At 37.4% G+C, this 116,006-nt stretch overlaps 1 protein-coding gene and 1 non-coding gene across 3 annotated transcripts; both read right to left on the bottom strand.

The window, feature by feature from the left end:
• Nucleotides 1-3,924: 3,924 nt before the first annotated feature.
• On the bottom strand, nucleotides 3,925-85,301 carry LOC135964372 (putative ankyrin repeat domain-containing protein 20A2). Of its 2 annotated transcripts, XM_065522606.2 has the most exons (15): nucleotides 84,805-85,301; nucleotides 80,299-80,413; nucleotides 79,963-80,136; nucleotides 75,966-76,072; nucleotides 74,775-74,912; nucleotides 72,061-72,116; nucleotides 52,321-52,351; nucleotides 49,601-49,670; nucleotides 20,206-20,290; nucleotides 17,679-17,707; nucleotides 17,515-17,587; nucleotides 11,720-11,790; nucleotides 7,668-7,825; nucleotides 6,110-6,290; nucleotides 3,925-4,931 (listed from the first exon to the last, which is right to left on the bottom strand). In XM_065522606.2, exons 1-15 carry the CDS (start codon nucleotides 85,005-85,007, stop codon nucleotides 4,038-4,040), a joined length of 2,385 nt encoding a protein of 794 aa, XP_065378678.1. In that variant the 5' UTR covers nucleotides 85,008-85,301; the 3' UTR covers nucleotides 3,925-4,037. The 2 variants fall into 2 exon arrangements, with proteins under 2 accessions (XP_065378678.1, XP_073859315.1); XM_074003214.1 differs by lacking the exons at nucleotides 49,601-49,670; nucleotides 52,321-52,351; nucleotides 72,061-72,116; ... (3 more) ...; nucleotides 80,299-80,413; nucleotides 84,805-85,301 and adding exons at nucleotides 23,405-23,474; nucleotides 24,445-24,475; nucleotides 30,781-30,853; nucleotides 30,945-31,081.
• Nucleotides 73,237-73,343, bottom strand: LOC135965808 (U6 spliceosomal RNA). Its single transcript, XR_010578921.1, has one exon. It is a non-coding gene; the product is annotated as a U6 spliceosomal RNA (small nuclear RNA).
• Nucleotides 85,302-116,006: the final 30,705 nt, after the last annotated feature.

Raw genomic sequence — 116,006 nt, 5'->3', positions numbered from 1 at the left:
GGGACTACAGGCATGCACCACCATGCCTCAGTAAGTGTTTAAAATTTTTTTTTTTGAGACAGGGTCTCACTATATTGCTCTGGCTGGTCTCAAACTCCTGGGCTCAAGCGATCCTCCTGCCTCAGCCTTCTAAAATGCTAGGATTACTGGCATGAGTCACCTCCCCCAACCAGGTGTTTAACTGGGGACTAACATGAAGCCCTTAGAAGAGCACGTGGAACATAGTGAGCTACATAAAATATTTGCTATTAGTATAATAATTCTATCTGTATATCTTAACAAAATTGTGTATGTTAGGCAGGTGGCATGCCAATGGAACTAGTCTCCTATAGCTGCACTCAATCATTCTTCTCACCACTGAGAGCTGCAGCAAATGGGGGGCATAAAATTTATAACTGACTTTTCTATCTGTGTGACTCAGTAGGCAATGACTATGTATGTACTACAATGTAAATAGCGCCTCCTGGATTGAATAGTATGTAACTGACATGACCAGCAGAGACAGGCTAAAGACACTGAGCTGGAAAACTCTAGGCTCTATTGCCAAATCGAGGTTCCTGAATCAGTTCCCTCTGAGCAACTGTTGCTGTGGTGCTGCCTTCACTAGCCGTCTGCTGAGCACTCAGATTGAGGGGCTGTGCTATCGTTCCTCAGACAAGCTGCAGCCAGAACTGTTCAGCTGACAAACTGGTAGCAGTCCAGAAATACAGTTCTGGCTGCGGAGTGAAAAAAGGCCAATTTAGATTCCTTTTCATAGTGAGAAAAACATAAACATGGATTTGAACGATTCTCTTCTATTAGACTCATTGGTTTAGATTTGATATTTAATTGCTAAAAATACATTTAGAATATAAACCTTACTGTGTCAAAGTCTCAAAGAAGAAATAATTGGTGTGGTATAAAGTACTTCATTGTATGCTAAAATCTTCTAAGCTAAAATGTTTTCAATTTATGCAAGGATAGGTGGCATACATATTATATATTATTCCCCCATTAAGCACATTTATAATGAGACAAAATTATCTTCCTTAAAAAAGCCATGTAAAATTAAGGACTAAGTTTTTCTGCACAGACTAGACAACAATTGCTAACACATAAGGTCGATGAGAGTCAGAACAGTCATAGAAAAATTCATGAAACAAAAAATCGTCTGCCAGGTCTGATGAATGAGGCTAGATGAACAGAAACTGAAAAGGCAGAAAGGATAGCATGAGCAAGACAAGTGCTGAAATCTGCCCAATTAACTCTGAGGATAAAGTTCAATGGCAGGAAAATAAAAGCACATGTCCACATAATAACCTGTAAGTGAATGTTTGCAGCAGCATTTTTCATAATCACTAAAAAGTGGAAACTAACCTAAAGATCCATCAACTGATGAATGAATGGAAAACCAGTATAGTCATGCAATAGAATATCATTTAACTATAAGAAGAAATAAACTACCAGTGTGTGCCAAAATGTGCATGAATTCTGAAAATATGCTAAGTGAAAAAGCCAGTCACAAAGGACTACAGATTGTATAACTCTATGTATATGAAATACACAGAACAGGCCAACCTGTGGAGACAAAAGTAGATGGTGGTTGCCTATAACAGGGGTAGGTGAAGAGACACGGAGGAAGGTTGCAGTCATTCTTAGGAGATGTGGGGTTGCTTTTCAGGGTGATGAAAATGCTGTGAATATACTAATAATACTGAGTTGCACATTTTAAATTGTTGAACCATCTGATGTGTGAATTATATCAGTGAAACCGTTTTTAAAATCCAATGGCAGGACCAAGATAATTTTATCAACTCTCAATTTTTGATGTACATACTATATCAAATCTAAATATTTCTACAGTTTTATAGTATATTTTAAATAAAAGATAAAGAAAATGCCTAACTTTTCAAATGGTTTGTAAAAAACCTAAAATACGTACATTTCAAAGACTAGTATAGTGGCCTTTCTGTACAAGTTAACCTAGAATCTGTGAAATAAATAGACACAGATTCTGTGTTCATTCACAAAAGTGAAGAAATAAGATAATTTTCTGGAACATTCCATTAAACATTCTCCTCTGATTTAATCTGGCGTGCCTCATCAGAGCAACACAAAAATTACTTAAAAATACTGTTTAACAGGAGAAAAGTCAATTTTCTGTGAGGAATGATGTATAATTCTCAACCTTTCCAAGGGCATGTGTTGCAAGAGAAAAGGTATACAATGGTTTTTCAAAATGGTAGAATGAAAGTCACAATATAAAAGAAGAGTACATTATAAACATAGTAAAATGGAAATAATTAATTATAATTAAAACACAAAAGCTTCTGCCAAAATTAGTATCCTAAAACATGTTATATAATTCAATCAGCTGCAGAATAACTGTCGACATGTTAAATTTCATACATACTTGACTTTTCACTTGAAATAATTTCTTCTTTGAGGCCTGTGTCTCATCCAAATTAATGTGACAACGTGATGTACCTTCCAGTGGAGACTCTAACATAGTTAATTTTTTAAGGGAATCAGCTACTTCTCGTTGAAGTTGTCTCACAACCACCCGATAAAATAATTTTGTTACTGATTTTATTAATTGCCTTATTATTAAATTATGTTAATACTATTGAACTCTAATGTACCTACTTTGAAAATTATCACCACACACATTAATTCACCTTCTTTTCATCACATGTATACACTTTTATTTATTACTGAATTCAGTGAGGAATGCAGAATGTGTTATCTTCCTGCCTAATTCGTATTCTTACTTACGCAACAGACTCATCCCACCATTCAATCATCTTGGAAGCTCAACTCAACCTCAAAGTTCCTAACATATTTAATCACCTGTTCAAATCCTTCTAACAGATTCCTATCTCAGAATAAAAGTAAAATTCCAATGACCTTTGAGGCCCTAGGTAAACAGGCCTCTACCTCCCTCTCTGACTTCAAGCTCCTACAACTCCCTCTGTAATTACTCCATTCCCACTGTATGTGAAGCCTGCCACCCCTCTTTCGTTTGCAAATGGGGATCTAATGCCTAACTCATAAATCACAGGCAGCTATAGTATCTTTGTACTGGACAAAGTTATATTCAAATGATAGTCATTGAGCTTTGAAATAAAAATTATGAGTTAATTATTAATAAAAATATTCAAAGTAAACTATAAATTCCAGTGGGAAGACTAAACCAAATACGGTTTTGCTAAAATTTACCACGTTTATCCTAAATTATGATTTTATAACAAGTAGGTGCCCTTAAAACATTATGTGGTCATAAAAATATGTAATTTGACATATTTTCAGATTTGTTAATATGAATAATAACAAAGCTATAGCAACTAAAATATATTAAAAGCTACTTAAAGCAAGGTATGACAAGACACAGCAATGCACTTCAGTTCATCTGGGAAATCTAGAATTAAGTGTCAAAGAAAATCACTTAATTAAATTGTAATTTGAAAAGACTCATTTCAGGTGTAAACATTTCCATTTATACCTTCAACATGGTCTTAACATGTGGCAACATAAAGACATTAAAATTATTATTTAACCAGTACAGGACTATCTACCTGAAAATATGACTCTGTGCCTAATACAATTTTGCAGGTGACACAATGTCTTTTCTCAAAGTAAATCATCTCTCACCTCTACCTTTTATTTCCTAGAAACAAGGTGTGTTTCTAAGCTGATGGAGTAAACACATTTTGCCTTTTATGTTTTCTTATTAAAACAGCTTTGTTGAAATATCATTTACATACTACATCTGTTTTAACTTAAGTTAAACGAGTTTTAGTACATTTACTAAGTTGTGCAGCCATCTCTACAATCCAACTTTAGAGCATTTCCATCACTGCAAGATCCCTCACGCCCTTTAGCGGTCATTACCAGCTTCCAGCCCCAGCCCCTCGCAAACAGTAATCTACTTTATGTCCCTATACGTTTCTCTTTTTTGGATGCTTCACGTAAATGGAATTATACAATATGGTAAACACACTTTTCATCTATTGATTTTTATATTCAACTAGGTTCAACATGTATCCAGAACCAAATGTTTACATTTTCTTTCTAGAAGTTTGAAAATATTTCTCTTCCTTGATACTTACTACTCTTTCTGCTTTCTCTCTCTCATATCGAAAGAGACTTTCTTTTAAATGATCATAGTCATTCATTAGCTTCTTATTTTTCTCTTCGAGGAGGAGGTCTTTCTTTCCACTCTCAATAGAACCTCTTTGGATATTAATTACTCTCTCTTTATGATCCTCTTTCTGATGATCATCATCTAGTTGCTGTTCAAGACACAGATTTTCACGCTGGAGTTGACATATCCTTTCTTCCACACAGTTCCACTCTCCAGTGGAATTACTCACTTTACCTTCTGCATTTTGATACATCTCTTTCATTTCCTTTATTTGCTGCTGGGTTTGGCTTAGGTCGTTTTGTAGAGTTTCTAAATCCAATGGCTTTGTTCTGAGAGTATCTCTTGTCTTAGGGAACTTATCTTTTAAGGTATTGAATTTAATTTGCGTTTTAGAAAGTTGTTCAGTGAGAAACTCATTCTTATCTTCAACTTCGGAGATATCAGAACTCATTTTTTCTTGCACAGAAATGTCTTGTGTGTTCTGTAAAGTAAGTTTTAGGTTTCTTTCTGTGTTGCTTTCTTTTTTCTTCAGCAGTTCGGAATTGAGCCTTTTATTCTCAGCTTTGAGATCTTTCAGCTCTTGTTGATCCTGGAATGCTGTTTTTGTTATTTCCTCATTGAGTTTTATACTCTTTTCAAGGGCAGCATTTCTTTCTTTAACAATTTTAATGTCCTTAAGATATTCATTTTCTTTTTCCAAGTTGTCATTTTTCATTGTGAGTATTTCCTGCCTGAGTATAGCAATATCTGTCTTCAAAATGCAATTTTCATCCATCAGATCTTCCGTTTCTTCATGAGTATGAAAATCCTAAATAAAATAAAAGAAAGTTTTAGCTAGTACTCCATAAAATAACATATCGTGATTACCTCTGAAGCTGAAGAATAACCTGCACATCCGTACACTAAAAAGTTTACTGTCAGTGGATATCCAACAGGAGAAAGAGTTGAAGCAAAACTTTGAACCTTGTAGAGCATAAATTCCAAAAAGTTCAGAAATTTATTTAAAGTCAACGAGTTCATAAAAGTAAACACACACACACGCACACATGCACACCAGAGAATTTGTAAGAATATCAGAATTGGAAAAGCCTTTGCCTGAATTACAACAAACCCAAAAGCATAAATTAAAGCATTAACAAATTTGACTAAATTAAAATATATCAAATAATGCATTTACACTTTGATATCTAACCCTTACACCACCCTATAATAAGAACCTTAGTTCACACGTATTTGGACAGATAAAATTTCCCAAAGTTATTACAGTTCTGTTTCCCAGATAATATTCTATTGCAATTTGACTCTTTTAACACTTCTATAGTCAGTTATAAGAATTACATTTACTAAATCATAAATCTAGACATTATACTAGTCACTCCTATATAAATTCATTGATGAACTCCTCTAGTTACTATAATTTTGAAAAAGAAAGGTTAAAAATATAAGCAAGCTACAGGATTTTCCCCAGGACTTGTGAGTCTATTTCTAGTTCTCCAACAGATCACAGTTACTTCTGTGGTGTAATTATATCAATACAAAATAAAACTTTTATTTTAAAACACCAACGGTAAAATAAGATAAAATTTATAGAGCTCTTCTTAGGATATCATGAGATTATTTGTGATTGCAATAATTTCTGTTTCTTCTTTATTTTATTTTAGGTACAGTAATCAATATGAAATAGGGAAGTACAAGGAACAATTTTCCTGGGAACAACATTTTTATCAATAGGTTATCACTAAGTATACATTATGGCATGTTATTGTTTGCAAAAGCACTTGGTAATAAAATAATATCCTATGTGGATGCCAAGACTTATAATAAATATTAATAATTATACCTGTAAGTGTCATCATTCATTTTTAAAAGTGAGATAACATTTCTGATTTTAGACCTATTATAGTATATATTAAATCAAGTGGATATTATAAGTAAAATTGATAAATAATGCTTAAAATATAGAATTTTTACCAAAGATTGATTTACCTGATTTGGAGTACTTCTTGCAGTTTTTGGTTTCATCTCTAGTGACTGAACAGTCGGTTCAGGTTGTTTTGCTTCAGCTTCTTTCTTATGTTGTTTCTCTTTCCTGTCTAATTCTTCTCTATTTTTTTTGTACAGCATATTAACATTTATTTTTTCTTCATTTTCCTGTTTGAAGGTGCATCTGCAGATAAAGACATTTCTCTTAAAATGCATTTTGTTAAAAAATAAAGAGCTCATCTCTGCAGATGTTGTTTATCATCCTAATAAAACTTCCATGTTCTGGATTATTTTTCCTTTGCAGCTCTCAGATATTTAATTTCTCACTTCAACATCTTCCAAAGAATGCATATACTTGAAAAGTAGTAAGGAAAGGATATTCCGCTATAGTTTCTGTTACTAGTCACTCTAGTATATATTATAAAAAAGGATACTGGAGATTATTCAGTAAAGTTACATGTTCAAAATTACCTTTTTAAATCACACAATCATAATTACTCCATTATTAGAAAAGATTGTTTATGATCAACTACATTTTTAAAGTTACTATTTATTGACAAGTGTCTAAGTTCACTAGAAATAAAGTTTCATCTTTATGAAATATTGCAGGTACCTCTCCAAATGATTGACAGAGTAAGATGGAACCTTCAGCTGTCCCTCACACAAACTATATCTGTAGATGACTGTCAGCCAAAACTAGGCTAAAGAGTCTAACATCTGTTACCCCATATTTTTTATATTACTTTCTAAGTACTTTCAATTCACCTTGTTATTACATAGATTTTACATATTTATTAACCTATTGTTCATTATGTGTAATATATGATTAATATCCTTAATAAGTGTGTGTATGTTTACACAAGTTATGTTTTCCCGTGAAATCTAGTCCCAGAAATGGAGTTGTTGAGTTAAAGGGATGTCGGGTTATTTGAATTTTTGATACAAAGCACTAAGTTGCTCTTCGGAAATAATTTACCAATTTCATATACCAACGGTGTACGAGAATGCGTTTTTCCTCACATACGCCAACATTGGTAATTACTTTTTAAATATCAGCATGACTTTTAAAAATATATCTTATTTTATGTTAATTTGCATTTTTCTGATTACCAGGCAGGACTAAATATCCCTGGTAAAAATATAAAACTTGTTATTCATAAGGAAGATTAGTCCAAATTTGCATTAGTGTATAGCACAATGACAATTACCTCCTGTTAAATACTGCTATAGGCAGCCAGGCAGGGTGGCTCACTGCTGTAAACCCAGCATTTTGGGAGGCTGAAGTGGGCAGAACATCTGAGGTCAGGAGTTCGAGACCAGCCTGGCTAACAGGGTGAAACCCCATTTCTACTAAAAATACAAAAAATTAGCCAGGCATGGAGGCACATGCCTGTAATCCCAGCTACTAGGGAGGCTGAGGCAGCAGAATTGCTTGAACTCGGGAAGCAGAGGTTGCAGTGAGCCGAGATCACACCATTGTACTCCAGCTTGGGAAAGAAGAGAGAAACTCCATCAAAAAAAGAAAAAGAAAAAGAAAAAAAAATCCATGCTCTAGGCTTACCTATCACGCTCTTCCTTCAGCTTCTTGGGAAACTGCTGAGGATGCATTTCCCCAGTCTTTCTTTGTTGGGGTAATCTGTCAGCAGCAGCTGTGCGATCACATAGATTTTCTGATACTGGTATTTTTTCACTTTTGTTTGTATTATTTCCTTCTTTGACCTTTAATAAAAGTAATATGAATAATAATTGTTATTATTTTATTCAATAAAAAGAACTTTTTCCCTGATTTTTTCACTTGATTCAGGTTAAATGTCATTTTTATCATAAAAGTATTTTGTGTTTACTTTAATTTTATCATTGTACATAATGATTATAATTATAAGGTACTCATCATTTTACCATTGAAATTTTTGCCGAGTCTGCTTATTTCTGTTTGAGTGAACAGAAGAATTTTACAAAATTTCAAAAAGGACTCTTCTCCATTTTGTGCTTTTATTCCCATCCACTCTTTGCTGCCTGATATAAATTTTTATGCTATCTGACTGGCAGAAACAGAGAAATAAAAAGACACAGGCGTAACATATGTCTTCTGTCTTTACCACCTGGATGTTACATGAAATAGCCAGATGAATAGGATGTGACCTTGTGGGGCTTCAGGAACAGTAAAGAAGTTTCCTTTTTCTGCACTAAGCTATTCTTTTCCCCACTGCCTTTTATCTCTCTCTCTCTTTTTCTTTTTTCCATTTGAATCCTGGGATATCAAAAAAGTAAATGTGCTCCCTGAAGGATGGGAACCAAAGTTTGCCACAACACAAGAAGCAGAGTGAAACTGCTGAGTTTCTAGTGCAGAATTCTGGAAAATGCGATGCTTCCCAGATTTCACATTCAATTACCACAAAAGGTGATAGGTGGAATGTATATGGTCCAGTTATCAACTTTAGCCCCATTATCTACTGATAATGGGAGTCAAACCAACCAAGACCTATTAAATGTTTCATCCACATCTCCTAAGGTGGCATTCACTAGCATTTCATGGCACCAAATAACATGATACAACTCTATATTGCTGAATTACATAAAAGATCAATTTATCAAATTAGTCAGATATATTAAAAGTCTAACTTGAGCAAAGCAATTTAATGCCTCAGAGGGTGCAAAAAGCCTCATGTGCTTTTACTTTGAAAGAAGAAAATCTCTATCTTTAGAACACAATGTACAGAACTCAACTTCCTCCTAAAGAGTCAAAGGTTAAATTTTTGGCTGATAAATGATGCTTCTTATATGATCAAAATAATACATGCCAAAACTTACTATACTTTATTAAACAACATAAGGTCTGATTCAGCAGAAAAATTGGAAACTGGTGATTTTTTAAAATATGTGGAAGTATATATCTGTTTTCAAAAGTATTTGAAATAACCATGATGGGACTATAAGTTCAAACAGTTTGAGCTAAGCAGATAAACTTGCATGCATGAAAACACATTAAACAGACTCATTTGGCTGGGAATATTCATTGCAACTCTCAAGGCGAGATGTGTTTTTGTGGCTCATCTCAGTCATTGCTTCCCTCCCATTGTATTCCCATTCTATTAATAAATAAATGTAACTCATCTCTAAATGAATACAGAAAAAAGAATCTAGAATCTAGAGCTTATTTCTTTAGCAATTTCTTTATGTTTATCTGGTTCAGAAGGTCTCTTGGTATACGGCTGAATTAGTTTCCCAGCCCATACGCCACTTGGAAGACTGAGAGTGAGACTTAGGTTGATTAATGAACAAACATTATGAGAACATTCTCCAGAAGCGTTATTTAGATAGCAGAACTAATCTACTTTGACACATAATTACACATTTAGATAACCCCGCTGTAACTGTACGCATGAGATTTTCTTGAATAGAAAATTTGACTACATCAAATAATTGATAAAGAGAAAAAAGAGAAGCAGCAAGTAAACCTCTGTCTTTTTGAAGTTGGAGTTTCTCTTTCTCCAAAGCCAGGAATTCTGCTTGTAACATGCCCATCTCATTCTTAAACCTTGGAATATCTTGCTGTAAGTCTCCTAGCTATATTTTTGATGTTTTTTCACTATGTGGCAGAGAATAACTCACATTTGATAATTCAAGATTCCTGCTTTTGTAGTTGTTAGCACTGGGATTGTCATATGGTGACTTCTGGAATAAGCATTATATTGGTTTTCTGTTTTTAGAAGTATCTGCAGCAGCAGAAATACTGTAGCTTTCTATCTGAATCATATGCTTCATTTCTTTAGGGTGGGTAAACCACAAATCAAAAAGACTTTCAGGATCTCTAGACGGAGGCCAATACCTAATGTCTAATTTCCAAAGAGTGATATTCGGGTTTATATTTTTTGCTATTTGCATGTCAAACTCTTAATCATCTTTCATTTCAATCATAATTACTAGGTTCCTTAATTTTTTGGTGTCTGTATCATTAAAATTTTTTTCTTCATCTGTGTTAGAAACAAACTATGTGTCTGGTTTGTTATCATTTTTATAGTCTGATTTATTTTCATTTAAATGAAGCTTAGAAGATGACTGCTAAGTATATTTCAGGGACCTGGAGTGGGAATGGAATGAAAGACATTTGCCATGGGCCTCCTCTGTTCAGGTGCTGCCTGGAATGCCACAGAGTTGGGCCCTCCAGATGCATCTTCCTCCTCACAATCATGGACATGACTCATCAGATCAGAGGGCACTCCTTTTTTGTTCATCCCTCTTTAGAGTTACTATGTAGAAGCTCTGCCTCAGGGCAAGCAATACTTTTGGAGTTTTCAAAACTTTCACCAATATTCAGCTTGAACTTGTTTGTAATGAATCTTAAAGAAAGTCCTGAATATACAGATAGATTCCCGTTATCACAATTCTCACCCAGTTCTGGTTCTTGAGACCTTTTTTTTGGAAGGTGCAAAATGGAAAACAAATTTGCTTGTTTTGTTTCTCAGTTACTGTCTTTTCTGTTGGAGTGCATGTTTTAAAATTGGCTTTAATCAAGTACAAACAAAGAAATGTTAGAAAATAATTAAAATTTAACTGATACTTAATCTATGTGTCGCTACTCTTATATGATGGAATTGTAACTAAAATGTGAAAAATAATTTGCCTTGGCTTAACATAGGAGAGAAACATGAACTGGCAAGCTGAACTCTCTGTGTTTGTTTGGACTGAACTTAATTCATTATGTGTTAAATCTACCAGAAATGAATTCAAAGATAGGTAGTATTATAAAAGATTCCTCTCTTACAAAGATTTTACCTCAGCATACCAGAAAGAGTGAGCCCCTACAGTGCACATATATTTCTGAAGATTAACTAGAGACTAGGCAAACACTCAATTATTGAGAGCCAAACTGAACACCACTAAGAAAGAGAAGCAAAATTTTAAATTCCAATTCAAATGATATACTATGATAGTGTTATGTATCTAGATAGATTTTCTGCTTATATCCACTTTTAATATATTTTAAGTTCCACTAGTGATAGTGGATGGATTTTTTAAGTTGTAGGAATATTTACTATGTATTTATGTTGAAATAAAGTTATCGTTTGTACCCTGACACCAAAAGTCCCATTCTGCAAGGTAGGATTCTCTTAATAGGCAACTGGGTTGACTTTTATGACCCCATTCACTTCCTGAACACAGACACTGAAGTCAACTGGCGACCACAAAACAGAATAAATCTTTAAACTCGACACTGATGACCAGCAATATAAAACTGCAACATTTGAACCGCTGGCAATGATGACTCCTTTAGCACTAGTTTAGCTCAATGGCCATCATGGTTAAATTGTTCATAATTTCTATTCCTTAGTAATATGACTTCTGTATTAAGAGTAAGGTTATAAAAACAAAAGAAGATTTCTTGCCTCAATTCCAAGGGTAAAGACAACTATGAATTACTAGAGATAGTAAGAATATCTTAGGTTTTGTAACAGGTTAAAATGTTTTAAAAATTGAATATAAAATTATGATCCATTTGATTCTAAAGGTATATTCTAAAAGGTCATGTCATTTGGTCTATGCTTTCTTACTAAAGCAAAAAAAAAAAAAAAAGAAAACAATGTTAAAAGAGAAACTTAAATTTTTATATACCTGTGGTTGCTTCTTTTCGCTTCTTTCATGCCTTTCTTGCTCCTCCTCTGAAGCCACTAGTAAGGCTTGTTCTGTTGACAAATTCATTGGTTTAGTTCAAATGAACTAAGAACAGTTAGATAAAGACTATAATCTTTATAAAAATAGAGAATAAAATTTCTTTGTATTATATATTTTGAGAGTTTAAATGAAGCTTAATGTTTACTGAAATATTTACTTCTTTAAGAAATACTTCTCATTATCCAAAACTTCAACAAACCACTTGGGGAGACACTAGGTATCACCAGGTTCAAGCCATACAAAATCTCAGGGTCACTTACAAATTGTTCCACCCAATATAAATAAACAAAGCTGTTGCAAACAAAACAAATTTTGAAATGCAGTCAAAATATACAATGTAACACTTTACTATAATTCATAACAGTATCTTTTTACAAACACTCATTGAGTTGGCAGTTACTAATAATTTGCAAAATTGTCATTGTTTATACCTTAATTAGTGTTCACCCCATTTTTTACATCACAAATGTTTTCCCCTACTATTCTGAAAAATTTATTTTCATCTTTTAAGACTCAGAATGTAGGCTGGCCATAATAGCTCACATCTGTAATCCCAGCACTTTGGAAGGCCACAATGGGAGAATTCTCAAGGCCAAGAGTTTTAAGGCCAGCCTGGGAACCATAGATAACATTGACTCTACAAAAAATTAGACAGGTATGTTGATATGTGCCTGCAATCCCAGCTACTCAAGAAGTTCAGGTGAGAAGATCCCTTGAGCCCAGGAGTTTGAGGTTGCAGTGAGTCTCGATCACGTCATTGCACTCCACCCTGGGGCATAGAGTAAGAACTTGTCTCCAACAACAGAAAAAGAAAAAGAAAAAAGGCTCAGAATGCTGTGTGAAGTCTTCCTTCATTCTAGCTGTCTTTCTCCACACACACGTGTCTGCTTCATGGGCCTCCCTTAGTACTTTGGCAATTTTTCCAGTGTCACTTTACCACCTGAACTGCACATCATGTCTTTACTTGTTGATCCCCTTTGCTGCTAGGTTGTAGAGGACAATCTTTTGAATCATCTTTGTATAAACAGTCTTAACTTTACTAAATAATTAGTTATTGAGTTCCTGCTATGTGTTAAGCACTGGGGTATAAGGAAGGAAAACAAAAGCTGTCAGCGATGGCTTTCCTAAAGATCATGCATGAGCTGCGACTTAGAGAGTGAGGTTAGCCAGATTAAGTGAGGCAGAGGGCAGGAAAGGGTGAGCACATGCCAGGAAGCAATGAGAGAGGGAGAGAAGCCTCCAAGAGTGTATGTATTTCTCTGCAAAAGAGGAATGGTGAGGGGGCCATTGCCAGCAGCTCAGTAATTCCAGAGAAAAAGGCAGATGGGGAACGGGCTATGGATGAAGATTTGGGCAGAAATCAGTTTTCTTTTTTTCTTCTTTTTTTTGAGACAAGGTCTTACTCTGTCTCCCAGACTGGAGTGCAGTGGAATGATCTTGGCTCACTGCAACCCGGCCTCCCAGGTTCAAGCAGTTCTCCTGCCTTAGCCTCCCAAGTAGCTGAGATTACAGGTGCATGCCACTACCGCCTGCTAATTTTTGTATTTTTTTTAGAGATGGGGTTTTACCTGTTTGACCAGGATCATCTTGAACTCCTGACCTCAAATGATCCACCTGCTTCAGCCTCCCAAAGTGCTGGGATTACAGACATGAGCCACCGTGCCCAACCCAGAAGTCAGTTTCTGATATCCTTATATACCTTTAAGATGCTTGGATCCCTGGAGCAATACACTCTGCTCATTACTTTACAAACTTTATCAAATGAGAAGTAAATTAATCTACATAAACTGTTTCAGTTACTTCTATTTACTTTACACTTTTTCTGTTTCAGTTTTACCGTGCACAGGAAATGCATTTGGGTTTTGTGGTTGTTGTTGTTGTTGTTGTTGTTGTTGTTGTTTGAGATGGAGTTTCACTCTTGCTGTCCAGGCTGGAGTGCAGTGGTGCTATCTCAGCTCACTGCAACCTCTGCCTCCCAGGTTCAAGAGATTCTCCTGCCTCAGCCTCCCAAGTAGCTGGAATTACAGGCATGTGCCATCATGCCCAGCTAATTTTGTGTTTTTAGTAGAGATGGGTTTCTCTATGTTGGTCAGGCTGGTCTCAAACTCCCAACCTCAGGTTATCTGCCTGCCTCAGACTCCCAAAGTGCTGGAATTACACCCACAAGCCACGGCGCCCAGCCAAATTTGGGGATTTTCTTTTAAAAGTTCTGCTTCCTGGATTTACCAAGCTCATGAGAAAATAGAAGCAAACAAGTCATTTGCATAGTTAAGAAACTTTGGATTTATAACTTGTCATCACTACTCTAGAAGACTATCATCATGTTTTGTAAAACAAAATGTTAATTCTAGACATAAGGGGAAAAAGAAATTAAAACTATAGGGGTGAAAATATATTGCATAATTTATTGCTATTGACATGATCATATGACTGATTAAGAGCACTGAATTTCACTTGTATGTAAAGTAGACCCCATATTAGCCGCAGTTAGTCAATAGACTTGGTGTTCTAGCAGAACTAAATTTGATGCTCCTGTGTTATCTTTAAATGATACAGCTCTTCTGAACACCCATACTCGTAGTGGATTACTATCCATTAAGACAAGGTGAGGGAACGTGTGAGTACAGCTGAGGAGACACCATAAGGCAAATGCTCGATGGTTCCCATTAATATTGGGAAAATCAACATTATAATACAGAAAGCTATAGGCATTATTTAATATTTGGTTTGGGAAGGTATTTTTAGTGACGTTGCATACAGTTGTAACTAATAATTGCAGAATTAGAGATGTAAAAATAAATCAAAGCCACACTGTGCTTGAGTAGGAAATCTGTAGACGTCTGCAGCAGCCCCCAATTTTTCCAATCCAGCCCCAAATTCTAAATATAATCATGGTACCCACTCTCAAATTTATGTTACATACTAACCTCAATGAAATTACTCTTTCTCCTTATTCTCTTGGTTATTTGTATGTTGCTTTCCTTAAAGGAAGAATACAAATGCCTTGCTAAAAAGCATTCTGTTTGGGTGTAGGCTGCAGAAGGGGAGGAAACACAAAGTACTTTTGGCCACAAAATGACTTCTGAAAAGTCAGAACTATGGGAGCATGAAGCCTGCCAAGGGAATCGAGAATAACATGTTCTATGCTTCCTTCCCTTCTTTGTTCTCTTCCTACTCTAATAGCTGCTACTCACACAGGTAATGAAGAATATAATTCCCTGATAGTAACACAGCTCCAATATTAATCCTTTCTTTAACTATGAAGTTCGTGTGTCCAAAGTCTGTAGTTGCTGTCTGATTTTTCATCACTGATGGTGATAGACATTTATCATCAACTCACAACTTCCCAAATCTTTGAAGTCTTACTATTGATGATTCAACTAGTAGAAACATAATCTAAAATATCTGAAAATTATGTTTTTATTTATTAGAATGTAAATAGTAATACAAATTGTAATAAAGTGTAAAAATTCTTTCTTCCCTGAAGCAGTGCCATGTTGTCATCTACCCCACAAACACACTACTCCCTCATGGTCTAATGTATTTTACAAGTCCTGTAATTGCTATTAACTCAAACAAGTTTATTTAACTTGTTTTAAGCTTCTGTGATTTACTACAATTTACTTTGAATCACTCAACTATCTCTATTATATATGTTGTTTTCCATGAGAAATTTGTTTATTAATAATTAAGATTCTTCAGTGATAAGAAAATATTTGAATAACTAAGTTTGAGAATAAACACATGACATTATTGTGTGTTTCTGTGTACTAGAGACAAAAACTTCAAAACCATTATAATGAGTATACATTAAATTAAAAACTGCCTTCATTTAACCAAGATGATCTTCCCTCAACGCATGAATACCTTCAGAATTCACATGTGAAGCCTTAAATATAGACCAAAGATTTATCTAAAATACAATAGCCTTAACAATCTTATCTGTAGCCAACACAGTGGATCCCGCCTATAATCCCAGCACATTGGAAAGCTGAGGTGGGCAGATCACCTGAGGTCAGGAGTTTGAGAGCAGCCTGGCCAACATGGAGAAACACCATCTCTGCTAAAATAGAAAAATTAGCAGGGTGTGGTAGCACGTGGATGTAATAGCAGCTAATTGAGGGGCTGGGGCAGGAGAATTGCTTGAACCCAAGAGGCAGAGGTTGTAATGAGCCAAGACTGAGCCACTGCACTCCAGCCTTGGTGATAGAGCAAGACTTTGTCTCAAAAACACAAACAAAAGACCTAATTTTTCCATTATAAAAATAAGTCTATGTTCACACGAGATCTGAAGAGTACACAACGCTGTGAGATAGGACAGAAATATATTTTGAAAGTTATATTCCCGGTTTCTGTATCAATAAAACTGTTGAATTTTAGCTTTTAAGACAAGTCAAGGAAAAGAGCAAAAAATGCAGAAGTGAAACTTGAAAGGTCAGTTGGCCATCAAGGGTTCATGATAACTGAACTTACATAAACTATATATATTGATCAAAACATTATTTCTGAATTTTGATCTGAGAGACCCTGGAGTTTCAGATTCATTCAAGGATGTCCACGAGGTCAAATAAGACAATGCCACTTTCTATTTTCAATTTTCTTTTCTGAGAACAGTGCAGCATTCTTCCTCAGAGAAATGAATTGTCCTAACTTCATAGGCTAAAGGCTCACGAGTCATAGTTCTAACTGCATGTATAAAATATGGTGGTGCATGCTTGTATTCTGAACTTTTCAGCTTTAAACTTTCATATAGTAAATATTAATAGATACAAACTGATTTTTAAAAGCCCTTTTAATCTGACATTATTTCTATTTTTCTTTCTTTCTTCATTTATCAGCAACAGGAGAGTCTAACTGAAAGTGGTAAAGTGGAAAAAGGGAATACAATGAAAAGTGTAAAATGAGTTAAACCAGAGATAATCATATCAATGTGGATGCATCTGGAAAATATGATACACCAAAGAAGGTGGCAGAAAAGTATGTAAAGTGTAGAACCACTCATGTACCATTTTAGGACACAAATAAAACATTCTGCATATTACTTCTGAGCATCACAATATAGTTAAAGATTTCAAAAGGGCTTTGAAATGAAAACCAATTTATGATGTCGGTAGCCTCTATGCAATCATGTTTTAAAAACCTTAACACCAAAAAGTCTCAAAATAACCCTTTTAAAAGACTGTCTACCAGTTATAAATGAATCATTACTTTCCTCATTTTTAATAATCAAAGACGTCACAAACTCACACATACACACACGTATGCATACACCTACATGCACAGTCTGCTCATTGGAACATCTGATTGGCTTCAGATCATCAGTGTAATAACACTAGCAGCAAGCCTCTAAAGTTAACACAGAAACTGACACGTTAATAAGTAAAGCCTTCCTCTAGGTAAAGATCAGAACTCCAACTAGCACATAACTCACTGGAAATATCTTAGAGTCTCAAATTTCACTGCTTTGAATCCCTGACAAGTACAAAAATTTTATATTGAAAACTTTATGCTATACAAAATATTAAAAGAGAAACATCTGAGTCAAAGTTTACATTGTAAAAATATTTTTATGGCTTCTAAATTTGTTTTTATTCAAATATGAATACAAACAATAACATTTATGTCAATGCCTACCATTCAATTTTAAGCAAATAGAATTAGCGGTAAGAATAATGTGAGCACTTCCATCATTTAATGTACTTATTTCCAGCATTCCATTTGTATTGATAACATACCTGCTCTCAAGGTCTGTACTTTCTTTCTTTGTACTGCCCCTTTCACAGCAGGATCTTCCATTTTAGTGCTACGCTGAATGGGTTTTAAAAGAAAATGATTCATAAATCATATATATTTTATACAACATGGAGTTAGTGCTTCAAAAATATGCATAATTAATTACCTTCAAGGAAGGATGTTGTGCAGGAGGCCCTACAAAGCAAAGGGGATATGTCATCAATTATATGTAAGTATGACAGGGCCAACCAAACATTCAGGCAGTGTTACTATCAAGCTGAGTTCTCATGCCTGACTATAAAAATAATTACTTAAAGTTTTGAGGGTACTTCTTGGCTTCTTCTTTTCCTTGCCTAGGACAGCAACATGACAGAAATATAATGAGGAAAATAGGAATATAGGATTCCTAAAACTCAGTTTACATTTCAATAGTGACATTATGTTTCAAATGCCTATACCTAAAACAGAAAAGCCTGGATATCACTGTAAACACATGGGCTGATAAGGAGTAAAGAGACCATTAAACAGATGAGGAAATCAAACCTGAGAGTATCAATGTCAAGGCTGAGGGTGAAGGTACAGAGTATTTTCACTCAACACATCAGAGGCATTGCTGCAAGCACACCACAGATAAATTCCCCATGTCCTGTCACTGAGGAAATACACAGTTGAGATGACAGTTCAGGTGAACGTGCAATTCACCTCTCATCAAAGACAGTGTTCTAAATTGATCAGCTGTTATACACACTTATGAAATCACAGCTAAATGAAATATTCATTTTTCCCATGACCACATGGGCTACTGTAGCACCTACATTTCTCCTATCCCCTCGTTTGGCCTTGAATTAGAGCTCCTGGATCCACTCATACAAGGTGGTCCATAAAACACATCAAATAAACTATGTAGAATCAGTTTCCAATATCAAAATATTTATCAAAAAAGAAAACACTGAAATACCACAGACTTCCTGGATATGAATACACTGTTATATTGCAAAATCAGTGCAGTATTTATTGAAAATGAGAAATTTGGTATTCGCAGAATGAATTGTATAATATGATTGCATCTAAAATTAACTAAGTTTGGTATATTATCTTACACTGTAAAGGACATTTACAAAACAGCTATCATATCAAATAACTGGCTGTCTCAAAAAAAAAATTAGCCAAAGCATCTATATGCAATTTAATCACATCTTATTCGCTCATGTCAGTGAAACTTCTCTCTCTGAGGCCTGACAGTTATGAAATGAAATGAGCTGCTGCAGTTTACCCCAAGTCTAGCACTCCCTCCTGCCTCCAGTACTCTCCACAGCAATAACCTCTCTTGTGAGACTGGCCATATGCCAAAGCAACTGGAAGTGACTCATCTCAAGTTTACTTGGCTTTAACTCCCAAGAACACAGCAAATGTCTTTCTTTCCTCCCTCCTTGTCCTTTCACAATCCCTCTTCCTTTGAAAAAGTGATTTTTAGATCTGTCATCCTGATGCTTCCCTTCCTAGCTGCTTTTTATGGATCATTGCGACCACTGTTGTCATCTGTGTTCAGGAGTAGTATGCACCTGTAATCTCTCTTTTCATCTCATTCTCCTTCCCCTGTGGCTAGAATCATGCTCAGAAATAAAAGGAAATTAATGCTTTCCCTGGATTCTGTTATTTTTTAAATTGCTCTCCAATAGTTCTTTTTCCAGATTTCTCTAAAGGAAGGCTATTCCCTTGCTATTCAGGGCTATGTCCAGGGACCAGCACTAACATCACCTGAGTACTCATGAGAAATACAGAATCCCATACCTGCTGAATCAGAATGTGCACTTTCCAGAAGCTCCTCAACTAATTCACGACAATTTGAATGCCCTTTTCTACACTGATGTGCTTGCATATTGGTTTACCCTAATTGCCCTGTTTGGCCTAGCGTCAATTTCTTCCCTACTATGTCCCTGAATTTAATACTACATTATAAGCCATAATGTTTCTAATGAACTTTTAATCAGGCAATACCATCTCTACTTAATTTCTTCTCCATAAATCACCCAACACTGTTCATTTCAACGATGTTAATTTGACCTATACGATACTATCCCATGAATTTACACCATTTTCTATAAAACTAAATTATAGCCATTCATGGCTGACCATTTATGGTGATATTCATCTATGGTAGATAAACCACAGGTCTGTGTGGTAAAGTACCTCAATCCTTAATGCCTCCCCAGTAGTGAGCATGACAGCAAGAGTAGGAAAATGTTACTCTAATTCGCTGACACATTTTCGTACTGGAAGCTCACTTTATCTTCTTTCCTATTTCTAACACCCTGTTCTTCCTTCCTCTACAGAGCAATTTGACTTTATTAACCTCCATTACATACGCCCGCATACGTTTTTTTATGTATTACATGTACACTCTGCCCTCTTCATTCTTTCTTTCTCTTTATTCATTTCCTCTTCCCTCTCTCCTGAGTTGCCTCAGGTCTTAGAGTATCTTAAAATGGAACTCACACTCAGCTCCTTTAGTGGTGCTCCCAATAGAATCAATTGCTGACCCTTGGTTAGAGACACAATTTATCACCATTTGACTTCTCCTTTACTTATTATAGTTAATAGGACATTTTCTTTAGCTAGTAGACTATATTAGTGCTCATGTTTTAAAAGAAACATTCCATCAAATGACTTTTTAAATAAAATACACTTCTCACCTTCTCCTTTCCCATTGACTATTCTGTTGCCTTTTTCATGGGAAGGTCCAGGTAAAGGCTGTGACAATTTCTCGGGAACACACTGCTAAGGAAATATCAAGAATTAGTTTCCATTTAAAAAATTATAATGAGTTACATCAAGAGATTCTTATCATTCTCTTTTTATGAAACTGGATCTCATTCTGTTAACCCAGGGCTAGAATGCAGTGGCATCATTATGGCTCACTGTGGTCTCAACCCTCCGACCTCAGGCAATATTCCCACCTCAACTTCCTGATAGCTGGAACTACAGGTGCATACCATCATGCCAGACTAATGTATTTATTGGTAGTTTTGTAGAGATAAGGCCTCATTATACTGCCCAGGCTGGTCTCAACCTCCTAGGCTCAAGCAAACCTTCCACTTCTGCCTCCCAAACTGTTGAGATAACCAGTGTGCACCAGCACACACAGCCCTAATCAGTTCCTTTAAATAAACCTCAATGTTGCCCAGGCATGGTGGCTCACACCTGTAATCCCAACCCTTTGCAAGGCCAAGGTGGGTGGATTGCTTGAGTTCAGGAGTTTGAGACCAGCCAGGGCAACAAAATGAGAACACATCTCTACACAAAAGTACATAAAGGAGTCAGGCATGATGGTCTGTGCCTGTATCCCAGCTGCTCAGGAGGCTGATGTGGGAGGATCACTTGAGCCTGAGAGTTAGAGACAGTAGCGAGCCAAGATCATGCCACTACACTCCAGCCTGGGAAACAGAGCAAGACCCTGACTCCTCCAAAATTTCTATTTAAAATGTGAGAGTAAAGAGAGATACAAATGAAAAACAAGCCTAATTGATCAATGAAATATGAGCTTAAGTGAAGAAAGAAAAGAAACAACATGAAGTGCAATAAAGTACCTGGAGAAAGAAATCTGTAACACAGCCTTTTGTTCTTTCATATCCCTAATAATACTAATTAATATTTATGCTCCAATAAGTTTTTTGTAAGTACTTCTGTGATAGACTTCATTACTCTAAAACTTTCAATTAGCTAAATATGGTCATCTACCACTACCTGAAAGAAAATTATTATAACAGAGAGAAACCAGGAACTTTCCATCAACTTTCCACCCAGAAAAAGAATTTGTCACCAGAACTCTAAAGGGTAATGTATAGCTTAAAATGGTATATTTAATAGAACATGTGTTGGGCCTAATAAAACATTTAAGAAATGTTAATCTAAAATCACAATGTTAAGATTCCAGTTGAATCATACTAGAAAATATATTGTAACCCTCTTTGCTACTGATGACCTATTTCTAATTTATTTCCTTGTTATTTATGGCATAATTCCTCAACATAACACTTCAAAAGTTACATAACTTTAAATATTAACAATAACACAAATGTAAGCAATATTTTAAATACAATATTCAATTATTAGATACATTAGGTATATTACTTATAACATTCTATTATTTAAAAATTCACTTGTCTCTTTATTCAGACTAAACAAATATTGAGGCTGAACATCTCAATCCGTAACGTCAGCACTATGAGAGGCTGAACACTTGAACCCAATGGTTAAAGACCAGCCTGGGCAACAAGGCAAAACCCTGTCTCTTGAAAACTCAGCCAAGCATGGTGACACAGGTCTATCATGACATAGGTCTATAATTTCAACTACTTGGATGACTGAGGTGTGAGGATCACCTGAGCCCAGGAAAGAGAGATCGAAGTGAGCCAAGATCTCACTAGTGCCCTCCAGCCTGGCGGACAGAATGAAACCCCATCTAAAAAAAACAATAATTAAAATGCTTCTTACATAGAAGACTGTATTTTAGGCCCTCCAGGATACACACAAGTATGTTCATTGACGTCCAGTAGCTCATGGTATGCAGGAGCTTCCAATGATTATTTATAAGGACTTTGAGTGGTTATTTTATTTTATTTTATCTTATTTTATTTTATTTTTTAAAGATGTAGTCAAGCTCTGTCAGCCAGGCTGGAGTGCAATGGTGTGATCTTGTTTCACTGCAACCTCTGCCTGCCGGGTTCAAGTGATTCTCCTGCCTCAGCCTCCTGAGCAGCTGGGAGCACAGGCATGTGCCATCATGCCCGGATAATTTTTCTGTGTGTTTTTATTTAGAGACAAGGTTTCACCACGTTGGCCAGGCTGATCTTGAACTCCTGACCTCAGGTGATCTACCCACCTCAGCCTCCCAAAGTGCTAAGATTGCAGGCATGAGCCACTGAACGCAGCCAAGTAAATATTTTTTAAAAACTATGATGATAAAATTATGATGTTAAAGTCTTACTATATTGGTATTAAGAGTCTCTGCTTCTAGAACTGGTTATTTGCAGCAAAATACATGTTATTCAATTAGATGAAATTAGATGAAATGTTTTATATAAACTCTTCATGGACATCTCATAAAACACAAAAAAAAATCCCTTTGCGATACAAATCTTGAAAACATAAATTTAAATTTCTACATTACACAATTTATATTTTTAAATCAGATACAGTCTTGTTATGTTGCCCAGGCCGTTCTCAAACTCCTGGGCTCAAGCAATTTTCCTGCCTCAAACTCCCAAGCAGGAGGGACCACAGGTACACACCACCACACTCAGCAATTTTCCTACAATTTTTAATATTATTTTAGTCTCACTACAGAATCAATAATATAGGTAGAGAAACAGTTTCTCCTAGAAACTATATGATAACATAATAATAAGTTTCCAAGAAGAAAAAGCTCTATGCTATGTGCTGGACATTTTCACAACTACAAGGTACCAGAGGGGGTCCATGATTACTGCAAATCATTTGATCACTGAAGATTTATAGAGGCATAAATAGTATGAAAGTCTGAAAGTCACAATTGTATGATTTAAAAGTCAAAGTGTTACTATTTATCCAAATAAACCTTAACCAAATTTCATATTTCTTCTATTGGGGAAGCATTTACTAATGCAACTTTCCCGTCACTATTATTTTCCAGTTCAAAGCTCCTACCCGGTCACAGTACTTGTCAATTTTTGTTAGTTACCAAAGTTAAACACATTTTTTGAATCAACTAGCCATATGTATGTTTTTCTCTGACCAACTTTCCATTATCACCATAAAACAATGACAGGTAAACCACTGCTAAACTTGAAAAGTAAATACTATGCAAAACTAGATTCAGAGTGAGAAAATTAATTTTACAAGACACCACTTTACCTTAGTAGCAACACTCAAGTCTTTGTCATCCAATGTAGGCAATGAATCCACACGCAGTTCATGGAAAATGCTTGAGACCAAAAACACACAATGAAAAGAGCAAGTTGATTTCTTTACAATTTTTATAACTGCCAGTTTATATCTGGCTTCCCCCTCAAACAAAAGACATAATCTGGGGAAAGGTCAGTGATCCATATATTAAATAATGATTCTTGATAAAATTAAAATAGGACCTCTGTTCTAAAAAGAGATTTTAGTTACCTATTTCTGCCTCCATCTGTCTAAATCTACAAAATATTCAATGAAAACTGACCTTGAGCTTTATATAACAAATAGTGACAGTCAATATATTGGCAGAGCCTGACAGTAATTTACACACACAAATTATCTGTCCTGAAGCTGAGCTTAAAATTCAATTAATGGATGACATAAATGTTGTTACCTAAACTGGAAGAATAGTGATGACTTAAAACAACTTTTGTAAAACTTCCAGTCCTACGGCCAAAGCTAAGTAGGTTCTGCCCTAAAGACTTTGATGGTAAAAATAAGATACTGGTTACCAGGGAAATTTTAAAATTCATTAGGACAGATTCTTGGACTAACCACATTCTAACAATAACCTTCAATGAGAGTTTAAGGTATTTAAACTCTCACTAATTTAGGCATTAATTGAATTAATGAATCTGATTAAACTGATTCAGACCTATACCTTGATCCAATGGCTGCACAGATGTCTATCAATCTATGCTGAGGAGCAAGAGAAGGGATTTGGAAGGCAGGCAGGCTGACGGTCAAGTTGTGGGCCAGCTACTTTGTTAACTATGGGATCATGAGGCAATTAATTGACTGCACTAATCCATAGTTGTTTACTGAATAAATAGTAGGTTATAGGAACACAGATGTTGTGATGGCTTTATGAGATGATAAATGCACAGAACATAGTAGGATGTCTAGCCCAGAATACAACGCTCAACAGATATTAGTTTCTTCCATCTCTATTTCCTTAGTTAACATAAATGTTTACATCTATTAAATCCTACCTGAATGCAGATTCATCAGAACTTCCAACATCTATTCAAGAAAAAGGAAAAATGCATTTTAATTCAATAATAAATGTACAGAATACTAAAAGGATAAGAGTGCACAACAACGCATGCCTGTACTCTAAACTATGTGGGAGGATGAGGCAGGAGGATCACTTGAGGAACCCAGAGATTTGAGACCAGCTAGAGAAACATAGTAAGACTCTACCTTCATGAAAAAATGTGCACACTAATGTGTATGCTTTAGATGCTGTTTTTGTTGTTGTTGTTTTGTTTTGGTTTCCTTTTTTTAAAGCATAAGACTGCTGCTATGTTATAAAGCATTCCTTTGGGAGCATGCCTGGGACCTTATTAGAATTAACATTAATTATACCTATTGATAGGTAATTAATGCAGTAAGATCTCTCCCCTTTGTATTTATTAGATGCAAAGAAGAATAAATTTATAAAATTTGGTATCTACATGTAACCTGCAGTATACAAGTCATCCCAGCCACACCCTATGAGAGGGAGCAAAAATGGTATTGTTAGCAGAACAGGTGTGATGAGTCAACAGTGTCAAAGAGCATGATTTCTGGACCAAAATATGAGAGGCCGTTAAAACAGAGTATTCAGTAGTACCCCTTATCCACTATGTGTGTGGAAAGACATACTTGACAGGGTTTTCTCTGCCCTCACGCCACAGCAACAATCATCTACAAAGAAGGCTTCTTTGACAAATCATGGAGAGATTTTCCCCCAACAAGCAAAAATCTTTCCTGCTGATGACACCATTCAATTCTCACACCTTATCTGCAGATACAATCAGATTTAATTTAATTTATAAATTAAACTTTGTCATCCATATGTACGTATAGGAAAAACCAGTTTGTGATTCAGTACTATTCATGGTTCCATGCATCCACTGGCAGTCTTGGAATGCATTTCCCACAGTTAAGGGGGAACTACTGCACTTATTTTGTTATAGCACAACACAGCCTCTCTAGCTCTTCAGTTCAAACTGTTCAGTTAAGGATAAAACACCCTATATCACCACAAGCCAGCAAAACGTAGGAATCAGACCAGAAACAAGAATCCTTGCAAAGACCTTCCAGCCACCAGTGGAGAAGAACTGAAGAGAGATCGATGTGTTACTCTGGCTAATTCTCTTCTGGGGAAGGTGCTGGGTGGTTTCCTTAGTTGTAGCTATTTGTTCTGCCCTATGTATAACAAGGCCCAAATTCACCTGCCATTTTACCTCCCACGGAAAGAACCACTGGAAACATCACTCCTTTAAGAGCTTATCCACATTCAGAGAGAAGCTTAAGAAGCACTCGGGAGGTGTGGCAGGCTGCTGGGCAGTATTATCTGATGTGAAAAATATATAGAAAGAAAACTATCAATGACCTTTTACTACCAGAATATTCCAATGCTTCCCTTCTCCCAAGTAGGAGAAAAAAAATTCTTTTTCACCTCACATCAAGCAAAACTAATTCACCATCCATCATGACAGAATCTAGTTGTAGATGAGTCATGTCGTCATACTACAGGCTGTTGTCAACCTCATCCCTCAAAGGAAGAGGATCAGTGAGGAACACATGTATTTACCTATAGCATTCACTGCCTGGTCTTAATTCCAACCGAAGGTAAGTATGACAGACTTAGTGATTCCACTTTTATAAAGTCCAACTCCTTACGCTTGTCCCCTTCCATTGTTAGAGAGTCTATCTGGACCCACATCATAGAGCCAGATTCTCCAGTTTGTGCCGTGTGGCACGGCATGGTGTCCTTTCCCTCAACCCTTTCTATTATGTTCCAAACATCTATACAAATCATGTTTTCTGAGTATGTAAAGCACATCTCATCAGCATATATCGTTCTTTACAGTGATAAAGAAGCAAAGGAAAACAAAAAGGACAAGGAACATCTTAAATGACTACGTTCAATTACCATGGATCTTTAATTTTTTAACTATTCAAAAACATATCCACTGTACTCTTCTGAAAATAATAAAAATATGAAGACAGACTAAAGATCATTGGTTGCCAGGAGTTGCTAGGGAGAAAGTGATAGATGAACAGGCATAGTACAGAGAATTTTTAGGGTAGTGAAACTGTTCTGTCGATAACATTACAGTAATAGATACATGTCATATCATTATACAGTTGTCCAGGTTCACAGAATGTACAGCATCAAGAGTGAAGCCTGATGTAAACTATGAACTTTGAGTGATTAGAATGTGTTATAATGTGTCAATGTAAGTTCATCAGTCATAACAAATGTACCACTCTGGTGGAAAATACTAATCATGGGGGAGGCTATGCATGGGGGAGGCACGGAATATATGAGAAATCTCTGTACCTTCCTCTCAATTTTGCTGTGAACCTAAAACTGCTCTAAGAAATAAAGTTACTGATTTAAAAAAGATATTCACAACTGGGCTCAGTGGCTCATGCCTGTAATCTCAGCACTTTGGGAGGCAAAGGTGGGGGGATCACATGAGGTCATGAGTTCAAGACCAGCCTGAGGAAATGAGTTCAAGACCAGTCTGGCCAATATGGAAAAACCTCTTTTCTACTAAAAATACAAAAGTTAGCTGGGCATGATGGCGGGCACCTCTAATTTCAGCTACTCGGGAGGCTGAGGCAGGAGAATCGTTTGAGCCTAGAAGGGTTTCCACCATTCCCTAAGGGGAGTGGCTCACTGTGTCTAAAGTGTTTATAGAAACAGTGTGGTTACTCTGAACAGCTGCTTTCCTTCTAGGAGTCTGGAATTGGGGTACATGTCAGGGAGAGTAACCTCCATAGAAACACTTGGGTACTTAGTCTCTAATGAGACTCTGGTACTGGTAGATATCACTGCACAAATGTTGTCAAAATGTGAGCCTGGGAGAATGAAGCAGATCCTGGGAACTCCACAGGAGAGAACTCCTGGAAGCTTGTGTCTGGTTTCCTCCAGACTTGACACGTGCACATTTTTCCTCTACTAATTCTGCTTGTCCCCTTTCTTGTAATCAAGTAAAGATCTGAGTATGACTATTTGCTGAGTCCTGTGAGTCTTTCTAGTGAACCACCAAACCTGGGGGTGGTCTTGGGGAACCTTGACACAAATGCATTGTGTAAGACTTTTATGAAGTTGATATGATATATGTAACTGTAATCAGGTGGTTATTTCACAGAATAGCTTTCCCTAATCTGTTTTTCTTTTCTTTTTTTCCTTTGATATTTGACTTGGAGAGCCTTATATTTCTATATCTATCCAATTGAATAAAGCTATAAAAGGAATAAATGAAATGATAATGTCAGAAAATAATGTGAAATAAGCATCAACCCTATTTTAACATATAAAAAATAGAGAATCTGGGTGATTGAAAATATGTTCTACCATATGAATGTTTCTAGAAAAAAGGAAATGGTGGTCAATTTTCTGCAACGCAAGTGGGCTTAAATCCATTTTATGATAATTGTGCAGGCCAGGTGCAGTGGCTCAGACTTGTAAATCCCAGCATTTTGGGAGGCTGAGGCAGGAGGTTCACTTGAGCCCAGAAGTTGCCGACCCACCTGGGCAATAGAGTGAGACCTCATCTATTAAACAAACAATCAATCAAACAAACAACAACAACAAAAAACCTTAAAAAGAGAATTATCCAAGTGTGATGGTGCATGCCTGTAGTCCCAGCTACTTGGGAGGCTAAAGTAAAAGGTGAAAGGATCACTTAAGGCCAAGAAGCAGAAGTTGCTGTGAGCCAAGATGGTACCACTGTACTCCAGTATCGGCAACAGAGGGAGACCGTGTATCAAAAATAAATAAATAAATAAATAATTGTGTATCAGGCCAGATGTAACCACACAAAACTGTAGTCCCAGCTACTCAGGAGGATGAGGTAGGAGGACTGCTTGAGCCCAGGAGTTCAAGGCTACAGTGAGCTATGAATGCACCAATGAATAGACACCGTATTCTAGCCAAGGCAACATAGAGAGATCCCATCTCCTATAATAATAATAATTGATTAATTGTGCATCATTCAAGTAAATTCTATAACTGGAGAAAAACATAGTACTATTGAGAATGTACTATAATACTCCACTACTGATCATAGAGTTCCTCTTTACTTGCTTCTAATCTTTTTCTGTGTTTCTCCTAAAACCGAAAACATGAATCATCCATTAAAAGCAGTTCATCACAAAACAAGTCAAAAAGTTCAAATTGCATCCAAACTGTAGGATGTGTTATCCACTGCTTCCTGTGAACAGTTTCTTGAGGGAGAAGAAAATATTTGAATAACTAAGTTTGTGCATGAACACATTAATGTCAAATACCCATGACATTATAGTGTGTTTCTGTGTACTAGAGTCAAAATGTTCAAAAAAAACAATTTAATGAATATACATTAAATTAAAAACTGCCTACATTAAACTGAAATGATCTTCCCTCAATGCATGAATACCTTCAGAATTCACATGTGAAGCCTTAAATATAGACCAAAGATTTGTATAAAATATAATAGCCTTACAAATCTTATTTGTAGCTGGCACAATGGTTCCCGCCTGCAATCCCAGCACATTGGAAAGCTGAGGTGGGCAGATCACCTGAGGTCAGGAGTTCTAGAGCAGCCTGGCCAACATGGTGAAACCCCATCTGTACCAAAAATAGAAACATTAGCAGTATGTGGTAGCATATGCATGTAGTATCAGCTACTCGAGGGGCTGAAGCAGGAGAATTGCTTGAACTCAAGAGGTAGAGGTTGTAATGAGTCAAGACTGAACCACAGCACTCCAGCCTGGGTGATAGAGCAAGACTCTGTCTCAAAAACACAAACAAACAAAAAAACAAACAAACAGAAAAACTAATTGTTCCCATACAAAAATAAGTCTATGTTCACACTAGATCTGAAGAGTACACAACACCATGAGATAGGACAGAAATACATTTAAAAAGTTAAATTCCTGGTTCTGTATAAAGAAAACTGTTGAATTTAGCTTTTAAGACAAGTCAAGGAAAAGAGCAAAAAAATGCAAAAGTGAAACTTGAGAGGTCATCTGACCATCAAGGGCTCATGACCACTGAACTTTCACAAACTACATATATTGTTCAAAACATTAGTTCTGAATTTTGATCTGAGTATCCCTGGAGTTTCAGGTTCATTCAAGGATGTCCAAGAGGTCAAATAAGACAATGCTGTTTGCTATTTTCAGTTTTCTTTTCTGAGAACAGCACAGCAAACTTCTTCAGAGAAATGAATTGTCCTAACTTCATAGGCTAAAGCCTCATGAGTCATAGTTCTAAGAGCATTTATAAAATATGGTGGTGCATGCTTGTATTCTGAACTTTTCAGCTTTAAACTTTCATATGGTAAACATTAATAGACACAAACTGATTTTTAAAAGCCCTTTTAATCTGACATTAGTTTTATTTTTCTTTCTTTCTTTCTTCATTTATCAGCAACCGGAGAGTCTAACTGAATGTGGTAAAGTGGTGGTATAAGGGAGTACAATGAAAAGTGTAAAATAAATTAAAGCAGGGATAATCACATCAATGTGGATTCCTCTGGAAAATATAATACAAAATACACCAAAGAAAGTGGCACAGAGGTATGTAAAGTGTAGAACCACTCATATACCATTTTAGGACACAAATAAAACATTCTGCATATTACTTCTGAGCATCACAATACAGTCAAAGATTTCAAAAGGGCATTGAAATGAAAAACAACCAATTTACGATGTTGGTAGCCTCTAAGCAATCATGTTTTAAAAACCTTAACACCAAAAAGTCTCAAAATAACCCTTTTAAAAGACTGTCTACCAGTTATAAATGAATCATTACTTTCCTCATTTTTAATAATCAAAGATGCCGCAAACTCACACATACACACACCTGTGCATACACCTACATGCACAGTCTGCTCATTGAAACATCTGATTGGCTTCAGATCATCAGAGAATTTAACACTAGCAGAAAGCCTCTAAAGTTAACACAGAAACTGACACGTTAATAAGTAAAGCTTTCCTCTAGGTAAAGATCAGAACTCCAACTAGCACATAACTCACGGGAAATATCTTAGAGTCTCAAAATTCACTGCTTTGAATCCCCGACAAGTACAAAAATTTTATATTGAAAACTTTATGCTATTCAAAATATTAAAAGAGAAACATCTGAGTCAAAGTTTACATTTTAAAAATATTTTTATGTCTTCTAAATTTGTTTTTATTCAAATATGAATACCAACAATAACATTTATGTCAATGCCTTCCATTCAATTTTGAACAAATAGAATTAGAAGTAAGAATAATGTGAGTACATCCAATCATTTAATGTACTTTATTCCAGCATTCCTTTTGTATTGATAACGTACCTGCTCTCAAGGTCTGTACTTTCTTTCTTTGTACTGCCCCTTTCACAGCAGGATCTTCCATTTTAGTGCTACGCTGAATGGGTTTTAAAAGACAATGATTCATAAATCATATATATTTTATACAATATGGAGTTAGTGCTTCAAAAATATGCATAATTAATTACCTTCAAGGAAGGATGTTGTGCAGGAGGCCCTACAAAGCAAAGGGGATATGTCATCAATTATATGTAAGTATGACAGGGCCAACCAAACATTCAGGCAGTGTTACTATCAAGCTGAGTTCTCATGCCTGACTATAAAAATAATTACTTAAGGTTTTGAGGGTAATTCTTGGCTTCTTCTTTTCCTTGCCTAGGACAGCAACATGACAGAAATATAATGAGGAAAATAGGAATATAGGATTCCTAAAACTCAGTTTACATTTCAATAGTGACATTATGTTTCAAATGCCTGTACCTAAAACAGAAAAGCATGGATATCACTGTAAACACGTGGGCTGATGAGGAGAAAAGAGACCATTAAATAGATGAGGCAATCAAACCTGAGGGTATCAATGTCAAGGCTGAGGGTAAAGGTATAGAGTATTTTCACTCAACACATCAGAGGCATTGCTGCAAGCACACCACAGATAAATTCCCCATGTCCTGTCGCTGAGGAAATACACAGTTGAGATGACAGTTCAGGTGAACGTGCAATTCACCTCTCATCAGAGACAGTGTTCTAAATTGATCAGCTGCTATACACACTTATGAAATCACAGCTAAATAAAATATTCATTTTTCCCATGACCACATGGGCTACTGCAGCACTTACATTTCTCCTATCCCCTTGTTTGGCCTTAAATTAGAGATCCTTGATCCACTCAAATAAGGCGGTCCATAAAACACATCAAATAAACTATGTAGAATCAGTTTCCAATATCAAAATATTTATCAAAAAAGAAAACACTGAAATACCACAGACTTGCTGGATATGAATACACTTTTATTTTGCAAAATCAGTGCAGTATTTATTGAAAATGAGAAATTTGGTATTCACAGAATGAATTTTATAATATGATTTCATCTAAAATTAACTAAGTTTGGTATATTATCTTACACTGTAAAGGACATTTATGAAACAGCTATCATATCAAATAACTGGCTGTCTCAAAAAAAATTAGCCAAAGCATCTATATGCAATTTAATCACATCTTACTCACTCATGTCAGTGAAACTTCTCTCTCTGAGGCCTGACAGTTATGAAATGAAATGAGCTGCTGCAGTTTACCCCAAGTCTAGCACTCCCTCCTGCCTCCAGTACTCTCCACAGCAATAACCTCTCTTGTGAGACTGGCCATACGCCAAGGCAACTGGAAGTGACTCATCTCAAGTTTACTTGGCTTTAACTCCCAAGAACCCAGCAAATGTCTTTCTTTCCTCCCTCCTTGTCCTTTCACAATCCCTATTCCTTTGAAAAAGTGATTTTTAGATCTGTCATCCTGATGCTTCCCTTCCTAGCTGCTTTTTATGGATCATTGTGACCACTGTTGTCATCTGTGTTCAGGAGTAGTATACACGTGTCATCTCTGTTTTCATCTCATTCTCCTTTCCCTGTGGCTAGAATCATGCTCAGAAATAAAAGGAAATTAATGCTTTCCCTGGATTCTGTTATTTTTAAAATTACTCTCCAATGGTTCTTTTTCCAGATTTCTCTGAAGGAAGGCTATTCCCTTGTTAATCAGGGTTGTGTCCAAGGACCAGCACCAACATCACCTGAGTACTCATGAGAAATACAGAATCCCATACCTGCTGAATCAGAATGTGCACTTTCCAGAAGCTCCTCAACTAATTCATGACAATTTGAATGCCCTTTTCTACACTGATGTGCTTGCATATTGGTTTATCCTAATTGCCCTGTTTAGCCTACTGTCAATTTCTTCCCTACTATGTCCCTGAATTTAATACTACATTATAAGCCATAATGTTTCTAATGAACTTTTAATCAGGCAATGCCACCTCTACTTAATTTCTTCTCATTAAATCACCCAACACTGTTCTTTTCAACTATGTTAATTTGGCCTATATGATACTATCCCATGAATTTACACCATTTCCTATAAAACTAAATTATAGCCATACATGGCTGACCATTTACGGTGATATCATCTATGGTAGATAAAACACAGGTCTGTGTGGTAAATACCTCAATCCTTAATGCCTCCCCAGTAGTGAGGATGACAGCAAGAGAAGGAAAATGTTACTCTAATTCGCTGACACATTTTTGTACTGGAAGCTCACTTTATCTTCTTTCCTATTTCTAACACCCTGTTCTTCCTTCCTCTACAGAGCAATTTGACTTTACTGCCCTCCATTACATACACCTGCATATGTTTTTTTATGTATTACATGTACACTCTGCCGTCTTCATTCTTTCTTTCTCTTTATTCATTTCCTCTTCCCTCTCTCCTGAGTTGCCTCAGGTCTTAAAGTATCTTAAAATGGAACTCACACTCAGCTCCTTTAGTGGTGCTCCCAATAGAATCAACTGCTGATCCTTGGTTAGACACACAAGTTTTCACCATTTGACTTCTCGTTTACTTATTATAGTTAATAGGACATTTTCTTTAGCTGGTAGACTGTATTAGTGCTCATGTTTTAAAAGAAACATTCCATCAAATAACTTTTTAAATAAAATACACTTCTCACCTTCTCCTTTCCCATTGACTATTCTGTTGCCTTTTTCGTGGGAAGGTCCAGGTAAAGGCTGTGACAATTTCTTGGGGACACACTGCTAAGGAAATATCAAGAAATAGTTTCCATTTACAAAATTATAATGAGTTACATCAAGAGTTTCTTATCATTCTCTTTTTATGAAACTGAATCTCATTCTGTCAACCCAGGGCTAGAATAGAGTGGCATGATTATGGCTCACTGTGGTCTCAACCTCCCAACCTCAGGCAATATTCACACCTCAACTTCCTGATAGCTGGAACTACAGGTACATACCATCATGCCAGACTAATGTATTTATTGGTAGTTTTGTAGAGACAAGGCCTCATTATACTGCCCAGGCTGGTCTCAACCTCCTAGGCTCAAGCAAACCTTCCACTTCTGCCTCCCAAACTGTTGAGATAACCAGAATGCACCAGTACACAGAGCCCTAATCAATTCCTTTAAATAAACCTCAATGTTGCCCAGGCATGGTGGCTCACACCTTTAATCCCAGCCCTTTGCAAGGCCAAGGTGGGTGGATTGCTTGAGTTCAGGAGTTTGAGACCAGCCTGGGCAACAAAATGAGAACACATGTGTACACAAAAGTACAAAAAGGAGTCAGGCATGATGGTCTGTGCCTGTATCCCAGCTGCTCAGGAGGCTGATGTGGGAGGATCACTTGAGCCTGAGAGGTGGAGACTGTCGTGAGCCAAGATCATGCCACTATACTCCAGCCTGGGGAACAGAGCAAGACCCTGACTCCCACAAAATTTTGTATTTAAAATGTGAGAGTAAAGAGAGATACAAATGAAAAACAAGCCTAATTGGTCAATGAAATATGAGCTTAAGTGAAGAAAGAAAAGAAACAACATGAAGTGCAATAAAGTACATGGAGAAATAAATCTGTAAGAGAGCCTTTTGTTCTTTCATATCCCTAATAATACTAATTAATATTTATGCTTCAATTAGTTTTTTGTAAGTACTTCTGTGATAGAGTTCATTACTCTAAAACTTTCAATTAGCTAAATATGGTCATCTACCACTACCTGAAAGAACATTATTATAACAGAGAGAAACCTGGAACTTTCCATCAACTTTCCACCCAGAAAAAGAATTTGTCACCAGAACTCTAAAGGGTAATGTATAGCTTAAAATGGTATATTTAATAGAACATGAATTGGGGCTAATAAAACATTTAAGAAATCTTAATCTAAAATTACAATGTTAAGATTCCAGTTGAATGATACTAGAAAATATATTGTAACCGTCTTTGCTACTGATGACCTATTTCTAATTTATTTCCTTGTTATTTATGGCATAATTCCTCAACATAACACATGAAAAATTGTATAACTTTAAATATTAACAATAACACAAATGTAAGCAATATTTTAAATACAATATTCAATTATTAGATACATTAGGAATATTACTTATAACATTCTATTATTTAAAAATTCACTTGTCTCTTTATTCAGACTAAACAAATATTGAGGCTAAACATCTCAATCCGTAACGTCAGCACTATGAGAGGAGGAGGCGGGCAGCACACTTGAGCCCAATGGTTAAAGACCAGCCTGGGCAACAAGGCAAAACGCTGTCTCTTGAAAACTCAGCCAAGCATGGTGACACAGGTCTATCGTGACATAGGTCTATAATTTCAACTACTTGGATGTCTGAGGTGTGAGGATCACCTGAGCCCAGGAAAGAGAGATCGAAGTGAGCCAAGATCTCACCAGTGCCCTCCAGCCTGGGGGCCAGAGTGAAACCCCATCTAAAAAAACAATAATTAAAATGCTTCTTACATAGAAGACTGTATTTTAGGCCCTCCAGGATACACACAAGTATGTTTATTGACCTCCAGGAGCTCATGGTATGCAGGAGCTTCCAATGATTATTTATAAGGACTTTGAGTGGTTATTTTATTTTATTTTATTTTATCTTACTTAATTTTATTTTTTTAAGATGTAGTCAAGCTCCGTCACCCAGGCTGGAGTGCAATGGTGTGATCTTGTTTCACTGCAACGTCCGCCTCCTGCGTTCAAGTGATTCTCCTGCCTCGGTCTCCTGAGCAGCTGGGAACACCGGCATGTGCCATCATGCCCAGCTAATTTTTCTGTGTGTTTTTATTTAGAGACAAGGTTTCACCATGTTGGCCAGACTGATCTTGAAGTCCCGACCTCAGGTGATCTACCAACCTCAGCCTCCCAAAGTGCTGAGATTGCAGGCATGAGCCACTGAACGCAGCCAAATAAATATTTTTTAAAAACTACGATGATAAAATTATGATGTTAAAGTCTTACTATATTGGTATTAAGAGTCTCTGCTTCTAGAACTGGTTATTTGCAGCAAAATACATGTTATTCAATTAGATGAAATTAGATGAAATGTTTTATATAAACTCTTCATGGAAACTCGTAAAACAAAAAAATCCCTTTGTGATACAAAGCTTGAGAACATAAATTTAAATTTCTACATTACACAATTTATATTTTTAAATCAGATACAGTCTTGTTATGTTGCCCAGGCTGTTCTCAAACTCCTGGGCTCAAGCAATGTTCCTGCCTCAAACTCCCAAGCAGCAGAAACCACAGGTACACACCACCACACTCAGCAATTTTTCTACAATTTTTAATATTATTTTAGTCTCACTACAGAATCAATAATATAGGTAGAGAAACAATCTCTCGTAGAAACTATGTGATACCACAATAATAAGTTTCCAAGAAGAAAAAGCTCTATGCTATGTGCTGGACATTTTCACAACTAAAAGGTACCAGAGGGGCTCCATGATTACTGCAAATCATTTGATCACTGAAGATTTATAGAGGCATAAATAGTATGAAAGTGTGAAAGTCACAATCATATGATTTAAAAGTCAAAGTGTTACTATTTATCCAAATAAACCTTAACCAAATTTCATATTTCTTCTATTGGGGAAAGCATTTACTAATGCAACTTTCCTGTCACTATTATTTTCCAGTTCACAGCTCCTACCCGGTCACAGTACTTGTCTATTTTTGTTAGTTACCAAAGTTAAACAAATTTTTTGAATCAACTAGCCATATGTATGTTTTTCTCTGACCAACTTTCCATTATCACCATGAAACAATGACAGGTAAACCACTGCTAAACTTGAAAAGTAAATACTGTGCAAAACTAGATTCAGAGTGAGAAAATTAATTTTACAAGAGACCACTTTACCTTAGTAGCAACACTCAAGTCTTCGTCATCCGATGTAGGCAATGAATCCACACGCAGTTCATGGAAAATGCTTGAGACCAAAAACACACAATGAAAATGGGCAAGTTGATTTCTTTACAATTTTTATAACTGCCAGTTTATATCCAGCTTCCCTCTTAAACAAAAGACATAATCTGGGGAAGGGTCAGTGATCCATATATTAAATAATGATTCTTGATGCAATTAAAATATGGTCTCTGTTCTAAAAATAGATTTTAATTACCTATTTCTGCCTCCATCTGTCTAAATCTATAAAATATTCAATGAAAACTGACCTTGAGCTTTATAACAAATAGTGACAGTCAATATATTGGCAGAGCCTGACAGTAATTTACACGCACAAATTATCTGTCCTGAAGCTGAGCTTAAAATTCAATTAATGGATGACATAAATGTTGTTACCTAAACTGGAAGAAAACTGATGACTTAAAACAAGCTAGAAAGATCCACTGTCTCTTTTCCTTGACCTATCTCTCCTTAAAAGACTAATCTGCTTCACTTCAAAATGGCAGTCTTGATTCCTCAGCATGGAACCCACTGAGGAAGGTCCTATTGCTGTCCTTTGCCCTAAATCAGTATAGGGAATCCACTGCAATATTTGAAATGTATGAAAGCTAAATATACAAAAGTCAAATAACAAAGGTGTATGTTCTTATTGAGAATATTTTTCCCAGAAAGATGAAAACATTAACAATTATAAAATCCCATTATTTTCACTCTATATGTACTATCTTATTCAGGTCCACATAAGCTAACAAGCCCTTAAAAATTTTCGTAGATACTCAGACGTCCAAGGAGAGAGACTGCAGGAGAAACAGAGTCCTGGTAGTTATACCTCTATTTCCCTAAGTATTATCTAAATATCTTTCTTCCTATGGGCTCCCACTTCCAGATTCCACTACTGCAGGGCTCCACAGAAGTCTCCAATGTTCAACTCTTCAGTCTATGAAAGCACAGATTCCAGAAAGGATGGCCTCAAATGACCAGGAGTAGGAGATCTCTATATTCCTGCTCCTAAAAAACAAACTAACTGGAGTCTCCATCACCTTCCCCCATCACAGACATACTGCCAACTACCCAACTGAACTCCATGACTGATTTACCAGACAATCATGCTCCTGTCCAGCCTACATGGACATGGGAAGGACATCAGTGAATTGGGAACAGAGGCAGAGGTGGGGAGGCACCTGTCCTGTACCACAGATCTATGTAGTTCAGCAGTCTCCAGCCTCTTAGTACTCCAGGGTCTCTAAGCTACCCCACTGTAAGTCAGAATGGAAGCAGATGATACCACATCTATCTGCTGTAGACACTCCTCCTAGTGTCTCAAAATGTTTTAGCATGTTTCAGGAAAAAACCTTCAAGTTTGACATGCCTTGATTAAAAAAAAAAAAAAAAAAAAAAAGCAGCAAGATTGATAGAGCTCCCTTAAACCTTCTATTTTAATGTGCCTTTGTAGATAATTCCCAGCATCTTGTGTCTTTCATCTTTATAATTTATCTTTACCAAACTTGTCATGAAAACCAATGTTTTGAGCTCTTATTGAAGAGTCTATACTCCTATACAATCCAGTGTTGTTTCTCTTCAAAGGTGGCTTTCCCCTGCTCATTCCATTACTATCTACTTCCGTTGGGTCCACCAGCTAATTTCATTCTCATTCTATCCACTGTGTGCACCAGACTCACTCCCATTTGTATTATTAAAACACATGCCAATAGGATAGAAAAAGAAGGAAGTGAACTGGGCTTTAAATGAGTTAAAATCTCATTTCTGCCAATTCCTATGTCTTAAAAAAAGTCTACTAATCTCTTTGAGACTCACATTATCTATCTAGAGAACCACTTGACCAAATATTCAACACAGGTAAAAAAAAAAAAAAAAACTAGAAATTATTTTAATTAATTCTAACATTCCTTAACATTCTGTAATTCTATGTCCTCTTGATTCCGTCTATAGGAAAACCGGGAATACATAACCAGCAGAATTTGAAAATATATAATAGAACAAAACAAACACAAAGAAAAGCAGAGAAGAAAGTTTTAAAAATCAAGACAAGATTATAGAAAAGTGGAAAAAGAAACAAGACTAAAAAAAGTATTCTGGAAGTAAACAGAAATACTTGCCCAAATGGAAACCCAAACTGAGAAGTCAAATCATTTCTCTCTAAGACTTGCCTAAACTTACTTTTGTAAAACTTCCAGTCCTATGGCCAAAGCTAAGTAAGTTCTGCCCTAAAGACTTTGATGGTAAAAATAAGATACCCGTTACCAGGGAAATTGTCAAATTCATTAGGACAAATTCTTGGACTAACCACATTCTAACAATAACCTTCAATGAGAGTTTAAGGTATTTAAACTCTCATTAATTTAGGCATTAATTAAATTAATAAATCTGATTAAACTGATTCAGACCTATATCTTGATCCAATGGCTGCACAGATGTCTATCAATCTATGCTGAGGAGCAAGAAAAGGGATTTGAAAGGCAGGCAGGTTGACGGTCAAGTTGTGGGCCAGCTACTTTGTTAACTATGGGATCATGAGGCAATGAATCCACTGCACTAATCCATAGTTGTTTATTGAATAAATAGTAGGTTATAGGAACACAGATGTTGTGATGGCTTTATGAGATGATAAATGCACAGAACATAGTAGGATGTCTAGCCCAGAGTACAACGCTCAACAGATATTAGTTTCTTCCACCTCTATTTCCTTAGTTAACATATATGTTTACATCTATAAAATCCTACCTGACTGCAGATTCATCAGAACTTCCAACATCTATTAAAGAAAAAGGAAAAATGCATTTTAATTCAATAATAAATGTACAGAATATTAAAAGGATAAGAGTGCACAACAATGCACGCCTGTACTCTAAACTATGTGGGAGGATGAGGCAGGAGGATCACTTGAGGAACCCAGAGATTTGAGACCAGCTAGGGAAACATAGTAAGACTCTACCTTCAGGAAAAAATGTGCACACTTATGTGTATGCTTTAGATGCTGTTTTTGTTGTTGTTGTTTTTGTTTTGGTTTCGTTTTTTTTTTTTAAAGCATAAGACTGATGCTTTGTTATAAAGCATTCCTTTGGGAGCATGCCTGGGACCTTATTAGAATTAACATTAATTATACCTATTGGTAGGTAATTAATGCAGTAAGATCTCTTCCCTTTGTATTTATTAGATGCAAAGAAGAATAAATTTATAAAATTTGGTATCTACATGTAACCTGCAGTATACAAGTCATCCCAGCCACACCTCATGAGAGGGAGTAAAAATGGTATTGTTAGCAGAACAGGTGTGATCAGTCAATAGTGTCAAAGAGCATGATTTCTGGACCAAAATATGAGAGGCTGTTAAAACAGAGTATACAGTAGTACCCGTTATCCACTATATGAGAGGAAAGAAATACTTGACAGGGTTTTCTCTGCCCTCACGCCACAGCAACAGTCATCTACAAAGAAGGCTTCTGTGACAAAAATTGTGGAGAGGTTTTCCCCCAACAAGCAAAAATCATGCCTGCTGATGACACCATTCAATTCTCACACCTTATCTGCAGACACAATCAGGTTTAATTTATAAATGAAACTTTATTATCCATATGTATGTATAGCAAAAACCAGTTTGTGATTCAGTACTATTCGCGGTTCCATGCATCCACTGGGGGTCTTGGAATGTATCTCCCACAGTTAAGGGGGAACTACTGCACTTATTTTGTTATAACACAACACAGCCTCTCTAGCTCTTCAGTTCAAACTGTTCAGTTTAGGATAAAACACCCTATATCACCAGAAGCCAGCAAAACACAGGAATCAGACCAGAAACAGGAATTCTTGCAAAGACCTTCCAGCCACCAGTGGAGAAGAACTGAAGAGAGATCGGTGTGTTACTCTGGCTAATACTCTTCTGGAGAAGGTGCTGGGTGGTTTCCTTAGTTGTAGCTATTTGTTCTGTCCTATGTATAACAAAGCCCAAATTCACCTGCCATTTTACCTCCCACAGAAAGAACCACTGGAAACATCACTCCTTTAAGAGCTTATCCACATTCAGAGAGAAGCTTAAGAAACACTGGGGAGGTGTGGCAGGCTGCTGGGCAGTATTATCTGATGTGAAAAATATATAGAAAGAAAACTATCAATGCCCTTTTACTACTAGAATATTCCAATGCTTCCCTTCTCCCAAGTAGGAGAAAAAAATTCTTTTTCGCCTCACATCAAGCAAAACTCCCTTACCATCCCTCATGAGAGAATCTAGTTGTAGATGAGTCATGTCATCATAATGCAGGCTGTTGACAACCTCATCCCTCAAAGGAACACATGTATTTACCTATAGCATTCACTGCCTGGTCTTAATTCCAACCGAAGGTAAGTATGACAGACTTAGTGATTCCACTTTTATAAAGTCCAACCCCTTGCGCTTGTCCCCTTCCATTGCTAGAGAGTCTATCTCTATCATAGAGCAAGATACTCCAGTTTGTGCCGTGTGGCACGGCATGGTGTCCTTTCCCTCAACCCTTTCTATTATGTCCCAAACATCTATACAAATCATGTTTTCTGAGTATGTAAAGCACATCTCATCAGCATATATCATTCTTTACAGTGATAAAGAAGCAAAAGGAAAACACAAAGGACAAGGAACATCTTAAATGACTACGTTCAATTACCAAGGATCTTTAATTTTTTAACTATTCAAAAAGATCTCCACTGTACTCTTCTGAAAATAATAAAACTATGAAGATAGAGTAAAGATCAATGGTTGCCAGGAGTTGCTAGGGAGAAAGTGAGAGATGAACAAGCATAGTATAGAGAACTTTTAGGGTAGTGAAACTGTTCTGTCGATAATATTACAGTAATAGATACATGTCATATCATTTATTATACAGTTATCCAAGTTCACAGAATGTACAGCATCAAGAGTGAAGCCTGATGTAAACTATGAACTTTGAGTGATTAGAATGTATTATAATGTGTCAATGTAAGTTCATCAGTCATAACAAATGTACCACTCTGGTGGAAAATACTAATCATGGGGGAGGCTATGCATGGGGGAGGCACGGAATATATGAGAAATCTCTGTACCTTCCTCTCAATTTTGCTGTGAACCTAAAACTGCTCTAAGAAATAAAGTTACTGATTTTAAAAAGATATTCTCAACTGGGCTCAGTGGCTCATGCCTGTAATCTCAGCACTTTGGGAGGCAAAGGTAGGGGATCACATGAGGTCAAGAGTTCAAGACCAGCCTGAGGAAATGAATTCAAGTCCAGTCTGGCCAATATGGCAAAACCTCTTTTCTACTAAAAATACAAAAATTAGCTGGGCATGATGGTGGGCACCTCTAATTTCAGCTACTCGGGGGGCTGAGGCAGGAGAATCGTTTGAGCCTAGAAGGGTTTCCACCATTCCCTAAGGAGAGTGGTTCACTGTGTCTAAAGTGTTTATAGAAACAGTGTGGTTACTCTGAATAGCTGCTTTCCTTCTAGGAGTCTGGATTTGGGGTACATGTCGGGGAGAGTAACCTCCATAGAAACACTTGGGTACTTAGTCTCTAATGAGACTCTGGTACTGGTAGATATCACTGCACAAATGTTGTCAAAATGTGAGCCTGGGAGAATGAAGCAGATCCTGGGAACTCCACAGGAGAGAACTCCTGGAAGCTTGTGCCTGGTTTCCTCCAGACTTGACACGTGCACATTTTTCCTCTACTAATTCTGCTTGTCCCCTTTCTTGTAATCAAGTAAAGATCTGAGTATGATTATTTCCTTAGTCCTGTGAGTCTTTCTAGTGAACCACCAAACCTGGGGGTGGTCTTGGGGAACCTTGACACAAATGCATTGTGTAAGATTTTTATGAAGTTGATATGATATATGTAACTGTAATCAGGTGGTTATTTCACAGAATAGCTTTCCCTAATCTGTTTTCCTTTTCTTTTTTTCCCTTGATATTTGACTTGGAAAGTCTTATATTTCTATATCTATCCAATCGAATAAAGCCATAAAAGGAATAAATGAAATGATAATGTCAGAAAATAATGTGAAATAAGCAGCAATCCTATTTTAACTGAAGAAAAAATAGAAAATTTGGGTGATCGACAATATGTTCTACAATATGAATGTTTCTAGAAACAAACGAAAAGGTGGTCAATTTTCTGCAACAGAAGTGGGCTTAATTCCTTTTTATAATAATTGTTCAGGTCAGGTGCAGTGGCTCACACTTGTAAATCCCAGCATTTTGGGAGGCTGAGGCAGGAGGATCACTTGAGCCCAGAAGTTCCAGACCAGCCTGGGCAATAGAGTGAGACCTCATCTATTAAACAAACAAAGAAACAAAGAAACAAACAACAACAAAACCTTCAAAAGAAAATTAACCAAGTGTGGTGGTACATGCTTGTAGTCCCAGCTACTTGGGAGGCTAAGGTAAAAGGTGAAAGGATCACTTAAGGCCAAGAAGCAGAAGTTGCAGTGAACCAAGATGGTGCCACTGTACCCCAGTACCGGCAACAGAAGGAGACCCTGTATCAAAAATAAATAAATAAATAATTGTGTATCAGGTCAGATGTAACCACACAAAATTGTAGTCCCAGCTACTATAGGAGGACTGCTTGAGCCCAGGAGTTCAAGGCTGCAGTGAGCTATGAATGCACCAATGAATAGACACCGTATTCTAGCCAAGGCAACATAAAGAGACCATATTATATCTCCTATAATAATAATAATTGATTAATTGTACATCATTCAAGTAAATTCTATAACTGGAGAAAAACATAGTACTATTGAGAATGTACTATAATAGTCTACTACTGATCATAGAGTTCCTGTTTACTTGCTTCTCATCTTTTTCTGTGTGTCTCCTAAAACTGAAAACATGAATCATCCATTAAAAGCAGTTCATCACAAAACAAGTCAAAAAGATGAAAGAATTGCATCCAAACTGTAGGATGTGTTATCCACCACTTCCTGTGAACAGATTCTTGAGGGATAAGAAAATATTTGAATAACTAAGTTTGTGCATGAACACATTAAGGTCAAATACCCATGACATTATAGTGTGCGTCTGTGTACTAGAGACAAAATGTTCAAAAAGCAATTTAATGAATATACATTAAATTAAAAACTGCCTTCATTAAACTGAGATGATCTTCCCTCAACGCATGAATACCTTCAGAATTCACATGTGAAGCCTTAAATATAGACCAAAGATTTGTATATAATTACTTAAAGTTTTGAGGGTAATTCTTGGCTTCTTCTTTTCCTTGCCTAGGACAGCAACATGACAGAAATATAATGAGGAAAATAGGAATATAGGATTCCTAAAACTCAGTTTACATTTCAATAGTGACATTATGTTTCAAATGCCTGTACCTAAAACAGAAAAGCACGGATATCACTGTAAACACGTGGGCTGATGAGGAGAAAAGAGACCATTAAACAGATGAGGCAATCAAACCTGAGGGTATCAATGTCAAGGCTGAGGGTGAAGGTACAGAGTATTTTCACTCAACACATCAGAAGCATTGCTGCCAGCACACCACAGATAAATTCCCCATGTCCTGTTGCTGAGGAAATACACAGTTGAGATGACAGTTCAGGTGAACGTGCAATTCACCTCTCATCAAAGACAGTGTTCTAAATTGATCAGCTGGGATACACACTTATGAAATCACAGCTAAATAAAATATTCATTTTTCCCATGACCACATGGGCTACTGCAGCACTTACATTTCTCCTACCCCCTAGTTTGCCCTTAAATTACAGCTCTTTGATCCACTCATAAGGCGGTCCATAAAACCATCACATAAACCATGTAGAATCAGTTTCCAATATCAAAATATTTATCAAAAAAGAAAACACTGAAATACCACAGACTTGCTGGATATGAATACACTGTTATATTGCAAAATCAGTGCAGTATTTATTGAAAATGAGAAATTTGGTATTCACAGAATGAATTTTATAATATGATTGCATCTAAAATTAACTAAGTTTGGTATATTATCTTACATTGTAAAGGACATTTATGAAACAGCTATCATATCAAATAACTGGCTGTCTCAAAAAAAAATTAGCCAAAGCATCTATATGCAACGTAATCACATCTTATTCGCTCATGTCAGTAAACTTCTCTCTCTGAGGCCTGACAGTTATGAAGTGAAATGAGCTGCTGCAGTTCACCCCAAGTCTAGCACTCCCTCCTGCCTCCAGTACTCTCCACAACAATAACCTCGCTTGTGAGAGTGGCTATACGCCAAAGCAACTGGAAGTGACTCATCTCAAGTTTACTTGGCTTTAACTCCCAATAACCAAGCAAATATCTTTCTTTCCTCCCTCCTTGTCCTTTCACAATCCCTCTTCCTTTGAAAAAGTGATTTTTAGATCTGTCATCCTGATGCTTCCCTTCCTAGCTGCTTTTTATGGATCATTGTGACCACTGTTGTCATCTGTGTTCAGGAGTAGTATACACCTGTAATCTCTCTTCTCATCTCATTCTCCTTCCCCTGTGGCTAGAATCATGCTCAGAAATAAAAGGAAATTAATGCTTTCCCTGGATTCTGTTATTTTTAATATTGCTCTCCAATGGTTCTTTTTCCAGATTTCTCTAAAGGAAGGCTATTCCCTTGTTATTCAGGGCTATGTCCAAGGACCAGCACCAACATCACCTGAGTACTCATGAGAAATGCAGAATCTGATACCTGCTGAATCAGAATGTGCACTTTCCAGAAGCTCTTCAACTAATTCATGACAATTTGAATGCCCTTTTCTACACTGATTTGCTTGCATATTGGTTTACCCTAATTGCCCTGTTTGGCCTAGCGTCAATTTCTTCCCTACTATGTCCCTGAATTTAATACTACATTATAAGCCATAATGTTTCTAATGAACTTTTAATCAGGCAATACCATCTCTACTTAATGTCTTCTCCATAAATCACCCAACACTATTCTTTTGAACTATGTTAATTTGGCCTATATGATACTATCCCATGAATTTACACCATTTTCTATAAAACTAAATTATAGCCATACATGGCTGACCATTTATGGTGATATTCATCTATGGTAGATAAAACCCAGGTCTGTCTGGTAAAGTACTTCAATCCTTAATGCCTCCCCAGTAGTGAGGATGACAGCAAGAGTAGGAAAATGTTACTCTAATTTGCTGACACATTTTCGTACTGGAAGCTCACTTTATCTTGTTTCCTATTTCTAACACCCTGTTCTTCCTTCTTCTACAGATCAATTTGACTTTACCACCTTCCATTACATATACCCGCATATGCTTTTTAAAATTTATTCCGTGTACACTCTGCCCTCTTCATTCTTTCTTTCTCTTTTATTCATTTCCTCCTCCTTCTCTCCTGACTTACCCCAGTTTTTAGAGTATCTTAAAATGGAACTCAGAACTCAGCTCTTTCAGTGGTGCTTCCAATAGAATCAATAGCTGACCCTTGGTTATCACCATTTTAATTCTCCTTTACTTATTATAGTTAATAGGACACTTTCTTTAGCTAGTAGACTATATTAGTGCTCATATTCTAAAAGAAACATTCCATTAAATGACTTTTAAAACAAAATCCAGTTCTCACCTTCTCCTTTTCCTTTTCCATTGACTATTCCATTGCCTTTTTCATGGGAAGGTCCAGGTAAAGGCTGTGACACATACTTGGGGACACACTTCTAAGGAAATATCAAGAGTTAGTTTCCATTTAAAAAATTATAATGAGTTGCATCAAGAGATTCTTATCATTCTCTTTTTATGAAACTGGGTCTCATTCTGTCAACCCAGGGCTAGAATGCAGTGGCATGATTATGACTCACTGTGGTCTCAACCTCCTGACCTCAGGCAATCTTCCCACCTCAACTTCCTGAATAGCTGGAACTACAGGTGCATACCATCATGCCAGACTAATGTATTTATTGGTAGTTTTGTAGAGACAAGGCCTCATTATACTGCCCAGGCTGGTCTCAACCTCCTAGGCTCAAGCAAAGCTTCCACTTCTGCCTCCCAAACTGTTGAGATAACCAGTGTGCACTAGCACACCCCGCCCTAATCAATTCCTTTAAATAAACCCCAATGTTGCCCAGACATGGTGGCTCATATCTGTAATCCTAGCCCTTTGCAAGGCCAAGGTGAGTGGATTGCTTGAGTTCAGGAGTTTGAGACCAGCCTGGGCAACATAATGGGAATACATCTCTACACAGAAATACAAAAAGGAGTCAGGCATGATGGTCTGTGCCTGTATCCCAGCTGTTCAGGAGGCTGATGTGGGAGGATCACTTGAGCCTAAGAGGTGGAGACTCTAGTGAACCAAGATCATGCCACTGCAGTCCAGACTGGGGAACAGAGCAAGATCCTGACTCCCCAGAAGTTTCTATTTAAAATGTGAGAACAAAGAGAGATACAAATGAAAAACAAGCCTAATTGGTCAATGAAATATGAGCTTAAGTCAAGAAAGAAAAGAAACAACATGAAGTACCATAAAATACATGGAGAAATAGATCTATTATAGAGTGTTTTGTTCTTTCATATCCCGAATAATACTAATTAATATTTATGCTACAATTAGTTTATGTAAGTATTTCTGTGATAGAGTTTATTACTCTAAGACATTCAAGTAGCTAAATATGGTCATCTACCACTACCTTAAAGAACATTATTACAACAGAGGGAAACCTGGAACTTTTCATCAAATTTCCACCCAGGAAAAGATTTGGTCACCAGAATACTAAAGAGTAATGTATGGCTTGAAATGGTATATTTAATAGAACATGAGTTGAGGCTAATAAAACATTTAAGAAATGTTAATGTAATATCACAATGTGAACATTCCAGTTGAATGATACTAGAAAATATATTGTAACCCTCTTTGCTGCTGACGACCTATTTCTAATTTATTTCCTTTTTATTTATGGCATAATTTCTCAACATAACACATCAAAACTTATACACCTTTAAATACTAAGAAATAATACAAATGTAAGCAATATTTTCAATACAATATTTAATCATTAGACACATTAGATATATTACTTACAATATTCTATTATATAAAAATTCACTTGCCTATTTATTCAGACTAAACAACTATTAAGGCTGAATGTCTCCTGTCTGTAACCTCAGCACTATGAGAGGCTGAGGTGGGCAGAACACTTGAGCCCAAAGGTTAAAGACCAGCCTGGGCAACAAGACAAAACCCTGCCTGTTCAAAACTCAGCCAAGCATGGTGACACAGGTCTAATGTGACATAGGACAATAATTTCAACTACTTGGATGGCTGAGGTGTGAGGATCACCTGAGTCCAGGAAAGAGAGATCAAAGTGAGCCAACATCTCAACAGTGCCCTCCAACCTGGGGGACAGAGTGAAACCCCATCTCAAAAAACAACAATTAAAATGCTTCTTACATGGAAGACTGTATTCTAGGCACTCCAGGAGAGACACAAATGTGTTTACTAACCTCCAGTAGCTTTTGGTATGCAGGAGCTTCCAATGATTATTTGAACAACTAAATATCAAAACTTCAAAATTTGAAATTTCAGAGTGTGATATAAGGACTTTGAGTGGTTATATTATTTTATTTCATTTTTTCAGATGTAGTCTAGCTCTGTCCCCCAGGCTGGAGTGCAATGGTGCGATCTTGGTTCACTGCAACCTCTGCCTGCCGGGTTCAAGTGATTCTCTTGCCTTGGCCTCCTGAGCAGCTGGGAACACAGGTATGTTCCCAGTTTATGTAAGTATTTCTGTGATAGTATTTCATGCCTGGCTAATTTTTCTGTGTGTGGGGTTTTTTTGTTTTTTGTTTTTGTTTTTTTTTTGTTTTTTTTTTTTGAGACAGGGTTTCACCTCACTGGCCAGGCTGATCTCGAACTCCTGGCCTCAGGTGATCTACCGAACTCGGGTGATCTATGCATCTCAGCCTCCCAAAGTGCTGGGATTACAGGCATGAGCCACTGAACCTGGCCAAGTAAATATTTTCAATAAACTACGATGATAAAATTATGATGTTAAAGTCTTACTATATTGGTATTAAGAGTCTCTGCTTCTGGAACTGGTTATTTGCAGCAAAATATGTTATTCAATTAGATGAAGTGTTTTATATAAACTTTTCATGGACAACTCATAAAACACACAAAAATGCCTTTGCAATACAAATTTTGAGAACATAAATTTAAATGTCTACATTTCCATAATTTATATTTTTAAATCACATACATTCTTGTTATGTTGCCCAGGCCGTTCTCAAACTCCTGGGCTCAAGCAATCTTCCTGCTTCAAACTCCCAAGCAGCAGGGACCACAGGTGTATACCACCACACTCAGCCATTTTTCTACAATTTTTAATATTATTTTAGTCACACTACAGAATAATATAGGTAGAGAAATAATCTCCCCTACAAACTATCTGTTATCAAAATAATAAGTTTCCAAGAAAAAGCTCTATGCTATGTCCTGGACATTTTCACCACCAAAAAGTACCAGAGGGGGTCCATGATTACTGCAAATCATTTGAACACTGAAGATTTATAGAGGCATAAATAGTATGAAAGTCACACTTCTATGATTAAAAAGTCAAAGTGTTACTATTTATCCAAATAAACCTTAACCAAATTTCATATTTCCTTTATTGGGGAAAGCATTTACTAATGCAACTTTCCTGTCACTACTTATTTTCCAGTTCACAGCTCCCACCCTGTCACAGTACTTGTCAATTTTTGTTAGTTACCAAAGATAAACAAATTTTTTGAATCAACTAGCCATATGTATGTTTTTCTCTGACCAACTTTCCATTATCATCATAAAACAATGATAGGTAAACCACTGCTAAATTTGAAAAGTAAATACTGTGCAAAACTAGATTCAGAGTGAGAAAATTAATTTTACAAGAGACCACTTTACCTTAGTAGCAACACTCAAGTCTTCGTCATCCGATGTAGGCAATGAATCCACACGCAGTTCATGGAAAATGCTTGAGACCAAAAACACACAATGAAAATGGGCAAGTTGATTTCTTTACAATTTTTATAACTGCCAGTTTATATCCAGCTTCCCTCTCAAACAAAAGACATAATCTGGGGAAGGGTCAGTGATCCATATATTAAATAATGATTCTTGATGCAATTAAAATATGGTCTCTGTTCTAAAAATAGATTTTAATTACCTATTTCTGCCTCCATCTGTCTAAATCTATAAAATATTCAATGAAAACTGACCTTGAGCTTTATAACAAATAGTGACAGTCAATATATTGGCAGAGCCTGACAGTAATTTACACGCACAAATTATCTGTCCTGAAGCTGAGCTTAAAATTCAATTAATGGATGACATAAATGTTGTTACCTAAACTGGAAGAAAACTGATGACTTAAAACAAGCTAGAAAGATCCACTGTCTCTTTTCCTTGACCTATCTCTCCTTAAAAGACTAATCTGCTTCACTTCAAAATGGCAGTCTTGATTCCTCAGCATGGAACCACTGACGAAGGTCCTATTGCTTTCCTTTGCCCTAAATCAGGATACGGAATCTCCTGCAATATTTGAAATGTATGAAAGCTAAATGTACAAAACTCAAAGAACAAAGGTGAATGTCCTTATTGAGAATACTTTTCCCAGAAAGATTAAAACACTAATAATTATAAAATCCCATTATTTTCACTCTATAGGTATTACCTTATTCAGGTCCACATAAGCTAATAAGCCATTAAAAATTTTCATAGGCACTCAGACATCCAAGGAGAGAGACTGCAGGAGAAACAGAGTCCTGGTAGTTGTACCTCTACTTCTCTAACTACTATCTAAATATCTTTCTTCCTATGGGCACCCACTTTCAGATTCCACTACTGCAGGGCTCCATAGAAGTCTTCAATCTTCAACTCTTCAGTCTATGAAAGCACAGATTCCGGAAGGGATGGCCACAAATGACCAGGAGTAACAGATCTCTATATCCCTCATCCTAAAAAGCAAGCCAACTGGAGTCTCCATCACCTTCCCCCAGCACAGACACACTGCCAACTACCCAACCGAACTCCATGACTGATTTACCAGACAATCATGCCCCTGACCCAGCCTACTTGGACGTGGGAAGGACATCAGTGAATTGGGAACAGAGGCAGAGGTAAGGAGGCACCTGCCCTGTACCACAGATCTATGTAGTTCAGCAGTCTCCAGCCTCTTAGTACTCCAGGGTCTCTAAGCCACCTCTCTGTAAGTCAGGATGGAAGCAGATGATACCATATTTCTGTCTGCTGCAGACACTCCTGCCAGTGTCTCTAAATGTTTTAGCATATTTCAGTAAAAATCGTCAAGTTTGTCGGTCCTTGATAAAAAAAAAAAGCAAACTTTTTATAGCTCCCTTGAACCTTCTATTGTAATGTGCCTTTGTAGATAATTCCCAAATTTCTTGTGTCTTTCATCTTTATAATTTATCTTTATCAAACTTGTAATAAACCCCAATATCTTCATCTCTTAGTGAAGACTTCATACTCCTACACAATCCAGTGTTGTTTCTCTTCAAACGTGCCTTTCCCCTGCTCATTCCATTATTACCTACTTCCATTGGGTTCACCAGCTAATTCCATTCTCATTCTATCCACTGTGTGCACCAGACTCACTCCTGTTTCTACTGGGCTTTAAAATGAGTTCAAATCTCATTTCTGCCAATTGCTATGTCTAGAAAAAGCATACTAATCTCTTTGAGCCTCACATTCTCTATCTACAGAATCACTTGACCGGAATATTCAACACAGGTAAAAATACTAGGAGGTATTTTAATTCATTCTAAGATTCCTTAACATTCTGTAATTCTATGTCCTCTTGATTCTGTCTATAGGAAAACTGGGAGTACATAGCCAACAGAATTTGAAAAAATAATAGAACAAAAGAAACACAAAAAAAGCAGAGGGGAAAGCATTAAAAATCAAGACAAGATTATAGAAAAGTCATGGAAAAAGAAACAAGACTTCAAAAAGTATTATGGAAGTCAACAGAACTCCTGGCCTAAATGGAAAACCAAACTGGGAAGTCAAATCATTTCTCTCTAAGACTTGCCTAAACTTACTTTTGTAAAACTTCCAGTACTATGGCCAAAGCTAAGTAAGTTCTGCCCTAAAGCCTTTGATGGTAAAAATAAGATACCGGTTACCACTGAAATTGTCAAATTTATTAGGACAAACTCTTGGACTAACTACATGCTAACCATAACCTTCAATGAGAGTTTAAGGTATTTAAACTCTCATTAATTTAGGCATTAATTGAATTAATGAATCTGATTAAACTGACTCAGACCTATACCTTGATCCAATGGCTGCACAGATGTCTATCAATCTATGCTGAGGAGCAAGGGAAGGGATTTGGAAGGCAGGCAGGTTGACGGTCAAGTTGTGGGCCAGCTACTTTGTTAACTATGGGATCATGAGGCAATCAATCAACTGCTCTAATCCATAGTTGTTTACTGAATGAACAGTAGGTTATAGGAACACAGATGTTGTGATGGCCTTATGAGATGATAAATGCATAGAACATAGCAGGATGTCTAGCCCAGAATACAACACTCAACAGATATTAGTTTCTTCCATTTCTATTTCCTTAGTTAACATAAATGTTTACGTCTATAAAATCCTACCTGACTGCAGATTCATCAGAACTTCCAACATCTATTAAAGAAGAAGGAAAAATGCATTTTAAGTCAATAATAAATGTACAGAATATTAAAAGCAGAAGAATGCACAGCACTGCAGGCCTGTACTCTAAAGTATTTGGGAGGATGAGGCAGGAGGATCACTTGAGGAACCCAGAAGTTTGAGACCAGCTCAGGAAACATAGTAAGACTCTACCATCATAAAACAATTGGGCACACTTTTGTGTATGCTTTAGATGCTGTTTTTGTTGTTGTTGTATTTGTTTTGGTTTGGTTTGGTTTTTTTAAAGCATAAGACTGATGCTTTCTTACAAAGCATTCCTTTGGGAGCATGCCTGGGACCTTACTAGAATTAACATTAATTATACCTATTGGTAAGTAATTAATGCAGTAAGAACTCTTCCCTTTGTATTTATTAGATGAAAAGAAGAATAAATTTATAAAAACGTAGTATCTACAAGTGAACTGCAGTATACAAGTCATTTTATCCAAACCCTATGAGATTGAGCAAAAATGGTATTGTTAGCAGAACAGGTGTGATGAGTCAACAGTGTCAAAGCGCATGATTTCTGGACCAAAATATGAGAGGCCATTAAAACAGAGTATATAGTAGTACCCGTTATCCACTATATGTGCGGAAAGACATACTGGACAGGGTTTTCTCTGCACTCACACCACAGCAACAATCATCAACAAAGAAGGCTTCTGTGACCAAATGTGTGGAGAGATTTTCCCCCCAACAAGCAAGAATCATTCCTGCTGATGACACCATTCAATTCTCACACCCTATCTGCTGACACAATCAGATTTAATTTAATTTAGAAATTAAACTTTATCATAGATAGGTATGTATAGGAAAAAACAGTTTGTGATTCAGTACTATTCACGGTTCCATGCATCCACTGGGGGTCTTGGAATGTATCTCCCACAGCTAAGGGGGAACTACTGCACTTATTTTGTTATAACACAACACAGCCTCTCTAGCTCTTCAGTTCAAACTGTTCAGTTTAGGATAAAACACCCTATTATCACCTGAAGCCAACAAAACATAGGAATCAGACCAGAAACAGGAATTCTTGCAAAGACCTTCCAGCCGCCAGTGGAGAAGAACTGAAGAGAGATCGGTGTGTTACTCTGGCTAATACTCTTCTGGGGAAGGTGCTGGGTGGTTTCCTTAGTTGTAGCTATTTGCTCTGCATTATGTATAACAAGGCCCAAATTCACCTGCCATTTTCCCTGCCACAGAAAGAACCACTGGAAACATCATTCCTTTAAGAGCTTATCCACATTCAGAGAGAAGCTTAAGAAACACTGGGGAGGTGTGGCAGGCTGCTGGGCAGTATTATCTGATGTGAAAAATATATAGAAAGAAAACTATCAATGCCCTTTTACTACTAGAATATTCCAATGCTTCCCTTCTCCCAAGTAGGAGAAAAAAATTCTTTTTCGCCTCACATCAAGCAAAACTCCCTTACCATCCCTCATGACAGAATCTAGTTGTAGATAAGTCATGTCATCATAATGCAGGCTGTTGTCAACCTCATCCCTCAAAGGAACACATGTATTTACCTATAGCATTCACTGCCTGGTCTTAATTCCAACCGAAGGTAAGTATGACAGACTTAGTGATTCCACTTTTATAAAGTCCAACCCCTTGCGCTTGTCCCCTTCCATTGCTAGAGAGTCTATCTCTATCATAGAGCAAGATATTCCAGTTTGTGCCGTGTGGCACGGCATGGTGTCCTTTCCCTCAACCCTTTCTATTATGTCCCAAACATCTATACAAATCATGTTTTCTGAGTATGTAAAGCACATCTCATCAGCATATATCATTCTTTACAGTGATAAAGAAGCAAAAGGAAAACACAAAGGACAAGGAACATCTTAAATGACTACGTTCAATTACCAAGGATCTTTAATTTTTTAACTATTCAAAAAGATCTCCACTGTACTCTTCTGAAAATAATAAAACTATGAAGATAGAGTAAAGATCAATGGTTGCCAGGAGTTGCTAGGGAGAAAGTGAGAGATGAACAAGCATAGTATAGAGAACTTTTAGGGTAGTGAAACTGTTCTGTCGATAATATTACAGTAATAGATACATGTCATATCATTTATTATACAGTTATCCAAGTTCACAGAATGTACAGCATCAAGAGTGAAGCCTGATGTAAACTATGAACTTTGAGTGATTAGAATGTATTATAATGTGTCAATGTAAGTTCATCAGTCATAACAAATGTACCACTCTGGTGGAAAATACTAATCATGGGGGAGGCTATGCATGGGGGAGGCACGGAATATATGAGAAATCTCTGTACCTTCCTCTCAATTTTGCTGTGAACCTAAAACTGCTCTAAGAAATAAAGTTACTGATTTTAAAAAGATATTCTCAACTGGGCTCAGTGGCTCATGCCTGTAATCTCAGCACTTTGGGAGGCAAAGGTGGGGGGATCACATGAGGTCAAGAGTTCAAGACCAGCCTGAGGAAATGAATTCAAGTCCAGTCTGGCCAATATGGCAAAACCTCTTTTCTACTAAAAATACAAAAATTAGCTGGGCATGATGGTGGGCACCTCTAATTTCAGCTACTCGGGGGGCTGAGGCAGGAGAATCGTTTGAGCCTAGAAGGGTTTCCACCATTCCCTAAGGAGAGTGGCTCACTGTGTCTAAAGTGTTTATAGAAACAGTGTGGTTACTCTGAATAGCTGCTTTCCTTCTAGGAGTCTGGATTTGGGGTACATGTCGGGGAGAGTAACCTCCATAGAAACACTTGGGTACTTAGTCTCTAATGAGACTCTGGTACTGGTAGATATCACTGCACAAATGTTGTCAAAATGTGAGCCTGGGAGAATGAAGCAGATCCTGGGAACTCCACAGGAGAGAACTCCTGGAAGCTTGTGCCTGGTTTCCTCCAGACTTGACACGTGCACATTTTTCCTCTACTAATTCTGCTTGTCCCCTTTCTTGTAATGAAGTAAAGATCTGAGTATGATTATTTCCTGAGTCCTGTGAGTCTTTCTAGTGAACCACCAAACCTGGGGGTGGTCTTGGGGAACCTTGACACAAATGCATTGTGTAAGATTTTTATGAAGTTGATATGATATATGTAACTGTAATCAGGTGGTTATTTCACAGAATAGCTTTCCCTAATCTGTTTTCCTTTTCTTTTTTTCCCTTGATATTTGACTTGGAAAGTCTTATATTTCTATATCTATCCAATCGAATAAAGCCATAAAAGGAATAAATGAAATGATAATGTCAGAAAATAATGTGAAATAAGCATCAATCCTATTTTAACTGAAGAAAAAATAGAAAATTTGGGTGATCGACAATATGTTCTACAATATGAATGTTTCTAGAAAAAAACGAAAAGGTGGTCAATTTTCTGCAACGGAAGTGGGCTTAATTCCTTTTTATAATAATTGTGCAGGTCAGGTGCAGTGGCTCACACTTGTAAATCCCAGCATTTTGGGAGGCTGAGGCAGGAGGATCACTTGAGCCCAGAAGTTCCAGACCAGCCTGGGCAATAGAGTGAGACCTCATCTATTAAACAAACAAAGAAACAAAGAAACAAACAACAACAACAACAAAACCTTCAAAAGAAAATTAACCAAGTGTGGTGGTACATGCTTGTAGTCCCAGCTACTTGGGAGGCTAAGGTAAAAGGTGAAAGGATCACTTAAGGCCAAGAAGCAGAAGTTGCAGTGAACCAAGATGGTGCCACTGTACCCCAGTACCGGCAACAGAAGGAGACCCTGTATCAAAAATAAATAAATAAATAACTGTGTATCAGGTCAGATGTAACCACACAAAATTGTAGTCCCAGCTACTATAGGAGGACTGCTTGAGCCCAGGAGTTCAAGGCTACAGTGAGCTATGAATGCACCAATGAATAGACACGGTATTCCAGCCAAGGCAACATAAAGAGACCACATCTCCTATAATAATAATAATTGATTAATTGTACATCATTCAAGTAAATTCTATAACTGGAGAAAAACATAGTACTATTGAGAATGTACTATACTAGTCTACTACTGATCATAGAGTTCCTGTTTACTTGCTTCTCATCTTTTTCTGTGTTTCTCCTAAAACTGAAAACATGAATCATCCATTAAAAGCAGTTCACCACAAAACAAGTCAAAAAGATGAAAGAATTGCATCCAAACTGTAGGATGTGTTATCCACCACTTCCTGTGAACAGATTCTTGAGGGATAAGAAAATATTTGAATAACTAAGTTTGTGCATGAACACATTAATGTCAAATACCCATGACATTATAGTGTGTGTCTGTGTACTAGAGACAAAATGTTCAAAAAGCAATTTAATGAATATTCATTAAATTAAAAACTGCCTTCATTAAACTGAGATGATCTTCCCTCAACGCATGAATACCTTCAGAATTCACATGTGAAGCCTTAAATATAGACCAAAGATTTGTATATAATTACTTAAAGTTTTGAGGGTAATTCTTGGCTTCTTCTTTTCCTTGCCTAGGACAGCAACATGACAGAAATATAATGAGGAAAATAGGAATATAGGATTCCTAAAACTCAGTTTACATTTCAATAGTGACATTATGTTTCAAATGCCTGTACCTAAAACAGAAAAGCATGGATATCACTGTAAACACGTGGGCTGATGAGGAGAAAAGAGACCATTAAACAGATGAGGCAATCAAACCTGAGGGTATCAATGTCAAGGCTGAGGGTGAAGGTACAGAGTATTTTCACTCAACACATAAGAAGCATTGCTGCCAGCACACCACAGATAAATTCCCCATGTCCTGTTGCTGAGGAAATACACAGTTGAGATGACAGTTCAGGTGAACGTGCAATTCACCTCTCATCAAAGACAGTGTTCTAAATTGATCCGCTGGGATACACACTTATGAAATCACAGCTAAATAAAATATTCATTTTTCCCATGACCACATGGGCTACTGCAGCACTTACATTTCTCCTACCCCCTAGTTTGGCCTTAAATTACAGCTCTTTGATCCACTCATAAGGCGGTCCATAAAACCATCACATAAACCATGTAGAATCAGTTTCCAATATCAAAATATTTATCAAAAAAGAAAACACTGAAATACCACAGACTTGCTGGATATGAATACACTTTTATATTGCAAAATCAGTGCAGTATTTATTGAAAATGAGAAATTTGGTATTCACAGAATGAATTTTATAATATGATTGCATCTAAAATTAACTAAGTTTGGTATATTATCTTACATTGTAAAGGACATTTATGAAACAGCTATCATATCAAATAACTGGCTGTCTCAAAAAAAAATTAGCCAAAGCATCTATATGCAACGTAATCACATCTTATTCGCTCATGTCAGTGAAACTTCTCTCTCTGAGGCCTGACAGTTATGAAGTGAAATGAGCTGTGGAGTTTACCTCAAGTCTAGCACTCCCTCCTGCCTCCAGTACTCTCCACAACAATAACCTCTCTTGTGAGAGTGGCTATACGCCAAAGCAACTGGAAGTGACTCATCTCAAGTTTACTTGGCTTTAACTCCCAATAACCAAGCAAATATCTTTCTTTCCTCCCTCCTTGTCCTTTCACAATCCCTCTTCCTTTGAAAAAGTGATTTTTAGATCTGTCATCCTGATGCTTCCCTTCCTAGCTGCTTTTTATCGATCATTGTGACCACTGTTGTCATCTGTGTTCAGGAGTAGTATACACCTGTAATCTCTCTTCTCATCTCATTCTCCTTCCCCTGTGGCTAGAATCATGCTCAGAAATAAAAGGAAATTAATGCTTTCCCTGGATTCTGTTATTTTTAATATTGCTCTCCAATGGTTCTTTTTCCTGATTTCTCTAAAGGAAGGCTATTCCCTTGTTATTCAGGGCTATGTCCAAGGACCAGCACCAACATCACCTGAGTACTCATGAGAAATGCAGAATCTGATACCTGCTGAATCAGAATGTGCACTTTCCAGAAGCTCTTCAACTAATTCATGACAATTTGAATGCCCTTTTCTACACTGATTTGCTTGCATATTGGTTTACCCTAATTGCCCTGTTTGGCCTAGTGTCAATTTCTTCCCTACTATGTCCCTGAATTTAATACTACATTATAAGCCATAATGTTTCTAATGAACTTTTAATCAGGCAATACCATCTCTACTTAATGTCTTCTCCATAAATCACCCAACACTATTCTTTTGAACTATGTTAATTTGGCCTATATGATACTATCCCATGAATTTACACCATTTTCTATAAAACTAAATTATAGCCATACATGGCTGACCATTTATGGTGATATTCATCTATGGTAGATAAAACCCAGGTCTGTCTGGTAAAGTACTTCAATCCTTAATGCCTCCCCAGTAGTGAGGATGACAGCAAGAGTAGGAAAATGTTACTCTAATTTGCTGACACATTTTCGTACTGGAAGCTCACTTTATCTTGTTTCCTATTTCTAACACCCTGTTCTTCCTTCTTCTACAGATCAATTTGACTTTACCACCTTCCATTACATATACCCGCATATGCTTTTTAAAATTTATTCCGTGTACACTCTGCCCTCTTCATTCTTTCTTTCTCTTTTATTCATTTCCTCCTCCTTCTCTCCTGACTTACCCCAGTTTTTAGAGTATCTTAAAATGGAACTCAGAACTCAGCTCTTTCAGTGGTGCTTCCAATAGAATCAATAGCTGACCCTTGGTTATCACCATTTTAATTCTCCTTTACTTATTATAGTTAATAGGACACTTTCTTTAGCTAGTAGACTATATTAGTGCTCATATTCTAAAAGAAACATTCCATTAAATGACTTTTAAAACAAAATCCAGTTCTCACCTTCTCCTTTTCCTTTTCCATTGACTATTCCATTGCCTTTTTCATGGGAAGGTCCAGGCAAAGGCTGTGACACATACTTGGGGACACACTTCTAAGGAAATATCAAGAGTTAGTTTCCATTTAAAAAATTATAATGAGTTGCATCAAGAGATTCTTATCATTCTCTTTTTATGAAACTGGGTCTCATTCTGTCAACCCAGGGCTAGAATGCAGTGGCATGATTATGACTCACTGTGGTCTCAACCTCCTGACCTCAGGCAATCTTCCCACCTCAACTTCCTGAATAGCTGGAACTACAGGTGCATACCATCATGCCAGACTAATGTATTTATTGGTAGTTTTGTAGAGACAAGGCCTCATTATACTGCCCAGGCTGGTCTCAACCTCCTAGGCTCAAGCAAAGCTTCCACTTCTGCCTCCCAAACTGTTGAGATAACCAGTGTGCACTAGCACACCCCGCCCTAATCAATTCCTTTAAATAAACCCCAATGTTGCCCAGACATGGTGGCTCATATCTGTAATCCTAGCCCTTTGCAAGGCCAAGGTGAGTGGATTGCTTGAGTTCAGGAGTTTGAGACCAGCCTGGGCAACATAATGGGAATACATCTCTACACAGAAATACAAAAAGGAGTCAGGCATGATGGTCTGTGCCTGTATCCCAGCTGCTCAGGAGGCTGATGTGGGAGGATCACTTGAGCCTAAGAGGTGGAGACTCTAGTGAACCAAGATCATGCCACTGCAGTCCAGACTGGGGAACAGAGCAAGACCCTGACTCCCCAGAAGTTTCTATTTAAAATGTGAGAACAAAGAGAGATACAAATGAAAAACAAGCCTAATTGGTCAATGAAATATGAGCTTAAGTGAAGAAAGAAAAGAAACAACATGAAGTACCATAAAATACATGGAGAAATAGATCTATTAAAGAGTGTTTTGGTCTTTCATATCCCGAATAATACTAATTAATATTTATGCTACAATTAGTTTATGTAAGTATTTCTGTGATAGAGTTTATTACTCTAAGACATTCAAGTAGCTAAATATGGTCATCTACCACTACCTTAAAGAACATTATTACAACAGAGGGAAACCTGGAATTTTTCATCAAATTTCCACCCAGGAAAAGATTTGGTCACCAGAATACTAAAGAGTAATGTATGGCTTGAAATGGTATATTTAATAGAACATGAGTTGAGGCTAATAAAACATTTAAGAAATGTTAATGTAATATCACAATGTGAACATTCCAGTTGAATGATACTAGAAAATATATTGTAACCCTCTTTGCTGCTGACGACCTATTTCTAATTTATTTCCTTTTTATTTATGGCATAATTTCTCAACATAACACATCAAAACTTATACACCTTTAAATACTAAGAAATAATACAAATGTAAGCAATATTTTCAATACAATATTTAATCATTAGACACATTAGATATATTACTTACAATATTCTATTATATAAAAATTCACTTGCCTATTTATTCAGACTAAACAACTATTAAGGTTGAATGTCTCCTGTCTGTAACCTCAGCACTATGAGAGGCTGAGGTGGGCAGAACACTTGAGCCCAAAGGTTAAAGACCAGCCTGGGCAACAAGACAAAACCCTGCCTGTTCAAAACTCAGCCAAGCATGGTGACACAGGTCTAATGTGACATAGGACAATAATTTCAACTACTTGGATGGCTGAGGTGTGAGGATCACCTGAGTCCAGGAAAGAGAGATCAAAGTGAGCCAACATCTCAACAGTGCCCTCCAACCTGGGGGACAGAGTGAAACCCCATCTCAAAAAACAACAATTAAAATGCTTCTTACATGGAAGACTGTATTCTAGGCACTCCAGGAGAGACACAAATGTGTTTACTGACCTCCAGTAGCTTTTGGTATGCAGGAGCTTCCAATGATTATTTAAACAACTAAATATCAAAACTTCAAAATTTGAAATTTCAGAGTGTGATATAAGGACTTTGAGTGGTTATATTATTTTATTTCATTTTTTCAGATGTAGTCTAGCTCTGTCCCCCAGGCTGGAGTGCAATGGTGCGATCTTGGTTCACTGCAACCTCTGCCTGCCGGGTTCAAGTGATTCTCCTGCCTTGGCCTCCTGAGCAGCTGGGAACACAGGTATGTCCCCAGTTTATGTAAGTATTTCTGTGATAGTATTTCATGCCTGGCTAATTTTTCTGTGTGTGAGGTTTTTTTGTTTTTTTTTTGTTTTGTTTTGTTTTTGTTTTTTTTTTTGAGACAGGGTTTCACCTCACTGGCCAGGCTGATCTCGAACTCCTGGCCTCAGGTGATCTACCGAACTCGGGTGATCTACGCATCTCAGCCTCCCAAAGTGCTGGGATTACAGGCATGAGCCACTGAACCTGGCCAAGTAAATATTTTCAATAAACTACGATGATAAAATTATGATGTTAAAGTCTTACTATATTGGTATTAAGAGTCTCTGCTTCTGGAACTGGTTATTTGCAGCAAAATATGTTATTCAATTAGATGAAGTGTTTTATATAAACTTTTCATGGACAACTCATAAAACACACAAAAATGCCTTTGCAATACAAATTTTGAGAACATAAATTTAAATGTCTACATTTCCATAATTTATATTTTTAAATCAGATACATTCTTGTTATGTTGCCCAGGCCGTTCTCAAACTCCTGGGCTCAAGCAATCTTCCTGCTTCAAACTCCCAAGCAGCAGGGACCACAGGTGTATACCACCACACTCAGCCATTTTTCTACAATTTTTAATATTATTTTAGTCACACTACAGAATAATATAGGTAGAGAAATAATCTCCCCTACAAACTATATGATATCAAAATAATAGGTTTCCAAGAAAAAGCTCTATGCTATGTCCTGGACATTTTCACCACCGAAAAGTACCAGAGGGGGTCCATGATTACTGCAAATCATTTGAACACTGAAGATTTATAGAGGCATAAATAGTATGAAAGTCACACTTCTATGATTAAAAAGTCAAAGTGTTACTATTTATCCAAATAAACCTTAACCAAATTTCATATTTCCTTTATTGGGGAAAGCATTTACTAATGCAACTTTCCTGTCACTACTTATTTTCCAGTTCACAGCTCCCACCCTGTCACAGTACTTGTCAATTTTTGTTAGTTACCAAAGATAAACAAATTTTTTGAATCAACTAGCCACATGTATGTTTTTCTCTGACCAACTTTCCATTATCATCATAAAACAATGACAGGTAAACCACTGCTAAATTTGAAAAGTAAATACTGTGCAAAACTAGATTCAGAGTGAGAAAATTAATTTTACAAGAGACCACTTTACCTTAGTAGCAACACTCAAGTCTTCGTCATCCGATGTAGGCAATGAATCCACACGCAGTTCATGGAAAATGCTGGAGACCAAAAACACACAATGAAAATGGGCAAGTTGATTTCTTTACAATTTTTATAACTGCCAGTTTATATCCAGCTTCCCTCTCAAACAAAAGACATAATCTGGGGAAGGGTCGGTGATCCATATATTAAATAATGATTCTTGATGCAATTAAAATATGGTCTCTGTTCTAAAAATAGATTTTAATTACCTATTTCTGCCTCCATCTGTCTAAATCTATAAAATATTCAATGAAAACTGACCTTGAGCTTTATAACAAATAGTGACAGTCAATATATTGGCAGAGTCTGACAGTAATTTACACGCACAAATTATCTGTCCTGAAGCTGAGCTTAAAATTCAATTAATGGATGCCATAAATGTTGTTACCTAAACTGGAAGAAAACTGATGACTTAAAACAAGCTAGAAAGATCCACTGTCTCTTTTCCTTGACCTATCTCTCCTTAAAAGACTAATCTGCTTCACTTCAAAATGGCAGTCTTGATTCCTCAGCATGGAACCACTGAGGAAGGTCCTATTGCTTTCCTTTGCCCTAAATCAGTATAGGGAATCTCCTGCAATATTTGAAATGTATGAAAGCTAAATGTACAAAACTCAAAGAACAAAGGTGAATGTCCTTATTGAGAATACTTTTCCCAGAAAGATTAAAACACTAATAATTATAAAATCCCATTATTTTCACTCTATAGGTATTACCTTATTCAGGTCCACATAAGCTAATAAGCCATTAAAAATTTTCATAGGCACTCAGACATCCAAGGAGAGAGACTGCAGGAGAAACAGAGTCCTGGTAGTTGTACCTCTACTTCTCTAACTACTATCTAAATATCTTTCTTCCTATGGGCACCCACTTTCAGATTCCACTACTGCAGGGCTCCATAGAAGTCTTCAATCTTCAACTCTTCAGTCTATGAAAGCACAGATTCCAGAAGGGATGGCCTCAAATGACCAGGAGTAACAGATCTCTATATCCCTCATCCTAAAAAGCAAGCCAACTGGAGTCTCCATCACCTTCCCCCAGCACAGACACACTGCCAACTACCCAACCGAACTCCATGACTGATTTACCAGACAATCATGCCCCTGACCCAGCCTACTTGGACGTGGGAAGGACATCAGTGAATTGGGAACAGAGGCAGAGGTAAGGAGGCACCTGCCCTGTACCACAGATCTATGTAGTTCAGCAGTCTCCAGCCTCTTAGTACTCCAGGGTCTCTAAGCCACCTCTCTGTAAGTCAGGATGGAAGCAGATGATACCATATTTCTGTCTGCTGCAGACACTCCTGCCAGTGTCTCTAAATGTTTTAGCATATTTCAGTAAAAATCGTCAAGTTTGTCGGTCCTTGATAAAAAAAAAAAGCAAACTTTTTATAGCTCCCTTGAACCTTCTATTGTAATGTGCCTTTGTAGATAATTCCCAAATTTCTTGTGTCTTTCATCTTTATAATTTATCTTTATCAAACTTGTAATAAACCCCAATATCTTCATCTCTTAGTGAAGACTTCATACTCCTACACAATCCAGTGTTGTTTCTCTTCAAACGTGCCTTTCCCCTGCTCATTCCATTATTACCTACTTCCATTGGGTTCACCAGCTAATTCCATTCTCATTCTATCCACTGTGTGCACCAGACTCACTCCTGTTTCTACTGGGCTTTAAAATGAGTTCAAATCTCATTTCTGCCAATTGCTATGTCTAGAAAAAGCATACTAATCTCTTTGAGCCTCACATTCTCTATCTACAGAATCACTTGACCGGAATATTCAACACAGGTAAAAATACTAGGAGGTATTTTAATTCATTCTAAGATTCCTTAACATTCTGTAATTCTATGTCCTCTTGATTCTGTCTATAGGAAAACTGGGAGTACATAGCCAACAGAATTTGAAAAAATAATAGAACAAAAGAAACACAAAAAAAGCAGAGGGGAAAGCATTAAAAATCAAGACAAGATTATAGAAAAGTCATGGAAAAAGAAACAAGACTTCAAAAAGTATTATGGAAGTCAACAGAACTCCTGGCCTAAATGGAAAACCAAACTGGGAAGTCAAATCATTTCTCTCTAAGACTTGCCTAAACTTACTTTTGTAAAACTTCCAGTACTATGGCCAAAGCTAAGTAAGTTCTGCCCTAAAGCCTTTGATGGTAAAAATAAGATACCGGTTACCACTGAAATTGTCAAATTTATTAGGACAAACTCTTGGACTAACTACATGCTAACCATAACCTTCAATGAGAGTTTAAGGTATTTAAACTCTCATTAATTTAGGCATTAATTGAATTAATGAATCTGATTAAACTGACTCAGACCTATACCTTGATCCAATGGCTGCACAGATGTCTATCAATCTATGCTGAGGAGCAAGGGAAGGGATTTGGAAGGCAGGCAGGTTGACGGTCAAGTTGTGGGCCAGCTACTTTGTTAACTATGGGATCATGAGGCAATCAATCAACTGCTCTAATCCATAGTTGTTTACTGAATGAACAGTAGGTTATAGGAACACAGATGTTGTGATGGCCTTATGAGATGATAAATGCATAGAACATAGCAGGATGTCTAGCCCAGAATACAACACTCAACAGATATTAGTTTCTTCCATTTCTATTTCCTTAGTTAACATAAATGTTTACGTCTATAAAATCCTACCTGACTGCAGATTCATCAGAACTTCCAGCATCTATTAAAGAAGAAGGAAAAATGCATTTTAAGTCAATAATAAATGTACAGAATATTAAAAGCAGAAGAATGCACAGCACTGCAGGCCTGTACTCTAAAGTATTTGGGAGGATGAGGCAGGAGGATCACTTGAGGAACCCAGAAGTTTGAGACCAGCTCAGGAAACATAGTAAGACTCTACCATCATAAAACAATTGGGCACACTTTTGTGTATGCTTTAGATGCTGTTTTTGTTGTTGTTGTATTTGTTTTGGTTTGGTTTGGTTTTTTTAAAGCATAAGACTGATGCTTTCTTACAAAGCATTCCTTTGGGAGCATGCCTGGGACCTTACTAGAATTAACATTAATTATACCTATTGGTAAGTAATTAATGCAGTAAGAACTCTTCCCTTTGTATTTATTAGATGAAAAGAAGAATAAATTTATAAAAACGTAGTATCTACAAGTGAACTGCAGTATACAAGTCATTTTATCCAAACCCTATGAGATTGAGCAAAAATGGTATTGTTAGCAGAACAGGTGTGATGAGTCAACAGTGTCAAAGCGCATGATTTCTGGACCAAAATATGAAAGGCCATTAAAACAGAGTATATAGTAGTACCCGTTATCCACTATATGTGCGGAAAGACATACTGGACAGGGTTTTCTCTGCACTCACACCACAGCAACAATCATCAACAAAGAAGGCTTCTGTGACCAAATGTGTGGAGAGATTTTCCCCCCAACAAGCAAGAATCATTCCTGCTGATGACACCATTCAATTCTCACACCCTATCTGCTGACACAATCAGATTTAATTTAATTTAGAAATTAAACTTTATCATAGATAGGTATGTATAGGAAAAAACAGTTTGTGATTCAGTACTATTCACGGTTCCATGCATCCACTGGGGGTCTTGGAATGTATCTCCCACAGCTAAGGGGGAACTACTGCACTTATTTTGTTATAACACAACACAGCCTCTCTAGCTCTTCAGTTCAAACTGTTCAGTTTAGGATAAAACACCCTATTATCACCTGAAGCCAACAAAACATAGGAATCAGACCAGAAACAGGAATTCTTGCAAAGACCTTCCAGCCGCCAGTGGAGAAGAACTGAAGAGAGATCGGTGTGTTACTCTGGCTAATACTCTTCTGGGGAAGGTGCTGGGTGGTTTCCTTAGTTGTAGCTATTTGCTCTGCATTATGTATAACAAGGCCCAAATTCACCTGCCATTTTCCCTGCCACAGAAAGAACCACTGGAAACATCATTCCTTTAAGAGCTTATCCACATTCAGAGAGAAGCTTAAGAAACACTGGGGAGGTGTGGCAGGCTGCTGGGCAGTATTATCTGATGTGAAAAATATATAGAAAGAAAACTATCAATGCCCTTTTACTACTAGAATATTCCAATGCTTCCCTTCTCCCAAGTAGGAGAAAAAAATTCTTTTTCGCCTCACATCAAGCAAAACTCCCTTACCATCCCTCATGACAGAATCTAGTTGTAGATAAGTCATGTCATCATAATGCAGGCTGTTGTCAACCTCATCCCTCAAAGGAACACATGTATTTACCTATAGCTTTCACTGCCTGGTCTTATTTCCAAATGAAGGTAAGTATGACAGACTTAGTGATTCCACTTTTATAAAGTCCAACCCCTTGCGCTTGTCCCCTTCCATTGCTAGAGAGTCTATCTCTATCATAGAGCAAGATACTCCAGTTTGTGCTGTGTGGCACGGCATGTTGTCCTTTCCCTCAACCCTTTCTATTATGTCCCAAACATCTATATAAATCATGTTTTCTGAGTATGTAAAGCACATCTCATCAGCATATATCATTCTTTACAGTGATAAAGAAGCAAAAGAAAAACAAAGAGGACAGGGAACATCTTAAATGACTACGTTCAATTACCATGGAGCTTTAATTTTTTAACTGTTCAAAAAGATATCCACTGTACTCTTCTGAAAATAATAAAACTATGAAGACAGAGTAAAGATCAATGGTTGCCAGGAGTTTCTAGGGAGAAAATGAGAGATGAACAGGCACAGTATAGAGAATTTTTAGGGTAGTGAAACTGTTCTGTCAATAATATTACAGTAATAGATACCTGTCATATCATTATACAGTTGTCCAGGTTCACAGAATGTACAGCATCAAGAGTGAAGCCTGATGTAAATATGAACTTTGAGTGATTATAATGTGTCAATGTAAGTTCATCAGTTGTAACAAATGTACCACTCTGGTGGAAAATACTAATCATGGGGGAGGCTATGCATGTGGGAGGCATGGAATATGTGAGAAATCTCCATACCTTCCTCTCAATTTTGCTGTGAACCTAAAACTGCTCTAAGAAATAAAGCTGTTGATTTAAAAAAGATATTCACAACTGGGCTCAGTGGCTCATGCCTGTAATCTCAGCACTTTGGGTGGCAAAGGTGGGGGATCACCTGAGGTCATGAGTTCAAGATCAGCCTGAGGTAATGAGTTCAAGACCAGTCTGACCAACATGGCAAAAGCTCATCTCTACTAAAAATACAAAAATTAGCTGGGCATGATGGCAAGCACCTGTAATTTCAGCTACTCGGGGGCCTGAGGCAGGAGAATTGCTTGAGCCTAGAAGGCGGTGGTTGCAGTTAACTGAGATCATACCACTGCACTCCAGCCTGGAAGACAGAGTGAGACTCCATCTCAAAAAAATTTAAAAAAAAAATAAAAAAGATATTCACTGTCTATGCATCCCAGGATCTCCAGAACAAAATTTAAAATAAATAAATAAATAAATAAATAAATAAATAAATAAAAAGATGGCCAGGGTCAGTGGCTCATGCCTGCAATCCCAGCACTTTGGGAGGCCGAGGTGGGTGGATCACTTGAGGTCAGGAGTTCAAGACCACCCTGACCAACATGGTGAAATCCCATTTCTACTAAATACAAAAAATTAGCCAGGCATGGTAGTGCATGCCTGTCGTCCCAGGTAATTGGGAGGCTGAGGCAGGGGAATTGCTTGAACTTGGGAGGTCGAGGCTGCAGCGAGCTGAGATTGTGTCATTGCACAGCAGCCTGGGTAGCAAGAGCAAAACTGTGTCTCAAAAAAAATAAATCAATAATAAAAAATGAAAAATATTCACTGAACCTGTTATTATGGTATATTTAAGCAAGACTTGGTGACCCTAAAAATTAAAGATCATTAGGGATCAGAATAACACAGTGTGGTCATTATTTCTCAAAGTGAAGTATATAAAATATATAAAATAAGTTAATTGCATGCTTAGGCAAGACGATATTGATTAATATGATTGAATATTTTATCTCGTTTCATACTTCTAAACAGGGATTTAGCACAATATGAAAACTAGATTATCCATGTCATCCAAGAAAAAGACAATTTTATTCTAATTTTAACTCAGAAATTATTATGCTTATTTAATTTCACAATTTTACTGAAAGGCTAATAAGATAAAAAGGACAGATTATCATTACCTAACACTGCTATGGTAACTTATATACAAATACCTGTTTGTCACCAAAAGTAAAAAAAGTAACCAGCATTGCAACTTAAGATGGATCATACAAAAGAAATTACTACCAATTTACCTTATCTTATAATATTATGTGTTATTAAAATGAAAATGTAAAACAACACCAAAAGTTAAGTTGGGGCTATAAGTGTTGTGCAGAGAAGATTTCATATAGCAGGCAAGAGACTGCCATCCTTAGAAAGGCCTGCACGCAAGTCTGGCCCTTGACTGGTGTTTAGGAAATTGGAATTGGGAGGGCTTCCACCATTCCCTAAGGAGAGTGGTTCACTGTGTCTAAAGTGTTTATAGAAACAGTGTGGTTACTCTGAACAGCTGCTTTCCTTCTAGGAGTCTGGAATTGGGGTACATGTCAGGGAGAGTAACCTCCATAGAAACACTTGGGTACTTAGTCTCTAATGAGACTCTGGTACTGGTAGATATCACTGCACAAATGTTGTCAAAATGTGAGCCTGGGAGAATGAAGCAGATCCTGGGAACTCCACAGGAGAGAACTCCTGGAAGCTTGTGCCTGGTTTCCTCCAGACTTGACACGTGCACATTTTTCCTCTACTAATTCTGCTTGTCCCCTTTCTTGTAATCAAGTAAAGATCTGAGTATGACTATTTGCTGAGTCCTGTGAGTCTTTCTAGTGAACCACCAAACCTGGGGGTGGTCTTGGGGAACCTTGACACAAATGCATTGTGTAAGATTTTTATGAAGTTGATATGATATATGTAACTATAATCAGGTGGTTATTTCACAGAATAGCTTTCCCTAATCTGTTTTTCTTTTCTTTTTTTCCCTTGATATTCACCTTGGAAAGTCTTATATTTCTATATCTATCCAATCGAATAAAGCCATAAAAGGAATAAATGAAATGATAATGTCAGAAAATAATGTGAAATAAGCATCAATCCTATTTTAACTGAAGAAAAAATAGAGAATCTAGGTGATTGACAATATGTTCTACAATATGAATGTTTCTAGAAAAAAATGAAAAGGTGGTCAATTTTCTGCAACTCAACTGGGCTTAATTGCTTTTTATAATAATTGTGCAGGCCAGGTGCAGTGGCTCACACTTGTAAATCCCAGCATTTTGGGAGGCTGAGGCAGGAGGATCACGTGAGTCCAGAAGTTCCAGACCAGCCTGGGCAATAGAGTGAGACCTCATCTATTAAACAAATAAACAAACAACAACAACAATGAACCTTAAAAAGAAAATTAGCCAAGTGTGGTGGTGCATGCCTGTAGTCCCAGCTACTTGGGAGGCTAAGGTAAAAGGTGAAAGGATCACTTAAGGCCAAGAAGCAGAAGTTGCAGTGAGCCAAGATGGCACCACTGCACTCCAGTACTGGCAACAGAGGGAGACCGTGTATCAAAAATAAATAAATAAATAATTGTGTATCAGGCCAGATGTAACCACAAAAAACTGTAGTCCCAGCTACTCAGGAGGATGAGGTAGGAGGACTGCTTGAGCCCAGGAGTTCAAGGCTACAGTGAGCTATGAATACACCAACGAATAGACACAGTATTCTAGCCAAGGCAACATAGAGAGACCCCATCTCCTATAATACTAATAATTGATTAATTGTGCATCATTCAAGTAAATTGTATAACTGGAGAAAAACATAGTACTATTGAGAATGTACTATAATAGTCTACTACTGATCATAGAGTCCTGTTTACTTGCTTCTAATCTTTTTCTGTGTTTCTCCTAAAACTGAAAACATGGTTCATCCATTAAAAGCAGTTCATCACAAAACAGGTCAAAAAGATGAAAGAATTGCATCCAAACTGTAGGATGTGTTATCCACCGCTCCCTGTGAACAGTTGGATTTGGTCATTAAGAATTAGCAGGACTAACTTTGTGTTTGTGTGTACACGTGTGAACGTGTGTGTGTATGTGCTTGTAAACTGTGTGTGTGTAAACTATGACAGATAAAACCATTTTGCTTGTGTAGGAATATGTAATATAATTTGTACTTCTCGTGAAGGAATTGCTTTTCTGTCTTCTGTGTGCAGTAGCTGTCTTCAAAAAATAGTCTCCTATTTGTATGGGTGCACGCTGGTTCAGTTCTACAGTTCTTTTTTTTTTTTTTTTTTTTTTTTTTTTTTTTTTTTTTTGAGACGGAGTCTGGCTCTGTCGCCCAGGCTGGAGTGCAGTGGCGCGATGTCGGCTCACTGCAAGCTCCGCCTCCCGTGTTCACGCCATTCTCCTGCTTCAGCCTCCTGAGTAGCTGGGACTACAGGCGCCCGCCACCGCGCCCCGCTAATTTTTTGCATTTTTAGTAGAGATGGGGTTTCACCGTGGTCTCGATCTCCTGACCTTGTGATCCGCCCGCATCGGCCTCCCAAAGTGCTGGGATTACAGGCGTGAGCCACCGCACCCGGCAGTTCTACAGTTCTTATTGCCATTTATTTATGGTACCAGAAAGGGATTGCTGAGTTCCTGGTTCTAAAGATAGTTACTTTCTTAGTGACACACATCAATATGTAATACAGTTTGCCCTTGAACAGCGGGGATTCACTTATATGCAGATTTTCTTCTGCCTATGCAACCCAGACACAGCAAGATCCACCTCTCCTCTTCCACCTCAGGCTAATCAACCTGAAGATCATGAAGACCTTTGTCAGCATCTACTTATGCTTTATGAAAAGTCAATATATCTTTCCTGATGATTTTCTTTCTAACAGCTTCAATTCTCTGGCTTACTTTATTGTCTGAACACAGAATATAATAATGCGACAAAAACAAAATAGGTGTTCATCAGCTGTTTTATGTTATCAGGAAGGCTTCCAGCCACTAGTGGGCTATTAGTAGCTAAAGTGAAGTAATCAAAAGTTATACTCAGATTTTCAACTGCACAGGGATCAGAGTCCCTCACCCCTACATTATTCATGGGTCAACTGTAATTCTTTATTTACTAAATATAAACAATTTATTATAAAACTGAAATAGAAGATCCATTCGTATAACAAGTCCAATTGGTTATAATGTGACTAGAGAGGAAACATACAACATACTAAGTTAAAAATCTTTTTCTTATTCATGCAAAAACATTATATAGGATTTTAGGGATCATAAATGACTTTTTTCAGACTATAATGTTTGAGATTATAAATGAGCTACAACTACCTTCTTAAATAAATCTGAATTTCAAACTAGTTAAATTTTAAAAATTAGTTTACATATGTATATATATATACACACATTCAATTTACACATATTTTTAAACTGGTCTTTTTTGATTAACACTACCTTAATCTTACATGTTACTTTTCATTTTCTTATCAAGAGCAGGACCACCAAGAGAAATAAGAAATTCACTATCAGAAGTCTTACCTGGTTTGTCATATTTAAGTATCTTCTTTTTATGTTCCAAAATTTGTTGTTTAATTCTATGTATACAAAAGTAATAAATAAAGTTGTTATTTTAACACTGAAATAAAAAATATTTACCAAACATATTAAATTCTAAAACCATTTAAGGCAATATCAGACCTAATATCAGAATTTTAATATCCCATACACTTCAAATTTTTAAAACTTACAAGCTTATAAAGCTTATAATTAAAGAATAAAAGAAAGGGAAGTACTCATAAATGGAGGGAGAACAGCTCAGTAAATTAACTCTAGTTAGCTGGACATCATGCAAAGTGTCCTGCACTCAGAATACATCCTCGCTCTGTAACCAATAGGTATTTTCTTTTCAGACAAGTTGCTTCTCGTAGGCACCATGGTTTCTTCTGAAAAATAAGGACTCTGCTACCTTAGGAAGATGTAATGAGATTATGTGTTTAAATGTTCAGAGAAATAGTAAAGCAATGGAATAATTTCTTCTTGAACTTGATTCCTGAAACCATTTTGGAATCCCAAATAAAGCTTGGTGTAGGTTCTAATATTCAAATATTGCAGTATTCAGAAGATGTTATTTAGTGCTAATTTTGGTTATTAGTTGTATTCATTGTGGCTTGTAATTCAGGGAATCTTACCTAATTCATAACTTACGGCAAAATTTATATATATATATATATATATACACACACACACATATACATATATATATACTCATTAAAATGGATTACCTAATTGTCTCCCATCACTGAGTTCATCAATCACACCAAGGGCAGAAAACTAATAGGTGTCAAAACCCGGCTTGGACAACTACCACTCCTTCTCTACCTCCTCAAACTCTGAGCCAGCAGATCCATGCCAGGATGCTGGATCTCCATGGTCCTCTCCAACTAACAGACAAGACAGAACCCTGCTGTGATTGTTTTTCAGTTCCATGAAGGAAAGGCAAGTGGACATTTTTTCATTTCCAAGACATGTACTAACAACATGTAACATCCCCTAAATATTACTCAGCTCTGTTCTCCTTTCAGAGATCACTGGACATCAATATTTTCATAGTGATAATCACAATTTCAATATTGGGGGGTCTCCTGTTTTGGTTACACTCACACTGCTTCCTAGGAGCTATTCAACAAACAGTCAAATGACCTTCCTGGGACTATGCAAAATATGGAATGCTTTCTGAATCTGTGTGCCATCCCCAGGCAGCAGCCATGCTTATCTGCTCTGTATTGATCCAATTTTAAAATATGGGCTGTGGAAACAAGCACAAAGTCCTGTTTGATACACAAATACTCATGAGTCATGGATGAGGCTTAGCTCTGGTAAATCCAACTCACTTACTTTAGATTCTGAGAATTTTATTGAATGACTTCCTGTGAGGTGGAATTTTAAAATATGTTTAAAACTTGAGGAAGAGCTGCGAGTAGCCCAAGAGATTTTCATGATTATAGAGACACATTGCTAGAGGGGCCAACCACAAGTTTGATCCCACTACTTGCTGGAAAGATAACATGGAAACTTCTGCTATCTAACCAAAGCTTCTACACAGGATATAAAAAGCCTCAAGGTACAGATCTGATAGCAAAAGGGAAAGGGAACTCTGATCTCCCTGCAACATTGTTTGAACATCCCTGACTGTGGAGAACAATCCCAACTAATAGTGGTTAAAGAAAAGACAAACATGGCTTTCAAAGGATAACATATCGTGAAGGCCTAGGCTAAGTCTAGCTAAGAGGTGGGCTCCAAATAAGATTTTTAGTGTAGGGCAAGCATCAACTTTCTCAGTATTTGTGTGGGTAAAGCTAGGAGGCCTAGCTGGCAGAGCAGGGTGCTGGGAACAACGACTGACCATAAGTACATAAACTAATAAACACCATAGCTTTGAACTCTATATACGAATCACCATGAAAACTAGGGGGTCTGCATCAGTGAAGGCAACCTGGTGGCAAAGGTCAGTCATTATCAGATTGCAGGATGGGTTACAATGGCAGCAAAACAGCAAGCGAGTCCATGGAAACAACAGAATGATCAGAACGGCCTTTTTTCTCATTCTTCTGACTTGTAAAGAAAGATTGTCTTCCTTGAACTTAGGGCACCCCTAACCTTCTTGGAAAATTCAAAGAAGGAAGACACAGGAGACAGCCCGAGGGGACAATACAAGATTTTCTGCTAAATTGGACATTTCAAGACCCAATAACTAATTAGAAAAGTCAGGCCAGGCATGGTGGCTAGCATTTTGAAAGGCCGAGGCAGGAGGATTACTTGAGCTCAGGAGTTCGAGACCAGCCAGGGCAACAAAGTGAGACCTTGTCTCTACAAAATAATAGTAATAATAATAAGAAGAAGAAGAAGAAGAAGAAGAATAGAAAAAGAAAAATAAAAAAAGAAAGAAAGGAAAGGAAAAGAAATCAAAGATGTGGCTCTTTTTATCCCATGCATGGGGATTATACTTAGAATAAAATGGACAACACTGAGGTCACTGGGAATAAAGGTGTTAAAAATCCTGAAAAAATCTTGCACTCTACTTTGAATTAACCTAGACTGCTGCTTGATTTCTGGCTAAAAGTAGACTAACTCATTGCTATTTCAAACCATCTGAACCAAACTATGAACTCTTATCTAATTATATAAGATAGAGTAGTTGCAATTATTTTAAACTTCAATTTAGTATCAACTGGTCTTTTGACATACACACTTACTTTGTCAAATGATGAGAAGCAGCGTAATCTTCTGCATCTCGTCCACACATGTCTTGAGTGAAGACATTAATATTTTGCTTAAGAAGGATGTTGACAATACCTGGTGAGTCATAGTGCACAGCAAGCATGAGGGCCGTTCTAAAATAACAAAGAAATAACTCCACTCAAGAACTTTAATAAAGACTTTTATAAACAGTTAGTTTGAGACACTTTTCCAATTTCATATCCATCTGTCAATGTAGACGTAATAACCATTTGCATGTACTAGCTTGGGTGTATAAGCATCTAGGGTGCTCAAGCGTTCATCTTTGTAAATTATCACCAAGGCTAAAAGAAACAGACAGCAGGGAAGCCTCTTGTCCCACTGGCGTGTGACATAATACAAGTTGCTAATTTATAGTCCTTTGATGGCCAAGAAACTGTGCTGAGGTCAGTCATCTAAAGTTGGCAAAGATTTACATGAAGATTTCCCCATTGCTTTCCTACTCTGATATATTGTAATTGTAATCAGCTAGGGGTCAGATAAGAGTTATCTGCGGGCTGAAAACAACAACAACAACAATAATAATAATGACAATAGCAGTAGTCATAAACTAAAAGTCCACATTTTAAAAATTAAAAAAACTGCCAGGTGCAGTGACTCTTGCCCGTAATCCCAGCACTCTGGGAAGTCAAGGAGAACAGATCATGAGCTCAAGAGATGGAGACCATCCTGGCCAACATGGTGAAATCCCATCTTTACTAAAAATACAAAAATTAGCTGGGCATGGTGGCGCACACCTGAAGTTCCAGCTACTTGGGAGGCTGAGGCAGGAGAATCGCTTGAACCTGGGAGGTGGAGGTTGCAGTGAGCCAAGATCACACCACTGCACTCCAGCCTGGCAACAGAGCTAGACTGTATCTCAAAAAAAAAATTAATAAAACTAATACAAAACCCTTTAGCTAATAAAAGATTACAGTAACAAAAACATCCGATTATAAATAACAAATCTCATAAGAGAAGATTAATCCTACTATATACTGTTCTTTATGTGACTCAGTCTAAATATTTGTGGTCTACCTGATTATTTGTGGTGAAATTTTTCACTGTATGCCAATAATTACACTAATCTTATTAATATTTCTGACTTGAGTGACTATTACCACTCTAGAATACACAGGCTTTTATTTTTTAAAAAAGAACTACTGTACCGTCTCAGCCTATCAACGGCATGTACACTTGCTTTGTTTCTCAATAGAAATTCCACCATTTTCTCTTTCTTGCAAATAATAGCGAATAGAAGTGGGGTATTATTGTCCTATAAGACAGCAGAAAAAATTAATAATTCACAAAATTACATATTTATGAACTGAACCGAAAATCTTCTCTAGGATTCTTTGAACTTCAACATACAATATAGAAAGGAAGTAAATGAAAAGCAGTCCCCTCCTTCTCACTCCTCTGCGCTTTCTGATGTGCTGCTCTTTGCTTTGCAAACGACCCTCCTCTGTCTCCCCAGATTAACTGTGGTCATTGCCAAAATTCACTGTAAACATTTACAGTCCCAAGAATCCTTGCCTTGATCACAGCACTTAGCATGCTACATTGTAATCATTTCATTGTTTCCCTCTGAAACCAAGAGCTTCTTGAGGGCAAGGGCTGTATCTTTTGTCTCTATAGCCCCAAAACCCTAAGACATAGTAGCAAATATTTTAAGTTTTTTACATAAATTAATGAACTAAATTATTCTCTCTAAAGCAGTGCTTCTTAAACTATATTCCAAAGAATATTTGCTTTAGCAGAAGTATAATACCCCAAGAGAAAGACTCCATGACCTTCTGCATTTGCGAAGTATTACAAAATTGTATCTTACATCCAATAATCAATCCCCATTTCACAATACTATTTGTGGCAAATATTAACATTTAAGGAATTAAGAGTTTCAGAGAAACAGTTGCCAGAGCTTCCCAATACAGGTGGAGGATTCCTCTGGGTGGTACAAACTTGCTTGATTCACTTCTATCAGTGGTGTCAGGATGCCAGACGCCAATGTCAGGCACTCCTGCTCCAAAGGGGTCACTATGGAAATGAACTCTGAATTAAGAGAGATTGGCTTCAAATGCACTTATTTGCCTTATAAATAGTCCATGGTTTTTTTCCTAATACAAGAGAATAGATTTTTATCTTTACTGTTAGAAAGCTCAGTATGTTCTGTGAAAGAGAGACAGGTTTAAAAAACTTAAGAACAAATATTTGAAAAACCAAAGCTCAGTAAGAAATACTATTCTCAATTATAATGATAATGCCAGGACACTAATGCAGCTCTACTTTTTAAATCCATTTTTATTGGCTTCCACTTAAATGGCTATTTAAAATTATTTTTCATGTTAGGCAAAATATAAATCTGAAATAACAGCATAATGGCTTATCAATAAAAGTTCTCATACTGATCCATATGAATTATTTCTGGCATAATAAAACCAGTAAGTCACTTGCATTTTTAAAGGAGGGTGCTGAGGACAAAGATATAATATCTGCAATATTCATAAATTATCCAACTATAACCAGCAATAACCTAAAAAGGCTTCTAGGCATTCTTATGGGCAGATAATTATTTCTGGTATATATAAAGAAAAGGAGTTTTTAAAACTTCTAAATTCTAAAATTCAACTCCATAACAGAGGAATTTACATACTCCATAGACTATATATTACAAACAAATCTACACACTGACTTCAAAATCTTGAAATCTTCATCAAAATATACTATAACATAGGAGTTGTAAACTCAAATACTTACAAGGACAAAGGAAGGTTACCAGAGTAAGGGAAGTACTGAGGTGGGCACAATAGCAAACTGGAGAATACATGCCTTCTATAAAGGGGCAATCTCTGCACAGCAGACCAAACAGTGATAGAAACTCAGGAGACACCAGATTTGACTTTTTGGGATAAGCCTGAAGTCCAGATTTCTACACAAGTCTTCTAAATTTTACATGTTGATTCAACTTATAGAGGCAAATAAACAAATCTGTGTACCACATTAGAATATAGCCCTTGCTTTTTTATATTTACTATAAATGCATTATGAAATGGTTGTGTATAATCCAAGTATTTGCATGTAAAGTATTTTCTTTCTCTAGTATCATATGTTTTACCAAAATATGAGGTGCTTGTATATAATAAAAATTGCTAAAAAGACTCATAATACCTGCTTCAAGAATTTTTCTAACATTTATTCATTTAAAATATGTTTGTATATAATTTTCCCAGATTGTTAACCAAATAGATCATTGGTTCATAGGACTGCTAAAACAAATTATTAAAAGTATTCCTATTTGTATTCTTATTAACTTCATGGATTTCAGTGTTTAAAACTGCCATTTTGGTTATGATGAAGCTCTATACAACTAACAAACATACTGAGATAGTTCATAATACAACTTCAACTAAAAAAAAAGAGTTTAGGATTTGCTACTATTCTAATTGAGAAAGCCCAACTTGTAATGAAAATTTGTTGACACATAATCACCTGCATGGTGACTAAGAGACAACAAATCCTGACAGGGTCAGCCCCTACTTATTGAAAGATTACCCATAAGCAAATTTCTAAAGACTCTCTGAATGGTAGTGAATGATTCGTGGATGGAAGGAATGGTGTTATTCTGTCAGCTGAGGGATGTTGCCAATAATATTTCCTTTCACTTCCCAGTCACAGATGTAGAGAAAGACAGATAAGTCAGGGTAATATCATCAAGCAGAAGAACTTTGAAGGATGTGGCACCTATCAAATGCCAAGTTTTCTAGAGATTTCTTACATTTTTGAGATACAGAAATTTATATATTGCACTTATCTATTCTGGGATTCTTAATCAGGAGTGTATCCGAACCTTGAAGGTTTTTTTAATTGGGTTTTTTTTTTTTCTTTTTCTACAATTGTTGTTAGAGACCAGAGTCTCACTATGTTGCTCAAGCTGGATTCAAACTCTTAGACTCAAGCTGGAACTACAGGAACATGCCACTGTGCCCAGCTTCAAGTAAACATTTTTAAACATGTTCAGGCCTTATTAGGTCTATTACATCAAAATCTTCAGGGGAAAGACTATGGTTGTAGATTTTTAACAAAATGTCCTCACGTCACTGTAATGCCCAATTCTGAGAATTAGTGTAGCAGACAATCACTTCAGTCACATCTCTCACCCACATGGCTAATGCCCTTTATCAGTCAGAGATGTGACCAAAAAGATAAAAGGGTAAGAGATAGAGTCATTTATTAAAACTCCAGTAAATTTTCCTGGGTATGGCTAGAACAGGAACAAGTAAACTCAAAATCCCACTTGATTTTGCTATTTATAAGCTCCTTATCTCCCACTTTTCCACCAAGACATTCTAGATTTGAGAGGAGTCTTTAGACTCTTATCTAAGTGGCAGTTTCTGCCAGGATGGGCAATAAGTCAGTTAATAATTTGTTCCAGCTTCTGCTGAAGTTTTTCTCACTTCGTCACCACATATTCACTGCCAATCTGGTTTCCTCAGAGTCCTCCTAAAATTAATCTCTAGGCGAGTTTCAACTCACTCACTCTCTTTTTCAAACCGAAAATTATTAGACCCAAAGCTAAAGAGCACCTTGTCTCAACACATCAACTAGAAGAACAACAAACTAAAAACAACAACAATAACAACAACTCTTCCTCGCATTTTCCTTCATTACCTGATTTCCAAGTGACCTGCATATTTCTGATTGCTCTCCTTTTCCCTTCCCATTTTTCCCTGAGAAATGATACGTCAGTTTTTCAGAAAATGAGCAGCAGCAGCAACATGTCCATTTATTGTAAGTTGCTTTAGTTTTGTTTGAGTTTTAAAATAAAGCCTATTTCCAGGGCATATTTTCTTTCCTGTGTTGTTTTACACTAATTAAGGAAAAAAAAAAAAAAAAAAACACCCGGCATAGAAAAAAAGTTGAAAAGGTTTTACCTTTAACAAATTTGCAAATATTTTCCAAAGTGCATTTTATAAAGCTGTGCCCTTGAATGCTTCTTTAAAAGTATCAATATTTAAAACAAAATCTTATGCAATTAAGTTATTTCAAAATAACTTAACTTACATTTGCATTCAGGGAATAGTTGAGCTTCCAAATATAAAAAAATTGACCCTTACCTATGTCAATGATAAAACAAATATTTTTGAAAGAAAGTTGATTGATCTATACCTTGTCCAGTGCTTCAATATTTGCACCATGGGAAAGTAGTTTTTCTGCCACTGAGGTGCTCTCACTGTACACAGCATAATGGAGAGCAGTGTTGCCGTAGATATCCTTAAGGTTTGGATTGGCACCATGTTTCAGCAAAATAACGGCACAAGCCTCTTCCTGGCAATGGATAGCCTGTCCGTATTAGACCAAGAAACAGATTGTAAATTCTAACAATTCAAAATACACATTCCACAGGTTTCACCAACTAGTTATATTTAAATGAGATCAATTCATTTTAATTCTATATATGTAAATCAAATCCATGTCAGGCTAAAAGAGTTGGCTCTAATATACCTGTATCAAGGGTGTTCTGTTTTCTTTGTCACAGATATCAATCTGGCACTTTCTGTTGATCAGGAGAGTTACCACTTTCTCATGGCCACTGGCACAGGCCAAATGTAGAGCAGTTCTACAAGAGCAAGAGGACTTTTTAGGAAACGGTAGTGCAACATCTCAAAACATACCATCATTCATGTCATTGTAAAAATTGAATAGCATGTTTTTCCTCTGCCTTCAAAACAAATACTTAATTTTTTTAAGAAAGTTCAATACTTACTAGCTCTTATTGCTCACTGCCTTAATGACAACAGCAGCCTATTTGAATAGGAAGAGCTCAGTCTGTAGATTCAGTTCAACTAGGGCTTGAGTCCTACTTTAAACGCTGTCACTTACCAATTATTGCTTAGCCTTTCTGTGCCTCAACTTCTTCATCAATAAAGAAGACAATAGTAGCTATCTCATAGGACACCATCGTGATGCTTAAATGAGAAGCTATGTGAAGTATTTAGAATAGTTCCTACAACAGCTCAATAATTGTAAGATTTTTGTTTTTTGAGACAAAGTCTCACTCTTTTGCCCAGGCTGGAGTGCAATGATGTAACTATACCTGGAACTCCTGGGCTCAAGTGATCCTCCATCCCCAGTCTCCTGAGTAGCTGGGACAACAGATGTGCACCAGCATGCCCAGCTATTTATTTAAAAATGTAGAGTAAGAACCTCACTTTGTTACCCAGGCTGGTCTCAAACTCCTGGCATCAAACAATCTTCTCACCTCAGCCTCCCAAAGTTCTGGGATTACAGGTGTGAGTCACTGCACCCGGCCAGATATTATAATTGTTAGTATTACTACTACTTAACAAAAGCATTTTAATTAGGTAGAATGACACAATTATACCTACTTTGCAGGATGGCTTAATGAATAGGTCACATTTTAACAACTCTGACATTGGAATGCCACTTATAATTCATGATTTATTATAACTCTAACTGGTAGCATTTTAAAAATTATCTTATTGATATATAAAATAGTGGAGCATCACACAATCCATGAGACCTTACATTAAGTAGAATATGGTAACTCAGCACTAGGGCAGTTCCAGGCATGTAACGGAAACTGAAATACATTTCAGTTCTTAAAAGGACTATGGGGAAAGAGCACCGAAATAACAATCATGCATTTTTTAAACAAATTAATTCTTTGATTTTCAAACAACTTGAAGTCAAAGGAAACTCATGAGTCAAATGAATTTGTATGGCTCATTTTATTCAATTCTTATACTTACAGAATATATGTAAATAAGACTTTCCAATGATTAATATTAGGATTTAAGACTCATAAACTTTTGAAAGGGCAGTTCAACGTTATCTTCTACCATTTTCTAACTTCAGAAATGCTTTTGTTTGAAAGGTGGGAGATAAAGTTTCAAGGAGATGAAGTCCCAATATTCCTATTGTAAATCTCTCAGCTTGTGCAGGCAGGGCAGGTAAACATGAAGTTTTTAAGGATAGAAGGGTCCTGAGAGATAGTAGAGTATGTCTGCTACATAACAGGTACTCAGGTTATGCTTGATGCATAAATGGAATGAAATAATGGATAAATATAGCTGGGGAGTTCACTATTTTTAAATAAACTCCTATAAAGCAATATTTTTGCAATAGTAATTATTTATATGTGTTATTTTTTATTTTTAAAGAATACAATTAAAATGAAATTATTAATCTATCATTGTTTGAATAAATGGAATGAGTATATAAGAAAAACATGTGCATAATAAAATATATAGATAATAAAATCTGGAAACACAGATAAAAACATTCCCTTCTTACTTCTGAAGACGCTAAACATTCAAAGAAGATAACAATACACACAATAATGATAAAAAGTAGAAAGCGAGAAATTATTTTTATCAGTGCAAGATTCATATTTCTCTCTTCCCAAGGATGATTCCATTAATAGTAAACTTTTACTAGAAGTTTTGTACATGCTCACTGCAGCAATCACAGATAAGAAAAAGGAAAAAAAAACCACTTTACTTAAAATGCAAATACTCGCAGGGCGCAGTGGCTCACGCCTGTAATTCCAGCACTTTGGGAGGCCGAGAAGGGTGGATCACGAGGTCAGGAGATCGAGACAATCCTGGCTAACACGGTGAAACCCAGTCTCTACTAAAAATATAAAAAATTAATCGCGTGTGGTGGCAGGCGCCGGTACTCCCAGCTACTCGGGAGGCTGAGGCAGGAGAATGGCGTGAACCCGGGAGAGGGAGCTTGCAGTGAGCCGAGATTGGGCCACTGCACTCCAGCCTGGGTGACACAGCAAGACTCTATCTCCAAAAAAAAAAAAAAAAAAAAAAAAAAAAAAAAGCAAATGCTCAGAAATTACAAATTTTATCATATTTGGTACTTTTTTTTTTTTTTTTTTTTTTTTTGCTAAAACAAGACCATAGTATGCTTCCGTATGTATAATTTAGCTATTTTTTTTTTCCTCGCTGGCTATAGCAAAATACATCTTGACACATCAACTTACTTCTATACCTATTGCCACCTTCAATGGTCACATATTATTCCATCCTATGGATGCAACTGAAATTTATTTATAGGATCCATTCTCTGGATTCTTTTTAAAATAAGTTCCGTGAAAACTAAAGTGCATGTATCTTTATTTCCTAAGGGCATTTTAGTATAATGGAATTGATGAGTAAAGGGCACATTTTTTAAATGTAGTACTTACCACCAAATTATCTATTTGAAAAGTAATCAGCAACTTAAACTTTTAAGTAGCAGTATAAAACATCCTCACAAATATTGTGGATAGAAAACTGTTTGATTCCTCTTTTAAATTCTTATACCAGAAATGAGAAGGATTTTTTCCTATATACATAAGTAACTTGTAGATCTGGGGAAAGGTACTTTGCCCACTTTTAGAGTGTTTGATGATTTGATTTGAAAGAATTCCCTGTAAAATGAAGATGTACTTTTCATCGAATGTGTATTATAACTTTTCATCTAATGTATATATATAACTGATATATATAACATATATCTGGAATATGTATGGTATACATATCAGTAATATCTAAATCTTACCATATATAATGAACAATATAGGCTGGGTGCGGTGGCTCACACCTGTAATCCCAGCATTTTGGGAGGCCGAGGCAGGCAGATCACTCGAGGTCAGGAGTTCGAGACCAGCCTGGCCAACATGATGAAAGCCCCTCTCTACTAAAAATACAAAAATTAGCCAGGCGTGCCTGCACCTGCCTGTAATCCCAGCTACTTGGGAGGCTGAGGGAGGAGAATTGCTTGAATCCAGGAGGTGGAGGTTGCAGTGAGCCAGGATTGTGCCATTGGACACCAGCCTGGGCAAAGAAGCGAGACTCTGACTCAAAAAAAAAAAATAAAAGAATATAATGAATTCCCTATAAAATGAAAACATACTTTTCATCTGAAAAAATATATATATAATATATTAAATATTTTTCTAGTAAGCTCTCTTTTATTTTGTTAACTTTTTTTCTGAAACATAGTTTTAATTTTTAGTTTGCTAAATCAACCTTCACAATGTCTGCTTACCAGGTCATTCTTAGGAAGGCGTTTGTCAACATAAAATGTACCCGTAAAATAAGCATTTGTATTTTCTTCTGGTACTTTACTCATTTGCACATGTAAACATTTCAGTCTGTATTCCATCAGGAACTCATGTTTGTGACATAAAATTTCATTAGTTTTCTTCAAACAACAGGCACTTTTTCATTAATAATTCATCCTTTCCTACTCATCAATCCTTACGTATATCTTACATAATTTCAGTGATTCTGGGTTTCCTATTCTGTTCCATACATCTCTTTTCAGCTGTTCGCAAACAATTAATTGTAGAAATTAATAGCACATTTTGCTATCTAGAGGAGCAAGTGTTTTTTTACTCCATTATGAGATTTTTAAAAATGTCATCACAATAGTGAAAGACAGCAGGTGTCATATAAAAATGTTAAAACCTTGGTATTTTCATTCGGTCTATGTAAAACTGACAAACAGAGAAAGAGCTCACATTTTGAGAAAAATGTTCCTTTCCATTCAAGAACACAGAACCCACCTCCCACTTCCAAGTTGCTCTCTAAGAACCTTCAGTAAAGAACCTAGCTACACAGGTGGATACGGATGTAAAATGGACAGTTTCATCTGAGAACTTTTCGCCTACTGAAAATCACTCACGGTATTTTTGATAGAGGAATTAGTTCTCTCATTAGGCACCTCCTATAATGTATACAAACCATGTTTTAAAGGTGTTCCTTAAAAATAACAACACCGTATATGCTTAACTTTGTGAGTTAAATCACTCAAATTCTCCACCAATTGCTCCAGCCAGGGAATTATGTCGGATGGAAAACAGCTGAGGGTCCGCTTGGCTTCGCCGCTCGGAGGGTGCCCGGCGCCCTCCAAGGCCCAGTCCAGGGGCTGCGGGGAAGCCGGGCCTGGGGACCCCCTCCCACCCCGGACTGAGCCCCCGCTCCCCGCTACCTGTGCTGCTTGTCCAGGGCATCCAGGTCGCCGCTCCTGCGTGCCAGGCAGCGCTCCACTTCCGCGGCGTCGCCCTTGACAGCAGCCTTGTGGATCTTCTGCAGTTCGGAGTCCCGGATTCGGTACCCGGAACCGGTGTAGACGTGGTCTATGGAGCCCAGGACCCTCTGGCCCCTGCGGCTCCCGAAGCCGAAAAACTTCATGGTAGTGACTTCTTCTCAGACCCCCAACCACCGACCGGCTCTTGAGTGGGGGCAGCTCCCTGTCACCTTTTCACCACCCCCCACCCGCCCCCGACGACCCAGCCCCAAATCCAACCCCAAGTCCCGATCCAACCCCAAATCCGCGATCCAACCCCCAGTCTGCGATCCCAAGTCTATGATGTACTCCAAAATCCGAGATCCAGCCGGGTCCACCACAGCCTTCAGCAGCGACACTCGCAGCCTCCGACCTCTCAGACCCAGTGAGCCTCGCAAAGCCGTTGGGCGCGCGCCTGCACCGCGGTGGCCGCCCGGCTCCCGGAAGCCGCTCCCTGGCTGCGCGCGCCGGCAGGTGGGGCTGCAGCTCCAGGCGGGCGCCACTGGGCTCGCGGGTTCTCCTGGGCATTCCCCAGCGGCCCCAGGATCCTAGGCGCGCAGGGAGCCAGGCCTGAGGAGTAGGACTTGTATGGCCTTGCAGCCGCCCCGCTCCTCCTCCGGAGGGAGATCGGGTGCTGGCAAGGGCACTTAGAGGCCACCGGAGTGGCTTCGCAGATAGCCTGGCTTCACGCTGAGGCTCTGGCCCTGGAGTCTGTGTGGCTAGTGTCCGGTAGTGGAAAAGGCATGGAGAGCCAGGAGCTGCTCCTTCCTCCACCCGCTCTCACCGGTGCCAGTGCCCGACTGCGCGGTTTGCAGCTGCAGATCTGGCACTGGCGCGGGATGGCGGAGCTTCCCTTGGATGTCCTCAGGGTCCCCGAGTGCACAGCCTACCTGGCCTCAGGGTCCGCTCCTCTTGGACATCTCTCTGGATCCTGGGCCCTGGCACTAAGCAATCTGTATCCACATGCATGAGACTGAGGGGCTGCTGGCTGGGCCGATTGCCTGACTTAGCTGCCTGGGCGTCTGGGCTCAGGATCCGCGCTGCTGGGGGCACGGGCCTGGTCTGGGGTGTCCAGTCACTTGCAGTGGCTCGTATGCCAGCGGGGGCTGGAGGCCTGGTACCTGATGTCCTCAGGGTCATGTGCATCACCCGCCCACTGGTGGGTCTGCTCTGACTTGGTCTCCTCCAATAACACAGGGGCTGCCGGGGTGGGCTCTTCGTGGTAACTGGCATGGTATTAAGCAGCAGGTTCCCACCCTGGTGCCGCTGCTGTGCAGATTGCCTGACTTGATCGCCCAGGCAGTGGCCCCAGGTCCGAGTGGCAGGTGTGCAGATAGGGTGAGGGGCACTGAGGGTCAGGGGGTTGCTCCGTCTTCTCTGCCCGTGTGCAACTTGCAGTTCTGCAGTTTTCTGCAACAGCTGAGGCGCTGGCGGGGGAAAGCAGAACTCCGCTGGATGGCGTCAGGGTTGCCGGCAGAGAGCACAGCCCGCCAGGCCTGAGGGTCCGCTCCTTTTCCCCTTGCTCTGAAGCCTGACCCAGATGCTGAGCACTCTGCCTGGATGCTGATAGCGCTAACTGATCGATTGCAGAGCCGGTCATCTGGCTTTGCCACTGAGGCATCTGGCCCCAGGATCTGCGATGCTGAGGGTGGCCAAGCAGTTGCTGCCCACGTTCAGGTGGCAGCTGCAGCTTGGACACCGACAGGGATTGGCGGGGCTGGTACCTGATGACCTCAGGGTCGCCAAGTGCACTGCCTGCCCAGCCCAGGGTCAGTTCCTTTTTGGCCTGCGCCAACAGCGCAGGGACCATGGTGGCTCAGTTCTCTGTGGAAACTGGGATGGGGTGAGCTGCCAGTTCCCGTCCTTTGGCCGCCTGGCCAACTGTCAGACTTAGCCGCTGCCGACCAGGCATCTGTCTCTAGGGTTGTAGTTACTTGGGTGGAAGTGGGGATCGGGGTGGGCGTGGAGCCTCACCAGTTGCCAGGCCAGCACTGCCTTTGCAACATATTCAGATGGTGGCGGCAGCTTGGCAAGAACTCAGACCCAGCAAGCGCTCCCACCCAAGTGTCAGTTCCCAACTCTGATGCCTCCACCCACAGAGCCCTGTCCCCCAGTGATATCCGCTACTCCGTGTCCGCTGTGCCTAGGGATCCCAGGCGGTCTCAGCGACACACAGCGAGAGGGAGGGGGCCCGGGGAACCATGGCGGGTATGGAGGCCCTGCAGTGCTCAGGATTCCTGCAGAAACACTGTGCACTTGCTACGCTGGAGCAGGAGCAGGAGGAGGTCAGGTACCCCTCTAGAGTCTGGAGTCCGAGGAGAGTCTCCTTCTTTGGAGGCCAATTCTGTTGCTGCAACCTCTGCCGCCACCAGCAGGGCAGCCGCTGATAGAGCCCCTAACCTGCCGCCCGCTGTTGGCCCCGGATAGAGCCCCTAACACCCTCCCCTCCTGACCTCGTGATCTGCCTGCCTCGGTCTCCCAAAGTGCTGGAATTATAAGCTTGAGCCACCACACCCAGCCTCTTCTAAGAGTTTTATAGTCTTCCCTTTTACACTTAGGTCTAGGATCCATGAAAGTCAACTTTTGTGCATGACGTGAAGTCGGGTCCAGCCACAGTCTTCTGCATGTGGCTACCCTGTTGGCCCAGCACCATTTGTTGAAACGATTGCTTTCCCCGTGGAATTGTCTTGGCACCTTTGTTGAAAATTAATTGACTGTAAATATGAGGGCTTATTTCTGGACTCTCAATTCTATTCCATTGATCTGTAGGTCTATTCTTATTTAGTACCTCACTGTCTTGATTATGTAGCTTAGTATTTTAACAGCAAGTTTGGAATTAAGAAATGTGAATTCTGCAACTTTGTTTTTCCTTTTCAATATTGTTTTGAGTATTCTTGGCCCCTTTGAATCTCCATATGAATTTTAGGATCGGCTAGTCAATTTCTACAAAAAAAAAAAAAAAAAAAAACAGCTGAGAATTTTGATAGGAATTGTGTTAGGTCTATAGATCAATTTGGAGTATATTGTCATTTCAACAATAGTAAGTCTTTTGTTTCATGAACATGGGATGTCTTTCCACTTATTTAGGTCTTCTTTCATGTCTTTCAAAAAAAACCTAGGTTTTAGAATATAAGTTTTGGAGTTTTTAATTAAATTTATTCCTAAGCATTTTATTATGTTAGTGATATTGTAAGTAGAATTTTTAAAAACTTCCCTTTGAGATTGTTCATTGCTAATATGGAAATACTTTTTTGTGTGTTTTTATATATTGACCTTGTATCCTGTAACCTTGTTGAACTATTTTGTTAGTTCTACCAGCTTTTTTTTTTTTTTTTTTTTTTAGTGGATTCCTTAGGATTTCCTATATACAAGATCCTGTTATTGGCAAATAAGGGTGTTTTTACTTCTTCTTTTCTGATCTGGACGCCTTCTATTTTTCTTTTCCTGCCTAATTGCCCTGGCTAGGGCCTCCAGTACAATGTCCAACAGAGTGGCAAGAATGGGCCCCCGCTGTCTTGTTCCTGACCTTTCATCATCAAATATCATGCTTACTGTGTGATTTTTGTGTCTTTCATCAGGTGAGGGAAGCTCCCTTGTATTCCTAGTTTGTTGTGCGTTTTTATCATGAACAGGTGAATTTTGTCAAATACTTTTCTGTATCTATTGGAGGATCAGATGGTTTTGTCCTTTGTTCTCTTAATATGTTGCATTACATCAATTGATTTTTGAATGTGAAACCAACCTCACATTCTTGGGATAAATCCCATTGATCATGGTGTGTAATCTCTTTCCTATGTTGTTGGATTTGATTTGCCAGTATTTTGTTGAGGATTTTTTTTTTTGTATCTGTATTTGTAAGAAATATTGGTCTGTAGTTTTCTTATATCTCTTTCTGCTTTTGGCATCAGGGTAATGCTGGCCTCCTAGAGTGATTTGGCAAGTATTTCCTATTGATATTTTTTGGAAGAGTTTGGGAAAAACTGGTATTAGTTCTTCTTTGACTGTTTGGTAAAATTCATCAGGGAAGCCATCTGGACCTGGTTTTGTGGACAATTTTTCAATTATGAATTATATCTCTTTTTAGTTTTAGTTCTATTAAGTCTTGTGATGTCTTCATTCTGTTTCAGTAATTTGTGTGTTTCTAGGAATTTGTCCATTTCGTGTCTAGTCTGTTGGCATGTGGTTGTTCATAGAGTTCCCTCAGAATCCCTTTTATTTCTCTAGGGTAGGTATGATATCCTCTCTTTCATTCCTGATTTTAGCACTTTGAGTCCTTTCATTTTCTCTGTCACTCTTACTAGATGTTTGCCAATTTTGTTGATCTTTTCAAAACATCAACTTTTTGTTTTGCTGTTTTTTTTTTCTATTCTTATTTATTTCTGTTCTAACATTTTATTCCTTCTACTTGCTTTGGGTTTAATTTGCCCTTTTTCTGGCTTCTCAAAGTAGATCGGGCTATTGACTTGAGGTCTTCTTTTATAATACAAGCACGTACAAGCAGAAATTTCCCTGTAAGCATCGCTTTAGCTGAATCCTCTAAGTGACTGTGTGTTGTGCTTTCATTTTCATTTCATTCAGTAGCTTCTAATTCCCTTTGTGATTCTTTTCTTTGATCCATTTGTTCTTTAGCAATGTGTTGTTTAATTTCCACTTACTTGTGAATTTTCCAATTTTTCTTCTGCTACTGATTTCTAATTTAATTACATCATGGTCAGAGAATATCCTTTGTATGATTTCAAACTTTTTGAATTTATTGAGCCTTGTTTTGTGACTTAGCATATATTCTACCCTGGGAAGCATTCCCTGTGCTTGAGAAGCACGTGTCATAGTGTGTACCTGAGCTGGGAAGGGCTTGGTGCCGACTAGAACAGAGGGAGGGGAGGCTCAGTACAGGTGTGCTGGAAAGAGCCCCCATTCTCCACGTTCTTGGGAGGAAGCACACCCCAAAGGCCCCCGCAGCATTCCTACCTCCCTGGAGCTTTTCTGATCAAGAAGGAGTGTCTGGCCTGCAGAGGGGCCACCGCTGTGTTTGACATGTCCTACTTTTGGAAGTTGTACCTGGTGGGGCTGGATACAAGGAAAGCTGCCGACAGGCTCTTCTCCGCACATGTCAGCCGACCCCCAGGTGTGGAGCCTGGAGTTTGGGGGAATGTTCCTGTCTCTCCATGGGCACAGCTGCAGGTACTGAGATGACCTGGCAAGTCATCCTGTCCCCTCGGGCACCTGAGCACACTGCTCCTTGCCCTCACCTGGCCTTGGGCCCCCCTTTCTGGCCCACTTTGCCCCATCCCAGGCCCCAGGCCCTCATTACTTTCCTCCACCTCTCCCTCCCACCTTCCTTCTCCTCCTCACCTCTGCCTTCCTCTCTACTCTATTCCAGAAAGGATATGTGGCAGCTGGCCCTCAGCCACCTCTCTCCTGGGACTGGGGGGCCCAGTTGCCCCCATGCTCTCACAGGTGGGATTGCCAGAATTAAATAGAAACACAGGATGCTCAGCTACTTTTGAATTTTGAATACATAATGACTCGTTTTTAATATAAGTATGTCCCAAGCCATATTTGGGACATACTTGGGATCTTCATCTGCCTTTTTGTCACCCACCCACCCAAAAGCTTACGCATCCCCATCTTCATGAGTGTCCAAGGCTGCCAGAACAGAGGATCACAGACCCGGTGGCTTAAAACAACAGCAATTTGTTGTCATGGTTCTGGAAGCTGGAGGTCAAAATGAGGGTGTCTGCATCTGACACTCTGCAGAGGACCCTTCCTTGCTCTTCCAGCTGCTGGTGGCGGCCAGGAATCTTGGCCTTCCTTGGCATGCAACTGCATCACTGTAGTCTCTGTCTCTGTCACATGGCCTTATCCAGGTGTTCTTTGTCTCTCTCTTTTTATTTGTTTATTCATTTATGAGACGGAGTCTCACTCTGTCGCTCAGGCTGGGGTGCAATGGCACGATCTTGGCTGACTGCAACCTCCGCCTCCTGGGTCCAAGTGATTCTCTTGTCTCAGCCTCCAGAGTAGCTGGGATTACAGACATCCACCACCGTGCCCGGCTAATTTTTGTATATTTAGTAGAGATGGGGTTTCACCAGGCTGGTCTCAAACTCCTGACCTCAGGTGATCCACCCACCTTGGCCTCCCAAAGTGCTGGGATTACAGATGTGTGACACCAAGCCCAGCGGTGTTCTCCTCTTATAAGGACAGCAGTCAGAATAGATGAGGACCCACACTAACGACCTCACTTTAACCTGATCACATCTGCAACGACCCCATTTCCAATTAAGATCACATTCCCAGTCCTGGAGTGAGGACTTTCACATATATTTTGTGGGGATCACAATTCAACACCTAACATCATCTCTCCAGTCAGCCAACCAACAAACCCACTTCCCAGACTCCTAGGCACCTGCTGCTCACCTCCCATTAATCCAGCCACCCACTTAGTCTTCCATCCACCCATCCACCAGCCCACACATCCCTGTTTCTCCATACATCTGTTCTGCCTTCTACTCACCCACTCCCATCCTCCCATCCATCTGCCCACCTTCCCATCTGTCCATCCATCCTCCATCCACAAAGTAATTTATGCCACAGACATTTATGGAGTCTTCTCCGGTACCAGGCACAGTGCTAGGAGCCCCGGAATGAATGGGGGACATGAATCTTGTCCCTAAAAACTTCTCAGCGTGGTGGTGGATGGGTGGGAGCGGCCGGTGCCAAGGCATTTCAAGAACAAAGAAGCTTCCTTCTCGCAAGGATGATGGTGATGGGATGTCCCACCCATGGCCAGTCCTCTCTGGTTCATTCAGCTGAAATGGCATCCCTGGGTTGAGGGGCTCTCCAGGTCACCTCCCAGTAGGGCATCCTGTCTGGGGGTTATCCAGCCTCTGTGACAAGCAGCTGCCCTTGTGAGCAGCCCTGGGGAAACTGAGGCAGCACAGACCCGGCTGGGGCCTCAGCACAGATCCGGCTTTCTTCTCCCTCTCACAGGCTCCACCGTGTACACTTGCATGCTCAACCACTGTGGGGGCACCGAGAGTGGCCTGTCAGCTGCCTGACACCCAGTCACCAGACCTCCCTGCTGGTCCCTGCCTTTGAAGTTATGGGATGCCTCTATGTGCACGGTGCTGTGACTGCGACCTGCTCTGTGGACTGATGGTTGTGGACAGGGTGGGATGGACAGGATGGGCTGCTGACGGCAGCTCTGTCATTACCTGTTGTGCCCACTGTGGTCAGGGCTGGGAGATTAGAGATCTCGTTTCAGGCTAACTGCGGGCTTTGTTCAGGTGGCACTGCTGGAGCTCCCAGTACTCAGTGATTGCATCTTTGCACCTGTCCACACTGCTGCGTTTTGGAGAGGCTGCAGCGTGGACATGCTCAGCTCGGTTGCCCAGAACAGAGCATGCCAACGATAGGCCGTGCCTCCCACTCAGAGCAGTCAGCTCCTTTCTGCCACTGACATCCTTGCTGGGATGGCTTCTCAGCTCATGTGACCCCCTAGTCTGAGGCATTGGCAGGCCCTTAGAAGATGTCCGGCTTGAGGCTCACATTGATGCCTGATTGCCCTCTGCAGTCCCTCCATGTCTGCTTCCATGTCCTCCGTGACGGGTAGCTCAGTGCCCTCAGTGACGGGTAGCTCAGTGCCCTCATGCCTTGTTTGCTCAGCCCCGACTGTTACACAGAGCCAGGACCTGCCTCCTGTCCCTTCGGCTCCCTGATCCTGTCCCTGGGTTCACACAGAAGCCATCTGATCTCTCGTCCTGTAACCCATCCCCACCAGGGATGAAGAAGCGGAGAGGGAGACATTCTCTCCAGGAAGGGGCATTGCGGCCTCTGGGACGGGACTTGCACAGGGGAAGGTGCTGACTGTTCAGCTCTTTGTGTTGCCCCCAGGGCAGAGGCACTGTCAGGGGTGAGGGCCCAGCTCATTCAGAAATCCTGGCATCTCCTGGTTCTTGATCTGACTGTGCTGCTGGCAAATGTAGTTGTTTTCTCACTGGGACATGGCCAGTGTCAAGCCCCAGTTTGGGTACTGGGGGAAAGAGGCAAGGGGAGAAAGGGCTCACTCATGATCAGCTCATGACCTGCACCTTCAGCAGCAGTCCTTGAGCACCGACTGTGTGTCAGGCTCGGTTTGAGGCAGGGAGGACCCCGCAATGAACCAAACACAGAAGGTTCTGGCCCATGTGGAGTTTCTATCTCTGGTGGGAGAAAACAAGATTAAAAAAATAAAAGAAGTGGAAGGTGTAGGATGTTAAATGGGTCAAGAGGAAAAATGACCAGAGAGAGTGGGATATTGGGGAACCTCTGGGGTGCTGCCGAAAACAGGGAATAGTGAGGTGAGCCCTTTAGCCTCGAGGCTGGTGGCGGAGATGAGCTGTGAGCATGAGTGAGGGGTCCTGTGGGGTGTGCAGATCTCGCCTACTGCTTCCCTCCTGCCGTTGGTGACCTGGAGGCTGAGAGAGCCATGGGTTGAGCCTGAGCGCGTGTGCTTCCTGGATCTGTGAGCTCATTCATTCACTAATTTCCTCGACAGTCATTGTGGAGCCTGTACTGTGTGGTAGCGCCAGGACAACCAGAGCCGGGAGCAGTTGAAAGAGGCTGGTGGGGCTTCAGGGACTCCACAGTGGGCTGTATGTGCAGATGGGTGCAGGAAGGGCCCTGTAACACCTGGAGGGGGACACACAAGGGGATGGGAAAGAGCTATATGCTAGGAAAGGCCATGCAATGGCGCTGAGCTTGGATGAGCAAGGCTTCCTGGAGGAGATGGCTAGCCTGAGCTTGGAAGAATGGGTAGGAGCTGCTGGCTACAAGGGTGTGGAGGTGAGAACCAGTGTGACCTGCCCATCGCTGGTCCTCTCTGGGCCATTCAGCTGAAATGGCATCCCTGAGCTGAGAGGAGTGATGGCCATAAGGAGCTGGGTATCAGCCCCCAGGAGAGGGGTGGCCCAGGCACAGCCCATAGCCACAGCCTTAGTGAGTCTAGCTAGGGAGACAGCAGAGGGGCCAAAATGAAGTCACAGGTCACCAAAATCCTGGCCAGGTCCTGCCACTGCCTGGCTCAGTGACCTGCCTCCCTGAGCCTCAGTTTCCCTTGGCTGGGGAATGAGGACCTTGCTCATACCCCCTCATAAAGGAAGCTGTCAGGAAAGTGCTTTGAACACTGAGCCATCTCCCAGTGGTGCACAATTAGCTTTCCAGAGGATTCTGGTGGATTCCTAGAACTGAGGGCTGGAGATTGGCGGTGCTGGCTGCTGGAAAGGTTTGCACTTGGTGGGTGTGGGGTTAGCGCAGTGAGTCACATCCCCCAGGGCTCTGCAGGTCTTGGGGACACCACTCAACAGGATAAAACCACAATGTGGGCTTTGCTTACTTTCAGGCTTCAAAACTGCACTATTTGAGTTATGAATATGCATGGACATTAAATATGCATGTATTGAATATGTGTGCTACCTACCCATGCTACATCAGATCACCATGAAGTTGAGAGAATGTGATGATTTACATGTGATCAAGGTGGCATACAAAGCAGCTGTCAATCTTAAAAGTAATTTTAAATGATCTTCATTGATCTTTTTGTAAGATTACAAAAGGACACATGCTCCTAGGATCCATTCCAATGATACTGAAAAGCACAAAATAAGGTGCACAGCCCACAGCTCCCCACTACACCCAGTGCCGATGGTGCAAGCCCCCGGGCCACCCTGCCTTCTCACTGCTCTCTGCCATGTCGGCTTTGCAGCCATGCCTGGACCTGGGCTGACTGGCCTCTGGCCTCAGGACTGGCAATTTGTTTTCAGGGAAGTTGATCATGGATGGTCAGGGCCATAGGAGTTCAGGTCCATCAGCTGCCATCTCCCTGGGCACCAGGCAGCCTCAGTAGCTCCCATGCCCTCCTGGGAGAGGCCTGAGATGGCTGCAGACTGGTGGGGCCACCCAGGAGCCAGGGGCCTGAGAGTCACTGTGTGTGTGTATGTGTGTGTGCGTATGTCAGTGTGTGTGTGTGTGCGTGTGTGTGTGTGTGTGTGTGTTGGGGAAAGTGAAGTGAGGTGGAGTGTGTGTCTGGCACTGGGCTGAGGACGCCATCCAGAAATGGTCCCAGCCTAGGAGTTGGGGAACCCCTTGCGGACTGGCTTGTCTCTTTGCCTTCATTCTCCATTGTGCTCACAGTGTCAAGAGGAGGAAGGGAGGAAGCAGCCTGGCTGGGGCCTGCCCGGGGTCCTGAGAGGTCTCTCGTCCAAGGGATGCTCCCAATAGCCCTGTGGGGTCAGATCTTGTGGGTCTGCCCCTTTTACAGAGGAGAAAATGGGGGCTCAGAGAGGTGAGAAGTGAGCCTGGTGAACCACAGAACTGCATTGGGGCCAGGCTGGCGTAGGCCTGTGTGTTCCCAAGACACTGTCCTCCCAGGGTGGGGGCATCCCTGTGAGGAGGGCGCAGAGGGGTGGGTGGTAGGGGTTGAGAAGCAGGTCCTTCTCCTAACTCCCATGGTTCAGAGGATACTCTGTGCAGGTCACGGTCGTGGGGGACCGAGGGAGGGACAGATATGGTCCCTGAGCACTGTGAAGGCACAGGCCCCTGAGAGGGAATTTGTTTTCTCAGCCTGGAGACCCTTGGGCCACCTGCTCTGTCCCTGCCTCCCAGGCCCTGACATCCTGCTGTATGTTCAGGGGATGGTGACTACCTGGCCGTGGGCAGGGCTGTGGCCCAGCACAACTGATCTCACATCACCACTGTGCTGCAGGGCCAGAAGTTCCGGTGCCAGCTCATCGACAGCTCCGAGGACCTGGGCATGGTCAGCATCCAGGGCCCAGCCAGGTGAGAGAGGACTGGTAGCCTGCCCCTGGGCACAGCTGCTCCCTGGACCCAGGCCCTCCAACTGGCCCTTGGGCAGAACCGTCTGTCCAGAATGGGACATTCTGAAGAGTTAAGCACTGTGGTATACCAGAGATGCCACTCTGAATAAATAATCTTCAAAGCACTGGAATGCAGATAAGCCCACAGCATGAGTCAGACTGAACTTTATAGCTGTTCAGTCACCAAAGACCCCAGGATCCCAGAGGGGAGGGCAGTCTGCATCACCAGTGCAGTCTAAGAACTACCGTCCACCATCCCGAAATGGGCAGAACCAGGTTGGCCCTGCTATGTAGGCAGAATAATATCCTACACTGAGGTGTCCCCAGCTCCGCCCTAAACACCCCTCATGACAAGGTCTCCACATGGCTTATCCATGCATTCATTCATTCTGTAAACACCTGCCAGGCTGTTCTCCCCACCCACGAGAAGCCAGGATCCAGGGAGACCCTGGAATGCTGGCTCATGTGCACAGCCACAGAAGGGTCATATTTTGAGAAATAACATATAAAATAAAAATTAGTATACTCATTCCATAAATATCTATATATAAAATATTAATAGTCTGCATACTTTCATATACTTAAAGTACACCTTGGCTACTTCAAAGTAATTGTGAGAACCAATACTGTAAGTATAATTACTATGTCAATTTTATATGGATCAAGAAACCAAGGCCAAGAGATTAAGTAAATTATTCATGGTTATAAGTTTGAACCCATTTAATCTTTCAGATTCATATTCTTAACCATTGAGTAATTGATACTACATTTAAATATGATTATAATATGTATCTAGTAAATTATAATATGAATATATATCAAAATCAATACTTAGGTATTTTTAAAGTAGTAGTAGTGTTTACTATTTCATGCACAATGTATGTAATAATTACAGAAATCTGTGTAACTTGCAAAAGATTTATAATTATTTTCAAAATACACATTAGAAACTATAAAAGGTCGTCACATAAATATGCAATGAGACCTTCCCAACAGTGCTCTTTCTCAGTTTACAAATAAAAATTAAAGCAAGTTGTGTGATTTCTCTGAATCCTGTTGCTGATGTTGAACACTCAGCATTGAGGCACAGATTCATTTAGAAGACATTAATAAAAGTTAACCTTTTATCTTTTGAATTTCTTGTTACATTATCAAAAACAGTTTTAAGCCAACATTAATTTTCATAGGTTTTCTATTTATAGCTAATTGATTATCTAATATTAAGTAGTATGAACCAAGTAGGAAATTAAATCCTATTTTATGTGCCTGAAAGGTGAGTAAACAATGGAATAAATGAAAACATGAGAAAATAACAATTATTGGCTATTTTAGTATATATCTTATTGTTCTTATTAAACATTTTAAAACTTACATATTCTATGATGTATTCTAAAATGTTGTTTTAGATGGATTTCAGTCTAACCCAGAGGTAGCTTGTGCAACAGAATAAAAATTGTACATAGTAATTTAAACAATAGAAATAATCTGTCATTGGTTATTTTGTATGCGTAGTTCAAGTTTTTTATGATTATAGTTAATATCCTAAGATATAGGACCAAAATTAAGGTATGTAAGTTTAACTTTTGACCTACAGCTTTGAATGTTATATCAAGTCATTATTGAATAAGCATGTTATTATAAGCACTATATAACATTAATTTGGTTTTATATTTAAATTTTACCATGTGAAAATTAAACTTTAGAGTTGAGAAACTTGAATAAATTGAATGTAGATTTTTTTTAAAGCCAATATGAGGCTTAAATCATATGCTAATCTTTTTATATAAAAATTGAGTTTTACATTTATAATTGAAAGTCACCCTGTGACCTTAGGCCCTTCAGGTCATGAAAATATTCATTTAATTTTTTTTATTAATCCATCAACAAAACAAGATTAATTGGGCTAGAAAATTAAAAGGGTCAGGGAAAGCTGAAAGCATGAAGCAACAATAGAAATCATTGTTATTGTATGCTCAATGCACTTTCCCAGAGTTTGAATGCAGAGAGATGGTGAAAAGTGATCAATTATAATTTAAGTACAAGAAGCATTGGAAATGACAGTCATAAAAAGACACATCTGGGTTTCTACTTTGCTTTCTACAGACAGCTATGCATATATGAATACCATGAAATACCACTCAGCTATAAAAAGTAAAATATTTCTGATATATGCAACAACCTGGATAAATCTCTACAAAATTATACTGAGTAAAAAATGTCACTAACATAAGATTACATACTGTATAGTTCCATTTATATGACAGTCTTGAAATGACATAATTATAGAAACAGAAAAGAGAACACATGTTGCCAGAGGTTAAAGGCAAGAAAAATGAATGGAGAGGCTGGAAAGGATGCAGACCTGGCTATAATGCAAATGAAGCATTATTGCTTGAAGATAATTAATATATATGATATTATTTATGATATATTTCAAAAGTTGCTTTCCTTGGAATTTTGATATATTTCAAAATGATACATTTCAAAGGTTGCTTTCCTTGGAATTTTAAAATCTCTGTTTCTATAACTTTCCATACCTTAGGTCGGTATTATAGATTGCATAAAAATAATAGAATTGATTTATTTTTAAGGAAAAACATTATAACAACAACTAAAATCTTCATGATTGTTATAGCTTTATCCAATCGTGACAAGTATTCAATTAAATCCAACAATATCAGTTATTTAGAAGTTATAATACTCCTCATCTATATAATCCCGAAATAGTGGTACCTCCCGAAATATTTATAACTTCAAGGTAGAGCAGCTGTTTATTTCCTTTGAGCAAGATAACCACATGCTTGTCTGTCATGGATAAATATATTTACAACTCTACTTTTGAGAAAACCATGTTTAACAACACAGCAACATTTGGTGGCAAATATTGTTTAGTACTTCTAAGCACAGAAAATGGCTTTTCATCCACCCCTTTAAAATGCAGTGTTTTTATGGACAAACATTTACTTGAATATCACAGAAATCATGTGAGCGAAATAGAAAAATGTGGTAACCTCAGATACTAATTTTGACAAGAGGAAATGTGTTCCAAGACTGTCATCAGAATAAGTGACTGTTTTCAGCAGTAACAGAAATTTCAAGCATCAAAAGTGACTGTAGCAGAAAGCGGAGGATATCCTTAGGCTGCCTAAGTTTTTGTATCTGCACTGGACTTTCGACATGGCCAGAGGTAGCATTATATTCTGTCACTTAGGGCAGCAGTAGAGGAATTGGAGGGCCCCAAACGGATCACACGTAGGTTCCCTCTCCAGCAACCAGGAAGAAGCAAAGAGGACCGATCCTTTGGAACCAGAAAACCACTTTGTGTAAATATTGCACATATGGTGAGGGGAGCTGTAGAGATGCATGATAGAAAAGCTGGTCTTCCTGATTTTCTTGAAGGGTAAAGCTTACCTTTTATTTTGGCACAGTAATGATTGGTTTAAAGAAAATTGAACAAGAACACTTTATGTGTGTGTACACATGTATAGATCAAGTCTGTAGTATACGTGACCATGTATAATGCATATTAACCTATACACACATGTGCATGTTTTTTATAATGTGAATTCCAGTTTAATACACCAATTATTAAAAATGTTTATTATTTTAATGTGATACAACTATTTTATCAAATTTTCCATTTTGATTACCTTATTGAAACTGACTCAAATGTACGGTAATACAGAGGACCAAGATGATGACTCATTTTTTTTTAAGGCTCAAGATACTTTAAGTACAAAGGCATTTTCATGATCTGTAAACGTGTGTATTTGTGCAGTCATATAAAAATTTCAGCCAGGTGCGGTGGCTCACACCTGTAATCGCAGCACTTTGGGAGGCCGAGGTGGGCGGATCACGAGGTCAGGAGATCGAGACCATCCTGGCTAACACAGTGAAACCCCGTCTTTTTTATTTTATTAAAAAATAAAAATTAAAAAAAAATTAGCCGGGCGTGGCGGGCGCCTGTAGTCCCAGCTACTCGGGAGGCTGAGGCAGGAGAATGGCGTGAACCCGGGAGGCGGAGCTTGCAGTGAGCCGAGATTGCGCCACTGCACTCCAGCCTGGGGACAGAGCGAGACTCCGTCTCAAAAAGAAAAGAAAAGAAAAGAAAAATTTCAGAGGTATTCCCATGCCAAATCTCAAAGAGTATATGCATCCATGATAAAGAAAATAAATCTATACTTTTCAGCAGAAGGCCCTGTAATGTACATATTAGTCCTCTAATTTCCTTGCAGTTTGATGACTCATTTTACATCATAAGAAACCTGTTAGTATTCTCTAATTATAACACTGTTTTTACTGTAATTCTCACTTGTCTCTATCAGTCAGTTTTCTTCATCATTGCAGAGATGGAAATTTCTGTGGGGACTAGGGCTGATGTAATCAGATGTCGATGAAATGCCCATAAGACTCTTTTATACAGGCAGCACAGCATCATACATCCTTCCTCTTTCACCACGTGTCATCCCCATCATGAAATGAAATTTCCATAACTGACTTATGTCTCAAACTCTTCTCTGATGTCTGGCCCTCCTTACATTAAAACAATTCCTTCATTTCATCACCAACCACCGTCAATTAGTATTATTATTTTTTTGCTGTCCTCTTGCTCTCTTAGCATAGTATGAATTTTTTTGCAGCATCCATGAGTGAAGGATGTTCCTTTAGCTGTATTTTTTCTTATCAAGTAGAAAGACCAAGAAAGTGGTTAGTATGCTTCTAGTTGACCCATGGGTGTTGAAAACCATTTTTTCAACTACATTTAATTATCTGCAAGCAATAACGTTTCATTTGCATTATAGCCAGGTCTGCATCCTTTCCAGCCTCCCCATTCATCATTCTTGCCTTTAACCTCTGATGACAAGTGCTCTCTTTTCTGTTTCTATAATTATGTCGTTTCAAGACTGTCATATAAATGGAACTATACAGTATGTAATCTTATGTTAGTGACATTTTTTACTCAGTATAATTTTGTAGAGATTTATCCAGGTTGTTGCATATATCAGAAATATTTTACTTTTTATAGCTGAGTAGTATACCATGGTATTCATATATGCATAGTTTAACATCGACTTTTAGGGAAACAATCATTTTCCTCTTTAGTTCATTCAGACAATTACTCGTAACACACAGGCCTAGTCCTGCTTTTAACAACTCTGAAATCTTGAGTTCTAATATCCTTCTCTCTCATCATTATTCCCTATTCATCAACCTCATCCCACCTGTTCTTTCATAAAAACTTCACCTGTACTTCAAATTCTAGCACCATAAACATTATTTTGTTCAATATCAATTTTTATTTTCCTGGAGTCATGAATTTGCCTATTGGGCTAGTTTTTCACATTTTAGATGACTTATTCCAGGCATACTTATTTCCCTTGCCCTGTCCAACATCCAAAACTTGCTCAATCATGTCTCCAGGCACACTCCTGAGTGAAGTTTTTAAGTTTGGTCAGTTTATTATCCATGCACATTTTTCAGTCTGTTCTTTACATTTCTCACAAAAACAATTCCAACCCTGAATTAATTTTGGCTACACTCATCAAATGACATTGCCTTTAATTTTTATACTAAGAATACTATTAATCATTTCTGCGAAATAGTTTACAAATGTAAATAGGTGGTGAGATATCAAATTTTGTGTTCTTTCTCCAATTTTTGCAACTAGAAACTTAATCAATTCTTTTTTGTTATGCTAGTGTTTCCCTTTACAAGTCTCTTCTTGAAATTATTGCCATGAAAATTAAAGTTCAAAAACCAACATTAGTGAGTAGAAACACAGTTATTCAAAGTCATCTGAAAGAGGCAGAATGTCACCTGCTAGGCTAAACTTAAGTGAAACATAATTGAATGTACTAATAAATGTCATAAGGAGTGATATCCTGAAATTTGGGAAGGATTGGTTACTCGTGAAAGAAGAACAAAAGGCAAATCTCAGCCATAATCATTAGCAATAGCCAACTAAATTCTTCAAGTATTATAAACCCATCTGCAAAACCCTCTGACCACTTTAAGCCCTTTTGATTATAATTTGGCCTCCTCAAAAGATACGTAAGCAAGAGAAAATTGCAATAGACATTATGACAAAAAGATGTGTTATCCATGTAATAGTTACATTTTTAATAAAAGTAAACAGCTTAGAACTCTAGATACATATGGATTTTTCTTTTAGTTGCATTCAGTATGCTATCCCTCTGAAGGGGATCCAGCCTTATTGTGTTGATAAAGTCTTGTTTAGGAATTTTCTATTGCAAGCTCTGGGTTTTGCAATTTTAGTAAAGAATCTCTCTCTCTCTCTCTCTCTCTCTCTCTCTCTCTCTCTCTCTGTGTGTGTGTGTGTGTGTGTATGTATTAGGAGGAATGCTTCTTATATATTTTACTATGGGTTGAGCCTTTCCTCCAATCTTCCTAAAATACTAAAGCCACCCTTGCTATAGCAGATGAAGTCACATCCTACCTCCATGAGAAAACAGAAGCCATCTGAAAATAACTGCATTAAGTTCTTGCATTCTAAGAAACTTAATATGTCAAGCTCTATTTTTTTTTTCTGTATCTAAGGAAAAAAATGTCAGCCCACTTCTATCCAAAGCTGTAACTGTTACTGTCAGTTTTGTGCACAGAAGATCCTCTCAGATTCCCTTTCCTTTTTATGCTCTTGTCCCACAGAAGCTTTACTCTTAACGTGGGCCCCTGAAACCATGGACTACTCAAAGTGCTCTCTCCTGGGATTTTATGCCTTCTCAGGGTAGCCTCTAGCCAGTGACTTACAGAAGTGTGACAGTCCAGTCACCTTTCCAGAGGTAAGAGATATTCTGCTGTGTAATTTTCATTTTTGAGTTTCTTGCAGAATTAGGATGAGGCTGCAACTTCACTTGAAATCACAATCGTGTTGGACTTTTCTCCTGTCTTGCTTTTTTTACTCCTTGTACTGTTTCTCTAACAACATTTCCTTAATGAATCACTTGTGCATAAATCCTTATCCTAGCTTCTTGCTTCCAGAGAATCTGACCTCAGGTAAAAGCTAATTACAACTACCACCTGCATTTGGTGTCATAGTCCCTGTTGTATTACACAGAAAATTAATAAAATTCCTAGTATGCTTATTTCATTAACATTTCTCTTTCTCTGAACTTGTTCTTTGATCCACCAAATATCTTTCCCTAATTATCACATAACTTTCTTCTTTTCTTTATATTTGTGTCTCTGGAAACAGTAGTCTATGCTCATTTTTCCAGCTTATCACCTCTTCTTTACTATTTAAATTTAGGTTGTGTTTTTCTTCATTAAAATTATTTCACTAAGGTTAGCAAAAGCCTCCTAATTAACAAAACCTACAAGCTTTTTTGCAACATAAAACATTTTTATCCATTCTTTTCATTTTTTCAACTATTCCTTCCTTGACATTAAGATACCACTATAATCATTTATGCCTTCATATTACACATGTTTACTGATGTGTTTTATTGAATGTCAGATACCAGACAAATAAATAAGGGAGAATTGAGATAGTAATAATACACACAGTGTGACATGAAAGCAAATAATAAAGGAACATAACCTACTCTGTTAGAACAAGATAATTTTTTTCTGAAAGATACGATGTTTGGGCTGACTCCTGTATGATTTTAGTGACTTAACTTGTGACATATTTTCCTACACCTACAATCTCAGGTCTTGAGACCATTAACTACCTAAACAGGACAAGTAAAATTTGGAGTAGACAGAATTATCTCACCTAAGTCCGGGCTAACATTAGTGTTACCTCAGTGATGAGAAATGACTCCTTCCACCTGGTGTGTATGCAGCTTCTGATCTTAGTATGTTTTTATTTTTTCTCTGCCCATGGAAGCCACTAGCTCTGTGACTTATTCATGCAATCCAGATGCCCTGATGACCTAGATGCTTTAAATGCCTACATAGCAGCTCTGTACCGGTCCTAGCTTCTTAGCAAGGCTTCCAATTGCTATCCTTATCTGTCATAACAATTGAGCAGAAAAGAATTCTACGAAAGCTGAGCTAAGATCTTGTGTCAGTGTAAGACTTACAGATAGTGACTTCTAAAGCCTGTCAACTGAGGCTAAATCTCTTCTCTGAAATGCTAGAACTGGGAAATGCAAAAGGGAGCAGAGAGAAACATTTGATTAAAAAACTCCACAAATGCAGGTTAAGATTGTAGCCCAGGGAGATACAAAAATCTATTCCTGAATTCATAAGTAACTGGTAGAAGCACTTACACAGAAAGCATTGGAGAAAAACAATTTTATTTAAATCGTTGAATCTCTATATGTGAAGTCTCAACTCTGAAAAACAGAATACTGTTCATTTAATCGTAATGGCATTGCTAGAAGAGAGCGACCACCCCAGCTCAGCTTTGTGAACAAGAATAATGCAGGGCAGCTGAAACTTCAGGATGAAAATGACATATCTATACTATATGAGACATGAATAGAGAAACTGTGTTTAACCTTATCTAAGCATGTCCCAACAGGAGGTTTCTGTACTCCACCTTAGTCTGTATGTCAACTGAACCTTTATTGCCTCTGCATGGCAGATCCTCTTTCTCAAGTCTAGATAAACAAAGTCCCCAGGGCTGGGGCAATAGCTTCTGGCATCACATGGTGTGAGCCCAGAAGTCCATTTTCAGGGCCAGTGATTCAGTAAGTGAATTGTTCAAAACTCGAAATTCAAGCAAACGTGGCTTCCAATACCACAGATGTTTTTAGAACTTCCAGGAAGTGAAATTTATATCATCTATTTTTGTATTTAACAAATGCATATTCCAACGTACTATTTTTAAGAAAATGTGATAACTACTATAAAATGCTATAAAAATTATTGGTACATAATATGAGCATCTGTTATAGCAATTATTAATATTGGGGATATTTGACTACTGTATGTCTCACTGAAGTAGCTTTGGAAGGTCCTAGAATCATAACATCTGCTCAGCTTACAAATCACTAGCATACTTCATGAAATTATTATTAACTTTATATATGTTAGAAAATCTACGAAAGGGATTTCTAAAAGAGGCATTTCTAAAAACTGTCTATAATTCATAACACATGAACATTTTATATATAATCTGAAAAACACTTTTAACATTTTTGCCTAAGATCAGAGTTTTTTAAAAGGCAAAGACATATTTTAAAACACATTGAATTATTTTATTGTATATCTTCTTGTCGAAGAAAAAAATCTTTAAAAAGTTCTGAATTCATACAAAGTTTTTATCAAATCTTTATGAAGTTTGACATATTAATAATATTAACTTTGATCATGGCACATTTAAGATATTTACACACGTGATACGGCAATTACATATTTTTTGGTCTGGTTTATTTAAAGCCTGCATGGAAGTACAACAATATGCTCGGTTTTTTATTTTATTAATCTAGATAAATCATATAAAATTAACACCTATTTACAATATAATGCACATAATTATTAATATAGCTTAGCATTGTGTGATTTTATTTTTATTATTTCAAACAGATAATTCCATTTAAAAGGCAACATACAAATTTTGGGCCACAAAAAGGAAATACGAAAACCTTTAGGCCAGCTGTTAGCTAGCGTTTGAAAAGCAAATTAAGCAGGTTTGTAATATAATGCAGCAGATGGAGAAAATGTGATCACCCAAGGAATAAATTTTCTTTATCTATCGTTTTAAGTTAGGTCTGTCAGTGTGCCTCTCAGAAAGTCAGTGGTTTTCTCTCATAACATTCTTTACATTCTTGCAAAATAATGTTCTTTTACAGGTATTTTCTGATCATATCTGCTCTAAGGGTAAGGGAATGTTAATACAAGAAAATGACAACATGTTGTTTCATTTTAAAGAGTAGATGGTTACGTAATATTGTTTACTGCACATAGGTATAGAATATGTAAGCACAAATGGCGCTTATCTAGAAAAATATTACATTATTTATACTGGCCTAGACTTTGGCCCCAGATATATGTGTTTCTGATTTTTACAAAAGACAGAATTTTGTTAGCAGGTGTTAATAATTTTAAGAAGCTAAATCAAGTGCACCTTTTAAGGAGATCAGAGATGATAGAAATCTGAGACAGACAGACCAGCGAAAACACTAATTCTACAAACTCCATGGGAAGCCAGGGCCATGATATTACAAATAATCTGAAGGAAATGGATAACTAGACAGAGGAAAAAATAAGGAGCTATTTGAAAATTGTGATGATAAATTGCTTTGCTATATGGCACTATATATATGATTAATAAAAAGTTAGGCTCACATCTGTTATCCCAGCACTTTGGGAGGCTGAGGCATGTGGATGATGAGGTCAGGAGTTCCAGATCAGTCTGACCCACATGGTGAAACTCTGTGTCTACTAAAAATACAAAATTAGCCGGTTGTGGTGGTATGTTCCTGAAATCCCAGCTACTCAGGAGGCTGAGGCAGGAGAATCACTTGAACCCGGGAGGTGGAGGTTGCAGCGAGCTGAGATCACACCACTGCACTCCAGCCTGGGCAACAGAGCGAGACTCCATCTCCAAAAAAAAAGAAAAAATAGATATTAGAGATTTGAGTTTTAGTAAAGATAGTGACACTATTAGCTGAAATAAAGCACACAGCAAGAAAATAGAGCAAAAATAATGTATATTGTTTGGAATGTGTTCGTTATTTAGTGTCTGCCACGCACAGAAGTAGATGCTCAGCAACCAGTTGCTATGTAAAATTGCTTTATCAGAGAAAGGATAGGACTGGAGATCAGTTATGATTCATCTGATATGGGCTGATAGTTGAAGCCATCAGAATAGGTAAAGTGTCTAACAGAAGCATGTAATAAGAGATAGAGGATTCCATACAGAATTTTATTTAACGTGGCCACAAATTGGAAGGAAGCTTTTTAAGATGACATCAGTTCATATAATACATGCAAAAAAACAATAACAAGCATGAAACATTTGATGAGTGCTTCAGGGCCACTGACAAAGACATTCTAACAATATCCCAGAGAGATTTTTTATTTCCCTCTACTGACAATGAGAAATCTCTTCAACTCCTGTAGTAGTTGACATGGAGTTGACTTTCTTGGTGTTCTATTTGAAAGACCTGATATATACCCGAAATGATGCTCGCGGGAATGTTTCTCACAGCTTTTCTTCTGTCCTTGTTCCTAATCTTGTAGATAGTTTGGAACTGACCATGTGGTTAGTATCAATAGATAATGTTTTCACTGTTATTTTTGGGAGTGCAGTGGTTGTGGGCATTTGCAGAGATGATTGGAGAAGAGAGTTATACGGATATTAAATGTGGGCTAAAATCCTTGCATTACTAGTAAGTGGTCTCTTGTTTAGTTGCATATGTGGATGTGGCTTTTCTACAATGTGGTATAGAAACAGAAGTATTTTATGATTCAACAGATTAACTTTTATTCCTGTCTTGGCTTGTTAATTCCAGAAGAGAAAGCAATGCTGACCTCTATAGGCTATTTAAAATTTCAGAAACTTTAAAATATATTTTATTACCTAAAATTTTCTGATTTTCTCATTTACAAGTCTTCCTCAGCCCATTGCTATTACCATAATATTAATACAATTCCACCAATATCACAATATAAAAATATTCCTTCCAAATATCTTCACATCTCCATAATATTCCTGGGGTGACTGAAATCTTTGGTATGAAAGAAAATGAATCAGAAATTGTTGAAAAACATTTCATCATAAACTATGATCATGATTTGCTGTTTATGTAATGTTCATTTGTGACTATTTCTGCACATTCTATGACAATGTTTTTGTGTCTGACTTTTTTTCAAATAAATATTGCATCACATGTTGCCAAAAACTGAAGCTATATTAAATATATTTTGTGCTGTAAATATATGCAAATATATGTAAATATAAGCATTTTCTGGGTGATTTAATAAATACTATATTTGTATTAAAAAGTAAAATATACATATTAAAATAATGCAGGCAAATGTGAAAACATTATACCTGCATTTTACTGTGAAATAAAATCTGCAAAGGAAATCTAAATAATGGAAAAAGAAATCACATTTAACTTATTTCCCAAACCTATCTGTACCCCAGAGCACTACAAAGAAGTTAAAAATAAATAAATAAATATGGAGGATTAAACTTGGAGGATATTGTAAACTATTGATGTTTTTTAAAATAGAGGTATCATTTATATATATAACCAAATCCTTGCTTTTGGCTGTACAGGAAATTTTATCAGTTAAAATTTTTTAAATCATTTCCCTTTTCTTACCTTACCATTAAATTTTATCAGTAAAAAATACCTCATTCTCAGTTTTACAGCTAAGCTGAGAATGGAATATGCATTTTTAAATGCATTTTACTTTTAGTACCTTACCACTAATTTTTAGCTGATATTTATTTATGCACTATTTCCAAGTTTATTTGTTTACTATTTCCAAATTTTAGCACAACTTTCTGTACTTTATAAAGTGTAACATTTGTAAGTAAACATTTAATTATATTTTATCCAAACTTCTGTGATTAAATTTTGCATGCATGCCAACAAAAAATATTGAAACTCTTCTCAATTCAAAACACTTTTATTCTCAAAGTTAAAACAAAACACAACAAAATGGCCAGGGTAAGCAATCTGCTATCAAATAAAGCATTCTGCTAGGCCCTCTGAGGATCATGAAATTAAGTAGAATATACACCTCAAGTCCCATAAAACTATATATTTTGGAACAGATAGTGACATAAAAACACTCTGAAAGAAGACATTATCTGGTCTTTGCTAGAAGATACAAAGAACATAGAAGGTGGAATGGCCGAGTGAGGGAGGAAGAACTGATGGGGATTGCAGTGGGAACTGAAAATAGACAAGCAGAATAATGTCTTTGAAAGATCAGTATATTGTAAAATTCAATCTGTTTTTGTGAAGAAAACAAAACTGTTGAACCAGAAAATATGTCCAGAGAAATCTAGAGTATAATCTGGAGAAAAAAAAGGTAATATATAAAATAAGGTCAGAAACATAGAGAGAGGTCTCATAGTTGTTTATTAGTGTCCAGAAAACTGGAGACAGAAAATGGGACCTGAGCAATCTTTGAAGAGAGTATTGACCAGCATTTTCCAGAAGTGGTGAAGAACTTAATTGATAAATATGAGGATCATAATGTAGTCCGGAAGAATATAAATTTTACCAAATCTAAATAACAGGGACCACATTCAAAATGAAAATCTTAAGAGTTACTAAAGTGAAAGAAATGTTACATTCAGAGAGCAGTAATAAAAGTCACCTGTGAGTTTTCTACTGCCACAAAGATGACAGTGGAATGAGCTATTTGATATATCAAAAGAATACCCCTATGAGCATCATCATCTACATGAATTAAAAATACCCTTCAAGAATAAGGAAAAAGAAAATTATTGTATGCCAAGGAAATGGCGCTCACTACCAAGAATCAGTAATGAAGGAAACCCAAAGAAATACTTCACTGACTACATGCTTAGCTCTGTGCTTGTTTCTTTTAATTCAGTCATAATTAATATGCCCCAAACCAAATCATCATACATTTATAAATAAATGTGTAACACTTTGAAAAGAAACTATATGTCTGATTTATTTTAGCTCCAAAATCTGTAATCTTTTGAATTAAGCATGTGTGCCTGCTGTCTACAGAATAGTCTACTCAACATCTTAGTTTTAAATTTGTTTCCTACTCTATTACCCTCCAAACTTCAAGTATGATTATCAGGATTACCTAAACTATATCTTCATCCCTAAGAATGATATTTTATATATGTTGATTTTACTTAGTTTTAATGTGAGTAATCCAGCATTATTTGGTTTATTTTCATTTGAGCTATTTGCATCTCTCTCTTTTTCTCTCTCCTCTCTATCTATCTAATCTATTTGTCTTTTATCTAATTATATTTGCACCCCATAAATCTTCAGAAAGGTGAGTTTACCTCTGTTAAATTTAAATATTTATAATCCATCACATTGATGTGGAACTAAATTAAGTCTATCGACTGAACACAGAGAGTGGATAGTGTAGTACATAATAAGACAAATGGGTTGAAATTATTTGAGGTTCCATCCAAAATTCTAAAACGTATGAAATGTAGGATATGTTGCATTATCTAAGCAGTTTCATTAAAATTTGCATAGGCCTAAGTAAAGAAGAGGTTATGGTGTTATGATACATCTAATATAAAATTTTTCTATAAAAGATATTTTAGTAGCTGCTGAAAAAGCAACCTGATCAAGATAGGACACTGAATTAATTACTTCTTTTTTTTTTATTATTATACTTTGAGTTCTAGGGTACATGTGCATAACGTGCAGGTTTGTTACGTATGTATACTTGTGCCATGAATACTAAGAAATCTCCTGTTCTTTCTTCTCTACATTAAGGTATTGTGCATTTGCCATTGATGAAGAAATAGTGAAGTAGCTCAGAGCTCATGTATGTACCATATTTTGTATCTTTATATAGCGAGTATCTAAGAATTCATGTGCATGTAATTTAGAAAGAAATCATATAAAAATAGGGGACAGTCTTGAAAGTGTCAGAATGTTACTCTTACTAAAATATTTTGCATCAAATTATCTGTTAGGAAGGCACCATTTTTTCCCAAAAAAATACATCTTGAAATAAAAGTCTAGAAATTTAATAAAACCATATAAAACCAAGAGATCAATATGAAAATATTTGATGTTTATGGAATATATCCTTTTTGTGAGGGGGCAAATTGTATTAACATTGCATTTTGATATAAATTAACGATTAAACATACATAAAAAAAATAAAGCATTAAAGGAAATATGGAGAAAAGCAATAATGGCTATTTGGGAAACAGATTACTACTATTATTTTATTTATACTTCTCTACTTTTGATAGTCTTTTCAATAAGTAAAATACATATAGTACTTGTTAATGAGAAAAATATTTTTAAAATAATAATAGCTGCATTGGTTCTTGATGAAAGCTTATCATCTTAAAGCTATATTAACATTGGAAACCTCAATAAAAAAGATAAAAATATAAGTATATGCTAACTTTGTGATGTATTATGTCTTTCCTTCTCCTATTAAAATAATTAACATTGAGAAATACAATTAAAGAACACATACTGTAAAATGATTCAAACATCCATAAGGGACATATTTTACATGAGTTGTTTAATCTTTTGATGAAAATAGATGTATTCTTTAAGGTGAAACATTTAGATAATGTTCCAGTAAGTATGTTTGTACAGGATTATTTTATCTTTTTTGTGTATTTTTTTCTAATTGTATTAGAATTCAAATTTTAGTGGAAATTTGAATACATTGCTATTTAACTGATAATTGATATTATTATATGAAATATCAATCATATTATAAAATACTTATATTTATAGGAGCATATTTGATTAAACAAAAGATATCTATTTGTTCTTTATAGTTTTAAAAACCAATGAAATAATTGGATTTGGGAAAATTAATAGGATAATTCAACTTATACTAAATTATATCAAAATGCCCTCTCCCATTTTTAAGTGGTTTAAAACCTCTCAAACCTACAATCTGGGGACTATTTCTTTCTATTATTGATATAGTGATGTTATCTTCTACCATGCCTATGAAGAAATACGAGCTTATTTACCTAAAAATTAATATAATTCTTCACAAAATGTCTGTGCCATTACACCACTTGTACTTTTATTTTTCTCAAATCTCACCATTGACAATGTTAAGCATTAATTACAACTGAATTTAGCTATCATAAATGGCAATCGCATCCATTGGGAATCACGATTTTCTTCTGATACATTTTTATTTATGAATTTTATTTCCTGAATGTAACTGATTATATTATTTAAATAAAACACACAGTATTAATTTAATATCCTAACAATTACTCTATATTATTTTTAAATGCATAAAATGTAGTTTTATAACACTCATCACTAAAGTGTATTTTAAGATAAAAATGGGAAATAGACCACAATAAAGATCTTTAAATAATTTTATTTAAGCAATATTATATTTGCGGTTGCTATGTTAAAATGTCATTTTAAAATGACCACAGAGCAGCGTTAAAATAAAATGTCAGAATGTTGATTTTAAATGGTCTTATAAGTTTGCAAAGTGAAGGATTTTATGTAGAACTAACCTAACCAGGAAGCAAAAGTTTAACTGAAATTTATACATAGGTATAATCAGATATAGTCATTTCTAAATGACATATAAATTTTGACATCTACAATATGTATTCTACACATTTTATTGACATACATAATATGTAATCTACAAAGGAACGATTAGCAATATGTATACTGATCAACTGCAACAAAAAGCCATAAAAACACTAACCTAGAGGATATTTCTTTTTCCACCTAAATAGGAATTATTAATTAATGAAAGATTTCATGTATTGTTGCATAAGTTATATTTTTTATTTAAATAATTTAAAATTATACTTACAACAGAGCATTTATGCTTATTGTAGTAATAATTTACACAAATGATTATACACAATAATATCTTCAACCATTATTCAAAAATGGTAATTGTGACATTGTTAATTTTTTCCACAATTTTGCTTTCATTCATTGCAGGCAAGAATTTTCTTAGTCAATGACTAGTGATAAATGGTAAAAATCAACTTTATTACAAGCAAAAGTTTATTTTATCACATAGATATTTAAATTAGTAAATCGCACGAGTTCTTTAATGAAAAGTGTTAACTTTATTGAGAAAAATTTAACTGCAGAATGCTTACTACTGTGAATAAATTTTGCATATGTGTCTATCTACCTGTCTTTTATTGCATCATTAGTTTTAATTGCTTTAATCATATCAAGTTAAATCCATTTGCATATTATCATTGTGTAGAGATATACATTTTAGCACGCAAGTACTTTGAATCACAGACATCTATAATACACAGTCTGCGGGTGATTCTGAAATAGATTTACATATTTATATAGGGAGCCATATTGGGATCACTGGGATAGTTTCCTGAAATAGAAGAACTAATTTCTGTGAGGATATTAAGAAGACAGCTGTCATGTAATGCTTCCCAAGTAGTTTAAGGTACATAAACAATATATTCTAAATTTCAAACTGCATTATCATCATATTTGTTTTACTTAAACCCTAATAATAAGTTTCACTTTTGACACCTGAAATTATTACAATGGGCTTCCATCATGCCAATCTCAACCTCTCAATATTTCTGGCATTTGCAGTATTTTTCTGAGATATTTAAGAAGAATCATCTGAATAGTATTTTGTTTATCAGAGCCTCAATTAATATATACATAAATTTTTGGTTAATATAGGCCCTTAATCTCTAAATACAAGTACTAAAATATGTTTTTATTTTTTTGGCTCAACTTTTATAGTTCAGATAGCCTAGGATTGGAAAGACCTGTTGATGTTTATTACTGTTTTATTCTCTTAGTTCTTGCTTACTTGTTGTTGTTTTTTTCCCCCCAAACTGAACCTATGTTCTAAAATTCTGAAATGAATTTTTTTCATGCTAGTATGAAGAGGGTTTAATTTGAACTTTTTTTTGCATCTGATCAGGATATGTAAAAACACACTTAGAGTTTGTACATATAATCTCCAGCTAAAAATAAAAGATAAATATTAATAGTTTTAGTATTATTGTGTTAAATTTTCTGAAAGTATATATATCATCAATGTCTTCTATAAATCCATGATTTTTTTATTTCCTCTTGTTTTTATTTCTATCAGCCACAATATATATTAATAAGTTAGTCTGTATCTCTAACCTATTATCATATTCTGTTTTCCTTTTCTCCAAATAAATCATTAGTAAGTATATTTTTGCTTACTATTAAAAATGTTGGCCAGGCTCAGTGGCTCATGCCTATAATCCCAGCACTTAGGGAGGCCGAGGAGGACAGATCATGAGGTCAGGAGTTCGAGTCGAGACCAGCCTGACCAACATGGTGAAACACCGTCTCTACTAAAAATACAAAAATTAGCCGGGCATGGTGGCACCTGCCTGTAATCCCAGCTACTCAGGAGGCTGAGGCAGGAGAATCACTTGAACCCAGGAGGTAGTGGTTGCAGTGAAGCGAGATTGCGCCACTGCACTCCAGTCTGGGTGACAGAGCAAGACTTCATCTCAAAAAAATAAACAAACAAAAAAGTAAATAGTTTATCAGTTGTCCATTTTTACAATATTTCCCACTCTATATGTTACCAGTATAAGACATGTTTACAAGGATTTTAGAGAATCTTTTTATTTTAATTGTCAATTTGAGGTATTATTTATTGGCTTTTTTTTCAAGTGGTTATGGATTTTGTATTTGCCCATGTTTAATGAGCCTTACAACACTGGTATCAGAGAACATGAATTATTTAATTTTTCTTTTTATTTTTTACATTGACACCTAAAACAGGTTTTTCTCATATATAACATTGAGTTATCAATATATATTCTTTTCATTTACTTTATTAATTTTATTACTGATAACTTTACAACTTATTAATACATATTTTATAATATATATACAAACCTTTTCAGTTTTCCCAAAGTAAATATATATTGAATATATATTAACTATTACACCATTTTCTATTATTAAATAAATATTTTGGAACAACTGAATAGTAAACACATTTTCATTCTAAATTATATATCTCAGTGTTACAAATAAACTAAATCAGGGCATTCTTAGATAGACATAAAGAACAGTACAGTGTTTACTACTATAGCAAACAAGGAGATATTTAAAAACAACAAAAATATTTAAATTAATTATAATATCAAAATATTTTTTAAAAGTATTTGCTTTAAGCAACAACAGTTGAAGATAAAACAAAATTTGTTACATATGTTATCAGGATGTTGTTGGACCATCTAATAATTGCTGCATTAATTTAAGAGTAGTCATTTTAGTTTTTAACCTTATAAATTGTATTCTTAATTCACAATTTAGGTAAATATGTTTTCATGGAAATTACCTAGAAATTTTATGACAGATTTTTTTCAAAATAAGATGAAGTTGTTCTTCATTAAATGTATAAACTTTACATGTGTAATTGAAATTAAACCAGAGTTCAGTAAAAATCAGTGACAAATTATTAAAACATCAAGAATATTATTTTTAAAATTTCACTTTAAGATGAAATTAAACTACTGCCATAATTTTTAGGAATCAGTTTTCTATTTTGTTTCTATAAGCATAGATTTGTTGAACATCAATTTGTAACATGAATACATTAAATGTTTCTTTCCACCTCTACAAATTAAAGAGAAAATAATGTAGATAAATTATGCCAATAAAGTTAAATTAATATGCTAGTTGAATTTTAAAGAATATAAGAAGGTGATTGAAATGTAAAATGAGATATATTATGTTAACATAAAAAATATAAGTGCAATGCATGAATACTATAGAATATTGATATACCAATGTAAACACTAAGAAAGAGAGCTAAATTATTTATAACACTATAAAGTTATATTGGGCTCAAATATACAATGGAAAAATAATACTGTAATCAGTTATTGTGGAATTAAATGTCAGTGAAAACCATTAGATTGTAGCTTAATTTTTCTAGGTCATAATTCAAAACACAACCATTTTTCATATTAAGCCTACATAAATAACACTGTAGTTATTGGTCTGAAAATTATACTGTGTTACTAAATAGGTTTGATATTAAATTACCTACATAGGATGGCCGCACAAAACTAATCTACCACAAAAACTCAAGTTACTATGATTCAGAGAAACTGAAAGGAAAAAGGTACTTTTAAAGTCCTTTTTGGCTCATTTTACAAACAAAGGAATAAAAAATCCACAAAAATATTTGATTAACATATATTGTAACTTGTTTGTAAAGATAACCTGATTTCTGCTTTTGTCCCTATTCTGAAAAAAAAAAAAAAAGACAGGATTTACTTATTATGCTGGTGCTCTCCACTGAGGCCTCTTTTGTAAAAGTTTTACAACTTTTGGTCCTGATTTCCTCCCCTCAAAAAAGAAAGCAATGGGGCTAAACCTCCATTGCATGGAAATCCACACAAGAATGGCTAATCTAGTGAAAGTACCAGCCTGTGGCTCAGTATCTACCCTCTAATAATATTATTTAATTATTACTCCTATGTGAACAAGGCTAGTCCTTAATTTTTCTTCCACAAGAAAGCCTCAGTGGAGAACATTAGCATAAGATGCAGCCATTCAGAGAAAGCAGACCATACAGTCTCTACGGATACAGAGAGATTACAGAGGTGTCCTGTTTGTGCTGTTACAACAAAATATCTGAGACCGGATCATTTAT

The sequence above is a fragment of the Macaca fascicularis genome, chromosome 10, assembly GCF_037993035.2.
Source record: "Macaca fascicularis isolate 582-1 chromosome 10, T2T-MFA8v1.1".
Taxonomy (NCBI): domain Eukaryota; kingdom Metazoa; phylum Chordata; class Mammalia; order Primates; family Cercopithecidae; genus Macaca; species Macaca fascicularis.
Note: the sequence above shows the minus strand (reverse complement) of the source record. Positions and strands in the feature narration are given on the sequence as shown.

Coding starts and splice junctions, on each gene's coding strand:
- LOC135964372 (XM_065522606.2), bottom strand. CDS start 85,007: ATGAAGTTTTTCGGCTTCGGGAGCCGCAGGGGCCAGAGGGTCCTGGGC. Junction 80,137..80,298: donor ACAGAACACCCTTGATACAG/GTATATTAGAGC, acceptor TAATACGGACAG/GCTATCCATTGCCAGGAAGA. Junction 4,932..6,109: donor CAAGAAGTACTCCAAATCAG/GTAAATCAATCT, acceptor TATTTTATTTAG/GATTTTCATACTCATGAAGA.